General features: G+C 45.7%; 1 protein-coding gene across 2 annotated transcripts; it reads left to right on the plus strand.

The window, feature by feature from the left end:
* Positions 1-39229: 39229 nt before the first annotated feature.
* QSER1 (glutamine and serine rich 1) lies at positions 39230-90338 on the plus strand. Of its 2 annotated transcripts, none has more exons than XM_069965787.1 (13): positions 39230-39617; positions 62877-62989; positions 64755-64916; positions 65441-68983; positions 73271-73533; positions 74665-74781; positions 75709-75842; positions 77165-77379; positions 84895-85035; positions 85576-85673; positions 86126-86278; positions 87214-87309; positions 88963-90338. In XM_069965787.1, exons 1-13 carry the CDS (start codon positions 39514-39516, stop codon positions 89101-89103), a joined length of 5280 nt encoding a protein of 1759 aa, XP_069821888.1. In that variant the 5' UTR covers positions 39230-39513; the 3' UTR covers positions 89104-90338. The 2 variants fall into 2 exon arrangements, with proteins under 2 accessions (XP_069821888.1, XP_069821889.1); XM_069965788.1 differs by having other exon boundaries at positions 73274-73533.
* The last annotated feature ends 40292 nt before the right edge of the window (positions 90339-130630 follow it).

Below are 130630 nucleotides of genomic sequence, written 5' to 3' on the forward strand. Positions count from 1 at the left end.
TATGGAAAGGTAGTTCCTACAGAGATACAATTTATTTAATGGTGGTCCTTTTAGTCATTGGGGTATGTTATAGTAATACCCTATATACAGCAACCGATGGAGATGTGCACGCCTCCAGAGGTGGATGTGGGTGTTGCGTACGTGTGGCCTATAGATGCCGCTTTGCTTCTATCCCGAACTTTGTTGAGCCGACCCGGATGCAGTATGCACTTCCAGTTTCGCACTTCAGGGATCCAACATAAATAGGCTATGGACATACATATTAGGCACTTCAACACCTTCCTCTATACAAGCTCCCAACATTAACAGGACCCTCTTTGTGCCTCAAAGTTATTTCCTTTCTTTATGCCTTGTTCTGTGGTTAGGATCCCGTCTGTAGTTGAGCCCCCTTTTTTTTACCCCTATCTGTAGCTGTGCCCCCTCTTAGTGTGCATATCTGTAGTTCTGCCCCTCATCTGTAGGGGAGCCCCTTTGTGCTTCAATCTGTAGTAAGGCCTCTCTTTGTGCAAAAAATTTTTTGCCCTTATGATCTGTGCCACTGCTCCCCCACAATAAACTCTCACTGCCCCCCCAACAAATTGTGCCACTGCCCCCAAGATAAATTGTGCCATTGTCCCCATAAATCATTGTTTCCTAACCAGTGGCTTGACAGTTGTTGCTTAACTACAACTCCCATCATGTCCTGTCAGCAGTGGATGATGGAAGTTGTAGTTTTGCAGCAACCGGAGAGTGAGTCACATGTTGGAGAACACGGCATTAAAGGACAAGTGCCATGAAAAACTTTTTCCCAGTAACTGAAGCACATTGCAAAGTTATATAACTCTGTAATATGCTTCAATCACCTATCTGCCTCCCTTTCCTGTCTTTTCCCCCCTCCACCCCCCACCAGGAAGTGTCCTAACTCACACAGACCTAATTACTGTCATCACCAAGCTCTTCTCTCAGCTCCTTCTCCTGTTACAGCAGCCCGCCCCTGCCTTGTCAGGTGACTCAGCTTGCTCAGCTCCCATTGGCTGAACAACTGCAAGCCATCACTTGGACTGGGGAGGGGGGGGCTGCTGTAACAGGACCTAGAGCAGCCCTCCTGCTGATGACTCATCCTCACAAGAAGGAGCTGCCTGGTGACGGCAGTCATTAGGCCTGTGTGAGTTAGGACACTTCCTGGTGGGGGGTGGAGGGGGGAAAAGACAGGGAAGGGAGGCAGATAGGTGATTAAAGCATATTACAGAGTTATATAACTTTGCAATGTGCTTCAGTTACTGGGAAAAAGTTTTTCATGGCACTTGTCCTTTAAATAAACTGTCCTCCTAAATCTTTGTTTCCCAATCAGTGGCTTTTCAGCTGTTGCCAAACTACAACTCCCATTATGCCCAGCCAGCAATGCATGTTGGGAGTTGTTGTTTTTGAGCAACTGGAAAGTCACATGTTAGAGAACACTGCACTAATAAACTGTCCCACAAGTCACTGTTTCCTAACAAGTGACTTTTCAGTTGTTATCAAACTACAACTCCCATCATGTCCTGCCAGCAGTATATGATTGGAGTTGGAGTTTTGCAGCAATTGGAGAGTCACATGCAGGGCCGGCGTCAGCACCTGGCATACTCGGGCAAGTGCCGGGGCCCACGGTCGCCCAAGGGGCCCCGACACTTGCCCAAGCAGTGAGACAGACCCCCGGGGAAGGACCTGCCTTGTTTGCTGCACTGGGGAAGGACCTGTGGTGACGTCATAAGGGGGCGGGACTGAGAACGGGAGATGCTGCATATGGATGAAGGACCTGTGATCATTGTCATGTGACATGAGGAGGCGGGGCTCACTAATACCTTCCCTCTGTATGCTGTGAGTTTTAGTCCTTCTCTTATATCTCCTTCTGTAATGGCCTCTGATCTCCCATAATAACAGGCTGTCTATGCTGGGAGTTGTAGTTCTCCTCATATCTCCTCCTGTAATGGCCTCTGATCTCCCATAATAACAGGCTGTCCATGCTGGGAGTTGTAGTTCTCCTCATATCTCCTCCTGTAATGGCCTCTGATCTCCCATAATAACAAGCTGTCCATGCTGGGAGTTGTAGTACTCTTCTTAAATCTCCTCCTGTAATGGCCTCTGATCTCCCATAATAACAGGCTGTCCATGCTGGGAGTTGTAGTCCTATTATATTTCCTCCTGTAATGTCCTTTGATATCCCATAATAACAGGCTGGACACGCTGGGAGTTGTAGTCCTATTATATCTCCTCCTGTAATGTCCTCTGATATCCCATAATAACAGGCTGTCCATGCTGGGAGTTGTAGTCCTATTATATCTCCTCCTGTAATGTCCTCTGATATCCCATAATAACAGGCTGGACACGCTGGGAGTTGTAGTCCTATTATATCTCTTCCTGTAATGTCCTCTGATATCCCATAATAACAGGCTGGACATGCTGGGAGTTGTAGTTCCCCCTGGTATACCTCATGTAATGTCTCTTATTGTAACTCCATTCTAGCCTGCTCTATGGTGAAGAAGCCAGAACACAGACTCCAGGGGGACGACCTCCTTCTAGCACCTCCATTCTAATCCATTCTAGCATGGATGCGCTCTCACCAACAGGCGCAGAGCAATGACGTCATCACGCCTGCTGGTGGATCCACAAGGCGCACACAAGGGAGAAGAGGACCCGTCCCCCGCCCGGATTAGTGAGTATGATTTTATTTTTTTATTTTCTTGTGCTGAGGGAGATCAGGGGGCATTACTATGGGGACAGGGGACATTACTATGGGGACAGAGCAGGGGGCATTACTATGGGGACAGAGGGCATTATTACTATATGGGGGGCACAGCACGGGACCCACAAACCTCCTTACTTTACTGCACATGACACCAAACAGTGGAGTTACTACTGTATGGGAGCCTATGGGTGGGAAAAAGGGAAGGAAGTTGCTGGAAAAGTGCGGAGCCTAAGATGTTTGTCTGACAGGTCCCGAAGAGATGAATTGTAGCTGGAAGAAATCATCATGGAGGTCTGGGCCAGATGGAGAGGTAACGAAGAGCGATCGCCTCAGATCAAAGAAGACATCACCTGTGAGTTACTGGATTACGTTTTTTTTCGATATTTTGTAAAACTTTATTTGGTAGGTGTGCCCCGAGGTGTGCTATACAAACGGGCCCGCTGAGGCTCTCTCGCCCAAGGGCCCCCAAAAACCTGGAGCCGGCTCTGGTCACATGGTCTCTAAACATTCCACAAAACACAGCCCCACTCCCCTTTGTACACTCGCCAGTCTCCTGGCCTGGGAGCTGAGCCGCTCTGCTGCTCTGGCCTCCTCTAATCAGGTATGGTCCAGGGCAGAAAGATGCAGAAAGTGCAGATGGCACTGATCTGCAGCACAGAGGAGATGCTGACTGGCCGGACAGGGAGGTGAATGCTCGCTACCTCCAGCCAGTCTCAGTGAAGAAAGAAGTTTTTGTACTCTGGAGGTCACATGAGTAAGCCAGCCAATGAATGTAGACGCTGTTCTCGCGATGCCAGCGTGCTCCTAGGGCCTCTAACACCTTTCTCCTCTCCTGTCCAGGCATGATGGGAATTGCAGTTTTGCATAGCTGGAGGGACAAAGGTTACCCTTCCCAGGGCTGTCTTAAAGGGTTACTCTTTAACTGGTTTCTGAAAGATATATACATTTGTAATTTACTTCTATTTAAAAATCTCCAGTTTTCCAGTATTTATCAGTTGCTGTATGCTCTGCAGGAAGTGGTGTGTTCTTTCCAGTCTGACATATGTGTTCTCTGCTGTCACCTCTGTCCATGTCAGGAACTGTCGGGAGCAGGAGAGGTTTTCTATGGGGATTTGCTACTGATCTGGACAGTTCCTGATGTGGACAGAGGTGGCAGCAGAGATTGCTATGTCAGACTGGAAAGAATACACCAGGACTTACAGCAGCTGATAAGTATGGGAAGACTTGACCCCTTTAACAGCATTATGGGCCCCTGGGCAGAGCTTTGAACTGCCACCACCACCCCCCCTCACATTTACCAACCCCCCCAATCTTGTGACCCCTCTTACCTTCCCAGCCATATTCCGAAGCCACCCTTCTCCTTCCCCTGGTTTGCCCCTAGCCAAGAAAAAAATGCACATTAGACATAGACAAATACACATGACTTTCCGGCTCACTTTCCTGCATGGCTCTAGGCCAGAGATGGGGACCCTTCGGCCCTCCAGCTGTTCCAAAACTACAATTCCCATCATGTCTTAACAGCCAAAGCTAAAGGTTTTGGTCACCACCCAGCGCATGCACATTATGATGATACAATCATGCGCTGCATGGGTCTAACAGCTTCTTGTCGCAGGGATTTGTGAAGCGCAGCCTCTAGGAAGAGTGGCAGGGTGGGGGCGTGGATGGGGAAGACCGGTCCCTGTGGTGCGGGCCGTGGCTCTATTCTTGCAAGAGAGAATGACATTGACAGACAGGGGAGTGAATTGCTCATTGCTGCTTTGTCTGTCAGTCAGTATTTTACAGTCAGTTCATAGCGCAGAGGGGCCTCCTATGCAGGGCCGCCGATAGGGCAGTACAACTGGTACTGCCGTATGGGGCCCGGACCCTAAGAGACATGGGGGGGGGGGCCCGCCGGCCGCCGCCCCCCGTCCGCTACGGGGGCCCGCACGGCCCCCCTTGCCACTAGGACCTGTCAGCGTCCTCCTCCTGTATTCCCTCCCATAGGCTGCCGGCACTTCATACCAGCAGCCTATGGGAGGCCGGGACGTGACCTCTCCGGCAGGCGTGATGATGTGACGTCATCACGTCTGCCGGAAGTCCCGTCCCTGCGGCTCGCAAGATGGAGCCCGAAGAGGAGGAAGAGCTGCTGCCTGCACAGTGCGGATTAGGTGAGTAGGATGTTTGTGGGGGCATTATTAGTGTATGGGGGCACCTCTGGGGGCATTATTAGTGTATGGGGGCACCTCTGGGGGCATTATTAGTATATGGGGGCACCTCTGGGGGCATTATTAGTATATGGGGGCACCTCTGGGGGCATTATTAGTTCATGGGGGCACCTCTGGGGGCATTATTAGTTCATGGGGGCACCTCTGGGGGCATTATTAGTTCATGGGGGCACCTCTGGGGGCATTATTAGTATATGGGGGCACCTCTGGGGGCTTTATTAGCTCATGGGGGCACCTCTGGGGGCTTTATTAGCTCATGGGGGCACCTCTGGGGGCATTATTAGTATATGGGGGTACCTCTGGGGGCATTATTAGTTCATGGGGGCACCTCTGGGGGCATTATTAGTATATGGGGGCACCTCTGGGGGCATTATTAGCTCATGGGGGCACCTCTGGGGGGATTATTAGTATATGGGGGCACCTCTGGGGGCATTATTAGCTCATAGGGGCACCTCTGGGGGCATTATTAGTTCATGGGGGCACTATTAACTCATGGGGGCATCTCTGGGGGCATTATTAGTGTATGGGGGTACCTCTAGGGGCATTATTAGTTCATGGGGGCCACCTCTGGGGGCATTATTAGTTCATGGGGGCCACCTCTGGGGGCATTATTAGTTCATGGGGGCCACCTCTGGAGGCATTATTAGCTCATGGGGGTACCTCTGGGGGCATTATTAGCTCATGGGGGTACCTCTGGGGGCATTATTAGTTCATGGGGGCCACCTCTAGGGGCATTATTAGCTCATGGGGGCACAGCAGGGAATCCTACATACATGGGGCACAGCAGGGGATCCTACATACAGGGGGCATCCCACATTCCTACTCGCTTTACTGCACATAAAACCAAACAGCGCAGTTACTATGGGAGCCGACAGGAGGGAGAAAGGAAAGGAAGCTGCTAGAAATGTGCGGAGCCTAAATTGTTTGTCTCGCAGGTTCTGAAAAGATGAAACGTAGCTGGAAGAAATCATCATGGAGGTCTGGGCCGGATGGAGAGGAAAAGGGAAAGTGACGCCTCAGATCAAAGAAGACGTCACCTGTGAGTCACTGTATGACACTTTTCTTATTTTGTAGAACATCATTTAGTAGGGGTGCCCCGAGGTGACAGCTACTACATTATCTGTACTCAGAGATATCACTGTGTTATCTGTGGTGTTACATAGGACTGCAGGTGACTACTACATTATCTGTACTCAGAGATACCACTGTGTTATGTGGTGTTACATAGGACTGCAGGTGATATCAGGTGATTTCACCAGGTTGCAGAAGTTCAAACTTCATCGTGCCCTGGTGTGCTGGTGTCTGTATACATGTGTGCTGGTGTCTGTGTGTGAGATCAATTCTAGAGAACTGGCTCATATATCCCATTTTCCCCAGTGGCTTAAAATGTAACCTCTGTTATACAGTTATAAAATTGTAGAACCTAAATGTGAACAAGGTGCAATTCAAATAGACACTTACTTGTATAGCTGTCTCTTGTGCTCTGTATGCACTGCATTATATTCACCCTTGCAACGTACAATTTATAGCGTCTCTACAAGCCCAGCGGGGCTCATTATGATGGAGACTAAAACTTATACAAGAGTGGGGTAGGGGTTCCCCTGTATTCAGAATGCTGTTGAGTGCTAGGCAGGGGTGATTCTAGCCTCTCTGCTGCCCGAGGCGAACTATAGAATGACGCCCCCCCCCCCCCCGTCAATCCGCCCACATTATAATCCACTACTGCCCCCCCCCCCCCCACTGCTGTCCCCAATAAACATAATGTTTGGTCCCTTGCTGCACAGAGGATGTCAGGAGAGGAGGGGGCTGACTTTATAGGAGAGGTCCCAGCAGCACAGAGGATGTCAGGAGAGGAGGGGGCTAATCCTATAGGAGAGGTCCCAGCAGCACAGAGGATGTCAGGAGAGGAGGGGGCTAATCCTATAGGAGAGGTCCCAGCAGCACAGAGGATGTCAGGAGAGGAGGGTGCTAATCCTATAGGAGAGGTCCCAGCAGCACAGAGGATGTCAGGAGATGAGGGTGCTAATCCTATAGGAGAGGTCCCAGCAGCACAGAGGATGTCAGGAGAGGAGGGTGCTAATCCTATAGGAGAGGTCCCAGCAGCACAGAGGATGTCAGGAGAGGAGGGTGCTAATCCTATAGGAGAAGTCCCAGCAGCACAGAGGATGTCAGGAGAGGAGGGTGCTGATCTTTTAGGAGAGGTCACAGCAGCACAGAGGATGTCAGGAGAGGAGGGTGCTGATCTTTTAGGAGATGGTCCCCCTCTTCCCCCCTTATAGATGGTCCCCCTCTTCCCCCCCTTATAGATGGTCCCCTCTCCCTTATAGATGGTCCCCCTCTCCCCCCTCGCTTATAGATGGTCCCTCCCTTATAGATGGTCCCCCTCTTTCCCCTCCCTTATAGATGGTCCCCCTCTTTCCCCTCCCTTATAGATGGTCCCCCTCTTCCCTCTCTCTCCCCCCCTTATAGATGGTCCCCCTCTTTCCCCCCCCCCCTTATAGATGGTCCCCCTCTTCCCCCCCCCTTATAGATGGTCCCCCTCTTCCCCCCCCTTATAGATGGTCCCCTTCCCTTATAGATGGTCCCCTCTCCCTTATAGATGGTCCCCCTCTCCCTTATAGATGGTCCCCCTCTCCCCCCTCCCTTATAGATGGTCCCCTTTCCCTTATAGATGGTCCCCCTCCCCCCCTTATACATGGTCCCCCTCTCCCCCCTCCCTTATAGATGGTCCCCCTCTTCCCCCCCTTATAGATGGTCCCCCTCTTCCCCCCCCTTATAGACGGTCCCCCTCCCGCCCCTCCCTTATAGATGGTCCCCCCCTTATAGATGGTCCCCCTCTTTCCCCCCTCCCTTATAGATGGTCCCCCCCCCCCCCCTGCACAGCAGATAAAACAAGAAACAGCACATAACTCACCTGCCCTCCGTTCCCCCGTCGAGCCTCTCTGGTCTGGTCCCGGCTGATGTGCGGCTGCCCGGGGTGTCCCGTCCTGTCCCCGGCAGCGCGCGCATCAGAGAGCTCCCCGTGTGCCTGTGCCTGTGACTTCCGGCGCACGGGGATCTCTCTGATGCGCGCGCTGCCGGGGACAGGATGGGACACCTCCGGCAGCCGCACATCAGCCAGGGGACTAAGGCTGCATTCCACGTTCCGTGATCCTGTCGGATCACGGACGTGGAATGCATGTACTGGAGCCCCCCCGCCCCCGGGCAGTATCTGTAATGAGACTGTATTCATAACCGCCGCGCTGTAGTATCAGCACCGCGCGGCTGATTCATTACAGGGCGGCGCTTATGAATACAGTCTCCCCCGCTCACAGCATCTCATTACAGATACTGCCGGGGGGCGGGGGGGCTCCAGTACAGTCAGTGGCGGATTATAATGTGGGCGGCCGCCCGAACCGCCCATATTATAATCTGCCACTGAATGCCGCCCCCACGAAGACAGCTGGTGGCGCCGCCTGAGGCAGACGATTCAAGTCGCCTCATGATTGCGGCGCCCCTGGTGCTAGGCAATGCCCCATCTGGGATTATTGAATTTCGAGGGTCTATGCAGAGCAGGATAAAGACACCTCTGCTGCACAAACAGGATCTCCTAGAAAGCGTTCTCACCACCATGTATTCGCTATCACTGGCTTGGGTGAGCTAAACTAGTCTGCCTGGGGGGGGGGGGGGTGATTTGTATATGCTCACTAACATGGAACAGCCTCATTATATTAGCCTTATCAACATACAGTATTCTATGTTAGTGAGCATACCGGGGGGGGGAGGGGGGATATTGGTGAACATATACAAATCAAACAGCCCCCCAGACCCTCGAAATTCAATAACCCCAGACGGGGCAATGACTAGTACTCAACAGCATTCTGAGTTTTAGTCTCCATCATAATGAGCCCCGCTGGGCTTGTAGACACGCTATAAATTGTACGTTGCAGGGGTGAATATAATGCACTGCATACAGAGCACAAGAGGCTGTATGGTGACAATTAAAATTGCACCTTGTTCACATTTAGTTTCTACAATTTTATAACTGTATAACAGAGGTTACATTTTAAGCCACTGGGAAAAATGGGGTATATGAGCCAGTTCTCTAGAATTGATCTGAACCAAATTATACCTCCCAGCAAGGCGTGGGTCGAACACACTATTTTTTTTTTATTAATGTGGGGGGCCCAGACACTTTGGTTGTATGGGGCCCCGAAATTCCTGATGGCGGCCCTGCTCCTATGGGTACTATTACGCAAAGTGATTATCAGCTCTACTTGGCCAATATCCAGCTATTCCGGCCAAAAATCGTTTGGTGTAATAGCTCATGCAGAAAGGCAACGATCAGCCAATATGCACAATGTCAGCTGATCGTTACCTTTCTGCATGAACCAAGTCTCAATAACGACAGCAACGGTCTGCTGGCCATTGCTCCGCAGCACCAGACCTCTGCTGTTTTTTATGCACCACCTGGACGATCTTTAGCTGCTCCTCGCAGCGCCCCTACTCTGTAATAGCACCGATATAGCTCCTAAATATCAAGCCGTCTAATACGCCCCTAAGGGTGATGGCCCCCGCTGGGCAGCCGCCTACCCTCCTGCCCAGTGGGAAAGATGATCCTGCCCCTTCCCTGTTTTAGATGATCCTAATTTTAATATGAGTAGCGACAATGCAAGTAACACAAAATGCAAACATTTTTTAAAAGTTAAAAGTTTTAACTGGAGCGTGAATTCTAGAGCGAATGAAGTACATGTGTATGTACCCAGTCTGTCGGTCATCATTTGTGGGCCGGTGCTGTGTGCTTGCCAGCCAATGTATTTTCAGCACAGTATTACCAGTGCCTGCCAGATGCAGAGGGGAGGCAGATGGTAAATATGGTAATGCCAGATGCGGAGAGGAGGGTGCTAGGTATGGTAAGATGATAATGCCAGATGCGGAGAGGAGGGTTCCAGGTATGGTAAGATGGTAATGCCAGATGTTATATGCAGATGGTAAAGATGGTAATGCCAGATGGTATAGGCAGATGGTAAAGATGGTAATGCCAGATGTTATAGGCAGATGGTAATGCCAGATGTTAAAGGTGGTAATGCCAGATGTTATAGGTGGTAATGCCAGTAAATTCCAGATGGTGATGCTAGATGGTAATTCTAGATGGTGATGCCAGATGTTTATGCCAGATGGTGATGCCAGGTGTTGAAGATGTTTCTATAAATCTGTATAGAGCAGAGAGACACCAAACAATGATGGTAAGCAAAAAGGTGAAGGATTTCTTTATACTTCTATTACGACTCACATCTCATGGCTCTTTATAGAAAAGAAGAAATGAATAATGTCCTACAGAATATTCTAGGACTAGAACTGAATAAGCTGTAAAAATGTTTTATAAGTTCTAACAACACAGTAATGGCTGAAATGTGGGGGTCAACCAGCCATAACTATAGAGCGTCCATTTTTGGGTACTCCATACGGTCTCTACCGCACTACTAATTCACAGAATGGCCACTGTCAGTGAAGTTTATTCCAGCCCATAACCCCATCCCCAGGGGGAATAACCCCAACCCCAGGGGGACTTCAAGTATGTGTGTAAAAAAAATAAAAAAAATTTTAATAAAAAAAATCCCTTCCCTCAATAAAAGTTTGAATCACCCCTCTTTTCCCATTTTATAAATAAAAATAAATAAAGAAAATAAACGTTTGGTATTGCCGCGTGCATGGTAATAGAGCAATTTTAATGAACTTTTTTTTTTAAAGGTTTTAATTTTTTAAAAGCCATCAAATAAAATAAAAGTTATGCAAGTTACATATCGTCGTAATCGCACCGACTTGAGGAACATATATCACAAGTCAGTTTTACCCTGGGGCAAATGGCGTAAAAACAACCCCCCTCCCTCCAAAAATAAAAAAGAAAAAGAAAAAAAGTGTTGTTTTTTTTTCAATTTCACCACAAATATAATTTTTTTCTGGTTTCACTGAATATTTTAGGCAAAAGTTACATCTGCCATTGCAAATAACAATTAGTGGTGCAAAAAATAAGGGCTCATCTGGGTCTCTAGGTGGAAAAATGCACGCGCTATGGCCTTATATACACGAGGAGAAAAAAAATGCAAAAATAAAAATTGGCCAGGTATTCTAAGGGTTAAGAACAATATCGATCCTTATATGGTAATTATTAGAGATGAGTGAGTAGTTAAACATTCGAATATTCAACCCCGATACTCGACTATTCGATCAAATATTGAATCCTATTAAAGTCTATGGGAGAAAAATGCTCGACACTTCAAAATCAAAATTCGGCCACTTGGAGGTCACCAAGTCCACAATGACACCTCAGGAAATGATGCCAACACCTCTGAAATGCAACTGGGACAGTAGGGGAAGCATGCCTAGGTGCATCTAACACGCCAAAGTCGCATCATTACGCCACTATCACAGTCTCTCAACAATAAACTCCAAACACCAGGAAACCTTCTTTCCTCTACCTTAGCATGGACAGAAGGCCAAATTTTAAGCAAAGAAACATTTTCATGCACCCCTTTAAATCATGTTGCCTATGACAACCGCAGATGGCAGAGGCAAGGAGGAAATCAGACAGTACCCACCCCTAATTGTCATTGTGTGTTAGTGTGTAAGTTATGTGGTCAGACATGTCCTCTTTAAAATTGTCTTGTGACAAAGTAAGTGACCCAACCTGGCCCAGTGTCATGTCTAGCTGTTAAAGCTGTGAGGATGTTGAGGCATGCATAGCACCGCAAAAGGCAGGAAGAGGCAGTGGGGTGGCCAGAGGCAGAGGACAGTCCATAGGGAAAGGGCAGGTTAGAGCCAGCAGAGCCGCAGCCCTTCCTGGTAGCAGGCCCCCGCACAAAGCTCCCCCTTCGAGGGCTCGTTCTTCCTTGGTCTGGAGGTATTTTAACGTGTGCCCAAACGACAAATTGAGGGCGGTTTGTGCACTGTGAGATTTCAAATTGAGTAGGGGCTATGAAAACCGTCCAAGCACAAGTGACCTAAAAAAGACATAAAGAGAAACAATTAGCAAAAGGGGTGGATTAAAGCGACTCTCTACCCAAAATCTATCCCCCGCCAAACCACTTGTATCTTTGGATAGCTGCTTATAATCCAAGATCTGTCCTGGGGTCTGTTCGGCAGGTGATGCACTTATTGTCCTAAAAAACAACTTTTAAACTTGCAGCCCTGTGTCAAACGGCCATGGACTACAGTATCTGTGCCCTAACCTTGCACCACCCCTCCGTCCCTCCTCCCCACCCTTCTCACCATTAGGAAGGACACTGGCAGGATATTTTCTATTACTCTGTAGTGAAAACTACACAGGTGCCTTAACGATACAGCCCATGTGCCGTGCTGACACAGGTGATGAATAGGAGACAATCTGCCTGGAGCATTCCTAATGATGAAGAGAGCGGGGAGGAGGGACAGAGAGGGTGTGCCAGCCTAATGCATAGTCATTCTAGGCCACATCAGTTTGGCACTGGTTTTTTAGGACAATAACTGCATCACCTGCTGAACGGACCCCAGGACAGATCTTGGATTAAAAGCAGCTATCTGAAGGTACAAACGTTTTGGGGGGGTCAGATTGTGGGTACATAGTTGTTTTAAGGGTACCATGGGCCCCAGGCTGTTCAGAAGATGTGGGCCCCCTGCTAACCATGCCCATTTTAGCCCTGCCCCCATGCAAACATGCCAAACATGGAGGATACATGCAAACTTTCTGCACATGTTGTCACGGGGGGGTGGTTGGGCGGATTAAGGGTACCTTGGGCCCCGGGCTGTTATTGCGCTCATCCAGCATCCGTGGCTTCATTGGACAGCTGGAACAGGAGGTAAAATGGATAGACGATAACACTTCCAGTCACTTGTCCACCACCCAGGTCATCCACCCTCAGTCTAGTCTCGTCAATAGCCAAGAGTCTGGACTGCAAGAACTTCACTCTGACCCTCCTTCCTCCCAACCAGGAATGACCTGAAAAAGAGAAAAAGAAACAATTAGCAAGATGAAAAACAATGAACTCAAGCAGTGGAGACTGAAGTTTTCCGCGACCTGATGGCAGCCGCAGCATCTCGCTATTCCATCCTTAGCCGTGTGCTGTAACATCAGGTGGGCCCTGAGTTATGCGGTTAGCACGAAGGTCCACTTGACCACCAAAACGTGGACAAGTGCTTGTGGCCAGGAACGCTACATCTCCCTGAAAGCAAACTGGGTCAACGTTGTGGAGGTGGGGACCGAATAGCACCCAGGGACGGGCTACCTGCTACCCCCACCCAAGATTTAAGGCCTTGGTTCTGTCAGGGTTTCTGCAACCCTTACGGACAGTTCTGAGAACCCCTCCTCCTCCTCCTTGTGGTGTTGTGGTCTCCTGAAATCCCTGGGTTGGCAAAATGCTAAATTTCGAGTCCAAGCAGCAATGACCTGAAAAAGAGAAACAAAAACAATTAGCAAGATGCAAAACAATAAACTCAAGCACCGCACCTTTGAGGTGCTGCATGCAATGCAGCAGACCTAGTTGACCTGTTAGTGGCTCTGGTGCTTGGAGAACTCACACACGTACCATGCCCGGACCACGTTTTGTAGCTTGGGATTAAACTGTGTATTACTTTATAGGGGCACAGGGGACATTATTACTATATGGGAGCACAGCAGGCGACATTATTACTATATGGGGGACACAGCAGGAGACATTATTGCTATATGGAGGACACAGCAGGGGGCATTATTACTATATGGGAGCACAGCAGGGGACATTATTACTATATGATGGCACAACAGGGGATCCTGCATTCCTACTCACTTTACTGTGCATAACACTAAACAGCAGAATTACTACTGTATGGGAGCCTATAGGAGGGAAGAAGGGAAGGAAGTTGCAAGATACAGTAAGTGTGGAGCCTAAGATGTTTGTCTGGCAGGTCCTGAAGAGATGAATTATAGCTGCAAGAAATTATTACGGATGGAGAGGAAAAGGAAAGTGATGCCTCAGATCAAATAAGACGTCACTTGTGGGTCACTGAATGATGTTTTTTTTTTTTTAAATATTATTTCATAGAATGTTATTAGGTAGGGGTGCCCGAGGTAAATAGTAATAATGCTCCTGCTGTGCCCCCATATAACATATCTGACTACATGGGGGAGGTATCTGACTACATGGGGGAGGTATCTGACTACATGGGGGGAGGTATCTGACTACATGAGGGGAGGTATCTGACTACATGAGGGGAGGTATCTGACTACATGAGGGGAGGTATCTGACTACATGAGGGGAGGTATCTGGCTACATGAGGGAGGTATCTGACTACATGGGGGGAAGTATCTGACTACATGAGGGGAGGTATCTAGCTATATAGGGGAGGCATCTGACTACATGTGGGAGATATTTGGGTACAAGGGGGAGGTATCTGACTATAATGGGTGGAGTTATCTGGCTGAAGGGGGACATATTCTGGCTGTAAGAGGCATATCCAGTTTCAGGGGACAAATTTAGCTGGAAGAAACAAATGCGCCTAGGTGGCATACCTAGCTGCAGACAGCATATCCAGGGGCACATCTGACTTCATGGACCATACCTGGCTGCAAGAAATATACCTAGCTAGGGGTATATCTAACTGCAATCGGTGTATCTGGGTGCAGGGGGCATATGAGGTTACAGAAGGCAGTGCATCAAGCTACAGGGTGGGCAGTATTACTGGCCACAGGGGGCATTATTATTGGAGAAGGGGGCATTATTATATGACATTCCTTGAGCATTATTACTGGGTCCTACAGGTCAGTCACATTGTTATGGGGGATCTGATCTGAGAATTAATTGCTGACAGAGTTTCATCCAGAGCCTATGGCAGCAGTGTGATCTTGTCCTAATTAAGGGTAGATTCAGATGTACAGAGATCATAGATAAATCCACTGCAATACTCTGTACTGTTATGGCCTATGGCTCTGAATTCCTTCAGCTGACTTTCATTACAATGAATGAATAGACAATGTAGCCTCTGCCTATGATCTGTTTAAGGCCCGGCAGCTAACAAGTTAAACAACAGTGGCTACATTCTTGTGGCGGAATGAAAATCCGCTGCAAGAATTCAAAGCCATAGAACCATAACAGTACAGAGTATTGCAGTGGATTTAGCTGTGAAACATATGTGTGACTCATCCCTAAAACAATGTTTATAATCGATCACATCCTTGGGGGTACTCGGCTGGAGCATCTCATGGCATGGGGGTACTTGGCTTGAAAAGGTTGAGAAATACTGCCTTAGGGCCCTATTACACCAACAGATTATCTAACAGATTTTTTAAGCAAATGCTAGGAATGGATTTGAAAAGAAGAGAAATCTCAGTCTTTGCTTTATTACCTGTTCTCCGTTTATAGCCCATTCCTGGCTTTGGCTCAAAAAATCTGTCAGATAATCTGTTGGTGTAATAGGGCCCTTTAAATGTTTAACCACTGTTCGATTTTGGTTCTGTTCGATTTGGTTGAGCCATCATAAGATATCCATACCTTATTCTTATCTGTAGATAAGGAATGACTTGAGATAGGGTGCCCCCAGACACAGCTTTTTTGTGGCTTTTTCTAGCCTTCAAAAAAACGCCAGAAAGATTATCAAACAAAGATTATCTTGGCATTTTTGACTTTAGGTGTGATTTTTATCTTGGTGTTTTTGAGACAAACAAAAGAAATTCCATTGAACTCTATGGGAAAGTAAAGCAGTTTTCAGAAAAATACACAAAACCCTCACCATGCCGTGTTTTGGAAAAACGGCCACATTGCCAAAAAAATGGCAAAAAGGAGGGAAAACCTCCACAGAAAAAAAGCTGAATTATAAAACTCCATTGCCTCACAGCTATCATCTGCCAATGGGGTCTTTTGGGGTTGGGGGGGGGCAAGTTTTTGCAAAGAAAATTAGCTAGTTAGAAATCAGATATGCTGAAAAACCCATGACAACACAATGTAACAATATGAAAAGAAAATTAAAGTTAAAACAAAAAAATCTATTCATTAGCATTTTTATGCATGTGTGCATGGGAGACTTAAATATGTGATTGTGGCAGGACTCTCACTACATGTCACGTAATAGCCTATATTTAGATTTCTATATGAAGTGGTTGTATCTGGAACACGTATTTCATTTCTTAGTGACACTTTGAGATTTGTATGTGACCTACATTTCATGCTTGTGGTAATACATAGTTTACCTATAAAGAACAATGAAACCTCAGCAGTGCAAAGGCTTTTGTTGAATATCTGATGGCTTCCCATCTGCTTTACTCAGTATAGTCCTGTCTGTGACATTGTGTTAAAGGGGTTATCCAGTGCTACAAAAACATGGCCACTTTTGCCCCACTCTTGTCTCTAGTTTGGATGGGGTTTGAAACTCAGTTCCATTGAAGTAAATGGAGCTTAAAGGGGTTATCCAGCGCTACAAAATCATGGCCACGTTTCCCCCTCTCTTGTCTCCAGATTGGGTGGGGTTTGGAACTCAGTTCCATTGAAGTAAATGGAGCTTAATTGCAAACCACACCTGAACTGGAGACAAGAGAGGGGGAAAAGTGGCCATGTTTTTGTAGCACTGGATAATGGTGCGTGTACACGTAATGATTATCGTGCGAATTCGAACGATAATCGTACGTGTAAACGCAGCGAACGATCAAACGACGAACGAGAAATCGTTCATTTTGATCTTTCAACATGTTCTCAAATCGTCGTTCGTCGTTCACAAAAAATTCGGAGATCGTTCCGTGTAAACAGTCGTTCGCCGATTTAACCAATGTGTGAGATAGGCTTAAGCGATCGCAAAACGATTTTCCATACGATATAATGTACCGTCTAAACACTGATCGTTATGGAAAAAAAAAACGTTACTCCGACATCATTCGTACGATCGGGCCAATTATCCATTCGTGTAAACGCACCTTTACCCCTTTTAATTGCAAACCACACCTGAGCTGGACACAAGAGTGGTGCAAAAGTGGCCATGTTTTTGTAGCACTGGATAACCCCTTTAAGAGTCTGACCAGGCACCAAGCTATACAGATAATAGTAAAAAAAAAAAAATCTGTGAAAAACAGGCAGTAAAGTGTCTGTGTGGACGTGCCTTGGCACAAAAAGAGTGTGGAGGAGAAGCTTAGACTTCCAGTGTCCCAATGCTAAATCTGCCCCAGGCCCCCTAACCCCAGCAGTCACATACTGTTGTATGCAATGACTTCTATACATATTATAAATGTGTTTTTTTCATTTTCGCAGACCCTCCAAGTATAATGAGTTTAGCAGTATAGCATTAAATGTCTATAGCCTATACAGGGAAAACTCCTTTGCTCTGTGTTTAAGCCAGATCCTCTACTATTATTGTCTGGAATGTTCCCTGCTAGTGCAAGATGCACTGTTTTTTTTTATGGGGGCATCTGTGGCTAATACATTGGTGACAAAGCTATGCCGCTTATGTTCCAGTACTTTCCAGGTCCCCCTCAGTCTTTGTTCACCAGACTCCTGCTATTATGTGGCACATCTCCGCATCACCCTTACAGCCAGTCTGATGCTCTCGTGTCAATGCAGATATCACCGTTAGTCAAGCAGGGTCTGTTTATATAATAATGGGACCAACAAGCTAAGTTAGACCTTCACCATTAATAGGCAGTGTGTATTGTAGTTTTAAAAATTTCAGAGACTAAAAGGGAATTTGTCTTCAGAAAATGACCTATTGGACCAGAAGGCTGTCTGTGAGGCTTGCCAGAAAACATGTCACTAAATTCTGTAATAAAGAGCTGAGGCGAGATGGCAACAATCATGTCTTTTGGTATTATGAAAACATAATTACAATGAGAAAATAGAAACAGATTAGAAAAAAAGAAGATGTTTCAGTATCTATCTCTAATCAGAAAAAAGAAACCTAGGTGATACATTCCCTTTAAGTTAGCAAAGGGTTTTTTTTGCATATTCCTTGAAGGCCTAATGTAGTTTACACTCCCTAATGGTCTATGGCATTATGGGGTCAATAATAAATGGTGCTTGCTCTGAGGGATCTTGTTCTTTGTGCATACAAATATTACAGCAGTTGCCTGTACCAGCCAATCAGACATCTGTTTTTATACTCCGCTGTGGCCCTGGGCAGCAAATTACTTCTTAAACTAATTTGTTCCAAGCAGAAATAATTAAATAGGGTGGGTTTGAAAAATACCAAATTGTGATGTTTACACAACTGAGCTAAACCATCTCCAAAACAGCAGTTTTTTGGGCATGTTCCCAGTATACATACATACTTGGCTATGTTCACACAGTGTAGGAACAACGGCCTTTCTTTGGCACTCAAAAACAACAGCCGTTGTAGGGAGTGTCAAACAACGCAGTGTCAAAAATTGCACTGATTTCAATGCACAACAGCCGGAAATAATTGACATGTCAATTTCCATGGCCGTACTAAACAACGGCTGTTGTTCAATACACTGTGTGAAAAACGGGTGTTGTTTGCATTGACTTCAATGCAACACTTTTTTTATGACAAGAACGGTCTTTGTTTTAATTGAAAACAACGGCTGTTCCTTTCATAAAAAATAGGTATGTGAACATACCCTAAAAGAAGAAGGACAACTGGTGACGTGGCAAAGTAATGGGTGCAGAAGACTCAAGGATGTGCGTGAGGACTAAAGGCTAGGCCATCTGGTCTGATCTCACAGAGGAGCTACTATAGCACAAACTACTAAAAAGTTACTATTATGATAGTATGATGTCAGAACACAAAGTGGGAGATTTATCAAACATGGGGTAAAGTGAAACTGGCTCAGTTGCCCCTAGCAACCAATCAGAATCCACCTTTCATTTTCCAAAGAGTCTGTGAGGAATGAAAGGTGGAATCTGATTGGTTGCTAGGGGCAAATGAGCCAGTTTCACTTTACCACATCTTGTTTCATAAATCTTCCCCAAAGAGCATTGCGGCTTGCTGGGGTATGGGTAAGAGTTATTTGGCCTCTAAATATTCCTGATCTGTATCCAAAGGATCATTTGTGAGACGTACTGGAAAAACTAGTCTGATCCGTGTAGGCCGCACCTCACACCATATAAATCTGCTGCTAACGTCTCGGGGGCAGATACCACAAGACACCTTCGGAAGTCTTGTGGAGTCCAGGCCTCAAAGGGAAAGGGCTGTTTTGGTGGCACAAGGGGGAATGACACATTATTAGGTTTTAATGTTATGGCTCATTGGAGTATATTATTAAGAACTCCAAATGTAAAATTCTCCTTCCACAGAGGGAGGTACTAATAAATCTCTTGGCCAGTTTACGTTGTATATTGTGTTATGTGTGCTCCCAGCTCGGTATTTGTCAGCCTATTGAAAAAGCAGAAACTGCTCAATGATCTGGAATGTTTTTGTTCTTAAACAAATAGCAGGCACAGACTTGCCGCACAACCCGCTCCGCGAGAACGCTGCACAATTCCTTCCTATTGCATTCAGCAGATATCGTTGCTGCGGGGAAAGGGGGACCCAGAACATATGTGAATGGTTTCCTCCATTATGTATAAATTAACCCTTTATGTGCAAATGTGTAAGACTGTAACTACATGTGTTCGGATACAATAATAATTAAACATAAAATCAGCATACATTTATCCATAATCTTATTTTTTTATAGATTTTATAATCCATGTTTATACAGCTTATTTGAGCAACTGAATGTTATAGTGGAAGCTTCCGACTCAGGGCCCTTTCATATAACAAATGTGGAGGACCACTTTGTAAAAATGAGCATAGCTGTCGGCAGAACACTCATATGACAGACGGATATCCCTTCCGATTCCCAGTACACATACCAGGCTCGCCTCTGGGGGTTGCTTAACTCAACAAGAACTAAAGGATCGGGAAAATGAAATCCAACACCTCCACTATTCTCTTTCTCTTCTCTACTATAGGGAGAGTCAGGCCTCCTTTACACACCCATAAGTGCTTGCAAAAATACAGTTCTGTGTCAGTCCACTTAAGAAAAAAATCCGTATTACACCTGTATTTGTGGAAATGCAAAAAAAGAGTGCATCATGTTTTTAAAGTGCAATCTAAAAAATGCAAGTATTAAAGGGGTACTTCGGTGAAAATCTTTTTCTTTTAAATCAAGTGGTTTCAGAAAGTTACATAGATCTGTAATTTACTTCTATTTAAAAATCTCAAGCTTTCCAGTACTTATCAGCTGCTGTATGTCTTGCAGGAAATGGTGTATTCCCTGCTGTTTGACACAGTGCTCTCTGCTGTCCATGTCAGGACCTGTCCAGAGTAGCAGCAAATCCCATAGAAAAAAAAAAAAACCCATAATCTCATAGAAAACCTTTCCTGCTCTGGACAGTTCCTAACATGGACAGAGGTGGCAGCAGAGAGCACTGTGTCAAACTGTAGAGAATACACCACTTCCTGCAGGACATACAGCAGCTGATAAGTACTGGAAGACTTCAGATTTTTAAATAGAAGTAAATTAAAAATCTATATAACTTTTTGAAACCAGTTGATTTCGCTGGAGTGCCCCTTAAATTTTTGACTACTTTATAAGCACAAATGTGGGAAAACAGCCTGAGTAGTCTAAACTAGACAAACCATTTGTCATGTATTGTTTGTCTGGGAAATACAGGCAGTAAAACTCCATTATAGTCATGTGCCATCTTAAATAACATGAACGCCTAAACTTGGAAAGTGAGAGCTCATGATAATCACATTACACAGACACTTGTCTGCATAAGAGTCGCTAACAGGCAGTATTGATCCAGCAGGGTGATGTGCTCCTCAGGTGGATGATGGGTGTTAGCTGTCAGATTCCAGATAGCAGCAGAAGCTGACATTCTGCAAGAGACAATCTCCTTGTGCCTGCAGGCTCCAGAATTAGATTACAAGCTCTCGGGAACGCTGACTAATTGCATCTTTATGATCATCGCACCAAATGTTTTTCAGTCTCTCTGCTCTTCAGTGTTGCTGTAGACTGCTGCTCGCAGACCACCCAGAGGAAGGGACCGGGCCAAGAAAAAATACCATTGTTATGGTGCGTTTACACGAAGCGATAATTGGCCCGATCGTACGATTAACGATGTCGGAGTAACGATTTTTTTTCATAACGATCAGCGTTTAGACGGTACGATATATCGTACGGAAAAATCGTTTTGCAGCCCGGCCTCCCGCTCATCTGCAGCCCCCTGCGCCGGCTCGATCGCTGCCCCCGCCGCTCTCATCGCCGCCCCCACCGCTCTCATCGCCGCCCCCGCTGCCCTCATCGCCGCCGCTCTTATCGCCGCCGCCGCTCCGGTCGCCCCCCCACCCCACCCACCGCTGCCGCTCCGATCGCCCCCCCACCCCACCCACCGCTGCCGCTCCGATCGCCACCCCCACCCCCCGCCGCTCCGATCGCCCCCGCCGGCCCACGGTCATATGTCACCTGCTCTGCGCAGCAGGTCTTCAGCTATCCCCGCCTCCGCTCTTCTGTGCACTGATTGGCTGAAGAGGGGAGTCGGGAATTTCAAACGGCTCCTCTTCAGCACTGATTGGCTGAAGAGGAGCCGTTTGAAATTCCCGGCTCCCCTCTTCAGCCAATCAGTGCTGCCTTGCATTGATTGGCTGAAGAGGAGCCGTTTGAAATTCCCGGCTCCCCTCTTCAGCCAATCAGTGCTGCCGTGCATTGATTGGCTGAAGAAGGGAGCCGGGAATTTCAAACGGCTCCTCTTCAGCCAATCAGCGCTGAAGAGGAGCACTGATTGGCTGAAGAGGAGCTGTTTGAAATTCCCGGCTCACCTCTTCAGCCAATCAGTGCACTGAAGAGCGGAGCCGGGGATGGCTGAAGACCTGCTGAGCGGAGCAGGTAACGTATGACCGTGGGCCGGCGGGGGCGATCGGGGCGGCAACGGCGACGGCGTGGCGACCGAAGCGGCGGCGGCGGGTGGCAATCAGAGCGGCGGGGGTAGCGATCGGAGCGGCGGGGGTAGCGATCGGAGCGGCGGAGGTAGCGATCGGAGCACCGGGGGGCGACCGGAGCGGCGGGTGGTGATCAGAGTGGCGGAGGTGATGAGAGCGGCGGGGGTGGCGATCGAGCCGGCGCAGGGGGCTGAGGATGAGCGGGGGGCCGGGCTGCGAACAGGGGGCTGGGCGGCGGGCGACGGGACTATCGCGCGACGACTGTTTACACAGAACGATCGGCGAATTTTTTGCGAACGACGAACGACGATTTGATGACATGTTGAAAGATCAAAACGGACGATTGCTCGTTCGTCGTTTGATCGTTCGCTGCGTTTACACGTACAATTATCGTTCGATTTCGATCGTTATTGCGCAAATTCGCCCGATAATCGTTACGTGTAAACGCACCATTAATCTGCTATATTGTGCTACACGCATTATTCATCCTGTTCAATGCAGTAGTACCCTTTCAGGAACCAGTCGCGTATTAAAAGTCCTTGAATTTACATGAAAAATGTGATTAAAAGTTTTTTAATAATTAGCGGAATTATGATCCAGACGTATTACACAGCCCAATGACTTGATGTAAGCGAAAGCTGACACCTAATAAGTGTAAAATACTAAACTTACTCTCCGCGCTCCCCGATGTCCTGCTAGCTTCGGCTTGCCCCCTGCAGCATCTGAAGTGACAGGCCCTCAGCCAATCACCGGGACAGTGCTGCGGCCAGTAATTGGCTGAGCGGCCTGTCACTTCAGGCACTGCGGGGAGTGGACCGAAGCTAGCAGGACATTGGGGAGCACAAAGAGGTATTTATAACTTCTTTTACACACTGATCAGTTGTCGGACGCACATCACTGTTACACGTAGCAATGCAGCCAATGATTTTAGGTCAGGACCCAAAGACTTTATTACTTAGAGCTGATTTGCCAGATTATCTCTCCGTCTAATAGGACCCTAAGTTTATGAGACACATGGCATGCACATGTCAGTAGAGATGGGCGCATATCGAGAATGCCCAAATCCAATCGTTCGGCATTTGAATACTGCCATAGTCTGTATCCATGTTTTGCTAGACTCCCTTAACCCCTTAAGGACCGGGGGCGTACAATTACGCCCCCGCTGCCCGGGCCTTAAGGCAGGAGGACGTAAAAGTACGCCCTGGCGCGGTCCCGGCCTATGGAGCAGGCTCACGAGCTGAGCCTGCCCCATAGCGGGTGAGGACCGGCTGCTATCTGCAGCCAGGCCCTCACCTTCAATGGGGCGACCCCCGCCATTAACCCCTTAAACGCTGCAATCGCGCCGCGACCACAGCGTTTAAGTATAAGTGACCGGAGCATCTCCGGTCACTTAGCGATCGGGACCCCCGTGAGCCTGGACTCTAGATTGACACATTGTAGCATAGTATATATATTTGTTTGCCATCAGTGCCATATACAGTGAATGGTCATGCAGACATACTACTGATTTATAGACCACTGCTCTCTGTATAAATGGGGTCCCAGTGGTCAGACACCCAGGGATCATACATTTACCACCTATCCCGTTAGTAAAATCCCCCCATTTTTGTGTTTACTAGTCTATTGCTAATGTTTTCTACTTTTGGGATGACACTTCGGAGGCATCAGAACCAATTACCAGTTTTCCAGAGTTATGGACGAAACTTACAATGAACGTCCTTGAACCAATTAATGTCACGGCCGCGGCAGCGTCCCGTGTTCCGGGCCGCCGCCGCGACCTCCTCCTGCCCCATGCAGCCGCCGGGGTCCTTGTGCAGGGACCCGGCGCTGCTGCTAGTTCGGCCCCTGGGGGCGCCTTACCTCTCCTCCGCTCCTGTCTCCGTCTGTGCCGGCCGGCGCGCGCGCGCCGGCTGTCTCAGATTTAAAGGGCCAGTCCGCCCTTAATTGGTTAGTTGCACCAATCACTACCTATAAATCCCAGCATGCCCTGTCCCTTGGGTTGGAGCCTCTACATGCTTCCCATAGCGTTTGGCCCAGCCCCCTGTTGTTCCTGTTTCCTATCCGCTACCTGGTCCCAAGTCCTTGTTCCTGATTCCTATCCGCTACCTGGTCCCTAGTCCTTGTTCCTGGTTCCTGCTCCCCTGTTACACCATTGCTCCTGTGTTCAGCCTGTCACCTGCGGTTACGCCTACTGACCTCTGCCAGCACCATCTCCTGCCTACTGCTCCTGCCACGCCTCGCCTGCCGTCATTAGCAACCAAGCCAGGGGTAGCGACCTGGGGGTCGCCTGCCGCAGCAAGTCCATCCCGCCTTGCGGCGGGCTCTGGTGAAAACCAGCGGCCCCTTAGACTCCGCTCCCTGGTGAGGTCAGTGCTATCGCTGGTGACGGTCCAGTGGATCCACTACTCCAGGCGTTACAATTAATAACGTATGTTGACCACTGTATATGTTTGTATGCTGTATATACAGTATGTGTACAATATGTATGATGTATACACTTAATGTATGATGTATATACTGTATGCTATGTGGATGGGTTTCCCCAGCACTGCACCCTCCCTGCATTTCACAACATAGTAAGTCATAGTAAGTCAAGCTGTATAATTCAGAAAGCACCGTGCAGGAGAGGAGCCAGCAGTGAGATTTCTGTTCTGTACCTAGCCAGCCCCATCTATAAGCCAGCCCCATCTATAAGTTCATAGCAGACCCCCACCTCAGGATTGCTGCAGGTCTGACCATGGAGAAAAAAAAGAAACTCCTTATAAGTACCGGTCCAGGCAGGGGTGACAGTCAGAAGAGCAATTTAGCGCTACAAAAACATGGCCACTTTTCCCCCTCTCTTATCTCCAGTTCAGGTGTGGTTTGCAATTAAAGTGATTGTACCACCAGGCCCAGGCTGAAGCACTGGAGGCGGGCCGACCCACCCTTAGTGGGAAGAAACTCCAGCCCCTCCATGACATGACTCCATTAGAATAAATGGAACTCTATCATAGAGGGGTTAGGGTTTCCTCCCACTAAGGGTGGGTTGGCCCGCCTCCAGTGCTCAGCCTTGGCCTGGTGGTACAATCACTTTAAGCTCCATTTACTTCAATGAAACTGAGTTCCAAACCCCACCCAATCTGGAGAAAAGAGAGGGGAAAATTGGCCATGTTTTTGTAGCGCTGGATAACCCCTTTAATGCAAAGGGGTGGAGGTGGCTTAATGAAGGATTGAGGCTTATCAGGAATACAGGCAGAGCTTAGTGGTGGACAGGAATCTTAGGTGCAGGGGTCTGGCCAGCTCCTGCTTACCAATTGCAAGGTTCATCAGTCAACAACAAAAGCAGTTGAGAATAGCAACGTGTTTATTGTGTCCTGCTGACTGATATATGTATTAAGAGTGATAAATGTCCAGGCCCGCCCCAATAACCTAACGCTGTCCCTCTCAATGACCTTCCCAGCCTAGTTCCGTTCCAGCCCCCTAACAAGGACCCTCCCGCCCCCCTTCCCAGCCCAGGCCCTCAGTAAATAGGGCAGAAAGCAGTTTGTCTCTGATCCCTCTGTAGAGATAGCAACTAGATTGTTCGGCATTTGAATACGGGTGGCTGACGAAGTCGGATGCCGCCCTAGGGAGCCCTGGAAAACATGAATACTGCCATAGACTGTAGAGCAGGACTCCATAGGGATGCATCCAACTTTGTCAGCCCCCAGTATTTCAATACTGAGCAATCGATCTTGAGCATGCTCGCACTAATCCCTAGTAGCGACCTTAACACACCTTTAAAATAGTGTAAAAAAAACTCTACGTCATTTTTCTTAAAAAAAATGGAGAGGGGGCGTGGTCTTGGAATGGCGCAGAGCGGTCGCATGCTCTAAGCGCTCCGCTCCCTCTGCCCGACACCAGGCTCATCAGCAGCACCAAAGCCGCACCACATGTCACAGCATACCTCCTCCGGCACCGGCAAGCCACGCAGGACGAAGCGGACGGCTGCGATCCCGGCTACAGGGGCCATCCGGCGCTACCTCAGAAGCACTGGGGTGAGTCCTGCGGTCTCCCCGCCGCCATTACGCTGCAGCAGCTTCTCCCCTGTCACAGCCGCAGGGTCCGCAAGTGTCCAGGACGCCCGCATCACCGGCTCCCCATTGCCTCCCGAGCCCGACGGACACCCGCCACACAAGTGAAGCACCGCTGAGCCGAACACCCACATGTCCTCCTGCAGCCCTGCAGCCGCCATTACAGGTCTCCTCACATCCTGCACACACAGACGCTGAAACACCTGTCTCCACGGTGAGACACAGGGACTCTCCTGCCTCAGGGACTCTCTCTCCTTCCTCACAGGCACAGTGTGCCCCTCTGACCCCTCTGTCCCTCTCCATCTCTGACCCCCTCACACCTGTAATGATGGGGGATGATATGAAAGAGCTTAAGCAGCAAATGGCTGCCATGCCTACGAAAGAGGACATGGAAAGATATATACAACGCCTGGAATCCACTTACAAATCAGAAATAAAGGCACTTTCAGCTAATCTTTCTCAACTAACTGATCGAGTGCATAGGATAGAGGAAGACATTGTCACTATATCTGCCACTCAATCTACCCAACAGGTTGTGCAATCAGATCAACAGGACACATTGGCCTGACATACTCAGCAAATTCACTCCCTGTTCAACCTGGTGGATGATCAGGAAAATTTAAACCGCCGCAATAACATACGGCTCAGGGGGGTTACGGAAACAATTGACACCCCGGCATTGCTCCCTAAGTTGCAGTCATTCTTTAATACTATACTGGAGCGCCCGGATGATAATGAGATAGAAATAGACTGGGCACACCGTGCTCTCGGGCCCCGCAGTCCTGATGCGGATAAACCATGCGACGTGATCTGTCGCATTCACTTCTATCGAATAAAGGAGGAGATAATGCGCAGAGCCCGGGATAAAGAGACCTTGGTCATAGATGGTCACCGTGTACAACTTCTGGCTGATCTCTCCCGCTTCATTCTAGCAAAGAGACGTGCCCTTAAGCCACTCCTGGATTCACTCCGTGCCAACAATATTGTTTATTCATGGGGTCACCCGTTTCAACTTCGAGTACGCAAACATGGCCGTCTTTCTACGCTATTGACACCGGCTGATGTTGACTCATTCTGCGAATCCCTGGACACTCCAATCGCTCAGGTCACTGATTGGCCGTATGCCGCCCCTCCTCTCCCACAGCACCAACCTCGCCGCAGAGATCGGAGGAATCGTGTCCCGCCAGGAGGTGGGGAACACCCGCAGGAGGCAGCGGTGGATTAAATGGCCCAACGGACCTGAAGTGATGAGTACTTTTTACGACAGTTATGTCTCTGGTTTCCTGTTTTGCATAAGTTTGGCCCTTTGAGACACCTGTCCTTTACATCCCTAGTGAACTGTTTTGTCGTAGGACAGTTGCTGGTTTACTAAGAGGCTAAATATTTGTACGTTTTAAGTGTATAATGCCCAATGTTAAGTGCTGCACCTTACAGGCCTGTATAGGCAAGTTATGAAGGTTTGATATTACTTTGCCATATATCATAATGAGAGGTGGTTATTGAGGCCATTGACCCTAGGCTTCGGTAGGTTACTGCCATTACCATCTTACATTATGTTCGGGGCCAGTTAGAAGTGGCCTTTACCAGGGCCGGCGTCAGCACCCAGCTTACTCGGGCAAGTGCCGGGGCCCGCTCAAGGGGCCCCCCCGGCACTTGCCCGAGTAATGATTAACCGCATGCCCTTCATGACGTCCAGGGACTCCCTCCGCTGCGCCGCGGGGATGGATCATCCAGCAGGCGCGATGACGTCATCGCTCTGCCCTGCTGGGGAAATCCCATGATCCATCCAGCGCTGCGGAGGGAGGCCCAGCTCAGGACGTCATGGAGGGGGAGAGTGGCGTCCCGCCGCATCCCCTCCCCGAGACTCAGGGTCGGCAGCACCCCACCCGGGTGACAGCGATGCTGACCTTGATTCCCGGGGAGGGGATGCGGCGGGACGCCACTCTCCCCCTCCATGACGTCCTGAGCTGGGCCTCCTTCCGCAGCGCTGGATGGATCATGGGATCTCCCCAGCAGGACAGAGCGATGACATCGCGCCTGCCAGATGATCCATCCCCCTGGCGCACAGAAGGGAGAGGTGAGCTAGCAGAGGGAAGACCCGTCCCCTGGCCGGATGAGGTAAGTATGCCTTTTTGTTTGTTTGTGTTTTTATGGGGGATCAGCAGGGGGCATTACTATGGGGGGTCAGCAGGGGACATTACTATGGGGGGATCAGCAGGGGACATTACTATGGGGGGGTCAGCAGGGGCATTACTATGGGGGGATCAGCAGGGGACATTACTATGTAGGATCAGCAGGGGACATTACTATGGGGGGGGTCAGCAGGGGCATTACTATGGGGGGATCAGCAGGGACATTACTATGGGGGGGTCAGCAGGGGCATTACTATGGGGGGATCAGCAGGGGACATTACTATGGGGGGATCAGCAGGGGCATTACTATGGGGGGATCAGCAGGGGACATTACTATGGGGGGATCAGCAGGGGACATTACTATGGGGGGTCAGCAGGGGCATTACTATGGGGGGATCAGCAGAGGACATTACTATGGGGGGATCAGCGGGGGCATTACTATGGGGGGATCAGCAGGGGACATTACCATGGGGGATCAGCAGGGGCATTACTATGGGGGATCAGCAGGGGACATTACTATGGGGGGATCAGCAGGAGACATTACTATGGGGGGGATCAGCAGGGGAAATTACTATGGGGGATCAGCAGGGGACATTACTATGGGGGATCAGCAGGGGACATTACTATGGGGGGATCAGCAGGGGCATTACTATGGGGGGATCAGCAGGGGACATTACTATGTAGGATCAGCAGGGGACATTACTATGGGGGGGTCAGCAGGGGCATTACTATGGGGGGATCAGCAGGGGACATTACTATGTAGGATCAGCAGGGGACATTACTATGGGGGGGTCAGCAGGGGCATTACTATGGGGGGATCAGCAGGGACATTACTATGGGGGGGTCAGCAGGGGCATTACTATGGGGGGATCAGCAGGGGACATTACTATGTAGGATCAGCAGGGGACATTACTATGGGGGGGTCAGCAGGGGCATTACTATGGGGGGATCAGCAGGGACATTACTATGGGGGGTCAGCAGGGGCATTACTATGGGGGGATCAGCAGGGGACATTACTATGGGGGGATCAGCAAGGGCATTACTATGGGGGGATCAGCAGGGGACATTACTATGGGGGATCAGCAGGGGACATTACTATGGGGGGGTCAGCAGGGGCCATTACTATGGGGGATCAGCAGGGGACATTACTATGGGGGGGATCAGCAGGGGACATTACTATGGGGGGATCAGCGGGGGCATTACTATGGGGGGATCAGCAGGGGACATTACTATGAAGGGATCAGCAGGGGACATTACTATGGGGGATCAGCAGGGGACATTACTATGGGGGGATCAGCAGGAGACATTACTATGGGGGGATCGGCAGGGGAAATTACTATGGGGGATCAGCAGGGGACATTACTATGGGGGATCAGCAGGGGACATTACTATGGGGACAAAGGACATTTTTACTATATGGGGGGCACAGCATGAGGACATTATTACTATATTGGGGACATAGCACGGGATCCTGCATACGTGACCCACATACCTCCTTACTTTACTGCACATAACACCAAGCAGCAGAATTACTACTGTATAGGAGCCTATGGGTGGGAAGGAAGTTGCTGGAAATGTGCGGAGCCTAAGATGGTTTGTCTGACAGGGAAGAATTGTAGCTGCAAGAAATCATCATGGTGGTCTGGGCCAGATGGAGAGAAAACGGAGAGCGATCCCCTCAGATCAAAGAAGACGTCACCTGTGAGTTACTGAATTACGTTTTTTATTTCCCGGTATTTTGTCAAACTTTATTTGACCTGTATGCTGGGACCCTTCACAGCATCTCTCCATTCTGTGTAGGGGATCAGCAGTGTATTATATACTTATTATCCTCCTTCTGTATGAGTGTGTATATATCTCTCCATTCTGTGTAGGTATACAGCAGTGTATTATATACTTATTATCCTCCTGTATGAGTATGTATATATATGCCCAAGAGATAGATATATCAACACTCATACAGGAGGGGGGATAATAAGTATATAATTACACTGCTGTATACCTACACAGAATGAGGAGATATATTCACACTCATACAGAGAATCGAGAGATAGAGACCCGAGACCCTTTAACAATGATGCCACATAATTTGCTATACAAAGGGGCCCACTGAGACTCTCTCGACCAAGGGCCCACAAAATCCTGGAGCCGGCCCTGACCTTTACCTTCAGATGCAGATAGATCTCGGTTAGTGGCAATAAGTAACAATGTTATAATCTTATTGTGTTTTTTTGGTTAAACCGTTTATTGTATAAGTCTACCTGGTGCTGGGTGAGAGGGTTCGTTGGCCCTAACTATGCAACTCTCCCACCTTAGATTTGACCGCTCTAATAGTGGTCCTTACTGTTACTCTTCTCTACCTCCCAGTTTAGTTGCTGAGAGGTCAGCCGAAAGGCACGCTTTTCTCTTCTTACCTGCTCCTTTCTTTGCCTTATCCCATTCCCTCCCTTCCCTTCCCCCCCCCCCTTTTATTTTTACTTTTGTACTGCCTTTAATCTTTCGTCCAGTCTCTCTTCTCCTTCCCTATCCTTCCCCTCCCTGTCCAGGATGGTGACATTCCTTAAACTATGTTCCCTAAACGTTAGGGGATTCAACACCCCTAAAAAAAGGTCGCAAATCTGCACAAAGAAAAGGTCCATTTCCTCTTTTTGCAGGAGACCCATTTTAAAACACATCACATACCCCAGTTCTCCAATAGGTACTACCCCACGTGGCACCATAGCTCTAATCCTGAATCTAAATCTAGGGGAGCAAGTATAGGTATCCACAGATCACTACGACATAAGCTCCTTGACACTCAGGTCGACACGGAGGGGAGATATGTGTTCTTAAAATTATCTGTCCAGTCAAAGATTTTTACGCTTGCCTGTCTTTATCTCCCTAATCAGGACCAAGTAAAAACATGTCAGCGCTACCTGCGTCTGCTGGAGAGCTTTGCGGAGGGCCTTCTGATTGTTGGCGGAGATTTTAAAGGGGTATTCCCCCCAAGAGCTAAAAAAATTAAATGCTCCCAAACCTAGCTGGTCTTACTCACCAAGTCCCCCTGAGTATTTTGAGCCGTCTCCCATCTTTCTAGCTGCTGCCGTTCCCGAGTTACAAGTTTTTCTAAAAGATGTTCTATATTCAAGATAGGAAACTACATTTCCCATCATGCAATGCTTCTGCCTGATGATGGCGATGTAGCAGAGCTGAGAGGGCGATGTAGCAGAGCTGAGAGGGCAATGTAGCAGAGCTGAGAGGGCGATGTAGCAGAGCTGAGAGGGCGATGTAGCAGAGCTGAGAGGGCGATGTAGCAGAGCTGAGAGAGTGATGTAGCAGAGCTGAAAGAGCGATGTAGCAGAGCTGAGATGGCGATGTAGCAGAGCTGAGAGAGCTGAGAGAGCTGAGATGGCGATGTAGCAGAGCTGAGAGAGCTGAGATGGCAATGTAGCAGAGCTGAGAGGGCGATGTAGCAGAGCTGAGAGGGGATGTAGCAGAGCTGAGAGGGCCATGTAGCAGAGCTGAGAGGGCGATGTAGCAGAGCTGAGAGGGAGATCACTCACAGGAGCTCCCAGCGGGTGAGTGTCCGGCAAGCGGCAGGCGGGCACCACTGCTGCAGGTGCACAGGAGCACCGGGCGGGCGCCGCCGCCGCAGGAGCTGCGGGGGGGTGGGTGAGCAGGGGGCGGGCGAGCGGCGGATGAGCGACGGGCGGGCGCCGCAGGTGCACAGAAGCACCGGGCGGGTACAGCCGCAGCAGCTGTCACTGTCTCAGTGCCCTCCCTCTCTTCAGTGTGCTGGGTTAGAAGCACTAACCCGGCCCATTGAAGAGACTGAGGACACATGATGCCGTCTCGGAGGGTCGGGGCTAGGAGCAGGGAGCGTGTCGGAGTGGACTGAGAGCTGATGATTCTATGCAATCCGTGGGGGTGGGGGCACCTAGATAACAGCAAAACTGTGAAGAATCCGTAATAAATTTATATTGGAAAGGTGGAAAGCTACGGGTGAGCAACGTATTAATGCAAAAATAATTTAACCCCTTTAACTTCGTTTTTGATCCAGCACTAGACTCCTCATCAGGGGGCGGGCAACAGCCGGTATCCCATATGCACCGGCTGACATCCACTCTTCATTCCCTTCAGCTGGTGGATATATGGAGAATCCTACACCCCAATGACCGTGACTACACTCTCTATTCACCATTATATGCCTCATAGTCGCATAGACTTCTTTCTGGTAAGTCACCATTTGCTCACATGGCAACCGCGCTCACAGATTGGCTCGGTGGTTTGGTCGGATCACGCACCTGTGTTCTGCACGCTGGAGATTTTTGGCTCGGCCTCCACTTTTCAGTTATGGAGGCTAAATGAGAATCTCCTAAGAGATCAGCCGTGCCTCTCTGACGTGCAGAATACCATAACAGATTTAAAGTGTGTGATCCGTGGCACACTAATAAAACATGGCGCCTGATTGAAAAAAGATCGTGCAGCGACAATATCTCGCCTGCTGACACAGATACACGATCTAGAGATTGCTCACAAGTCCTCTCTAGCTACCCAAATATTGGCCGACTTGACGGCAGCGAGAGACAAATTAAAGACCTTATTAAGCCAGACGTACACTAGGTTTAGAGATAGGATGAAACGGTACTCCTATGAGAATGCAGACAAGTGTGGTAGGGCACTGGCAAAGCTGCTCCACCCTCGCAATAATACAGTCTATATTCCCAAGCTCAATACCCCACAGGGACCTCCTATTCATGACCCAAAGCTTATTACAGATGCATTTCGAGACTATTACAAGGATTTATACGATATCCGAGGTCACTTCCATGACGCCAGCCAACAACCCTTCACAATGCCATAAGTGAATATATCTCTGATACCCCCCTGCCCGCTCTCTCTGAGGAAGCGATAGATTCGCTGGAGGCGGACTTTTTTTAGAAGTTGAGGTTTCAGAGGCCTTTAAATGCCTTCCTACGGGTAAGAGCCCTGGCCCGGACGGCTATACTACCTGCTTTTATAAAATCCTTGCCCCAATTCTCACCCCATTCCTCACAAAAGTGTTTAATGCTGTCACAGTAAACTCTCCATTCCCAACGCAGGCTATGGAGGCCCACATTACGGTGTTGCCAAAACCTGGGAAGGAGCCAAATGTTTGCCCTAACTTTCTATTTTTTCCAATGATCAAGTAGGTTTTAATAAAGCTAGAGAGGCGAGAGACAATACGAATAAAATACTACTCCTTATCTCACTTGCCCAAAAGAGACGGGTACCTATGTGCCTGGTCTCTGTTGATGCCGAAAAGGCATTTGACAGAGTGCACTGGTCCTTTATGGAACACTCTCTCCATCAAATTGGAATGGGCCCCCTTATGTTATCGCGGATCATGGCGTTATATTGCAACCCCTCGGCGAAAGTTAGGGCAAACGGGATCTTGTCTGCCCCTTCCCTATTCATAATGGCACCCAGCAGGGGTGTCCCCTGTCGCCCCTCCTTTATACCATAGTCATGGAGCACTTAGCTGTTGCCATACGCAAAAATCCAGACACACGGTATTACCCTGGGCCCAGACCATCATAAGCTAGCGTTATATGCAGACGATCTTTTATTATATGTCACCAACCCCCATATATCTTTCCCATCCCTCATCTCAGAAATGGATAAATTTGGTAAAGTGAACAACTTCAAAGTAAATTACACTAAAACTGTGGCGCTCAATATATCACTCCCTCCACATTACAGACTCTGAAATCCAATTTCTCCTTTAAATGGGAATCCACTGCTATTAAATATCTGGGTACTTACATTCCTACCAATCTCTCCTCCCTGTTTAAACTAAACTATGAACCTCTCCTCCATAAAACGAAAGCATCCCTCCAAGAATATAATCTCAAATTGCTCTCATGGTTCGGGCGTATAAACGTGGTCAAGATGAATATTTTGCCACGTTTTCTATACATATTTCAAGCGCTGCCTATCCAAGTCCCTAATGTATTCTTCACACGACTGAACAAAGCACTGAGCAAATTCATTTGGGGCTCTACGAGACCCCGTGTGAGGTTTAAAACCCTTTGCCAATCTAAACAGACTGGAGGAGCGGGTCTCCCAGATTTTAAAGCCTACCATAAAGCATCTATTCTCATGCGAGTGGTGGACTAGCACAGGTCATTTATGCTGACAACACTTTACTTCAGGCTGTAAACATTATTATTGATGTTCCTTCTATTTTCTTTTTGGATGGACGTTCTTACCACACTATGTGTTGTGACTTCAAGGTTTCATGATGTTCACAATTCTGTAAGCGAGCTTTGTACTTCATGCAATTGTTTGGGGAATGCTACTATATTATGTGTTGTTCAGTTCTTCTTTCAATAAAAACTTTATAATGAAAAAAAAAATGGTGAGGAAAAAACGTGGGAACATAGTCACAAAGTAAAAAAGAAAAACCTTCCCATATTAGGGCTATGTTCACATTTAGTAAAAACCGCAGCCATTGTTTGCAATGTCACACATCGGGCACTGTATTACATGTTCCTGCAGCCGATACTGCCAGATCAGCCGCAGGAACATCATTTTATTTTATTTGGATTCCAGGCATATTTCGGTGTGCCAGCAATCCAAAACACTATACAACTATATGCTATGTATGGCCATAAGAACTGCCATACATTGTGTGAACGGCTGTTGTTCACACTCTAGTGGCCAGAAATAATTGACATGCCAATTATTTCTGCGGCCGCACCGAACAACAGCCGTTGTTCAATACAGTATGTGAACAACGGCCACTGGTACCATTCAGTTCAGTTCAGTCCATTATTTTAAGACAAGAATCGCCATTGTTTTAATTGGCAACAACGGCAGTTCTTGTCTTAAAAAATACACTGGGTGAACATAGCCTACAAGTTTCACCTTGCCTTTTCCTATTTTGTAAGTAAAAGAAAATAAACAAATTTTCTATCACTGCGCACGGTAAATAGCGTAAGTGCAAAAAATGCCAAAGTGCAAAACTGTAGATTTTTTATCAAATCCAGAAAATCTTGAATAGAAAGTGGTCAAAAAGTTGCATGCTAGATGCAAGCAAGCCACTGTGCCGTATAGATCATGATGCAAAAAAATGACACCTCAAATTCCTCCATAGACAAAAAATAAATAAAATTTCATTAGGCAATAATATTTTTTTCTGATGTCGCTGCATATCTTATGTTGAAAGGGTAGACGCATCTAAGCTGCTCATAGCCCATTGCACATGGAGCACTGAGGATGAAGGAATGTCTCTTACCTTCATCTTCAGCACCATTTCCATGCAGTTTGTAGTGCAATCCTGCGTCTGGTAAGGCCTGATGGTGCACTGGGGGCTTGTATAACCTGCTGATAGTTCCCCTTTAAAGGGCTAAACATGTTTAATATAAACCAGACAGCAAGTGGGCCTCTGTGCTCTCCAATGCCAGGGCTTAATTTTATACCCAGTCCAGCCCTGTTGTATACTTTGTGGCTATAGCTGAGTATGATGTACATGATCCAATGGGACAGTCACCATTTTGGGGTAATGTCCCACCATCCTCATCCCACTGACCCCATGTGTGCCGCCTGCATGCTCTACCTTCATCTGTATGTGTGCAACGCACACATGCAAATAAAGCATTTAAGCTGCAGGGCATATGCGGCACAGGCAGTGTCTCTATACCATGTATGATGACAGTAGAGATGCTCGCTGCTGGGGAGCGGGTGACAGATGAGTTACTGCTTATTATTTTTCTGGTGGGGGCTCAGCACAGAGGGGACCTATAAAACTATATTATCATCTATATATGGGCAAAGAGAAGGACATTATCACCTATATGGGACACAAAGGAGAACATTATAATATATATGGGGATTGTTACGGCCGCGGCGGCGTCCCGCGTTCCGGGCCGCCGCCGCGACCGCTACCTGCCCTATGCAGCAGCCGGTGTCCATAGTCGGGGACCCGGCGCTGCTGTCACCTCGGCCCCGGGGGGCGCCTCACCTCTCCACGCTCCTGTCTCCCGCTGTGCCGGCCGGCGCGCGCGTCCCCGCCTCCTAGGGCGCGCGCGCGCCGGCTGTCTCAGATTTAAAGGGGCAGTGCGCTCCTAATTGGTAGTTGCACCCAATCACTCCCCTATAAATCCCAGCATGCCCTGTCCTTAGTGTTGGAGCCTCTACATGCTTCCCATAGCGTTTGGCCCAGCCCCCTGTTGTTCCTGAGTCCTATCTGTTACCTGGTCCCAGTCCCTGTTCCTGAGTCCTATCTGTTACCTGGTCCCAGTCCCTGTTCCTGAGTCCTATCTGTTACCTGGTCCCTGTCCCTGTTCCTGTGTCCTATCCGTTACCCGGTCCCTAGTCCCTGTTCCTGGTTCCTGTTTCCCTGTCACTCCATCTGTTCCTGCGTTCAGCCTGTCACGTGCGCTCTCACCTGCAGACCTTTGCCAGTGCCATCTCCTGCCTACTGCTCCTGCCACGCCTCGCCTGCCGTCACCAGCAACCAAGCCAGGGGTAGCGACCTGGGGGTCGCCTGCCGCAGCAAGTCCATCCCGCCTTGCGGCGGGCTCTGGTGAAAACCAGCGGCCCCTTAGACTCCGCTCCCTGGTGAGGTTTGTGCCATCGCTGGTGCCGGTCCAGTGGATCCACTACTCCAGGCGTTACAGGGATACAGAGGGTAATGATGTATAGATGGTGAGGATTGGGGCAAAAATGTTTGCCTGGCAGATTTGTCAGAGACGAGGCATTACCAAGAGTGTTCTTCATGATGGCTGAGCCAGACGGAGAAGAAAACAAAAAGTAAGGGGCTCCAATAAGAGAAGATGCCCCCTGTGTACACCTTATGTATCAAGTATATACTGTATGCTATGTGGATATAATTGTGAAATTATAAACATGATGAGTATACTCTAGTGTGTGAGTGTGTGTGTATATATATATATATATATATATATATATATATATATGTTTGTGTGTTACATACTCCAGCAGAATTATTGTTTGCGGTGCAGCTGCTTCATTGCAGTGAGGCACATACTTATATAGTTCCCCTGCTCCCTGCATCTTATTACTGATGCTGCCTGCATGGGGGGCAACAGCCCAGTTACAGGCATTCCACGTCCGTGTTCCGTGCCAAACACGGAACGTGTGAATGCGGCCTCAGGAGACACTTGAAGAAAAATGGGCTGCATGGTCGAGTCGTCAGAAGAAAGCCATTACTGACCAAATGACACAAAGTATCTGGCCTACAATACAAAGGTAATTTGGAATGTTGAGACCAAAATCAAACTTTCTGGTCACAACCATAAATGTTACATTTGGAGAGGTGTCAACAAAGCCCGCGGTGAAAGGAACACCGTTCCTACTGTAAAGCACAGAGGTGGGTTGCTGATGTGTGAGCTACAAAGGCACAGGAAACTTGGTTAAAGTTGAAGGAAAAGATAAATGCAGCACATTATCAGCAAAAACTGGAGGCAAATTTGCACTCATCAGCTGAGAAGCTGCACATGGGACGTACTTGGACGTTCCAACATGACAACCATCCAAAACACAAGGCGCAGTTGACCTGTCATTGGCTACAGCAGAATTAAATAAAGTTTCTGGAGTGGTCATCTCAGTCTCATGACATCAACATCATTGATCCACTCTGGCTTTTTGCCAGGAAGAATGCGCAGCTTTACCATCTAAAAAAATAAAGACTACCACAAAAGATTTCAAGTTGTCACTGATGATTGTGTTCATACTGTATACTATGTGGTTATAGTTGTGTAGAATATACATGATGTGGGTATACTGCTTTAATATATATATATATATATATATATATATATATATATACATATACATATATTATATATATGTATTGAAAGCACAGAAAATCTATATTTCACACACTGTGGAGAATGGATAGCTGTCATTTAATGGGTAATAATCACCATTATTTCAAAACAATAGTCGTTGTTTCAAAATAATGGCAATTATTTGCTATTAAATAATGGCTATCCACTCTCCACAATGTAGATTTTCTGTGTTTTCAATCCACTTCTGGTTTTGGTTGCAAAATACTGACCATAAGGCTATGTTCACACAACGTGAACACCCGGCCGTTCCGTGTGATCTTTCCGGCCACAGAGCTCTGATGCAGGCGCCCGCATCAGAGCTTCCCATAGCCCACCTGTGAACTGACAGGTCCTTCTGCGGCCGGAATTCACAGAATTCCGGCCGCAGAAAACTGACATGTCAGTTTTTTTCCGGCGCCGCATGGGATCCCGGCCGGAACGCATACGATGTGTGTATGCTCCGGCCGGGATCCCATTGAAATTAAGGCATTGTTCCACCCCTCAAAACTACGGCCGTGTACAATGTATATACTGTATGCTGTGTGGGCACCTAGCCTGTGTATAATGTATATACTGTATGCTGTGTGGGCACCTAGCCTGTGTAAGATGTATATACTGTATGCTGTGTGGGCACCTAGCCTGTGTACAATGTATATACTGTATGCTGTGTGGGCACCAAGCTAGTGTATGATGTATATACTGTATGCTGTGTGGGCACCAAGCTAGTGTATGATGTATATACTGTATGCTGTGTGGGCACCAAGCTGGTGTATGATGTATATACTGTATGCTGTGTGGGCACCTAGCCTGTGTACGATGTATATACTGTATGCTGTGTGGGCACCTAGCCTGTGTATGATGTATATACCGTATGCTGTGTGGGCACCTAGCCTGTGTACGATGTATATACCGTATGCTGTGTGGGCACCTAGCCTGTGTATGATGTATATACCGTATGCTGTGTGGGCACCTAGCCTGTGTACGATGTATATACTGTATGCTGTGTGGGCACCTAGCCTGTGTACGATGTATATACTGTATGCTGTGTGGGCACCTAGCCTGTGTATGATGTATATACTGTATGCTGTGTGGGCACCAAGCCTGTGTATGATGTATATACTGTATGCTGTGTGGGCACCTAGCCTCTGTATAATGTATATACTGTATGCTGTGTGGGCACCTAGCCTGTGTATGATGTATATACTGTATGCTGTGTGGGCACCTAGCCTGTGTATGATGTATATACTGTATGCTGTGTGGGCACCAAGCTGGTGTATGATGTATATACTGTATGCTGTGTGGGCACCAAGCTAGTGTATGATGTATATACTGTATGCTGTGTGGATAATAGTTGTGTACCATATACATGCTGAGTGTACTCCCTCTCTATGTATCCATGCTGTGGATATACGGATCAGGGTCCGGCCGTATTGGACTCGTGTCCAGTCCGCAGACGCCGGAGCCTGAGGGGATGACGTCCTCCCCCGTCCCCCCATGGAGGCGGCCGGGCTGCTCGGTCTGGCCTGCACTAGGCCGCTGCCACCAGAAGGGGGAGAGGGAGGAGGCGCCATGACCGATGCATCCTGGGAAATAAACCAACATGGGGAGCAGCTCCGGGCTCAGCATGCACTTCAATCCCACGGAGTGAGAGCCTGACGTGACCCCCCCGCCGCCATAACACGGCCCACTGCGTCACCGCCTCCCGGGGACGATGTGAGGGGGCTGCCAGCGAAGAACCGCAGCCTCTCCCGGATGATGGACAGGAACTACCCGACTCCCACCTTCACCGACCCGCTGGCCCCAGCCTCCCCCGCCGCCTGGGCCTACGAGCGGAGCGCGGCCGGGTTAAAACCCAGGTGAGAAGGGCGACCCGGGTGGGGAGATGGCGCAGGAAAGTCCGGGGATGCGAGGCCCAGTGCTCCAGGCCGGGATTCCCTGTCACAGAGCGAGCGCAGATAGGAGGGAGGGGCCGGCTGTGAGGAGCCATAGCCGGGGAGGACAGGTACCAGAGCCCGGGGATCGTCCCCAGCAGCAGGCCGGACACCCGATCCTGTGACCCATGTCCTCCTGCCCGGGCTCCACTCTGCTTCACCTACTGACCTCATCTGCAACCTGTGGCTCTCCAGCTGTTGTGTGACTACAACTCCCAGCGTGCCCTTACAGCATGTGCTCCTCAGGACTTGCAGGGAGTTGTAGTTCCACAATAGCTGGTAAGTTAGAGGCTGCAGAGGTATTATGTCTGTGGTGCCTGGCATCCACACATGGTGACAGCTGGCAGTGCCCCTGGCAGGACAGGAGCACAACTTTCCTGCCCCCTCCCTGGCTATGTTACTCGATGTTACTCCCAGGGGAGGGGTCTGCCAGGCCTGTATACAGCCAGAAAGCATGGCCGCTGCGCCTGGTGCCTCATTGTAGCCATGGCCATACATCTCGCTGTTACAGAAAGACAATTCCAGATCAGACGGAGGCAGTCAGGCATGATGGGAGTTGTAGTTGTGCTACACCTGGAGAGGGGGGCCCTGTTCTGTATAGCCCAGGCACTGTCATATTGATCTTACACAGCACTGTTACTGCTCCGGTTATCGGCGCGCTGTTTTAGGCTGAAGTCACCGACCAGTCATAGAAAGGAGCAGAAATGATGACACATTTTCTCCATGTCCTACTAATAACCTCTTTCTTTATGACAGTGGTGGGATTATAAGTGGTGAGCAAGTAATTCACATCTGTGATCCAGTTCTAGCCCTAAGGTCTGTTCTTGGTGATGAATGCCGCCATGTTGGTGTGTGGTGTGGTTGGCACCAAGACTGTCGCTATTCTGTTAGCTGAACTCTTGTTTAGTTGACAGCCGCTTTTCCCTTCATATACACACATGTATGTCAGCATGCATGCGCTCTGAAGAGGGGAGCAATCTGCTGCCAGATTCCTTAGGAGGCAGTTTATCATCCAGAGAACAAATGGATCGGGCATGTTGGTATAAAACATATTCTGTGTGCTGTCAGGATAGAGTAGGACCCCCTTACACATTAGATGGTTAGACAGTCCGAGGGAATTAAGTGAGTTTGGTCGCTCTTCATCCAGTATGTATGGGTACTTTGGGATATGGCAGACTCGTATGCACTGCATAGATCACCCCCAGAATACCATAGAAATATAGGGGAGAGTTATCAAGCTGTCTTATAGTAAAATTTCTGTGTCCATAGCAGCCATTCACAGCTCAGCTTTTTCACCAGACTAATATGAGCAATATGAGGTGAGTGGTGATTTATCACAATGAGCAACAATAAGAGCCTCACTAATAGGTATTTTGTGTAATAAAAGCTGGGTAACACATGAAAGGGGGTGCGACATAATAAAAATGTGTGTAAGTTGATTTGTACAAAATGCCACTTCTCATGCTCAATACCCGGCTTGAATGTAGGTCAATACCATGGGGTGTGTATTTTCTGAGGCTCTTGGCTATCGCAGGGCAACTTTTTTTTTTTTCCCCTCCTTCAGACATGTTCCAGTAATGTCAGTGTAAGTGTAAAGTCACAGAGAATTAATTTTTTTGTGGTTTTTACCTGTACATTTGCATATGTGAGGTCTACAGTGAAATCTGGAAGCAGGTAAGCACTGCAACCAAATGTGCATCTGCAGGACCTGCATCCCCCATAGTGTAGGCCCCTCTACTGACTGCAGGACCTTCACCTCCCATAGTGTAGACCCCTCTAATGGCCGCAGGACCTGCATCCACCATAGTGTAGGCTCCCTTTGGCTGCAGAACCTGGATGTCCCACAGTTGTACCAGACTTTGAATAAATTTGGTTATGTAAATATGAAATCAGTGTCAGGATATGTTCACACAGTTGTTCAAACTGGACATTTTTAGCTTTTTGAGCAGTAAAATTACATTTTGTTAACGGTCAAAAAAGTAGTGTCAACAGTACTTTATTGTGCGTAAAAAAAAAACTGCATCCGTTTTGATCCTTTTTTTTTTTTATATATATGTAATGGAATTCAATGGAAAAACGGATGCACACAAATGCATCCGTTTTTTGCAATCCGTTTTTTTTGCAAAACGCATGCTGAAAACGCAGTGTAAACCTAGCCTTAGCAATGTTAGCCTTGCTTTCTTACATACTTGTTATAATTTCTTGTGACGTTGTGGATCAAAGGAGGAAATTGGTAACGGAGAGGCGATCCATATTTTTTTCGTTTTGCTTGTGCTAAAAATAGTAAGGATTTTGGCAGGATTTCTCCACGGTTCAATAGTTCAGGTTCGCGCCACAGGAGTTTATAAAGACAGATCTGTTCCTCCCAGAAAGCAGCGCTCAAGAGTTATCTCACATTCAGCTTTGTATAGAAAGTAAAAGATCATCTCATTTATCAAGGCCTTGTTCTTGTGTTTGATTCGACATAGATTTTGCTAATTCCTAAACCACCTTTTCTTGCAGGTAAATTGTCTCTTCAGGCCCGTTTACATGCTACAGAAAAAACTCTGCAAGACTAATGGGCCTATTCCACGGCCCGATGATCGTTGAGCGAGGGCTTCAGGGATATAGTTACCGATGTCCTTGCAGCCCTTGCAGCATACATTACCTGTCAGGTCTTCTGCTCCACTCCGTCTTCCTCCCCGGGTCCCGCGCGCTCTAGCTTCAGAATGGCCTGTCAGCTTACCGGCCACTCAGACAGGCCATTCTGGAGCTAGAGCGCACGGGACCCGGGGAGGAAGACAGAGCGGAGCAGAAGACTTGACAGGTAATGTATGCTGCTGCTTCTCAAATCGTCGGTCGCCCGCCGTACACTGCTGTTCAACCGTAGCGATGTGCGGTGGGGGAACGATGATTTTAGGTCTGGCCCTAAATGAACGATCAGCCGATGACACGATCATCGGCTGATCGTTCTCTCTATTTCACCGAGCGATAATTGGCCGAATGTTGCCGATTCGGGCGATTATCGTTACTGTGGAATAGGGCCCTAAGGGACCATTTGCAAATCCGCAACATATGGTCTGTGCACGATCTGCATTCTGTGGTCCCGGCATCATCACGCATTATGATACCAGGACCTCCAAAACAGTTTAAATCTTTGCACGTCTGTACTGTGGCCCTTTAGTGTCATTATAAGGTATGAGGTATGTTCATGGGTCACTGAAAAATTCAGTCTGTGTTTTATGGCCTTACATTTCTACTGCTCAATTGCAGTTTTGTTTTTTTTGTGTTTTTTTTTTTTTTGCTGGGGATCCACTCAAAGGTTATACCTCTTGGCGGCGCTAAATGGAGCTAACCCTTGGCTTCTCCCCAGATAGTATACATAATAATCAGCTCACTACCTATTTCCACAGTGATGCCTAAAGTCCGTGCACTGCTGCAGAAACCCCAGTCCCGTGCATGGGATGTGGATTGTTGTCAGACGTGTTGTATATCTGTGCTGTCTGCCCTTAAATTGGTGTCAGATATGCGAATGGGGCTTCATTCCTCTGTATTCCACATAGCTGAGGGCAAATCCTTATGCATATCCCCAGCAAAAATCCATGTGTAGTCAGAGTTTTGACACAGATTTTTTTAGTAAGTGTAGATACTGTCAAAATACAGCTACTTCTACCTAGATTTTCTTTTTCCTGTAAGATTGTGGTAACCCCTTTAACATTGATCCTATATAAGAAGAAAGGGCATGAGTTTCCCCAGAGGCAGTTCAATGTGTGTTTAGGAAGCCAAGAAAAATGACTTCAGGAGTACAAGAAAATAATAGCCATGTGTACAGAGGGTTTATAAGTGTGTATCTATCTAGCTTGGCGTGTGGTGCACAGCGTACGGGCCCTATTCCACTGGCCGACTGACAGGAGAAAACGAGCGCTATTAGCGCTTGTTTGCTCCTTGTTCCCCGCTCGCTGCCGCTGCTATTCTGCGTGGCGGCTGGCCAGGTGATCGCTAGATTGTCCAGGCAGCCCATAGCATACAAACGACACAAGGATCAGCCGTCATGAATGATGTCGGCTTATCGTTCCTTTTATTCCGCAGGACGATTATGGGCCGAATACGGCCGATAATCGTTTCGTGGAATAGGGCCTTTAAGGACTTGTATTCCAGAACATAGACATCAAGTCCAAGACATCCATAGACATCAAGACCAAGTGACCTCTTTTAAAGGAGTTACCCCAAGATTATACCTACAGGAACGACACTGGGACCCCCACTGATCACAAGAATGGAGTAGATGGAGTAGCATCAGGGCTCCAGACTAAAAAATTTACCTGGGAGCCATTGGCTCCTAACCTGAAAAATTTAGGCGCCAAATAGAATATTTGGTCGCCAACATTTTAAACCATGTAAAATTAATGTTATGTTAAATGGGACTTACTTTGTGCAGAGGCCACGGCAGCATCCTCCTCCTTTAGATCCTTTCTTTTCTTAGTTTGAAAACGTTCAACATGGAAACTTGCAACTTGACAACCATATACAGTCTGACTCAGTACTTCAGCTTCACTTGGCTAGCCTTTTAATGAGGCTTACTCTTCTGAACTTGAACTTAAAGGGAACCTGTCGACCCCCGTGCCGCAGTGACAGGCTCCCAACCCCCTGTTAGAACCCCCTATACTCACCTCATCGCGCCGGGTCCTGCTTCTGAAGATGGTGGGGTCACGGAGATCTCAGCCGCTGCAGCCCGGCGTGCGCTGAGAGATGAGTCCAACGCTCATAGAGAATGACGGGAGAGTCCAGCGCTCCGTCATTCTCTATGAGCGTTGGACTCATCTCTCAGTGTGCGTGTCGGGCTGCAGCGGCTGAGATCTCCGTGACCCGACCATCTTCAGAAGCGGGAACCGGCGCGATGAGGTGAGTATAGGGGGTTCTAACTGGGGGTTGGGAGCCTGTCACCCCGTCACCGGGGGAGACAGGTTCCCTTTAAAAGCTTGCAACAGTCTATACATACTGAGCTAGACTTATGACTGCAGCCATAGTGACCCCCCACAAGATGTGTATATAAATAGATATATCTCTCACCTAGTGACTAATGCAAGTGACCCCCTACAATACAGACACCTGAGGGGCCCTGATAATAATAATTGTGCATATATCTATCTCCCAGTGTCTGCAGCCAGTTTGCCCTACACTTATAGATGGCCCTGTCCCCTTATAGTGACCCCCTCCTTTTATAGATGCCCCCTCCTCCCCCCCATTATAGATGCCCCCTTTCCCCCCCCATTATAGATGCCCCCTCTTCTCCCCCCCTTATAGATACCCCCTCCCCTTATAGATGCCCCCTTCTCCCCCCCTTATAGATACCCCCTCCCCTTATAGATACCCCCTCCCCTTATAGATGCCCCCTCCCCCCCTTATAGACCCCCATTATAGATGGCCCCCTCTACCCCCATTATAGATGCCCCCCCCCCCTTTCCTCTATGCTAAGCAGTATTTAAAAAAAACAAACACACAAACTCACCTGACAACCCGCTCCCCCGGTGATCCTCTTCTTCTTCAGGCGCTGTCCCCGGCTGATGCGCGGCTTCCGGGGGTGTCCCGTCCTATCCCCGGCAGTGCGGCGCATCAGTGAGCTCCCTGTACGGCGGGGCTGTGACTTCTGACACAGGAAGCGTCTCTGACGTGCGCTTCCTGTGCCGGAAGTCAGGGCCCCAGGCAGCTCACTGATGCGCCGCGCTGCCGGGGATAGGATGGGACACCCTCGGCAGCCGCGCATCAGCCGGGGGCCCGGACTTAAAGAGACAGCGCGCCGCCGCAGGGGCCAGTCGCAAATGGCGCCCAGATTAATAAATCTGGGCGCCATTTGCAAAATGTCAGTCACATTGGCGACCATTTTGGTCGCCATCTGGAGCCCTGAGCATGCTTGACCCCTGATCCATTCACTCTAGGAACAAGGCACCTCCGTTTTTGTATGGTGGTAAAGCATATTCCTCCACCCACTCAGTATGGGAAGGGGGAGGGGGAGAGGAACCTTAGCTTTTGTGATCAGTGGGGGTCCCAGCAGTAGCCTCACTATTGATCAGATAATTATCACCTATTCTTTGGGCGGATTTTATTCCGGGTATAACTCTTTACATAGCAGATACAGCCCAACTAACTGATGCTGATCCTATCAGACCTTCAGGACTGTAATCTGCCCGCAGCAACCAATCTCAGCTCAGAGTTCAGTTCTGTTAGAATAAAAGCTAAGCAGTGTGAAGTTTACACCGCTTTCTATATTACATAAATCTGGGCCTTTGTCCTCATATATCTGACTGATGTATATAATGCTAGAGGTGCGGTATAGAGGTGCGGTATAGACTAACACTAAGTGATCAGTAGGAAAAATACCTGTACCCCAATAACGCAGGATTATACACTGTGGCCTAGATGTACTAAATTTATCCAATAACACTTTGGAGACCCTTTTCCCCTGGGTCCCAAAAGGGACGTTGAGTAATTTGCTACACACTTTAAGTGACCTATAGTTGGTCTAAACTTATTGAAGAAGGTCTTCAGGTTCAATAGGTTTGCCAAACAGCCTGCTTCACACTGATCAGTCTGGCACAACTGAAGACTTAGCTTATAGCCGTGGGTGCATAGTCGCAGCCACAAAATCCTGTATTTTTCTTCCCAGTCTGGTTGTAGCGTTCCTCTATGGCGCCACCTCTGGTGAATCTAAATATAAACATCCCTGGTGTTAATTTGTATCCATCAGATGTAACACCAGCAGCATTTGTATTCATAGACGGGACACTGCTCTGTGTAACCAGGCAGACCTGACGTCTATATTGGGCTTTTCCTCCGTGTGTCCTTGTTATAGATATTTTATGTGATGGATTATACACGTTCTGCAGGCAACATATATATGTGTGTTTCTCAGTAAGACAGCAGGCTAGGCAGTTGTTGCTGTGATGTAATGTCTGACTCCTCGCATAAGATCAGTAGATTTATTTTCCCTATATGCTAATGGCAGCGGCTGCTGGGAGGGGGAGATGAGCACTGCCAAAAGTTAAAAACTTTTATTTTTACATGTTACGACCATGAAGTTTTCATGATATGCAAAACGCCATTCAGGAGCTTGATGAAAAAGTCTTTATAGCAGGTGTCAGATACACACGTGTGACATAGTGCCTAATGATTGATTGATTTCAAAGAGCATCCTTGTAGTGTCCTCCATGTTCCCTATGGTGGTGCTGCCGAGCATTGAATACTTTTAGCCACATTACAGCTTATCTTATGGCTGATCGCTGTTTATCTACACAGATCTTTTCTGAGGGTGGGATTAGACAAAGCGATTCTTTTTTTTTTTTTTTGTTTGATCAACAATAGATTGCTTTTGAGAACAATCTGCAACGACTGACTAGAATATACGAAACGATAGTCGTTGTTGCGATTGTTATATGCTCATTCACAACAACCCACACAGCATGTTTCATCTGTGAACGACTTATTAGATGAACAGACATGCGGACAATCATACTACCAACAATGTTTTTGGTTGAAATACGACGAAGAATGACTTTATTGTTTGTCATTTGACGGCTAGGTGTTATAACACCGGCAGATAATCTCTCATTTTCAGACATTTTAGCGAGTTTTTAAACGATAATAGGGCACTTAAAACATTTCGGACAACTCTTTTAAGGGAACCAATCGCTCCAAAAATGTCCATAAAGCTAAGGAAATGTGCTAGTACATCACCCAGTACGCTTCCTAAACAGACCCCTGTAACCTGTGTCCCCTGCTTGATTAATCCAGAGTTTTACTTTTATAAAGTTCTGAGCTGTATGCAAATTCTGGCCAAGTAGTCATCTGGGCGTGTGGCTCCTCCATGTAGTCACAGTCCTGGGCGGGTTGCAGTGCTGTAATCACACCTCTCTTGGCGTGATTGAAAGCAGTGTACACTGTGACGTCACCCAGGGGCCAGCATTGCACATCGGTGGCGTGCCGACGTCTTTACTACAATGCACATGCGCAGAACAGCCGGAGAAGACGGTGCTGTACTGCGCCTGCACGGCCTAGTGCAGCAGTGTCGTCTTCTGCTGTACTGCAAATGCGTGGCGTGCAATGCCCGTCCCCGGGTGACGTCACAGTGTACAATGTTATCCATCACGCCCACAGGGCCGTAATTACAGCGCTGAAACCCGCCCAGGACCGTGGATTAGCCACACACCCAGATGACTACTTGGCTGGAATTAGCATACAGCGCAGAACTTTATAAAAGTAAGATTCTGGATTAAACAAGCAGGGGATGCAGGTTACAGGGGGGTATATTTGGGAAGCGTGCTGGGTGATGTACCAGCACTAGAGATGAGAGAACCTCGAGCATGCCCCCAGTCCAGTGCTTCTCAAACTGTGAGGCGCCCCCTAGTTGTTGGTGAGGCCCAGCTGGGGAGCCAGTTTTCACTAAAGTGACTGATCTGCACAGTCCTTTTGCTGTTTGCAGAAATCTCAGTTTTAGCAACATAATTAACTTATTTTGTACTTGCTCTATTAGTATAGAGAGCTTGGGAGATGGGTGAAAGGAAGCCCTAGCATTATTTCCAGCTTTTAAATGGACTTTCACCACAGATAGTGAGGCCCAGGCATCCTCTTGGTCAGTCTGGTGAGGCGCAAGCATTGCCTTGGTCTGTTGGGTGAGGCTCCAGTAGAAAAAGTTTGAGAAGCGCTGCTCTAGTCGATCTGAATCCGAACTTTCGGCATTTGATTAGCGGTGGCTGCTGAAGTTGGATAAAGCCCTAAGGCTATGTGGAAAACATGGATATAGTCATTGGCTGTATCCATGTTTTCCAGACAACCTTAGAGCTTTATCCAAGTTCTGCAGCCCCAGCTAATCAAATACCGAACATTCGGGTTCGGATCGACTCCAACCCGAACCCGATTCGCTCATCTCTAACCAGCACGTTTCCTTAGCTTTATGAACTTTTTGGGCGTGATTGGTTCCCTTTAGGTCCTGTTCCCACTGAGCAAAACTAGCGGAATTGGGAGGCGTGCGCTCCTGCCCTGTCCGCCCTGAAGAATGAACATGTTCATTCTTCAGCGCGGACAGAGTAGGAGCGCGCACGTCCCATAGACTCCCATTATGAGCGGGAGGCTAACGGCATTCCGCCGCGGAATTCCGCTAGTTTTGCTCAGTGGGAACGGGCCTAAAAAGCCTAGTAACAGCATATTCCCTGTAACCCAGGCCACATGGTGACTTACAGGAAGATTGCAGGACTAGCAAAACTAATATCTCCTATGGGGTTACAAAATCTGCATCCACAGGTCAGTTTCCATGCCTTTTGCGATTGTATTTTTCTTGAGGCATAGGTTTTCTTCCTTATCATACCCCTTCAATTTCAGCCATCGATAATCAAATGCAGAGTGTTGGCGTTGGAGGAATCTCAGCATGCTCGAGGTTCACTCATCTCTCTTTCTTATCTAATTCACATTGCGGCCTCTGTAATGCACTGTGGATTTTCTGTGTGCAAATCTGCATGGCAAACCCACAGCAAGTTTGGGTTTGTGCCACCGTTATTGCTGTTAACATAGCTGAAAAATGGATTTATTTAGCAGTGTTATACAGGGCCATATGGATTATACATCAATGAATCAGTTTCCGTGCAGCCTGTAACGCTTCCTGATCTCTATCACTGGAAAGTGGTGGTCTGCATTATGTCATTCCTAGCACATCTCCGGGAATCTTCCAGGGATTCATCTACATGAACTGTGTAGTATTGTTATCTCCCTGTAACCTCTGATAATAGGTTATTATTTATACACTTCTCACCATTACAGTTAGGAGGAGCTCACCGGCTGGGGATAGCTTAATATAATTCTCCTCCTTCTACAGCCTGTCTACCCATCACATCCCAGAAGAGACCAGACTGCAAACTGGTAATTTAGAAGAAGAACTGGTTTTTTAATGGCTGATAAAGATCTTTCCGTCACATGGTCGGCAGTCCTGCTTTATACAATGTATTTATGTCCATCTATTACATTTAACTGCACTTCTCTTCTGCTTTCCGTTTCTGCTAAAATCCATTAATGACTGACGGCAATTATAATGTGTCACCACTATAAATGCCAAACAGCAGCTTTATTGCAATGCAGATACAAAATTTTTTTTTTTGCGTGTGTTGATCCAAGGCGTATTCCCATCCCAGTGTACCCCTCTACACTTTTCCCTCGCGTGGTCCAGTTAGCCAGTGCATGCATGTACTATACCACTGTGTAGAAAATAAGGCCAGCACCACTTCCTCTTATACATGCATCATGGTCAAATATTTCTCTGAGAGTAGACTGGTCATAGTCATACCAGCTGATTTGGTAATGTTTTCCTACATTTTGTCATGTGGTAAGCCTATACTACATCCTGGTGTGACTCTGAAGCCTCTCTAGGTAATGGCAGATATATGGTAAAGAAGTGAGAACTTATAAAGGGTTATATTTTAAAGGGCCTTGTAGCTGAGAAGATTCCAAGTGCCAGTGATGGAAGAAGCTATTCTATTGTAAGCTGCCAGAGGGGGAAGGAGATAGATTTAGTATTAGAGCACAGCTTAGCAGCAGCTCCAATGGGGGGGGGGGCATGTGGAAGAAATAGAGGAGAAGGTTTTTTTATATACACTGTCAATTGCTTTAAATGCTTTTACCGGCATTTCAGGACTTTTGGTAGGAAAGTGCTGCATCAGCAGAATGTGTGGTGAGCCGGCTCTGGTGAGAATTATAGCCTATACACTCCAGATTGTTTCTTGGGAATTTATTAGATTCCAGCTGATTTGTTTTATCACATTGGAGGAATACTCTGCAGAAGCAGTGTATCACCCTATTAACTACATATAGAGATACTTGGGATGCATCCCCTGGTTTACATTAACTGTTTTTAGTGCTACAGGCAGGACAAGATGGTTCTCCTTCTCTGTTCTCTAGCTGTCTAGAAGCCTGAGCTCTGTCATCCCAGCAGAAAATGGAAAGGTTCTGGATGTTCTCTGCAACATTTCTACAGTCTGTCTGTTTCAGGAGCTGGACAAAATCCTATAAACTGTTAATCTGAAAACAACCCTAGTAACTTTGCCTTGGTTCTTAGCTTGGAGTATGTAGTGCTTTTCCTGTTGTGGTATATTATCACGGTGGGGAGACATGCACATTTTGGAGTATGCTGGCGTGTCTGTTAGTAATGCGACAAATTATCAATACTGAAATGGGTTTAATACCAGGATTCCCTGGATTTCAATACTCTGTTAAGCTGCATTTAACATACAGTATAACGCAGAAAACATGGCGGGCAGCAAGAGGAATTTCTGTCATCTTTTGTGTGTGACACCCCCTGAGGCCAAATTTGCAGATTTTTGGTCACCTCCCATCCCCTCCAGTCTGTCTCACGTCCCTGCCCTGCTGGCATGTCATTACGTCAGGATCTCGAGCACTGCCATCAGAGCGGGGTATGAGCCTGATGGTGGTGCTCGAGATCCCGGCATAATGACAAGAAACAGGAGGCGGGGCTGTGAGGCAGACTGGAAGTGTGCCAGTGCTCAACTTTACCTCATTAGCATATTGGATTAGGGCAAAAAAAAACGGCAACCGTGCGACCGATTGAAAAAAAGCTCCACAATTGCTGATTCTCCACAGCAGTGCTGACAGGCTGGTATGTAAACCTCAGTATTGACTGTTAGATGGTACATTCGCTTTAAGGGCCAGTTCACACAGAGCAAAAGCAGCGTAACTCTCCGCCACGGAATTCCGTCTGCCTCGGTTTCACACAGTCTCTCTATGGGAGGGCTTGCGCACCTCCGCTCTTCACGTCAATTCTTTGAGCGGGGATCGACGGAAACATGAGCCCTCCCATAGACAGACTGTGTGAAACTGAGGCAGGCAGAATTCCGTGGCGTAGAGCTCCACTGCCTTTCCTCCATGTAAACTGGCCCTAAGTCTCGAAATAATAAAGGAACTCAAAATTCTGGCATAGTGACATCACTAGTCTCTGTAGAGCTTATGGTCCTTTTACACGGAACGATTTATCGTTCGAATTTGCACGGTAACGATCGAATTCGTACGATCGTACGTGTAAACGCAGCGAACGGTCAAACGACAAGCGATAAATCGTTCATTTTGATCTTTCAACATGTTCACAAATCGTTGATCGTTCGCAAATAATTCGCAGATCGTCCAGTGTAAACAGTCTTTCAACGATTTCACCTATGTGTGAGATAGGCTTAAACGATCGCATAGCGAATTTTCCGTACAATGTATTGTTCCGTCTCAACGCTGATCGTTATAAAAAAAATTGTTCATTCAAAATCGGTAATCGTGCGATCGGGCGAATTATCGCTCTGTGTAAAAGTACCATTACACATAGGGTTTTCCATAGAAACACTTCTAAGCACATTTCCTAGATCTGTGCCGTACCCCTTCTATTTGTCACAGCTTCTCATGTGGTCATGTTTCTGTCCGCTGCTTACGCATCATCACTAGTCTGGGCAGGGGTCAGGGTCTAGCATTCTCTTCTTTTTTTTCTTCTGCGCTGGGAGACAGTCTGCTGACCTGAAAAAGCCTTTTGCCTGTGAGCCACTACCACACAGCCATACTGCACTGTTACCACATGCCAATGATACAGGCATACTGCTATATACAGTGGTACATGCGAGAGACAACTGCAAACAAACATACCTGTGCATATTGTTCCCTATTCTTTCCTAGTAGCACAGATTTTTTATTTATTTTTTTGTAGGAAAAATTAATGGAAACGGGAACCTTGTTTGGAGCTAAGCGGCTGCAATGTGCTGCACATTGTGCTTATGCTTAGCTCACTGTACAGACAAGTGTTTTATGCATAATGCAGCCCTCCAGACATCATTCATTTTCATTAGTGTTGGAAGGTGAGTGGTCCCATTCACTTGCAGCCAACAGAGGTCATGAACATGGTAGAATATTAGAAAGTTGCAAAACCTATGGGGTATGAGTACAGGAAATCCCTATAACCTATCTTGGAGTTATGGTATATATGTGTTACATGTAAAAGCCGTATAAAGTACAATACCGGACACTATAATGGGGATGTGATAGACCTTACTGAAGCTAGTAGTTTCTGTCCAGCAGCAACACGGTTACAATTAGTCCCTATGATGGCAAAGAAACTGGGAAATATTAGAGCAAATGTAAACCTAACCTAAAAACCATGTATACCAGACCACACACGCACACTTTCCTTCCTGACAGATCACCAGTTCGGGTTTCCTTTGTATAAATTTTGCCTCGTAACATTTAACATGTTTTATGCTTCATATAAAAGCCTTCTGTACAAATATATCCCCTCGTCGCACCCGTAATATAATAGTGCCCCCCATTCTCCTGAGCATGTTTATAGGGCTGGAGTCTAAATATTTGAGACACTTTATCTCACTTGCTGAATGTCCTATGTTTATGATCCTTCTGGCCTTGTACTTGCTCGGATTATTCCATTGCTGTAGACTTCACATGTTGTCATGGGATGGATTTCTGAAGAATAAAGCTCACATTCCCCTAGTAATAACCCGATAAAGGGGGCTAAAAAAAAACTCCATAGAGCAAATTTAGTATTTTCAGTAGCCTTTTTTTTTCTAGTATGAGTCCAGTTTTAGGCTGCTGGAGATGGAGAAGTCTGATCTGTGGGATTTGGAGATCTGCCCCTCTTTGTCTTGTTGTTTCTGGTTCAGGTAAACTGTGAAAAATGTGTATCCATCTCGTGCCCCATGGCCATTCAGGCCCCACTCAGATCAGAATTCAAGAACTCAAATTGTTACAAAATTTAATGTATGACACAGATAGTAAAATGTGCCAATTCGCTCATTGTTCTGCGCTCCAGATGTTGCTCGTGGAAAATGTTGACTCTGTCCAGCTGAGCCGTTTTCCAGCATTTTTACCGCTGGGACTAATGTAGGCAAAATAGATGGACTGGAAGCAGGTGAGGCAGGGATTAGCGACTCAGCACTGGCATCGCCTCAGTAATCAAGGCAGGAAATATAGATTTTTAAGCAGCTTTTCTCCTATAAGTGCATGATTTTCTTATAGCCCACTACTGCACAGCCTTCTGCTTGGGTGCAGCTAGTGATAATGGTGCTACAGATCAAATCGCTAACATAGCAAGAACATTTCTGGGAGTCGTGGATAGAAGGCAAACATAATGCTGCAGTTTTGTAGCTTAGGTCAGTACCCTTCCCTCCCCTCTAACTGCCCCTCCCCTGTCACACCGTGCCTTTCACTGCCCCTCCCCTGTCACACTGTGCCTTTCACTGCCCCTCCCCTGTCACACTGTGCCTTACACTGCCCCTCCCCTTTCACACAGTGCCTTACACTGCCCCTCCCCTGTCACACAGTGCCTTACACTGCCCCTCCCCTGTCACACAGTGCCTTACACTGCCCCTCCCCTGTCACACAGTGCCTTACACTGCCCCTCCCCTGTCACACAGTGCCTTACACTGCCCCTCCCCTGTCACACCGTGCCTTACACTGCCCCTCCCCTGTCACACAGTGCCTTACACTGCCCCTCCCCTGTCACACCGTGCCTTACACTGCCCCTCCCCTGTCACACCGTGCCTTACACTGCCCCTCCCCTGTCACACCGTGCCTTACACTGCCCCTCCCCTGTCACACCGTGCCTTACACTGCCCCTCCCCTGGACTGTAGTATATCAAGATAAGCTATTCGGGTTCAGTCATACTTACTTTTTCAAAGTGAAATACGCTGTGTCTTAGACTTTAATGGTAATAAAAATCATAAAAGAATATGTAGTAGTATCTTCTTTTAATTAGTAGTAAACATAGGTAATACCCTTTAAACAACCTACAAATCTTTGGCCATGCAGAGACTATGGCAGTATATCTGATGTACATTAGTGCTGAAATTGACCTGCCCACTATTTGCATGTATGGAGACACGCAATAATCAGTTGTTTGTGTAAACATTGGGAGCGTCTATTCTCATTTGCATCTTTGTTGTATACAACGACTGTAACAGCAAATCCCCCTTGAAGAATTTTTATTTTTTTTATTTCCCTGTAGGTTGGTGTGCACATGATGGGAACAGCCCAGGGTTTTCCTTTGTATATTTTTGCAATAAAGTAATCATGGGTTACTACAGACAGTATCCTGTGGGGAGAGAAAGTGTGTGTGTCTCTGGTAATCCAGATGGTGCCGCTCTTTGCCATCACAGTACTGTTCTAGAATAAAGTATTTAGACAAACTAAAGCGGAGTTCACACTGCGTTTTTGCAGTCCATTTAATGTATTCATTTTAAATGGTCAATTTTAACATACACAAAGATGTTTAACCGTTTTTGTGTACACTAAAAAAAAAAAGATATGTTTGACACGTGGCCAATGTCTTGCAAACGCCAAAAATGCTATGTGTAAGTTTTTCTGCAAGTTCCCTGAAGATTTCACTCTTACACATTTAAAGGGGGAAAATCTGCTGGAAAAATGTACACCTATCCTAAATAAAATAAAAGGGTTGCGTCACCGGAAACTGATGGCATATAGTAAGTTCATACCAGTGTCAGTAGAACTGAAGCTATCACATTATTGCTGGTCAATAGCGTAATTTGGTGGGGGCAGAGGGGGCGGCCGCTCCCGGGCCCACACAGGCAGGGGGCCCACTGAAGATTTTGCCAGTTAATACTGTCTGCAAAAGCTATTGCAGACAGACTTAACAAATGTCTATTGGCTGTAGGTGGCCCCTTGCCAGCAACCAGGGCTCCTGGGCCCTAACGGCTACCGAATGTTGTGTCTGACTATTTAGCTGTATGCCCTTGTATGTGAGGAGAACACACAGTTGAATGCAGCAGGGTGAATGACAAGGCGAAGAGAGCATCGGCTCTCCACCCTGCCAATCACTGTTGTGGCCACTAGAGGCCATTCCCTCCCATGGAGCTGTGGAACATGAGTGATGTCACTCGTGCACTCAGAGAGCAGGGAGAGAGCTGAAATCAGAAGACTACAGTACAGGTAAGTATGGCTTTTTTCCCTTAGTTATAGAGGAGGAGACCTATGTGGGTGGGGCTAACTCCTGGGAAGGATGTTATCTATGGGGGTTGGGATATGGGATGTTCTGGCTAACTGAAAAGGGGGTTCCTTATCTGGAGGTACAGTCTACTTACAGTGGTAGTGGTGGGGGGTTGCCTGCACTAGGAGGATTACCAGGGAGATTACTGCCTACATGGAGGATACTACCTTTTTGTGTGTGTGTGGGGGGGGGGGAGGAGGATTGCCTGCACAGAGAGGTCTAAATACTAGATAGATGCACAGAGGCAGTACAACTTCTATATGAGGGCACAGAGGGCCCTAACTACTACTACATAGAAACAGAGGGAAATAGTTACTATATTGGGGCACAGAAGGCCTAACTACTATATGGATGCACAGAGAAGCTGAATTTCAATATGAAGGTACAGAGGGGCCTAACTACTATATGGGGGTGCACAGGGAAGGTCTATTGTACAGCATTTGTACTATACATTTACTCTATTGGTACTGCGGGTATCTCTTTTGGGTGTTGCCTATTTGGTCACTGACCATCAGCTATGGTGTAGTGCTTATGCTGCCCAAAAGATATTAGACAGATAAATATGAGATAGAAGAATTAATGGATGGCTAATTAGAAAACAGAAACAGCACCACAGCTTGCTCTATGTTGTTTGTGGTATTACAACTTGGTTCCATTCTCTTTTAGTGGAACTGAGCTGCACTACCACATCCAAGCTTTGGAGGAGAGTGGCGCTGTTTCTGGAAAAGGCAGCTATGTTTTTGCAATGCTGGATAACCACTTTAATTTTTACATGGTTATATATGTGAAATGTAGAAAGTCTTTTCCACTGTTCTCTGTCCCTGTTCACTATGAATAATGGAGTAGAAAATACCCTTTATTATTCGGAAATCATTGTCATCTGCTGAGGTTCCCTATGGGTAATACAATCGGTTGGGGGCCTACTGAGACTCACTGGCCCCCCCTAAGTTGAACCCCTAGCTACGCCCCTGTTGCTGGTGTAATAGGAAAGCAGGGTGCCATTTCTGCTCTGTACATCTTTCTCCAGGGGCTGTGTTGTTGGCCCAGTGACTGTCCGTCCTTGTCCTGTCTCGTTCTAGCCATCCATGGGCCAAGTGATAAATGCTTTAGACTGGAATGCTCCTCCTGATATAATATTACATTGCATTACTGCCATACTGTCTGTCACATGGGTTACAGAGTAAGCCTGTCACAGTATAACAACCTTATACACCACAGTGTGAATTTGATATTTTGTAGTAACCTTTTCTGCACTAATCCGAAGCGGGGGGAAATCTTTCTGTGTTAGTTGCACCCCTCAGCCTGATTTTCTACTAGTCTTCTCGTAATGTCTCAATTGACAGCTCCGTATAAATGACTCTCGCTGGTATCGGGAAGGAAGCCTGCTGTTTCCATATCAAGTCTTCCACGGTTGTCGGAGACATTCTGGGGACAATGAGTGGCTCGCTGTTTGACACGTCAGCTTGAGAGCTGGCAGCACTGGCAGTGTGTGCAAGATGTTGGCTGCCTTCCAGCACCCCTTCATGATAATGGCCTATGCTTTCCAACAGGGAACATCTTAGGCTTTTCAATTATCTCACCATACTTCATAACAAGGTGTTTGGCCTGGATGAACTTTACAGAGACTCACGCAGTTGTAGAGGGGTTTTGTGAAGCAGGTGGCTTATTTAGCAGGTGTAAACCACTGTATAGATTTTTTTTCCTTTTAACTAGTTATCATTTCTGAAAAACTGCAAAAAGCTCAAGAGAAACTCTGAATCTGATGGATTGCAGCAGTGAAGAATGGAGGGCTGTGAAATGTACTGCTGGTTTTAGGACATCTGACAGTGAATGACCTGCAAGTAACTGCGACATGACAGTCGGCGCAAAACCCAAGCCTACTTGGAAGGTTTAGCAGATACACAGCAACTTGTAACAGAACCTATGTACCGAAATGCTTATAAAATAAAAAAATTTCAAATTTTGCAAATATACTTTATTTCAAAGTCCACCACCATTTTACGTCCACAGCTCCTCTGCAGAATTTCTTTATATATTCCTGAGGCGCCTATAGGGGCAGCTTTTGTGCTCGCTCTTTCCATGGGCTATGGAGTCTGTTCGTTCTCTTGGCTTTATAACAAAGGAGAATGTTTGGGTCATTGTAAAATTTTAGTGATGTGAAATATTTGGGTGTAAATATTTGCCCGTAAGTGACTGGATTAACATCCAAATGGTGTGTGAGAGCTGTTGGCTAAATGAACACAGCTATGTAGAAGGTATGGCTTGAGAAGGATCGGAAGACCTCTAGTGGAGTTCTCTATGGGGAGAGGTATGCCACAGCTAATCAGAGAACAAAAGTGTTGCGCAGATATTTTCAGTCATTCCTGACCCCTATCTCCATCGATATAGTCAGTGGACAGGAAGAGCCAACAAAACTCAAGCTCCTTTGTATTAGTCACAGCCTTTGGTGCATAGTTAGAGGATGTGTGATCCTAAAGAGCTTGGCAGCAGACTGCTCTGGCAGGGACATCCTACCTCTGTGAATGGCAACCCACAAAGGGTCCTATTACACCAACAGATATCTGACAGATTTTTTTTAGCCAAAACCAGGAATGGACTATAAACAGAGAACAGGTAATACATGAAAGACTGATATTTCTCCTCTTAAATCCATTCCTGGCTTTGGCTTAAAAAAAAAAATCTGTCACATAATGTGTTGGTGTAATGGGGCCCTAAGGCCTGGGTGTGATAAGAAAGTGACACCTGAAGGATTTTGGTTTCTGGAGCTTTCCACTATTCTTGCAGACTGGCAACCTTGTCCTTCTAAAATCAGGAATGGTTGTGAATGACATTGGGATATGTATGATAGTGTTCCTAATATCAGTAGTCTGGATATAACTTCTATATAATGCCTGTGTGCTGTTCTCTAAAGTAGACCGGGTCCAGTGTATCTTTAGTGTCATTTCCCATTACTTTGGGAAGCCGAGCTGGTTGATCAGAGCCTTTATTAGTGTCCATATATTGCATACATTGCAGCAGTTAAATATTTCTGCTCCTCCGCCGTATGGATTTACTTAATGCCGGCCTGATCCAGTTACTATAATTATCCTGCCATCTTCCGTCATTTTCTTGTAATTCTCTCTACATGTGGGATTGTAAAATGAACCTAGTTTTATCCCTCCATGCAGCTGTACAATACAATTTGTAACTATATTTGATCTTTACGTTTTGTCTTAAGAGATGAGGGAACCTCGAGCACCTTTGGGTTTGTCCGAACCAGAGCGTGCAGCCCTAAGAAGTCCTGGAAACGTAAATATAGGGCTATAGGCTGTAGCCATGTTTTTCAGGACTCCCTAGGGCTGCATCCAACAACTTAAGCCACAGATTACATACAGTACATCCCACTAACCCTAAAAGTTAGATGTGATCAATCCAACCAGGCATTGAACCTCCGGGGACCATCTGACATGTTTATTGGAGTGCTACAATTCCTTTTGATCCGCTGACCAGTGGGTGTAGAGTAGTCATCTCTGCGTTTACGGTGATAAAAATTTGCTCTGACTAAAAAAAAAAAAAAAAAATCTATTCTATTGTTTGGTAGATGTATTTTAGACTTTTCTTAATGTGGCCATACATTTTTAATAATTATCCCTGCTGACCTCCCCATACATACATGAATGGTTGACATGGCTGGATGTTTGTGTCCTCCTTGGGTAAGAGCATGGGTGAGCCACAGCCCATGAGGCTAGCTTATACCTCATAGGACAAAAGGGTCAGGCGGTGCAAATCCAACATGCCTGACCCTTTTCTCTACCATCATCATCTGTAGGTGGTTGTTCGGGAGGTCACCATAAACCCAGTTTACAAGAGGTAAATCTATCCTAAATTCATCGCACCCATCACTTTTCAAATTTACTCATCCATTCATGTTTTTCATAGGAATGTTTCTTAGCCTTGATTTGTCAGTTAAAGGGGTTATCCAAGATTAGGAAAAAACACAGCTAATTTCTTGCAAAAAACCCACCATACTTGTCTTTAGGTGGTGTGTGGTATTACAGGTCAGCTTCATTGACTTCAATGGAACTGAGGTGCATAACCACACTCAAACTGACAATGGTGGCGCTGTTTCTAAAAAAAAGAAGCCATGTTTCTCTATGTCTGAACACCAGCAATAAAGGCTGTTACATCTGACAGAATCTGGTCTGATCAGAATTTAGCTGTGGTTTTCCTGGCCATAAAGAGAGTGCGAGCCACTACCTGTTTTTCATGTCTCCTTAAAGTCCTTGACATACCCAAATAGTAACACTCCTAGCTCGCATGTTAAGTTTTGATTGGTCAGGGTCTTAGTTATGAGACCCCCCACTAATTGCTAGATGTAGTTGGGAGAAGCTTAGGGCTTTGCACTTCACTCCCCAACTCTCAGCTCAGTCCAACTTCTTGTAGGAGTCAGGCTTAATTGTAAGTCTGTGGAGCCCACCTCCTGCAACATAGCAAGCCAAGGAGAGAAGAATGCAGTTGCACGCTTCTCCCAGCTATATCTAGCAATTGGTGGAGGTCTTTTGGCCGGGGACATGTCAGATGGGTGTGTTTGTTTTTTTTTCACAGCAACACTTAAAGCTCTTTTATCACAGCTGACAGCAGCTTGTCTGGCATGTTGAATTTATCTGCTTGCCCTTCTTTATCCCAACCTCATCTGGGAGGTTGCCATACATGTTAGATGTTGGCACGTTCTGTTATGTGTATGGTAACTTTACAAGATACCAGAACATTTGGCGTTGTTGTGGCTCTTTTCTCTCCTTTTAACAGTATTAGCTAGTTTTTATTCATGAACTAGCTGGAATAACCAGAACCAATCCCCCATCCCCACTAGTTGTTTCCTATCGGACTATGAAATGTGAGCTCACACTTCCCTATCTTCCATTACCAAGGAAACACTTTAATCTATCTGTCTGGGATCTCAAATGTTTCTAGCGATCTTATTTTTTACATGCAGAAAGCAATCACTATAACAAAGTAATGGCGCTTCATAAGTCTGTAAAGAGCATTTAGACTGTACAGTATATTCCCTGTATCCAAGAGTCTCGCTGCCTTTGTGAATCATTGAAAAGCCCAAGCCTGTGAAGGCTTCCTGCTAGAATGGCTGTCTGTATTTTATAAGCCTTGGAAGTCTGCCACACAGTATGAGCTCATGAACATCCACATTGACTGTCATAAGCAGTCAGGGATTTTTTTCTTTATTGGCTATAATGAGCTATACTTTTCAGTTTTATTGTGCAGCGCATTTCAAGCCCAGCCAGAATTGTGTGCGCTGGTGCTATTTTCAGTGTTTCTGCCTCATCTCTTCCAGATGGAGGTCTTCAGAAACTGGTTATGCCTTCCACTCAGCAGTTCACACAGTCGTTTCAGAAACCATTGTCTGTACTGCGCACAGCCCCTAGGTTGGGATGTCTTCAGTGTTGTGCGCTAAGCAAAGTTGGTCACGCTCTTGCTACCGTGCTCCTTATTTTCGTGCAAGAAAGAAAACCATAGCATTGAAGTGAAAGCACTTGGTAAAAAGGATTAACAGAGATGTAAAAGCCTTTTCCGGGAGTCTAAAATGATAAAATGAAAGCAGTCCTCTCCTGTTAACCAGCTGCTTCAGTGTCAATGGTCCTGTGGGGTCCTTGCCAGTCTTTACTCTGCTCCTGCATTTATGTTGCACACTTCCATGTGACCTATGTGGACAATGGCTAGCCTCAGTGGTGTCGAACCAGCGTACAGTCATCACCACTGAGGCTGCTGTTTGGCTGCATTGGTCATACGGAAGTGTGCAACATAATTGCAGGAACAGAGTAATGAAAAACCAGCAGGGACCATCAGGGTGCCAGCACTGGTGCAGCAGGAGAGATTTAATACATGTCTATTACTGTTAAAGGGCTGCAAAAACAGCACCACCCTTGTCATCCGGTTCTGTGTGGTACTACAGTTCACCTTCACGTTAGTGGAACTGAGCTTCAAAACTCACACCCAAACTGAGGACAGGAGTGGCACTGTGTTTGAAAGTGGCTGTGTTTTTCTAAGGCTATATTCACACACCTGTAGTGCAGTCCCCGACCGCTGACCTCACTACGAGTGTGCATTCGTAGTGCTCCGTGCTTCCCGAAGCACTATGTTCACACTAGCGATCCGTGCCGCAAAAGACGGTCCACATTACAGGTCAAATTTTTTTTATTTTTTTTTTGCTGCACAGATCACTGCCCCATATACACATACAGACGTCTGAACGTGGCCATTGAATAACATTTGGTTTTATGTTCTGTCCAGAATTGCGGACAGAACTACGGACGTGTGAATGTAGCCTAAGCCTGGATAACCCCATTTAAGGGTGCGTTTACACATACAGGATCCGCAGCAGATTTGATGCTGTGTTCAGGTTTTTAGTTACATTGATATCTGCACCATCAAACCATACGGATCCTGTATGTGTGAAGGCACACCTAAGGCATTGGTTGCCTCATTATTGATCCCTGTAACCTGTAAGAAATGGGGAAACCCGTTGACCTTCCTGTGGATAAGGAGACTGACAGCAGAGGGCATATGTATTTGTTTGTGTTTTGTTGTTTTTTTCCCCTCAAATGTATTAAATGGTCATAAGGTGGAATTATTGAAGCATGTGGATTCATATGAGAAATCTGTATACAGTGAGCCTGTGTACAGTATACATATGTATACAGTAAGCCTGTTTTACCGCAAGTCAAACTACCTGCTCTGTGTAGGCACTGTTTATGTGCTCAGGGGGGTTCTTGCACTGCAGGATAATGCGTGTGAATAGGACAAAACATGATTTATACTCCATGCAAATATGTTGGCATGCTGCAGAAACGTTGCAGATTGTATACACTGTATTGGTATAATTGTTTGTTTGGTTACATAGATGTGTTTTAGTTTGTTTGACTTTGCAAGCATTGCCTTTACAGGAATAAGTGAACAATACATCTTATTTTACCTGTTTCTGTGTAATTTTATACCATTTGGGGTTGATGGGCTAAAAAGTCTTCAACCCTATGCACCCTTAAACTTGTTATAATAACATATAGACTCAATAATATAATAACATAATAACATAAAGACATAATATAATAACATAAAGACTCAATAGTCCTTATTCCAGAGTGTAATGCCTATTACTTGTTTGTTTCTACAGCCTGAGCTATGGAGCTGGACATCCTTCTCATTCAGAAACAGAGCTTCTGCACCGACAGACCTATGCAGCCACTCATCAGCTTCCTGGATATGCCACCACCCACCATCCTACAGGTAGTACAAGTCACATGTAGACATTAGTTAGAAGTTAACTAGCATGGTGGTTTTTCCTGTATCCTGTGCCAGCAATCATTTGTGTGACCCAGCCTGCCTGAATATTGGGCCATGTAAGGCTGTGTTCACAAATGGCCTCTTTCATACATTTTTTTTTTTTTTTTTTTTATAAAAACCTAAACGCTCCCTAAATAGGTGCCAATCTCCTAGTTTAGCGCTAATTTGCAGGCATGAGTGTTTTAGTCTAAGGGTCCATTTACCATTTACACAGAAGGATTATCTGACAGATCATCTGCCAAAGATTTGAAGCCAAAGCCAGGAACAGACTATAAACAGAGATCAGGTCATAAAGGAAAGCCTGAGATTTCTCTTTTCAAATCCATTCCTGGCTTTGGCTTCAAATCTTTGGCAGATAATCTTTCTGTGTGAAGGGACCCTTTTAAAGGGAATCTGTCTGCAGGTGTGAGCCTTTAAAACTGCTGACTATTCTATACAGAGTATGTTGGGAGGCGTTAAAATATATATCAAGTTTCGATTACGCAAGTTTCATTACTGAAAAAAAATATATTGTCTTGGCACCTTTTTTACAAGTGCTTTAGAGGCGAATCCTTCATAAGTAGCCATAGTATTGAGTGCTTTCCTAACACCACCTCTCCAGTTACTTCTGTACCAGTTTTATGATTGGACTCTTAGAGCAGAAAGGAAGGCTGCAGATGCACTCAGTGCACAGAGCTCTGGGTACTTATCAAAAAGCATCTGCCTCCTATACAGCTGTGATAACTGTGTCTTGGATGCTAGAACATGACAAGGGGTTATCCAACCTTAACATTGATGGCCCTAAATACTGCATAGTCAGGGGTATGTCTCCTAGAATTCTCCACCAAGTAGCTCTTAGCTCTCCTCGCAATGCTTGTGTGATTATTGCAGCCTCTTCAGTGTGTTTATTGCTTTAAAGTGACTCTGTACCCACAGTCTGACCCCCCCAAACCACTTGTACCTTCGGATAGCTGCTTTTAATACAAGATCTGTCCTGGGGTCCGTTCGGCAGGGGATGCAGTTATTGTCCTAAAAACAACTTTTAATCCTGCAGTGCTGTCTCTAACGGCCGGGGCTTACATTTGTATATGCATTAGGCTGGCACACCCTCTCTGTCCTTCCTCCCCACCCTCCTCATCATTAGGAATGATCCAGGAACATTTACTGCTGTTTGAGCTTTGCACAGGTGTATTAACGATCCAGCCCATGTTCATTATACACACAAGTGGGGAATAGGAAGCAATCTGCCTAGAGCATTCCTAATGATGAGGAGGGTGGGGAGGAGGGACAGAGAGAGTGTGCCAGCCTAATGCATATACAAATGTAAGCCCTGGCCATTAGACACAGCGCTGCAGGATTAAAAGTTGTTTTTATGACTATAACTGCATCACCTGCCGAACGGACCCCAGGACAGATCTTGGATTAAAAGCAGCTATCTGAAGGTACAAGTAGTTTGGGGGGGGGGGGGGTCAGATTGTGGGTACAGAGTCGCTTTAAGGACAGTTTTTGCTTTGCATCACTTCCATGGTCCTTGTATCTTTGTGTCTTTAAACACTGGACACAATCCCTTGTCTTTTTGTTGTAGACGATAAGTGGGTGTTATCCCAAAGGTTATCATAGAGAGCAAATACAGGGATTTTGGGGGGGAAATTAATAAACAAGCAGAATAGAGGTGTAATTTCCTAAAATGTACATTTGTTTAAAATAAAAATTCTCCCATTGGTTACAGGTTTATCCGGCATCTTTGATACCAGCCTTCATGTGGCTGGTAGTAACACTACAGAAACATCAGTGATGAACTTTCTATCTGCAATAGAGTCTCGGACCGCTCAGGCAGCATCATCGGGTACCACCCTCCTGCCACAGTTCAGGGCCCCGTCATGGCAAACTGGTAATAGCAGCTCTTAACTTTTCTCTTTGATGGACATTACTCTTAAGTTTTGTAGTGACTGACATACACATCTATGCCCTATATTAGAGTATGCAGCATATTTACTTAGCTTCTTAAAGAGGCTGTCCAGGAAAAATTTACTTTATAGGGGGTTGCTGTCTGTGTTACCCTACTGACACTCACAAGTGGTGTTGTTGGTGCATACTATTCGATGCTTCGATGATGCATATACTGGTACAGGAAAGGGATAAACAGTCAAGGTTAAACTCCTGTAAAGGTTGGGGAATTTGATAACCCACCTGTTTATATTGCCAGTATTTTGATGTCCTCCTTTTTGTATTTTCAATTCCTTACAACAGTATGCTGTTCTAGTTGGTATTTTAGTTGGCATCATGAAGCATGTGACATATTATTTTATAAAGTGTTTTGGATGCATTATTCTTTTACTATAACTAGTAAGTTGTAAGGAACGTATTGCTTTGAAGAATTACACCACCAGCCTGACTGTGTCTTGTTGTTTCCAGGCATGCATTCCTCGACAGCGACAGAACTGTTTGTTACTGGAGCTTTACAAACCTCTGGAACATTTCCAACATCTGCGCTCTCGGCCTATCAGCACCCGAATACATTCAGCTCTAGAAACTTTGCTACAACTCCATCTTTAACTCTTCAAGATGGGACTTTCAGTGCTACGACAAATGGTCTGCTTTCTCCTCATGACCCTTTGCTGCAGATCAAGTCATCACAGACTCCTACTGCCTTGACTTTTGAACGTCTCGGCAGTGCTGTGCTAAGTACCGGCATACCACAGTCGTCAACATATCGGTCTGCCCAGGAATCTGCACCACATCTCCTACAGCCCCAGTTCAGTTTGTTGCCGTCAGCACTTGGTGGGACCCAACAGACTGCTCAGCCATACAGTACATCAGTGTTTACTGGTTCTACCGCCTCCATTGAAAGAGCACTTCAGAGGGAATGTAGTGTTATAAAACACCATCAGAGGCCTTCAAGTACACAGTCTGTACAGGCACAGCTATCTGGTACTCAGCATTCCTTACCGAATTATTTAACAAGTGTGGCTGGGGCTGCCTTGCAGGACACATCAAGACAGTCCGCTCTGTTATGTGCTCCTCTCGGAGCTCTTACTCAGGTGAGCAATGGTGGACCGGTACAGAAAACCCCTCAAGTTTCTGTGGAATTATCTCAATCTTACCCATCTGTCATACCATCCCCTGGTTTCCCTCCCTCTTCTACAAAAGCAAAAAACTGTCCCACAAAGGCACCCCCAAGGTCCTCAAAGACCCCCAAATCTCAGAGTGTAGCGTCTCCTGGGCAGACCCAAAGTTACATAAAGTCTTCTCAGAACCAGAGTTCTGTCATTTCAAGCCAAGCACAAGCCTTCTCCACAGCACAGCTTAGTAGCCTTTTACCTGTAAGCCAGTCTCCTAGCTATGTCTCAACACAGTCCCCCAACCTGCCATCAGCTAGCCAATCGCAAGTGTTCTCAACAATCAAATCGGAAAAGCTGCCTCCTTTATACAAACCACTTACTGCATTCTCTAGCCAATCACAAACCATAACCTCTGGCAGCCAGACACTAAGTTACTCGACCGATCAGCCGCTTACGCTGCCTTCAGTCTCAAGCGAGAACTACTCTGATCAAACAAGAGATTTGTCTTCAGCTAACCAGACTCAAAGTTATTCTTCCAGTAACACTCAGGGTTTAACTCCAGTCAGTCAATCACAAGTTAGCTATTCATCTCAATCACAGGTGATGTCACCAGTAAGTCCTTCAGAAAGTTATAATTCTGGACAGAACCTACCACTATCATCCCCATCTCTTCCATTTTCTGCTTCCTCTCGCGGACAGACACTACCTGCCTCGAGTCCTACTCAAAATTACATTTCTATGCATTCATCCCAAGCTGCTCAAGACTCCACTTCCCCACAGTCTCAGAAGTTTTTGCCAACCGTTCCCTCATCCTCCTTCTCATCCCCTCCTCACTCACAAGCATTGCAAAATAGTAGGACGACTGCAGACTCCAAATCCTATGTAAAGAAGTCTGAAACCAACCTGTATGCAAGTGTAAAACAAGAGGAGAAATTTCAGATGCCTGATTTGCAGGCATTACAACAGCAAACCAATATTGAGTCTTCTACTCAAGGACTGAATGATGGAGAGATGACTCCTCAAGAGACTGCTTACAGTGTTTCAAAGGCTGATGACCGATACTCTCAAAGTGTTATCAAGAGCAATTCTCGTCTAGAAGACCAAGTTCTTGGCCTTCAGGGGCCTAAAAAAGATGAACGGATGATGAGCCCTGTTGGTCATATGTCTCAGCACGTAAGTCATATGAACAGTTCTTCTGGCCACGATGCTAAGAATACCACAGACTTGATACAACCCCCACAAGTTAGTGCTAAGGACTTGAGTCAGCATAACATGTTACACAAAGTGCATGAAACGAAGCTTCCAGAGCAGCCAAGCACGTCTCCACAGCTTCAAGCAGTTTTGAGGCATCCTCAGCATCTTCAGCTACAAGGAACACAGGTACTTCTTGATTCAGATTTGCAAATGTTTCAGCAGTCTATTTTACAGTCCAATTTGGCACAATCAAAGGCCCCTGCATCAATGCAGCGCATTCAGAGTCCCCAGCAGGTGACCCCACAATTCCTTCAGATGGACGGACACATCATCCAGAGCAATGGAGGCCAGCCTCAACCATCTATTCACCCGCAGAGCTCAGATGTCATCAAAATGGACACCTCTGATGGGAAGCATTTGCAGCAACATTTGCAGACTAAAGATTTTGGTCAGAGACCACGTTTAGACTCGAAGAATCAATTTGAGTCTTTGAACCCAATGTGTTTTACAGAGTCCATGTTGCTCAGCGATGAAAGGAACTTTTTGTCTCATGTTGATGACATTTTAGCAGCTACAGCAGCCCAAGAGTTTGCCAAGTCTTCTACCGAGGACAATTTATCTGTCAAACCAGATGACTCAAAGTCCCGTTTCCAGTCCCTGAATATAAGGAACACATCTGCAAACTTTACACCCCCAAAGCAGCAGCAGAATCTAAACACGCTTTCATTAAATGGTGGCCAAACAGCAATAAACCTTTCTACTGTTTCTACGACTCATTCCAAAACCACAAGTCTTGATCAAAACCAGATTCAGCCTTTAGAGCAAGACTTGCCAAGCAGTATGGGTTCGCCGGTGCTAGGGACCAGTACGGATGACCATGAGAATTCTGAGATGAGTAAGAAAAATGAATCTAAGGACACTAATGATGTAGCCGCAGATATCGGAGATTCAGAATTCTTGGCCAATACGAAAAACCTCAATGAGGAAAGTGCGCCATCTGATGGAGACTTTATTATGAACACAGATGAGAGCACAGCTGGATCGCACATGTCAAAAAGTGATCCTCAAGCAGGCAGCAGCTCTAGTGGCCAAATGGAAGAAGACTGCCAAGATCTAGCCCAAGACGGCCTTCAAAAAATGAAAGGAAAAGATAAAATGCCAATCAAACATTTTACGGAAGATGAAAATGCAAATGTCAAGCAAGCTAAGCGGAATGTACAAATGAAACGGCCATTGTCGAAAGGTCCTGATGTGGGGATGCCATACTCCTCGCATGTCACTGAGGGTTACTATGATAGCTACCAGCACCAAGAAAGGATGAGGCAGAAAATAAAGGAAGTGGAGGAAAAGCAACCAGAAGTTAAAACTGGTTTTATTGCTTCTTTCTTGGACTTTTTAAAGACTGGACCAAAGCAGCAGTTTTCAGCTCCTGCGGTGCGTGTACCTAACAGGATCAGAAGGCCCTGTACCCCCGTGATAAAGAGCCCTTGTCCTGGTCCACTTCCTCAGCCTCAGTCAGCAGGTTCTGAGGTAGGGAGCTCTCCAAAAAAGACTGAAGAGGAATTCAAAAAGAACCTGGAGGCGTTGCCTTCCTTTTCTTCCGATGATGATGATTCTGTTGGAGGCAATAATGATCTTCAGAAGAGCATCACTACAGCCTTGTCTGCCTTAGATGAGAATGGGGACAAAAAGAATAAGACAGGTGAGTGTTGGGTCAAAAAAGAAGACAAATGTGTATAATTGACCTGCACCTCACACGATAAATAATTCCTTTATTAAGCAAACATAGTATAAAACGACCCAAATTGCAAAAAATCGCATATAGTACTGGTCCCTGATGAAGTACGGGCACTACCACACCTAGTATGCACCCTAAGCAGGACAGAAGAGCTAGTTATATAACAAACCAAAGAGTTATTTTCTGTCCTGCTGCATTCACAGGTTGCGGTTTCATTGTAACTCTGTTGCAGTACTGCGGCATTTTCACTGGAACGACTCTTTACCATGTTGCAAATGTTTTTATACAATTTTTGTATAAGGAATCCTTTATTTTTGAAAGTTGCAGCTCAATCTTACATGGTTTTATTTTATTAAATATTTTTGCATTTAGGGTAGGTCATCAATATGACATTGGTGGGGGTGAGCCCCTACAGCATCTTCATAGTTGCCAGGCATGACTACATACATTTTATACTGCCCGTGCCTTATACTGCAGTTCATTGAATACGCCTGAACAGAAAGAGCAGTCACAGCCACTGTAAAATGGTATGATATTGATGGCCATTAATGTTAACGTCCATGAAAACACCTATAGAGCTTCTGTAATGTAGAACGGAAAACAAATATTCGTGCTATTTTCATTTAACTACATACGTTTTACAAAAATCCTTTGTGGAGAAGTAACTTTTCCGAAGCTAAACTATTCCCCCAATATGGATAAACATGCATGTATGTTTAATGGGTAGAGAAGAATATGTCGCAGCCAGAGCCCACAAACAATGGATGATTTTTAATTCCCCTCTGTTATCCTTATCTGCCTTGGGAACAAATGATTGGGCATATTAAAATCCAGCATGCCCAGTCCTACTGTTCCACTGACATTTAATATTGAGGTACAGTGTGCAAAGAGGGTTTCTATACAGGTTGGATCTGTGGCTTTCCTTTTCACATCTGCTACTGGGGTCACAGCATGTACTTTGTTCCTGGTTAGGTTATCAATGCATATTTTGATGTAGGAGTCTTGTAAATACACTCTGGAGGATTACAGGAGTTCCCTGTAGTTAGGTTATTAATTCCTTTGGGTAACCTGTAGCATTGCAGGAATTTCATTTTAATAATTTTGGAACCCAGCTTGTGCTTGGGGATTGCTGTTCTTGAAGAAAACTTTTTTTTTTTTTTTATAGATGTAATAGTTTGGGTGTAAATGTCAAAGCACTTTAATGAGTGCATTCATTTTAAGGCATCTTTTTTCATCGTTCTCATTTAGGGTAGCTTCACACGTACCGACTTGCAGCGTTAATAACGCTGCGAGTCGGCTAGGTCCTGGCAGATCACTTTCAATACATACACGCAGCGGTCTGAACGACCGCTGCGCATATGAAATTCTTCCGGCCGCTTAACCCCTTCTGTTGCCATCCGGCTCCCGCTCTGTATACATTACCTGTCCTTGCTGCACGGGGTCCCGGTGTACTGCTCTCCCGCCCGGCCAATCAGTGTGTTGCCCAGCCGCAGCCACTGATTGGCCGGGCGGGAGAGCAGCACGCTGGGACCCCGTGCAGCGAGGACAGGTAATGTATACAGAGCGGGAGCTGAAGGGGTTAAGCGGCCGGCAGAATTACATACACGCAACGGTCATTCAGACCGCTGCGTGTATGTAGTGAAAGTGATCTGCCAGGACCTAGCCGACTCGCAGCGTTAATAACGTGTACGTGTGAAGCTACCCTTAATAAAGACTTTTTAACATTGATCAATCAAAGTCTAATATCCTTTCAGATTTTCAATTCCAGCTCTACTTAGCTTTGTCTTCTTACACAGAGTTCTTGAGCCTTGATCAGCATGGTGCTGACATCTGACCGTTCAGCTGTTTGGAGACCGAACGGAGACCAACTCTGTTCACTGCGGGCATAAAAGAGCTGATTTGCATGAGTGCTGGGTATATTCTATGGATAGCCTATTAGTCCATTTTGCCCAGAGAACACCTTTAAGAAACTCTGGCTTAGATTCAGGACATTTTAGTATCAGTCAAGATGTACTATCAGGCTGATGTCTAGAATGAGGAGTGAGATAAGTAATGTTTAGCCCATAGAGAATTACTTATGTCATACATTGTGACTAACCCTCATCTGTATGTGCAGCATGTTGTCATGGTTGGGTCTCATCTTTGATTTGTAAATTCACTAACCACAAATTTGCTTTTCCATTGTATAGAACCCCAGTGATCATCCATAAGCTGTTAGTGAACTTGGTAGCAAGTGTTCAAAATCCTTGTAGTGCCTCCACAGGGGACATTGGGCATTACACATTAACCCCTTCAAGACCAAGCCTATTTGCACCTAAAAGACAGGCTCATTTTTCAAAATCTGACCTGTTTCACTTTATGCTCTTATAGCTCAGTGATGCTTTAACGTATGCTAGCGATTCTGAGATTGTTTTTTCGTCACATATGGCACTTTATGTTAGTGGCAAAATTTGGTCACTACTTTGTGTGTTTTTTGTGAAAAACATCAAAATATCATGAAAAATTGAAAAAATTAGCATTTTATGAACTTTTAAATTCTCAGCTTCTAAAAAAGAAAGTCGTATCACATAAATTAGTTACTAAGATTTTTTTAGGGACCAGTTCTTTTCTTAAGTTGATTTAGGAGGCTTGTATATGGGGTAGGGGAGGGTGACTCGGGGGTGACTGGGGGGGTGGGGGGCGACTGGGGGGGTGGGGGGACATCACTTTTTATCCCCTGTCACCAATCATTCATGGTGACAGGGGATAAAATGTTCCGGCGGCACATGGCACAAGCGATCAGCGGTATATAGTATATACCGCTGATCGCTTGTACCGGGACCCCACAGGGGGGGTCCCCGATGACTGCCACATGCTCTCCGGTGGCGGAGAGCATGGGGTTTTCATTCATTTTTACAAAGAGATCACTGTGAACAAACATTAGTCTGTTCACAGTGATCGCGGCGGCCATCTTGGATCTGATGGCCGCCGCGGGGAGGGGGGGTTAGATACCGGGGCACTAGGGGGGCTGGTCTGGGGTCTGATTTTAACTATTTCATCTACCCCCACCGTGGATTCACGGTGGGGGGAGATGAAATATAGCGGCGGCACCGGCCCATTAGTGACCGCCGTTTCGGCGGTCACTAAGGGGTTAATGGGGGTCAGCTGCGGGATCGCAGCTGATTCTCATTATCTCCGGTGCCTCACTCAGATGAGAGCGGGATCGCTGCAGGGACATCATCGCTGCAGGGACATCATCTCATCACAAACCCCCGTCAAAGCAGGAACGTATATGTACATTCTTACTGCACGGGGCATGTGCAATAGGAACGTATATATACAGATGGCTGACGTGAAGGGGTTAAAATTATAGGAGAAGTCCGGCTAAAATTTTTATTAAAGTATTTTATTGCTCCGCAAAAGTTATACGAATCACCACTATAAACTCATTACGGGAAATGCTTATAAAGTGCTTTTTTCCCTGCACTTCCTATTGCATCAAGGCTTCACTTCCTGGATAATATGGTGATGTCACAACCCGACTCCCAGAGCTGTGCATTCTGTGGCTGCTGGAGAGGGTGATGGCAGGGGGACATTGAGGGACACAGGGCACTGGAGGGACACTCTGCATCGCCCTGCCATCATCCTCTCCAGCAGCCACAGCCCGCACAGCTCTGGGAGTCGGGTCGTGACATCATCATTTTATCCAGGAAGTGAGGTCTTGTTGCAGTAGTAAGTGCAGGGAAAAAGCACTCTATAAGCATTTCCTGTAATAAGTGTACAGTATATTGGTGGTTTTTATAACTTTTGCTGAGAAATACAATATTTTAATAAAAAAAAATTGCCAGACTTCTTCTTTAAACGTGCTCCATATAATGTACAGGCACAATAGGGCTTCTAGAACCAAAAAATACTTCATATAGGCTGTCTTGACAGTCTAAGATGACGAGACCCTTACCTCCAGGACTGCTGTGGGCTTGATTCATAGCAGTAATACTATTAGAGCAATGTCTTTTGCTCACTTGTTTGTTAGGATCTGACAGCGTGGGTTGGCAACATTGTTTAATTTTTGCTGCAGTATTAAACTAATACTAGCAATAACGCTTCTCACTTGTCAGTGGTGTCCATAAATTAAGTGTAAATGTAATCCCTCCAGGGAGCAGAGCCAAATAACTAATAGCACACGGCTAATATGTAACCTCCAAAGAAGTTGCTACTGTTCTAGTGTGTGTTTTTGAGTTTTTAAATTTTTTTTTTCTCCCTCCTTACGAGAAGCTGAAAAGACTGCAACTTCAGTGAAGCAGGAATCTCCTCCAGTCTCCTCCCCAAAAACCACTCAGGAGAAAGTGAAGGTGGTCGAGGCACAAAAGAGCACCCAAAATGAGCTCACCCAGACCGAGCTACTGGCCGAGTCACAAGAATGCATTGCGCTTGAAGGTTGCACAGATGACGAGGGTGCAGAAAGCGGGGGAGAGGGGATTTATCGGGAGCGCGATGAGTTTGTGGTCAAGATTGAAGACATAGAAATGCTGAAAGTAAGTTTACAAACCTCAGGCACAAAATCTACTGTGTGAATTTGTTAAAGACTAAAATAATAAACTCTCAATGAGGTTATTTCTGTAAAGATCTACTCCGAATTGGCAAGATGTGTTTCTGTGCACCTAGCTTTAGTAATAGGTGTGGCTTAAAAGGGTTATCCAGTTAGGTAAAATACATATTCTTTATCATATTCATCATTCAATCATCACCCCTCCTGGAGACTAACAATTTATTCCATACTTATCGTTACCTTATCAGTCTCCTTCCCCCAGTTCTGAGGCTTCTCCTGAAGACACCGAAAACTGTGCGAGAGCTGTTTCTCTCCACCCCCCCTCTCTTCTGAGATGGCTCATGTATACAGCTTCCTGGCCAGCTGATTCTGCTCTCCATAATGAGAGGAGAATAATTCTGAGGGCAAGTTGACAATGCACTGCATCACATTAACTCTCCCAGTATCATAGAGTGCAGATACAGCCAGCCATGGAGGCTAATTATATTTGTTTACATGAGCCGTTTCAGAAGGGAGGGGGCAGAAGGGGGAGAGAGAGTGAACAGCTCACACACTGTTTTCTGTTTCTTCAGCAAAAGCAGCAGCTGAGAACATGGGAAAGGAAACTAATAAAGTAATGACAAGTATAAAACAAATTGTTAGTCTCTGGGAGGGGGATAATTTTACCTAACCGGATAACCCCTTTAAAGCCATTGCACCCTGATGTGCCATCAGTGTCTTTACCAGCCCTTTTAATATGCTGGTTTCTATAGCCATAACTTATGTACACACCTTTTAAGGTGTCCTCACACAGGGGAGCTATACTGCAGATTTTGCACTAGAGAAGGTCTGCAGTGTTTCCGCACAAAAATCTGCTGCTGCAGACTTTAAATATACTTTTTATTTGTTTTGGTGAGCATTTTCTGCCCTCAAAAGTAGCCTATCATAGCATCTCTGTTCTGGATGGCATCACTGCAGAGGAAACATGGGTGCACCAGCAGCCGTCCCTGATCATGTGATCTCTAGTGTTCAAGCAGTCCGTCCCCTGGTAATCCATCAGTCAAGATTTTTCTTAATTTTAACCTGAGAGCCTTTGCTTAACATGTATTTATTAATCTGTTGTCTTTCTCTCTCTCAGGAAGCATTGCGTACTGGCAAAGAACCTCCAGCCATTTGGAAAGTCCAAAAGGCCCTGCTCCAGAAATTTATCCCTGACCTTCGAGAAGGCCACAGATCCTTTGCTGCCACAAACAGCGTAAGTTCTGCCATCATAGGTGTCCTGGTGATCTTGTATCTGCAGAATGTAAATATACCAACTATGTATTGTGATGTGTATGGAGACCCACTGCCATCAGCTTCTTATATGCAAGAGATTCTTAGAATACAGTAGGGCATTTGTATCCATAATAATAATAATAATAATAAATTTATTTGTATAGCGCCAACAGATTCCGCAGCGCTTTTTTTTCTATGCATACAGTACAGAGGTACATAATACGCAGTTAAATTGGAATAAATAATTACATAGTTAATAAAAATAACAAAAAATACAAAATACAGAGTATAGACGAGACCTGCTCGTTGTAAAGAAAGATGTATCAGAACACAGCAGCAGAGGCAGCTGTCTCTGTAATTTTCACTTTGTCACTACAACTTTGTTACTCTTGGATCAGAGATACTGCTAAGAACATGATGAAATGCAATATTGCAGAGAATATGGTATTATCAGAAATCCTGGAGGGCCACAAAGTAATGGAAACTCATAAGGCTAGGACCCCACTACTACATAGTCTACTGTAATGTGTGATTTGTGCCAACAGTTTGTGTCTCTTTGTGAGAAGGTTGCAAGCAATCTAGAATGCCACATGGTCCTTGAAAAGTCCTCCCACCCCTCTTCCTATAGAAAGACATTGAAGTCATGTACAAGTGGCTCTAGGATGACCTAAAGCATTATGCGTGTGTGTGTGTGTGTGTTTGTGTGTGCGCCGCACATTTTCAGACATGTATCATAAGGTCATCACCATTCAAGTTTACACTGCATAGATGAGCCCCCCACCCAAACCCTATCTGATCAGCAGAACAATGCTTTTATATTTCAAGAAATAATAATTCTAGTTGAAGCTTACATAAACATAGCTAACAACGTTTGCTCATGCTAACACTACTGTTTTCTCTTTTCCAGTACCTTGGCTACTTTGGAGATGCCAAAACAAAATATAAGCGAGTATATGTGAAATTTGTGGAGAACGCAAACAAAAAGGAGTATGTGAGGGTTTGCTCCAAAAAACCCAAGAGCAAGGCTGCTCCCGTCCCCAGGTACCAGCCTTTCCTGTAATATGTGTAGTTTATAGAGATGAGTGAACTCGAGCATGCAGCATTTGATTACTGGTGGCTGATGAAGTATGATGTAGCCCTAAGGCTGCCTGGAAAGTATGGATGCAGCCATAGACTGTATCCGTGTTTGCCAGGATTTCCTAGGGCTGCATCCAACTTCATCAGCCACCGGTAATCAAATGCTGAATGCTCGAGTTCACTCATCTCTGGTCGTTTATTATATGTGGCGTTTGGGGGTTGGGGGTGTAGATTATGTAAGCTATATAGTAGAAATTTGTAAATCTACTCAAAGGGATAGCAAAAATTTATTTTCAATCTTTTTAATCAGTTTAATGTTTTCTTAAAAAATGTTAGGGTCCCTCTCACCCCCAATTCCAATATGAAAGATAAACTGCTAACGTAACAATACAACAAAAAAGTAATTACTTATTTACTTATTACTAATCTAAAAAAGATTACACAAAAAATATACAGAAATAGAGACTCCTTACACAGCAGTTGTCACCAAATAGCTTTTTTTTTTTTTTTTTTTCCTTCTCATAAAATATGGATGCTGTGATTGGTGGTGGCCAAGCGGCTTTATAGCTGAAGACATAACTTAAGAATTCCCTTTTAAAAGGGAAGGAAATGCTGCATGGGAACATTGTCCTAATTCTGTCTCTTTATGATGTAAAAATTACATAGCTACTAAATGCGGTGCATGCTGTGATTGAAACACGACTGAAGAGCGTCTGTTTTAAAAACACATTGGGCCAAATTTATTTCCACTCTCTGTAATTTAGACCAGGCTGGCAGAAGATGCCCCAGATTTATCAAAGTCGTGCCAGATACATTAGACTTTGCGTTTAGCCATTTGTTAGTTGGCTTACTTTTAGACCATTTTTAGTCCATTATAGGTCATCAATGTCTCATTAACTGTTTTGGTGAGCCACGATTTTGGGATGTATACAATGAATCTGGTTGAATGCCATGCAGTAACCTGATGCCCCTACACTATGAACAGCACACAGCTTTCAGCCCTATTTGTTGATGTGCTGGAGCTTGCCCAAACAGCTGATCGGCTAGGGGTCTCAGTGGATAGACACTTATCGATCACTAGTTATCCCCTATCCTGTAAATGGGGTATGTTTTCTTTTTATGATGACCCCCTTTAAGGGAATTGGGCATTGAGTAATATGCTAATAAAGGTGTACTAGTGCATGTAATTTCAACCAGTAAACAGCCCCCAAAGTCGTATGATTCTTATCAACAACTTTTTCTGTTGTGCTATCAATGCTGACGTTTACTTTCTATTTTCATTGTAGTAGAAACTCTCATACGAAGGTCAATGCCAATAATAAAGCATCCACTGAGACTCCTCCACAGAAAAGTGCACCACCAAAAGTCGTGACTGCAAAACCAAAAGCCAAACAGCCAAAGACAAAGGCTGAACCTCCACCAAAGAAGAGGAAACAGTGGAAAGAGGAGTTCTCATCTTCTCAGTCAGATTCCTCCCCAGACATGCAGAGTGATGAGGAAGGTAAGGAGAATAGTGACAACCAAATGGAACATCTACAGCTCTTGTAAGAATGTAAACAATAATATATTTTAGTTTACTGTTTTTTTGGTTTTTGTTTTTTTGCATGATTTATAAAAGAGGGGAGGAGATCATCAGCAGACAGGTTAGCTACTGATCATTTCTTTGTACTTTATATTAAAGCGTAACTGTCATTTCAGGGTAATTTTTTTGAAAACATTAAATATCGATAGTACAAGCGATTTTAAGAAACTCTGTAATAGGTTTTATAAACCAAAAGAGTTTCCTTCTGTACTGAAAAAGCAATCTCCCAGCCTCCCCCCTCACATCAGAAGAAGCAGGATTTCTATCTCCATTATGTGGCTATGGAGAGGGGGTGGCTGTTAGGAGTGACTGAGCGTGGAGCAGTCCTGCAAAGCACAACACCCTGCAATCTTCTCTCAGTAAGTTCATAGATAAGCCCCCCCTCCATAAGGATAGAATGTAGAGAGCAGAGCCCGTCTTCACTGGCTTCTCTGTAATGAAGACGTGTTTGCCTGATAATGCACAGATAAGAAGTCAGGGGGGGAGGCTGGCAAATTGCTTCTTGAGTACAGAAGGAGGTTTTTTTGGCTGATAAAACCTATTACAGAGTTTCTTAAAATCACTTATACTACTGATCTCTGCAATAAAAAAAAAAAATGACAGTTACGCTTTAACCCCTTTGTGCTGCAGCTAGTTTGGGCCTTAATGACCAGGCTAATTTTTCAAAATCTGACCTGTCTCACTTTATGCTCTCATAGCTCAGTGATGCTTTAACGTATGCTAGCGATTCTGAGATTGTTTTTTCGTGACATATGGCACTTTATGTTAGTGGCAAAATTTGGTCACTACTTTGTGTGTTTTTTGTGAAAAACATCAAAATATCATGAAAAATTTAAAAAATTTGCATTTTATGAACTTTGAAATTCTCTGCTTCTAAAAAAAGAAAGTCGTAGCACATAAATTAGTTACTAAGTCACATTACCAATATGTCTTCTTTATTCTGGCATAATTTGGTAAACATATTTTACTTTTTTAGGGTGTTATGGGGCTTAGAAATTTATCAGCAAATTATCACATTTTCGTGAAACTGATTTTTTTAGGGACCAGTTCTTTTTTTAAATGGATTTAGAAGTCTGGTATCCTGAAAACCCCCATAAGTGACCCCATTTTGGAAACTACACACCTTAAAGAATTAATCTAGGGGTATAATGAGCATTTTAACCCTACAGGGGCTGGAGGAAAGTATTCACAATTAGGCAGTAAAAAAATTGAAAATTTAAATTTTCCAATAATATATACGTTTAGATTAAAGTTTCTCATTTTCAAAAGGAATATGAGACAAAAAGCACCCCAAAATTTGTAATGCAGGTTCTCTTGAGTACAACGGTACCCCATATGTGGGCGTAAACCACTGTATGGGCACACAGCAGGGCTCAGAAGGAAGGGAGCGCCAATTAGCTTTTCCAATGCAGATTTTGCTGAAGAAGTTTCTGAGCGCCAGGTGCGTTTGCAGAGCCCCTGTAGTGTCAGCAGAGAGAAAACCCCCCCATAAGTCACCCCATTTTGGAAAGTACACCCCTCAAAGAATTAATCTTGGTGTGTGGTGACCATTTTGACCCCACAGGTATTACAGGAAAGTATTCAAAAGAAGACAGTAAAAATGAAAAACTTGAATTCTTCCAATAATATGTTCGTTTAGTTTGAAATTTCTCAATTTCACGAGGAACAAGAGGAAAAAAGTACCCCAAAATTTGTAACGCAGGTTCTCCTGAGTACAATGGTACCCCATATGTGGGCATAAACCACTGCATGGGCACACAGGAGGGCTCAGAAGGGAAGGAGCGCCAATTAGCTTTTTCAATGCAGATTTTGCTGCAGAAGTTTCCGAGCGCCAGGTGCGTTTGCAGAGCCCCTGTAATGTCTGCAGAATAGAACCCCCCCAAAAGTCACTCCATTTTGGAAAGTGCACCCCTCAAAGTATTCATCTTGGTGTGTGGTGACCATTTTGACCCCACAGGTATTAGAGGAAAGTATTCAAAAGTAGACAGTAAAAATGAAAAACTCAAATTTTTCCAATATTATGTTCTTTTAGTTTGAAATTTCTCAATTTCACGAGGAACAAGAGGAAAAAAGTACCACAAAATTTGTAACGCAGGTTCTCCTGAGTACAACGGTACCCCATATGTGGGCGTAAACCACTGCATGGGCACACAGGAGGGCTCAAAATGGAAGGAGCGCCAATTAGCTTTTTCAATGCAGATTTTGCTGAAGAAGTTTCTGAGCGCCAGGTGCGTTTGCAGCGCCCCTGTAGTGTCAGCAGAGTAAAATCTCGCCATAAGTCACTCCATTTTGGAAAGTGCACCCCTCATAGAATTTATTTTGGGGTGTGGTGAGCATTTTGACCCCACAGGTATTTGAGGAAAGTATTCAAAAGTAGACAGTAAAAATGAAAAACTCGAATTTTTCCAATAATATGTTCCTTTAGTTTGAAATTTCTCAATTTCACGAGGAACAGGAGAGAAATGTCACCCCAATATATGTAACACAGGTTCTCCTGAGTAGAACGGTACCCCATATGTGGGCATAAACCACTGCATGGGCACACAGCCGGGCTCAGAAGGGAAGGAGCGCCAATTAGCATTTTCAGTGCAGATTTTTCTGAAGAAGTTTCTGAGCGCCAGGTGCGTTTGCTGAGCCCCTGTAGTGTCAGCAGAATAGATTCCCCCCAAAAGTCACCACATCTTGGAAAGAGCACCCCTCAAAGAATTCATCTTGGGGTGTGGTGACCATTTTTACCCCACAGGTATTAGAGGAAAGTATTCAAAATTGGCCAGTAAAAATGAAAAACTCGAATTTTTCCAATAATATGTTGGTTTAGTTTGAAATTTCTCAATTTGACGAGGAACAGGAGAGAAAACGTACCCCAAAATCTAACGCAGGTTCTCCTGAGTACAACGGTACCCCATATGTGGGCATAAACCACTGTATGGGCACACAGCAGGGCTCAGAAGGGAAGGAGCGCCGATTTACAGGAGCAAAACCGCAGCTAGTAACAGTTATTAGAATAGCGCAGTTACTAAAATAAGATAAAAAAAATTAGATTACAGGTAATGTGGGGTGGTTACGGGCAACCAGGGGTGGTTATGGGCAACCTGAGGTGGTTACAGGTAATCTGGGGTGGTTACGGACAACATGGGGTGGTCACGGGCAACCTGCTGTGATTACGGCAACCTGGGGTGGTTACAGGCAACGTGGGGTGGTTACAGGCAACGTGGGGTGGTTACAGGCAACGCGGGGTGGTTACGGGCAATGTGTGGTGGTTATGGGCAACGTGTGGTGGTCACGGGCAACCTGCTGTGGTTACGGCAACGTGGGGTGGTTACAGGCAACGTGGGGTGGTTACAGGCAACGTGGGGTGGTTACAGGCAACGTGGGCTGGTTACAGGCAACGTGGGCTGGTTACAGGCAACGTGGGCTGGTAACGGGCAACGTGGGCTGGTTACGGGCAACCTGCTGTGCTTACAGACAATCTGGGATGGTTACGGGAAACGTGGGGTGGTTACGGGCAACCTGCAGTGCTTACAGACAATCTGGGGTGGTTACAGGCAACGTTGGCTGGTTACGGGCAACCTGCAGTGCTTACAGACAATCTGAGGTGGATACGGGCAACGTGGGGTGGTTACGCGCAACCTGCAGTGCTTACTGACAATCTGGGGTTGTTACGGGCAACGTGGGGTGGTTACGGGCAATGTGGGGTGGTTACGGATAAACTGAAGTTCTTATAGGCAATCTGGGGTGGGTACCTGTAATCTGACATGGGCACCGCAATCTGGAGGGGGTCATTGGCAATTTGGGGTGGTCAGAGGCAAGGTGCGGTGGTCAGAGGCGACGTGCGGTGGTCAGAGGCGACGTGCGGTGGTCAGAGGCATTGTGGCGTGGTCAGAGGCATTGTGGCGTGGTCAGAGGCATCGTGGCGTGGTCAGAGGCATTGTGGCGTGGTCAGAGGCAACGCGCAGTGGTTACGTGCAGTCTGGGGGGGTTACATGTAATCTGGCATGATTACGGGGAACCTGGGGGGTTATGTGCAACCTGGAAGGGTTACAGACAATCTGGGATTGTTACTGATAAACTGAAGTGCTTATAGGTAATCTGGGGTGGGTACTTGTAATTTGGGGTGGTTACGGGCAATCTGGAGGGGGTCACTGGCAATTTGCGGTGGTTACGGGCAACGTGCGGTGGTTACGGGCAACGTGCGGTGGTTACGGGCAACGTGCGGTGGTTACGGACAACGTGCGGTGGTTACGGGCAACGTGCGGTGGTTACGGACAACGTGCGGTGGTTACGGGCAACGTGCGGTGGTTACGGACAACGTGCGGTGGTTACGGGCAACGTGCGGTGGTTACGGGTAATCTGGGGAGGGGTTAGGGGTAATTTGGGAGTAAACTGCAATTATTACTATAATAAAAAGTGTGTGTTTTATTTTTTTGTATGTTTGTCACTTTTTGTACTTTACATATTCATTTTCACTATATTACTATTATTACTGTGATATTTTCTATCTCAGTAATCATAGTTCAGTGACAGAGACCAAATTGGTCTCTGTCACTTTAAATTTTCAGAGCTTGGCTGGTTGTGGAGCGCATGCGCACTTCATAACCAGCCAGGACGTCGAGGAGGAAGGAGCTCCGTCGATCCGGTGAGTATATGGGGAAGGGGGGGGTGACTGGGGGACGGGGGTGACGGGGGTGACAGGGGGGGTGGGGGGCGACTTGGGGGGTGGGGGGACATCACTTTTTATCCCCTGTCACCAATCATTCATGGTGACAGGGGATAAAAAGTGCCGGGAGCACATGGCACAAGCGATCAGCGGTATATAGTATATACCGCTGATCGCTTGTACCGGGACCCCACAGGGGGGTCCCCGATGACTGCCCCATGCTCTCCGCTACCTCCGGTGGCGGAGAGCATGGGGCTTTCATTCATTTTAACCTTTTAATCGCTGTGAACCGACGTTAGTCGGTTCACAGCGATAGCGGCGGCCATCTTGGAAATGATGGCCGCCGGGGGAGGGGGGTTAGTTATCGGGGCACTAGGGGGGGCTGATCTGAGGTCTGGGGGATACTTATTTCATCTCCCCCCGCCGTAGATTCACGGCGGGGGGAGATGAAAGGTGGCGGCGGCACCGGTACTCTCATTTACCGACGGTCGCCGCTATAACGTTAATAGCGGCGATCGTCGGTAAGGGGGGGGGCCGGGACGGACCTCACACACTGCCCCAACCCCTCAGCTACCTCCGGTAGCCGGGGGGATGGGGTGGGGCCGTCCCGGCCCCGCAGCCTTATTCTCTGCCATCGCCGTAAAAAGCTGATGGCAGCAGAATAAGGCCCATTAGTGACCGCCGTAGAAAGCCGTATCGGCGGTCACTAAGGGGTTAATCATGACTTGATAGCACAGCTTAGTAACCATATGATTCTTATTGACACCTGGGTAATCCTAATGGTCTAAAATTCTAGTACTAGCATTGGAGGTTAATGTACCAAGTGCTGGGTACATTTTCCTAAAACTGGTTATTAATCTAATACATGAGTACATTTGTGTCATTGTGTTTGCAGTTTGTAATGTGTGACTTGAGATACCTAAAGAGGTTACACAGATTTCGAAGAACATGACTGCTTTCATCCAGATACCATGCCACACCTATTTACAGGCTATAATTGGAACTGCATCTCAGCTACATTTACTTCATTGAAGTCAACCTGCAATAGCCGACACAAACATGATTGGTGTTGTTTCTAAAAGGAGGCAGCCATGTTGTTTAAACCCTGTAGTAAGATGTTAAAGGGGTATCCAGGATTAGAAAAATATGGGTGCTTTCTTTAAAACAAAACCTAAACTTTTTTTTTTTCCTACATTAAATCCATTTAATGAAACTTTCGATCCCTTAAAGGAGAAGTCCGGTGAAAATTTTTTAATAAACTATTGTATTGTACCCCAAAAGTTGTACTAATCACCAATATACACTTATTACGGGAAATGCTTATAAAGTGCTTTTCTCCCTGCACTAATACTGCTTTTCTCCCTGCACTAATACTGCATCAAGGCTTCACTTCCTGGATAACATGGTGATGTCACAACCCGACTCCCAGAGCTGTGGCTGCTGGAGAGGATGATGGCAGAGGGGTACTTAGTGTCCCTCCAGTGCCCTGTGTCCCTTAGTGTCCCTCTGCCATTATCCCCTCCAGCAGCCACAGCCCGCACAGCTCTGGGAGTCGGGTCGTGACATCACCATTTTATCTAGGAAGTCAACCCTTGGTGCAGTAGTAAGTGCAGGGAAAAAAGCGCTTTATAAGCATTTCCCGTAATAAGTGTACATTGGGGATTTGTATAACTTTTGCGGGGCAATATAATACTTTAATCTATTCACTACTGGACACCAATTTGGCAAAGATCTGGATCTGGAACAATATGTTGGGGAATTAGGCAGATTCCCCACAAAGATATGTATCAAAGATTAATTATAACTTGTAACATGTTGATTGAAATCCCTGATCATTCTGTGTTAAGGAGTCCAGTGGGCGGTGTCACTTAATGGACTGGAATCCTTAACATGGAAAGATCACAGATTTCAATCAAGGAATTAAGTTGTCCTAAAGCTCCTATTACACAGGGCGACATAAAGAGCAAACGAGCGCTGTCAGCCACTACATGCGGCGGTAGCGAGCGGGTAAGTGCGGGGGGGCTGCCTGGATGATCGCTAGATCGCCCGGGCAGCCCATAGAGGATAGCGGCGGTCTGCTGCCGTCTCTCCTATTCCATGGACTGATGGCAACAGATCGCTGCTATCACAGTAGTTGTCTTTCAACATGTTGAAAGACAAATGACAGCAACAATCAGCCGACATCGTTGCCTTCTATTACACGGGACGATAATTGTTCTGTGTAATAAGGCCTTAACTCTTTTCCCCAATAAAGATATATATTGGTCTGCTCAGCTCCTCCTGCTCTATAACATGATGCACATAGCTTGGGTAGATTTTTCAATGTGACTGGTTCTCTTTAAGTGCAATGCTTTTGCTACTACATAAGACATAATACCTGTGTAAATGGCCCTGGACAGTTTCCGTGCGCAATTCAGGTGAAGGCACTGTTCACGTCTCACACAGATTTTTTTATTTATATGAGCACATTGTTGTGCCCAATAAGTCATGTAGTGAATCCATGTGTCGCGACATGGTCACCATTCACTGGCAAGGATAGTAATTTTTGAGGCTCCGTTTTTGTTGTTGAAGTCGGTGTTTCTACAGATGGAATCCCAGGTGGTAATGTGAACAGAACATAATCTAACCAGTGATTATGGTTTGAACCAATAATCTTTGGTTATTTTCCAATCATAATATTTCAATCATATGATTAATAATTATAATTATTAGGCTTATTTTTTTAAATCGAGCTGTAGAAATATTTGATTGTAATTAGTTTTGTGCTTTTCTTTCAGAGTTTGAGCCCCCACCACCTCCAGTTGTTACCCGCTTCTTGAACACAAGAGCCATGAAAGAGACGTTCAAGGGATATATTGAGCTGCTTGTAGGAATTGCATTGGATGCTGATGTGATGCAGAACCTAGAGAAAGATAACGGTAAACCATTTTATTTTACAGTTTTCCTTTTCTTAAATTGCAATAAAAGAATTGGGAGAATGTGAACAAGCATGTTAATGATCGTTCTTTGTATTTATTCTAATGGTGACACTAACAATGTCAAAGAATGTTTACTGTCCATATACACATCCCTGTATTATGCAGATCTGTAGTGTGGCTTTGTACATATTATGATCTGTTCTGTATCTCTGTGTGCTTCTGATTTTATACAGAGGCTTTTTTTTTATCATTCACTGCCTATGAATCTGAAAAAATGAGAAGAATTGCTAATTTGGTCCATTGCATGCTGTGTTACGGCAATATGCTTAAAAGTACCTAAGGACTTATAATATGGACCCATAGGAGGGGCCCTGCATGCCATTCTACGCAGTCGGTGCGCTTGCCATGTTCATGCATCCTTAATTTTATGAAATGGATGTGTATACATAAAGTATAGCATGTTATCAGTGAGATACAAAAAACTTGATCAGCTCTAAAATTTTGCAATGCCTTCACTTCATATATTTTTGGGTTTCTTAGATGATGTTCTTCTGCCACACATGAGGAAAATCGAAGGAATGTTAAATGAGAATAGGAGACGACTGCTCACAAAACTGCAGATGGATCAGCCATTAAGGGTATGGCATTGAAGCATTTCTAGCGGTGGGGGTTTTGCGTCTAATATGACTTTTATAAAGAACATTTCTGTCTATTCTCATGTAATCAAATTTATTATCCACTCATATGAAAAAAATTTTTTGGTCTTTTAATTCTAGCACATATAAATTAGACAGTGGTCACCGACCAATAACATGCATTTGTTACTCTGAAATTTAAAAAGAAATTGTAATTTTTGTTTACTGATTGCTAGAAATCCTGGAAAATAGTGAGGAATTGAACTGTAAAGGGTATTACATAGTTAGCAAATGTTTCATTTTCCAGTGAATAAAATGTATATGTTCTGGAAAACCCCTGTTTTCATTCAGCAATTTATTGGAACAGTGGGACAGTCATTTAAGAACAGTAGTGATTTGAACTATTAAAATAGATTTTCTACTTCATCTTTCATGTTCTGCTTTTGGATCTTTAGAATGCCTTGGAAAATTACCCTGATATAGCCACGATTAATCGTGACACAAAAGGAAAGTCAGGAGGAGCCACTGTGTGTAAAATTAAAGTACACGGCAAATGGTACAACAAGAAAACAATGCGACCCGCTAAAACAGCTTCAAAGCAATCACAGGTATGTAAAGAACAATCGCCCTGCCTGTGTTTTTATGTGTTATGTCATGGACATTATTAAAAAGGGATGTTCTTATCTTTTGAAGTAATAGCATATTACCAGGACACAGGTGTTAAACTTGCATCTCTGCAGCTGTTGCAAAACTACAATTCCCAAGAAACCTTTGGGTGACTAGGTGTGCGGCGAACTGTAGTTTTAAACAGGCAGAGGGGCTGCAGGCTTGACGCCTCTGTATTAGGATAAGCAATCGCTTTGATCGGTAGTGGTTTGACCTCTGGGACCCATACTGATCATGACCATTAAGGGCCCTCCTGGCTGATTCATTGATACTTTGTACAGTGGAATTGAGGCCACCCACTATGCAGTAAACTGCAGCACAGCTACATTCAAATGGCTGCATTTCCCTGCACAAGTGGGTGACCAAGAGCATCGCTGCACAATGAATCAGTAATGTGGTCCCTTTTTCTCAGGATCAATGGGGAAGGGGGCCCCAGGGGTTGGACCTAGACTAGTCATAAATTAATGGCATATAGTTATAGTAGTAGGAAGTTTCTCTTGAACACATCACATTGCACCCTGCAAGGCTAGCATCTGATTCTCCTATATAGACATGCTAACAAATGATTCCCCAGATGAAGATCAATACACCTAAATATAGTATACTTGTGTTATGCTCTTGCTACTGTAGTTCCATTTATTTACAGGTAGGCTTTTATTTGCATTTTGTCTGAGAGAGTGCAGTGTACTAAGGAACTATTACTGTCTTTCATGTTTGATTTGCTGACCAGTCCAACTGCTTAGTATTCTATTGTATGTGTGTGTGTGTGTGTGTGTTTCTTTGTTTGTTTGTTTTTAAATATAAACATTCGGCTCAGATAACATAGCTTTTTATGGTTCTCCGGTTTATGCACAAATTTTTGTTTATTTTTCAACAGGAGTTTACTGTAGATCCAGAAAAATCCCAATTATGTTCACTCTATCATGCACTCCACCATTACAAGTACCATATATACCTTATATGCAAAGATGAGGTAAGTGCTTCCTGTCTGGGTTTCACTTATTGTATAAAATCACTCTGTTTATGTTGGTATCTACAGTGGTAAAAATGTGTGCTGTGAGTTGGTTAAACCTATCCCTAAATTTATATGTTCAGTCTGTAGCGGAGGACCTGTAGCTACAGACAGCCTACGGAAGTGTACCTTGGTTGCACAGACCTCTTCAATAGAGTATAGCGATTCTGCTAGGATTATGGGCTCTGTAACGCGTAATGGGTTAAATAAATGGTTCCGTAGTGCTGTCCACAATAGAGGCTTAATTGTACCCGTCCGTTTTCGAAACTTCTGACACAGTTATCAGTCACTATAACATATGATAAGCTTGGAGGTTTAGAAGATGTGTATCCTTTTAAACCTCCTGTAATTTAAAGTGAATCTGTCCGCTGCAGTTCAGGTCACAAACTCCTGACAGATAGCTGTTAGGGCAAGTAGACCCATGTGATAGACCATCAGTATTAGATCAACAGGGTTCAACTTCCCGCACTCCCACCAATCGGCTTGACTGAAAGTGCTCCTTAAAGTGCCGCATCCCCTTCATTGTTTGCCACGTATACAAAAGCATAAAACGTGTGCCTAACCACACTGTGTGAGCACAGTCCCGTGCCAAGTCACTTTTACTTGTTTGCCACGTATAGCACCTTTAATATTTTTGGTGAATTTGCTCAGTATTTCGGCTCTGTAGCTGTGAATGAAAATAAGTTGCCACACATAGCCACAACAATTTGTATGGCTCTGTGCCTGGTAAACATTAAAAGAGATAAAAGTCACAATGAAGAATTTATGGCACTCACCGATTCAGTGGAATAAAATAGTCTTTATTGCATAGAAGCTGACAAGTGACTGGGCTACAGCCATTTCATGCGTAGCGCATTCCCTCAAGGCCATGGGCCTTGAGGCGGTGAGTGCCACAAATTCTTCATTGTGACTTGTACAGAGGGAATCCTTTAACGGTGTGTATATCTTCCTAGCCAAGGCGGTGAGGGTGGTGTCGGGAGCTTTTCCCCTTGATTGGACACATTAAAAGGGATATGATGCTGAGGTTCCTTCAATACTCTAATCAGAAGAGGTGCCAGAAGTTAGACCCTGCCTTGCCTAAGGGTAGGCTGGTGAAACCCTTTCAAGTAGATATTCCAGTCTCATAAAGTTACCTTTTATCTAGGATATGTTATCACCTTATAATCAGTTGACATCTGATCTCTGTAATCTTCACTGATCCTGTAAATGGAGGGGTTACAGGACTGCAGCCCCTTCAGTCTTTCCTTGCACAATGACACCCTGGTCACCTGTATGGCTTCACTCAAGTAAATTTTTCAGCTTTAGTTCCCTGCCGAGCCGTGTGGCCATGGCAGTGTTGTGCTGGCAAAAATAGTGAAACAGCTGCACTGCAGAATTGGTGATACAGCCCCTTACTCTCAGCATCAGAGGTTACTATTGATATAAATTGATGCATATTCTAGTGATATGGGATTAGACATTTAATATAAATGTGCATAATACATGCATGCAGTTTTAACTTTCAACATTAGGGGACACTGTTGAGCTTAGTGTTTACCACCTACGCACTGCACAAGGTACATTCTTGCAGTCTGTAACTTTTTTTTTTTTTTTTTTTCCCCCTTCTCATTTCAGGTTACATCCGTTCAGAAATCAAATCGGGACCTACAGCAAGCTGAGCTTGTTAACCACTGTCTGAAAAACATGAAGTGGGTGGAAGATCTCTTTGAAAAATTTGGTGAACTTTTAAGCCGGGTGCAGCAGACATGCTCCTAAAGCCTGGCCATTATTATTATTTTTTATTTTGAACTACCCCATCACCTTTATTTACATCTCTCACCGCTCTCCTCCCTAGTATATACTTCTCCTTCCCTCAAGCAGCACTAACTGAAAAAGGAGCCAAGAGACTCTGATGTGACATATACGTGACTGGCTGATCTCTGGTGACTATACAGCTTTGTATCACATCTATGGAGAGTACACCGGGAATGAATATACACCCAGCAACGCCTGGGAGACGAGCAGCACGTTTCTCTTCCTTATTCATTTCGTCAACTCTTTGCCTATTGCATATTTTTGTTTTCAGGCAAAATGATACAGCATGCACTAAACTATAGAATGAATTACTTTATTACCTGTAGCGTTAACATTTAAACTGCTTTACTATATTTTTTTTCTTCCTCTGTAAAAAAAAAAAAAAATTTAAAAAACAAAATTTGGGGAAACAAAATCCTCACTCCTCCTTGCCCAATTTCCCATGCTAAACAGATAAGAAAGTATAAGGTGGAGGTACAGGAACAATATTTGCATTTTAATTTCCAGGCCACTGCATTTAGAAATATTGTACATTTTGTAAAACAGAGTTTTGCGATACATCACTTTATGATAGCCACCGTGATTAAAAAAAAAAAAATCTTAAAAAAAAAAATAGTAGAGAAAATTGTTATGCTTTACGGACTCCTTTTACAAGTTTCTTTTGGTTCAGGAAACTGAACGCGGAGTTGGTGCAATCCTTTGACTGCTTTTTGTGTCAAATTATATTATAATGGATAAAAATGACATTAACTATTTTCCCTGTTTTGAAGAAAACTATTTTCCTTTATACTGTGTTTTTCTTTACAAAAAAAATCAATTGTACATTTTATCTCACGAATAGTTGTATTTTTCACAGAGAAAATATTGTGGTTATAATTCTGTTTCCTGGGTCTTTGTAATAATACACCTCCCCTGTTTTTTGTTTTAGTTTTGTTTTTTTTGTTTTTTTCCCAGTTTTATTTTTTTTATTTTATTTTGTTCTTCCTTTCAGTAAATCCCTTTCATTTACATGTTGATTTCACATATTGTATGCAATATATCTTAAGCAATGCTTCTCTCCCTTCCTCCCCCCTCCTCCCACCTAGATGTTAGCTGCAGTTTTAACCGCCAAAATGTATAGCGGGTTACTATAGTTTTTACAATGTAGACAATGCAACCAATTTTCTGATCCTTGGAAATAAATGACTTACTTAACATGTATTTGATCAATGGAGCCTTGATTGCCAAACATTTTTTTAACTTTTTTTCCCTTAACCCTTTCACTGTGTCATTTTGCCATGTTCTGAAAGTAGAACGCCACAGAACCTATAAAATGGTGATTGTCCTGATACAGTAGTGATCAGAGGTGCAACTTCTACCATTTTCTCCTTCCTGCGCCAGCTGCATGAAACACATATCTTGCAAATGATTAGACTATGTGCAAGTGTTTCAACAGAACTACTGTTTTTTTCAAGACACATCTGGAAGATACCACTTTTAAAGGGGTTATCTAGAGAGCAGAAAAGGTCCTTACCTGTTTTGCTGTCCGGTGCTCCACATCTTCCCCCGGACCATCTTGGATGGTCCCTTCCAAGACTAAAAGGAGGCAGTTGTTATGAGTGATCTTTCTTTCTGATGTCACAGCGACATATTTTTTACTGGCATGCTATTCTTGCAACATGCACCCACCCTAGCTGTTCAGAAGTACCTTTTGAGATGGCCAGGGGAAAGAAGAGCGCCAGAGAGCAGAACAGGTAGGACCTTTTCCTGCTCTCTGGATAAACCACCACCACCACCCTTTAAATTTTCTCTGCTGCCCTGTACGTTCCTTGAATTTACTTTGCACAGGGGCATTTTTAGCAGGTTGGGCTTTTTATGGAAGTGAAGGAACCTTAAGAGATTTCTTTTTATTTACTTTTTTACTTTTTATGTATTACGTGAAACAAAAGACATTTTATTTAATTGGTTTTAATGAAAACCATATTTTAGCAGTTTTGCTTCCCTAGTTTGCCTATATAACAGGTGCGCAATGCAGTTCAGTGTTGAGGGGCCCATACGCCTTAGATTAAAGTTTATGAAAGTGGATGATTTTCGACAAAAACGTTAATGTGTCTGAAATTTATCAATAAGCTATGCTTTTAGCCAGCCAGAAGTCGACTATGTTGAAAATTTTCAGATAACAGTTATTTTTCATATCTTTGGAAAGCTTGTTTGTCCTTTTACCCAACATTATTGATCATGTATGGGCAGCTTAATCAACTTAAACAGCTAGTATGGACTAAAATGTGTATGGCTGTTTCTATGAAAAGAATGTTTATTAGAGGATTATTTGTTCAACCAGCAACCTATTTTTTCTAATGTATATGGCCACCTTTAATTCTATTAGCTAGGCTCCCTGTCAGCTTAGTCTATCCAGTCTTCTAAACTTGAATCTTAAGTCGGCTATTCACTATTATTGACGATTGGCCAAGCAGCGCTCTGGAGGTGGCTTATCTCTCTGAGAACAAAGTAGTTTGGTAATGAAATTCCATGATCTGTCAGTGGAGTCTTGGGAGGCCCCCATCCACTTTATATTGATGGCTGAACCCACGGATTGGCTGACATCAGTATAAAGTGCATGGTGATTAAGATAAACCTTCAGGAAAAGAGAGGCTGAGATAACAAAGTGATCATTGTATAGGATTGATACTGTATGGTATTGAGCAGCTTGCAATGTATTATAATACAAGTAAGCTGCAGAAGCAAAAGGTTGGAAAATTAATCAAAACCAATTACAGAATACATTTTTTTTTAATATTTCAATGCAGTGCAATAAAAAAAATAGTTGTCTACAGACACAAGGTGGCACAAGTAAGCCCACTGGCAGATAAGTCACTTGAACAGGATATATCTTGGCTGTCAGCTTCCAGGTCACAAGCAGTCTATCTATACTTATCATCCTTGCTGCTTGTGATCCATCACCAGTCTGCAGTCACTGTATCTTCAGGCCCCTCTCCTTTGGCTGTCAATCATTCTAGGGGAGGCAGCGGCCTGAAGTTACAGCAGCAGCTAAACGGGAGAATTGGATGCAGATCACAAGCAGCATAGCTGGTAAGTATAGACTGCTGGTGATCTGGAGACTGATAGCACCAATATATGCATATCTGTGCTGTCAGTTTCTCTTTATGTTTATCAGCCTTACAACGGGGAGATGTACGGCTGATAACAATAAATGTTGATGCAGGCTTAAATGCATTTGCCCGGTCCTCAGCTGATCGCAGTCACTTTTACACAGGCCGATTTATTGTCCGCAGGAGCGCTTCTAGCAATGCTGCTGGCTGATAATCGGCCCATGTAAAAGACCCATTATAAAGGGTGGGCTGTTACAAGACAACAAAGAGGAGTGTTTTAGAAAGAAGGGGTTGTACTTAGCTATGTTCTTGCAGGTGTGGGAACACCATCCTAGACACTGTCAGCTAATTTGCATAAATATAAAACCTGCAACAAGGATGGTTGTCACTGGTTACACATGGGTGTACTTTGGTGTGCAAATTGGTGCTGACGCATCTGCTTTACGTAGGTTTAATATTTGTTGCCCTATTGGAGGCATTCATTCCTTATTTATATCCTATTGGTTCCTGACTGTTGGGTTCTTGAGATCTGATATGATAGTAATTGATGACATTGCCTACATTCAATGGAGGCAGACATTCTGTCTACTGGATTAAAGTACCTAAAATGTAATATCTTGTTAAGATAATCTAGAATCTGCATGGATTTCTAAATTGATGCTATACTAATGATCTGCAACAATTTACAGTGCCATATTTGTTCATGGGGGAATTGGGTGTGCTGCACACACACAGCTTTTACAGTGGATTTACAGTATACTTTAGGTAGAGGTTTAGACAGACAAAAGTTCTTATTGCTAGGGGTCTAAATGTGCACACTCTGCTTGATCGCTAGTTATCACTTCTGGCGCTGCAATGTCTTCTTAGCCACACTGGTTGGGCTGAGCCAAGCTACCGCACATGTCACCTTTTGTCAATGTTGAAGAACTTGGACCCCAAGCAATAAAAAATGCCTGTCTTGTCAGATTTTTTTCTAAACTACAGGGACACTTTAATGTTAGATGGGTTATCCGGCATTTAAAAACTTTTTATATATTGCTGCTCTTTTATAAAATGCAGCAAACATCTAACAAAATATAATAAACGTCTCCGGGTACCTCACTAACCACAGCCACTGTCACCTCTGAGACTAACTCGACCCGCTTAGCCTATCACTGACTGACAAGGGACAGCACCATGGCCAGTGATTGGCTGTGTCTGCTGTCGCTGCCGAGAGGAATTCATCTTGAAGTGGCTGCAGTTATCAGGTGATGCAGAGAAGCCACAGGAGGACATCAGGGGGAGCGTCGAGAGGTAGGGATAAGATGTTTTATTTTGCTATTATATATGGGCAGCAACATGTAAAAAGTTTTTAAGTGCCAGATACCTCCTTTTTATATTTCAAGCAATTTTTGTTTTGCTGGGTCATAGATTTGTTCGCTTTGCAATTTGCTCTATAAAGTATTTGTTCATTGCTGCACCCCAAAAACCCTACTAGGGCCTTTAAATGTTACTGCTCTCCTCCATAACAGTAAAAGATTTTATTAGAATGTGATGTGGGTATATACTCCTTACTGACCAATTACAGAGGAGGACAGAAGTGCTGTGATAGATATGCTAATATCATTTGTGTTTTTTTTATTCTTGGGTTGCTTTACGTGTTTTATGTATGTTTTTTGACTTGAGAAATTATGGCTATTGTTAATCGGTTTATTATTGTGTATAACATGTTTTATCTCTTTCATGATTAATTTTTTACTATTGGTCTAGTTCCATTTAGCACACATTCTATGGGAATTCTTTTATATTGTAGCCAGCTCTTATTGCACTTCAGCTTTTTGCACGCATGAACAATTCATGTCAATACCAGTGCTGAAATACTGTGTGCAAATTGATAGTAGAGATGGGCAAATGTACGGTACAAACTAAGTGAATTGCTTTGTGAGGGTGGGTTCATACTGATAATATCCAAGGAATTCCGCTGTCTGGCCACGCGCCTTTCCGCCGTCTCCCTAGACAGCATTCTATGTCACTACTTTCGGCGGATAGCGGAATAGGCCGGCCCATAGAATGCTGTCTATGGAGCCGGCGGAAAGGCGCGTGGACAGACAGCGGAATTCCGCACACATTATCTGCGAGAATTCCTCATTATGAACTCACCCTTAGCTTAGAAATCTGCTTATCAGCCTGCTGCATTTGCCACTCTGTGCTGCTCCACCCCGGGTGCTTGGAAAAGCTGGATCCAGTCCTGGGAAACTTCTCCGAGGACTGGGGGGGGGGGATTTCAAAGGCAGACGGCTGATAAGCAGATTGTCTGCCAAGCTAAAAAACCATTGTACTGTAAATTCGCTCATCTCTAGTAGTAGACATTGGACTGCAATGTATTACTTTTAGTTTCTTGTGTTCCTGACTTTCTCATTTCATTCATATCATTTGTAATTGTTTTTTCTTATTATTTTCATCTGATTCTCAGGAAGATCCTTGAATAAAACCCCAACTACCAATGCACATATGCTTACTACTTTTCATAGTATTCTGTTGTTGGTTTATGTCCCATATTGTTCTCGGCAACAGGCCTGCATTTCATGGGTCACAAATTTTTAATTACGTATGCTGGGTAGATTTCCACCATTTACTGTAAAGGTCTTTGATTTTAAGCAAAAACAATTGAAACTCATATGTATTATAAATCCTTTTTGGCTTTTTATGCGAAGAAATGTACTTGTAGTCTCTAGAGCAGTGTTTCCCCAACCCGTGGCTCTCCAGCAACAGCCACCTAGGGGGACCTTGATGTAGAGCATGTCAATTCAGGTCATAAAGGGAATGATCAAATTTGGAGGTCTTCCTCAATTTACCTCTAATCTTTAAACATAATACAGGAATGATTCTACCTTTACAAGGTTTCCTATGCTGGTATATATTGGTACATATGCAGTTGCCAAAACTGGGCTGGTTAAAGGGGTTTTCCAGGATTAGAAAAAAATGCTGCTTTCTCCCAATAACTGTGCCATACCTATCCTCAGTTTGGGTATTGCAGCTTAGTTTCATTGAAGTGAATGGAGCCAAGTTGTAATACCACACACAACCTAAGGACAGGGGGTGTCACTGTTAGAAAAACAAATCTATGTTTTTCTAATCCTGGATAACCCCTTTAAAGTCACTTCACTGGTAAGTCCCCAAAAAGGCTGTGTGCAATTCTGTGTCTGTGCTGTGCTATTTTTATGCAAAGAAATGTACTTGTAGTCTCTAGAGCAGTGTTTCCCCAACCCGTGGCTCTCCAGCAACAGCCACCTAGGGGGACCTTGATGTAGAGCATGTCAATTCAGGTCATAAGGGGAATGATCAAATTTGGAGGTCTTCCTCAATTTACCTCTAATCTTTAAACATAATACAGGAATGATTCTACCTTTACAAGGTTTCCTATGCTGGTTTATATTGGTACATATGCAGTTGCCAAAACTGGGCTGGTTAAAGGGGTTTTCCAGGATTAGAAAAAAATGCTGCTTTCTCCCAATAACTGTGCCATACCTATCCTCAGTTTGGGTATTGCAGCTTAGTTTCATTGAAGTGAATGGAGCCAAGTTGTAATACCACACACAACCTAAGGACAGGGGGTGTCACTGTTAGAAAAACAAATCTATGTTTTTTCTAATCCTGGATAACCCCTTTAAAGTCACTTCACTGGTAAGTCCCCAAAAAGGCTGTGTGCAATTCTGTGTCTGTGCTGTGCTATTTTTTCAGTTTCAGCCTGATAGCAGATGAGTCATTTGACAGGTGTCACCATTGGTGTGTGTCTCTACACTCTGTCACTGTCCACTCAGTTTTCAGCCTCACTGTGTAGTTGCACCTTTATCAACAAATGTATTGGTAATGCCCAGCACAATTTGGGGAAAAAAATTATTTCACAGGGATACAAGTATTTACTAAACAGACATGTCATGGGTTTTTGGGTTTTGCAAGTCACTTACTGTACTACCCACGGTTTGAGGAAAGCAGCAGTGTTATTTTACTGTAAAAATACACAAAAAAATTTTTAAAGCAGGGTTTCTGCCTCTAAGGTACAGACAATGTAGTGAAACTGTCTCAATATCAATACAAAGGGTTCGTGATATCCTATTGTGGTCATTCAAGTTAATTGGTTGCAGCAATTCTCTATTGTGGCTCATAGACGGTGTCTCTGGTGACGGGCATATGAACAGAGGTTGTTCTGTTAGGACTCCATAGATCTCCATTTCTCTTGGCTTCTGTGTAAGTAAAGGGAGATGACAACCATCTGATTACCACAAATCCACTCCCAGTATAATTATCTGTTAACCTATAGGTCAGAAAATAATTCCTGAGGTAGATATGTGCTAGATAGAGAATTCCTGTATTTAATACTGGCTTGCTATAGACCAGCCACTTTGTCTGTCACAGTATGAAACTCCTTACTTCTACGGGTCCTTTTACATGGGCCAACGTGCGGCCATGCAAGGATGCAAATTAGCGCACAACAAATCGAGTGGCCAGTCTGCACAAACAATCCCTTGTATCGTTTGTGCAGCCATGAAAACTGACATCACGCATATGAATAAATCTGTGCTTCCAGTTTCTAGATCACAAGTGCACATTTACTTAGTGCCCTCCTGTGTGATCCAGTATCCTGCTCTGGCCCGCCTCCTTCAGCTGTCAATCATTCTGGAGGAGGTAGCGGCAGGATCCGGATCATAGGCAGCGAACTAGGTGTGTATGCACTGCTGGTGATCTGGGAGCTGATGACAGCCTGGATATAAGAAGTCAGTTTCCCTTTGCTATTGGCCGACCATCCCCATTCATACAGGGAGATGTGCAGTGATACAGAAACTTTACCACAATACAAAAGATGTGATCAGCGGTTTCCTGCTTGCACTGGTCAATTATCGTCTGAAGGATCATTTCTAGCAAAGCTCCTGGCCAATAGCCCGGGTAAAAAAAATTAAAAAAGCTGGACATACTCATTAGATGTATGTCAACCAAATCTAAAAGATTTCAGCTGGCTCTTCCATCTACACAGGAGATGTTGGGTAAGAGCAGGATTAAAGCCTATCTTTCACGGGATGGCTATCGTCAAAGATCTTTGTTAGACTTTTTCATCTGATAATCGGCCAGTGTAAAAGTGTCAGCACTCAGTCAAGGACTGGGAAAACTGCTCCTCAGCTAATTACCTCTTTTGAGCTGGCCTTGAAGGGGTTATCCAGTATTACAAAAACATGGCCACTTTCTTCCAGAGACAACACGACTCTTGTCTCCAGTTTGGGTGCAGGTTTTGTAACTCAGTTCAATTGAAGTGAATGGAGCTTAATTGCAAACCACACGAGTGGTGTTGTCTCTGGAAGAAAGTGGCCATGTTTTTGTAGTACTGGATAACCCCTTTAAAATCATCTTTTTACCAGCTGCACATCTTCCTGTGTAAACGGGACACCTGGCCAATGCCGATGAGTTTAAATGACCTGGCCACTGTACTGGTTTTGCTGCGTGAAGGCACGGCAAACAAGTGCAGATCTCACTGATCTCAGTTTACTTGTGCCTGTAGACGGCTGAAGATTGATGCACCTAAAAGGACCCTAACGGTTGGATTTCAGTGTGTCCAATCTTATTCTCATAAAGGGTGCTCATACTCTCATCTTCCCATAAGGAGACACGCACAACCTGCAGAACCAAGCATGTAAGTGTATGGGTTAAGGGTCTGGTGGTCTGCAGTGCATGGCTAGCTTTGTAGCATTTTCCACACTCTTTATGCACAACGCTACAATTGTAGAGTCTTATTTCACAATATCCATAGGTGTGCATCAGAAAAGGGAAAGTATTTGTACATTTGCTCAATGCAGCCTTTGTCCTGTGGTGGGTTTTCCTGGATCTCCTCTTATCCCCGAGTCTTTCCTTTTTCTGGTCTTTGGTGCCACAATTCCTTCATTACTGTAGGAGACTACAATACTGTACTGTAGAATTCAGTGTTTGGCTCATTTAGACTCAGCTTTACTGTAGCAACAAAGCTGTGCCAAACCTGCTGCAATGCAGATGCCATAATGAACATGTCTAGATCTCTGTCTTCCTCTACAAGGCGTTCCACGTTTCATTTGTCTATGTGGTAAGAAAGTGTGGAGAATAAATCATTGCTTTCCTTGCGCGACCTCCAGCTCTTGCTGCTGTACCTGAGCTAGGTTGTTTTTATATACTATATACCGGTAGAGCAGACTTTATAGCGCACATAAGAACAGTACGGATTGAAGGCATAAAACTGCTGACTGTATATCACTTTCATGACACACAAAAAAAATGCTCCTTTCTGTTGGCGCAAGAAGTGAAATTGTAGTAGGTTGGTTTAATGGATTTTCCTTGGACTAAGCCTCATAAGCTGTTTTTTTTATCTACTCAAAACCGTATTATTTTCTCTTTATATGCAACTCCCACAGAAGGCTTACCACACATTTAACATCTTTATCGAAATAGGTTAAAAATTCTCTGCTCATAAATTTCTTAATATTTCTCCAAATGCCTTTATGAACATAGATTCAAAAGATAACTTGACAGCTACCTGCAGCTGCCACTAGAGGCAGTATAGGAGTTTTCTTCAAACTGCCATATAATTGAGTTCAGTATGTGCATCACTCCACAGTCTGCATAAACTGGGGCACAGTCCCTGTTTGGATATTCTAGAAACATCCAATTCAATCTGTCCATAGCAAGCAATCAGGTTCCATTTTTCGTTTTTCAAAACGTTTCTCTTGGCAGCAATTTCCGTTCACGTCCGCTAGTTTTTAGGCATAAAACACAGTCAAAAGTATAACAGTAGTATCTACAAAATAGCTGCCTCCATTGTCTGTAACCATCAGGACATCTACTATTAATATCTAGATTCTATTAATGTGGAGGAAAAACAATTTTTGGGGGAGGAAACTGACTGTAGATACCTCATTGTGTTCTCAAAATGCGTTGTATAATGAATTGGCTGCTAATACAGTGTCACATATGGTTCAAGCCTATGGCTCCTGTAGTTTGTGACCTGTTTTTCCTGGCCACATAATGGGTACTATGGGAGTCTTTTAGGGGCATTTGTTTATCTCTTCCCCCCCCCCCCCCCCCCCCTCCAAAAAATCATTCTTTCTCAATAGTGTTTTTGTATTCGGTAATTCAAGTAATATTTCTCCTTCACAACCACGCCACACTTACCCACAGGCTGTGTGCAGTATTGCAGCTCAGCTATATTCACTTGAATTGAGAGGCTTCAGTACCAGAGAAAATTCAAGGATAGGTGTGGAGCCATTTCTACAAAAAAAAAATGCCATGTTTTTGTAATCTAATAAAAAGACCTACTACACTGAGTTAAAGAGAAATTCTGTACAGGTTATTTTTGGGCTCCCACAGGCATTAAGGGACTTTTAATTTATTCTTTACCCCCCCTCATCTAGGTGTACATTTTGCCTTGGTTGCAGCTGTCCTGTGTAGAGATAGATCTGGATCTGCATTATTCATATGAATTGTATGCAACTGTAAATAAGTGTTTTTGTATTATATTGCTGTTACTGAACACATTAAAAAGAAACTGCTTTTTATTGAAAATTATAGCAAAAATGTGGATTATTTTTGATTTTGTTATTTCATTTTCAGGTTTGCCTGTGTTCTGCAGATGTTTCCAAGTAGCAGTTCAGTAACTAAAGTGCTTCTAAACTGACTTCAAGGGGTATTTCCATCTCAAGTGTTGTTGTATTTCTAGGATATGCCATTGATTTATAATTAGTGAGGGTCCAACATCTTGAGAGTAAAGGGTGGTGCTACATCCGTTTACCATTTTACCCTTCCAGTGGCACCGACTTATCAGTATAGATGAGAATCCCTTTCGACGACTTCCCCTTGGCACTAATTTCTGTGAGGCTTTACAAAATACACATCACTGTGCCTAGTGAACAGAGTGCCAAAGCCCCTTTAGTTAGCTGATGAGCATGGGTGCTTAGAGTCAGACCTTTACCAATCAGATAGATGGCCTATCCCTAGAATAGGCCAACAACCTCTAAAGGCCCTATTACACCAAGCGATTATCTAAAGATCATCCGACCCATTCCGCCACCCAGTCTTAGCCACTTGCTGTAGGTGTGTGTATTAGCGCTGGCTTTTAGCAGGGAACAAGGAGCAAGCCAGCACTGACCTGAGAGGTCAGCGCTCGCTTACTCCTAAGCATCGGCCTGTGTAATAGGGCCTTAAGTCCTGGAAGACTCCCTTAAAATAATTTATCTTGACACAGTGCTCTAAATCAAAAGAGAGTTAAATGGAAGATGCACCTATACAGAGCTATGTGTCTCCATGGTAACAGACTGCAAACCCAGTGTAGTCTGATTCTGCAGAGATACTCCCCTCCTGCTGCCCTGCATTGTCTATCAGAAATAGAGGGTTGATAGAAAAATGATTGCAGGATCAGCCTTCCCAAGGGTTGTTGTAGTCTGTTTACCAGAGACACATCATTCTGCATAGGAGCTGTAGATGCAAGATGATAGGATATTTTCTATTTGTGACTCAGGATGCTTATGAAAGCTTCTGTTGAATATTAACAGTAGAACAAAGCACTAAAGGTCTATTATTGTATGTCTCAGATTACTGTAGGGGTGACAAGGTGTTATGTAGCTACTTACATAAGTATGAGAAGGCTGTAGACAAGAGGATGAGTGTGGTGCTGCAGGTTATATAAGAGCCCCAGAGTTATCTCGCCTACTGCATGCAACCAGGATGTGTAGAGCCTTCACCCTGCCATGACGTCTGTGTGTTGTAGTGTCAGAACAACAGGGCAAAAACAAAAAAGCATGCTATAAATAGTCTTCACTTCCTAAAGTGAACCCATTGAATAACGGGATTACACGAGGTAAATGCATGATCTCTAGATAGAGGAGTTTATCCTTCTTTTACCAATTTATTCTATGAAAACAGGAAGATCTAGGTTACAACTAGTGATAATATCGGATGTACAATTCCACGCTTCCCCTGGCTGTAACTCAGGATTTCAGCAGGCCTCGAGTACAAATGACAGAAACTTTGAAGGGGTTATCCAAGCTTATGAAAACATGGCCACTTTTTTCCAGAAACAGAGCCACTCTTCAGGCTCCAGTTTGGGTGTCGTTTTGCAATTAAGCTCCATTCACTTCAGTGGAACTGAGCTGCAAAACTACAACCAAACTGGAGACAGTAGTGCCATTTCTAGAAGAAAGCGGACATGTTTTTCTAAGCCTAGATACCCTGGAAACCCTTAAAAGGGCCTATCATACCATTCCTCAATTCTAGAAAAATTGCTGCAAAAATTGCACTATTTTACTGCAATTGGCAAGAAAATTGTAGCTATTGAAGGTGTATGTGCACCTTTAGTATGATCATAGCCTTCAAATGACTGTACCACCAGGCCCAGGCTGAAGCACTGGAGGCGGGCCGATCTACCCTTAGTGGGAGGAAACCCTAGCCCCTCTATGATAGGGTTCCATTGATTCTAATGGAGTCACGTCATGGAGGGGCTGGTGGTACAGTCACTTTAAAGGCATCTATCTAAATGACTAGAGAGGAGAGCAACTTGAGCATGCTCAAGTCTGATCATTTGGCATTTGAATACCAGTGGCTGAAGTTAGATGCAGGCCTGGGGCGTTCTGAAAAAAAGAGATACAGCCTATGGCTGTATCCTTGTTTTCCTGGCAGCCTAATGGCTGCATCCAATTTCTTCATTCTGTGGTAAATTCTGGGAAGAACCCGAGTGTGCTTGATGTACGCTTAACTCTAACTAGGACCCCTTAAGGCATGGGTCTCCAAACTGCGGCCTTCCAGCTGTTGCAAAACTACATTTCCCATCATGCCTGGACAGCCAAATCCAAAGCTTTAGCTGTCCAGGCCTGATGGGAGTTGTAGTTTCACAACAGCTGGAGGGCCACAGTTTGGAGACCCATGCCTTAAGGTCTAATGCTAAGTAAAAAAAACATTATCTGAAGACTTCCACTGCTAACTTCCCCGCTATGTAGATATGCCATATGAGCGAATACTTGATGTCAATATTGTTTATAGATCCCATATGTACATAGGTAAATAACATTTTTCCCTATTAATTGGGGACCTGGAAAAAGCTCTAGCATTAAACCTCCAGTCTCCAGCTCCTCCTCTGTCTGTGAAGCTGGAGCCACACAACACATACATTAATAAAGTGCATTTTAACTTCTTTGTTTATATCAATACACAGACTGGGTCATTGTGCTCTGAATGTGGACACTAGTTTTGATGTAACATTTTCTCCAATGGGTTCCTTTGTTGTGGAGAGAGTAACAATCATAAATATTCATATAAATCACATAGCTGTTGGTGTAGGCAGCTGGAAATCCATCAGTCCTGTGTGTATTGTCATTGTGATGTAGGTAAACAAAGGGCAGAGTGTTCTTTATAAGATATTTATCTATGTTATATCTTTATATCTCTATTCAAGGAGCCAACATAAAAAAAAAATTGACAATGGTTGGTGGCGGTCTTTGTTCCTGTATGCATCACTGTCCTAATTCAAGGGTGTCCAGTGTTTTTGTTTTTCTCCTTTGCTGTGCACCTAATGGAAAAAAACTAAACAAAATAATGCAAGGCAAGAGACATAGAATGACACACTGCATTTTTACAATCGAAATTAGCAGGGGCGGGATCAGTGGCGGAACTACCACCATAGCAGCTGCTACAGGGCCCCGCCGCATCCGGAGACTCATGGTCGGGGCCCCCAGAGCTGACATAGCTGCGGCGGCAGAGAGGGCCTCGTGGGTTCTGCAGCTGTTTGGGGGGTGGGGGTGTCAAGAGCTCAATGTCCGCCGGGGCCTGTACTTCCGGCACTGAGATACTGAGCTTACTGGTACCTGTGTGTTGCCCGGGGTTAGGACGGGATGCGGGAGGGGGCCACCTCTTGCCACCGCACTGCCGTCCCATCCTAACCCCGGTCAGCACAGGTACCAGTGAGCTCAGTGTCCGCCTGCAGCCTGTAATTTTGGCACAGGGAGCGCATGTTAGAGACAGTCCCTGTGCCAGAAGTACAGGCCCCGATGGACACTGAGCTCCCTGGTGCGTGTGCTGCCCAGGAATCCCCAGGACACCCCCCAGACAGCTGGCGGGGGAGTGTGTTAGGTGAGTTGTGTTTTTTTTGCTTTTTTGTTTTAATCTGCTTTGCAAAAGGCCATCATCTATAGGGGGACAATATAAGGGAGACAACACGAGGGGGCAATCAAAAGTTTCTAGTTATACCCCTGGGTGTGATACAAAACAAGTTTGCAATTTACTTCATAATTTTTTTTTATCATCATGCTGTAAAACAAAGCTATACTTACCAGAAATCCAGGTCCAGTCTCCTGAAGCTTTTTAGTCTTGTGCTGGTTGAAAAAAAAGAGACTAAACACATGAAGTCGCGGCCAGTACAGAGAGTCACAGCTCCATGTGTCCATCAGTCACATGACTGCCTTCTCTCTGTGAGTGCTCAGATGGCCTGGGATATACAGGACTTTGTGTTTAAACTACAAAAAGAAGAACACAGGAAGTGCTGTGTTTTCCATGATAACTAAAAAAAAGAAAAAAAAAATATATATAAATTGCAAACTTGCTTTATATCACATCTACTTTTGGTTTCAGATTTTGAAAGATACAACGATAGGGACACTTTAAGGGTATATTCACACGAACGGGCTCGCAGCGAGATTCTTGCTGCGAGCCCGGCAGGTCCTGGCAGTTCCCATACACTACATACTTGCTGCGGTCTAAACGACCGCAGCGAGTAGGTAATTCTGCCGCCCTTAACCCCTTCTGCTCCCCCGCTGTAAGCAGCATACATTACCTGTCCTTGCTGCACGGGTCCGGCGTCCTGCTCTCCCGTCCAGCCAATTAGTGTGTTGCCCAGCCGCAGCCACTGATTGGCCGGGCGGGAGAGCAGGACGCCGGACCCGTGCAGCAAGGACAGGTAAAGTATGCTTACAGTGGGGGAGCAGAAGGGGTTAAGGGCGGTAGAATTACATACTCGCTGCGGTCGTTTAGACCGCAGCGAGTATATAGTGTGTGGGAACTGCCAGGACCTGCCGGGCTCGCAGCGAGAATCTCGCTGCGAGCCCGTTCGTGTGAATATACCCTAACTGTTAGGTTTCCTTTAAGCTATTGATGCAGGAAACCAAGGGAAAAGTATTGCTCTTTAAACCACTACCTTGATCAGGTTTTATCAGTGCACTCTGCATGCACCCATAGCCACAATATTTATGAAGTCACGCACATCATTCATATGCCTGCTGCAGCTGTACCCATTTTCCAGCATTTGAGCATTTTTTTTTAAATTTATTCTGAACAGTCCCTTTAACCTTGCATTTTAGAAGCAAATGAACCATAAATAAATATCAGTTCACAGTTGTCACAGCATTTAACTTTGCCTTTGATTAACTTTAATTTTTGTACTTTAAGGCTGCGTTCACATGTACCTCATTTAGAACGGTTTTCACACGACAAGTTCTGCAGCGAAATCTGCTGCAATATGCGGCACTATTATTCTCTATGGTCTCCCATTCTCCCTGCCTTATTAACTAATCATCTGTTGGACCTTTAAAGACGCTCATACATTACCTGTCCGCGCTTTCGCCTGCTTCTCCAGCTCCTGGGTCCCTGACAGTGCTCAGCCAATCAGTGCGCTGTCCCCCAACAATGCACTGTTTGGCTGAGTGCCTTCAGTTTGGCAGGAGAAGCAGGCAGGAGCTCGGGCAGCTATAAGCACCATAGACCATGATGTAACATGGAGTATATGTTGAGTAGTTCTCTGTACATATACCCACTAAGCTGGAGAGGACTAGTTCTTGTGACATTAAAGAGGTTATTCAACTTGGTAAAATTGATTGCCTCTTCTCAGGGTAGGCCATCAAATTGGATCAGCAGGGATCCTACTCCAGCATCTCCACTGATAAGCTGTTTAAAGAGACCACAGGGCTCTTTAAAGGGGTTATCCAGCACTACAAAAACATGGCCACCTTCCCCCTACTGTTGTCTCCAGTTTGGGTGGGGTTTTGAAACTCAGTTCCATTGACGTAAATGGTGCTTAATTGCAAACCACACCTGAACTGGAGACAACAGTAGGGGGAAAAGTGGCCATGTTTTTGTAGCGCTGGATAACCCCTTTAATTGCAAACCGCACCTGAACTGGAGACAACAGTAGGGGGAAAAGTGGCCATGTTTTTGTAGCGCTGGATAACCCCTTTAATTGCAAACCGCACCTGAACTGGAGACAACAGTAGGGGGAAAAGTGGCCACGTTTTTGTAGCGCTGGATAACCCCTTTAATTGCAAACCGCACCTGAACTGGAGACAACAGTAGGGGGAAAAGTGGCCACGTTTTTGTAGCGCTGGATAACCCTAATGTTTATTTCTGCTTGTCCTTCTATTGCTAAACAAATAGTAGCAGCAGTGCACGGTATTGTAGTGTTGTCCCATTCACTAGTAGCCGTGTTGAGAGTCAAACCCCTTTCAATCTAATATGGATGGCCTAGCCTAGGATTGCTTAAAGCGCAACTATAAAATATCTTTTCTATTTATTTTTAGTTAGCCTAGGTCATGTTAAGAAATTTTGCAATTTATTGTAATAAGAAATATTGAACCGTTTTTGAAATATATGTGTCTGAATGTCCCCTCAGAGCTGTGAGTTACTTGTGCAATTCTGTCCAGGTCTCCTAGAAATCCGTACTCTGCCTAAGCAGCAGCTTTGTACGGATTTCCATATAGGTCTGCCCCGGTCCCGCCCCCCTGCCTTTATTCCTCCTTCAATGGGCACCTTCCTGTATCGCTGCCCTCATGTCTGCCCGTGCTGTTGCCTGGCCGGATAGCTATTAGCTGACACCCCCCCCCCCAATCGGTCTGCCCGCCCCGATTCCCGGATCTCCCCCCCCCCCCCCCCCCCGAATGATTAGTCTTAGTCTGCCCCTCAGTGTTAGAATATGTGCGGTGACATCTAACCTGCCATCTTCTTTCTTTGGTACACTTCAATAAAAAGCAGGTATCTGTAGTGTGTATGTTCATGAGGGAGTGGTGGGCGGGACAGTAGAGGAGGAGGGTGGAGATAAGGCGGGAGGGGGAGGAGAGGGGAGACCACGCCCACTTTCAGTCAGCCAGGATAAAAATTCATTTATTTTTCTGAGGGAACAACTGGGGATATCTCAGCAAGCGCACAAGATATCCACACCATTTATGGCTCTTTTTAAAGGGTAACACGTGGGCTTTTTAACTTAGTAATTTCATTTTTTGGCTATCTAAATTATAGTTACGCTTTAAGGTTGGATAACCCTTTATGGATAGTTATGATGTAAAAAACCCAAGATTCTGTTTTGCCCAAAACATTCCATCAACCCAACATGTCTACCTCATGGTACTGGAGGAACCAAGATTTCTCACATCTTGAGAAACATTAATTGCATTATTGGTGACAAGAAACAGCAAAGATCAGAAGGGTGGCCTTTTGATTACTATTGCGAAATATCTCACGATCCATCAAGGTCAGTGTGCCTACTGCTAAATTTTGCGCATGGACAGCATGAAGCAGATTTGATGCTGTGTTCAGTTATTTAAATGAAATCTGCTGCAGAAAATCAGCTGCAGATCCTGTAGGTGTGAACGCACCATAAGGGTCCTTTTACACGTGCAGAAAAATCACTTAAGCAATCATTTAACGAAAACCAATTGATTATTTTCTTTTCTCTTCAATGATAGACGTTAAAATCTAGATTGCATTTGTAATATATACTGTGAATGACAAGCGTTTACACTGAAACTTACAAACGATTAACAATGATTTTGAGGTCAACTAAAAAAATGCGATTGGTGACATACAAATAAATTTGTTTGTTGTTTGATCATTGATGCATTTACACCTGAAGATTATTGCTTAAATTTAAAGGATTTATTGCACAAAATTGCCCCATATGTGTGAGAGTATGTTTGTTACATATTAGCTGGAAGTGTGAAGTGGACACTTATAGATAAATTGTGTTTTCTCTACACAATATGGAGGAGGAATGAACAATGTGAGTAACCTATGGTAATCTCGGTATGTTTACGGGGTACCATGACATAAATGGATTAGGCCTCATCTCCTAGGACACTTTGCATGGCTTTGAACATTTGTACGTAGATGAGATTAGAGACAAATGTTAGCAAATCCATGTGATAATTATGGGGACCAGACAATGACTGTGACCAGAGAGCCCTGAGGGTCTACCTATGGGGGATGGTGCTTTATCTCTATATGCAAAACGAGAGCTGACTACACCTTGGATGCCTGTCGGCTAAACACTTTTACAGCAGGCAGCTATTCCTTATGATACCCCATTTACACGTGCAATGCTTAGCTTGGATGAACGTGTGTGTGTTGTTGCCAGATACCTCTGGTGGCAGGTTACCTCCTCTGGGAACAAAAGTATCAGACATGATTAAATCCAATTGCCCAAACCATTTTTTTCTGCTCAGCTATTCCATATAAGAGGCATCCTGCAATAAAATGTAGGCGTATGCCACTTGATGCCTAATATCTAGTAGGTATATATCAGAAACATCTATCAACGTATGACTCCAACATCCAGTGTGAATACACCCAAAGCTGCTATAGATCTTAAGGTTGCTCCTGATTAGAGATGAGCGAACCAGGTTCGGGTTCGAGTCCATCCGAACCCAAACGATCGGCATTTGATTAGCTGTGGCTGCAGAACTTGAATAAAGCTCTAAAGTTGTCTGGAAAACATGGATACAGCCAATGACTATATCCATGATTTCCATATAGCCTTAGGGCTTTATCCAAGTTCAGCAGCCACCGCTAATCAAATGCTGAAAGATCGGGTTCGCTCATCTCTACTCCTGATCTGTACAGAATGCCAAAATGGTTCATGTATTGAAAGATATATGTAACAAAAAGAATATTTCCATCTGTCTGATGCTGCAGCTGGGCACAATACAAGGCATTGTGCTTGATCTCCAATACCACACATAGCCAGCCAACGGGCAAGAGTAATATCCATGACCACCTTAAGGCTAGAACAGCACAATGACTTATGGTTGCAGGTTTCCGGAGCCATCTCACAACCTCTATATTTCCATATGAGGAAAAAGGCTGTGGGTGACTCCCAATGGTTGCGGGATTTTCAGCCATGTCAGATGGATACATAAAGATTGTGGTACTCCCTGATTTTAGCGTCACCATTGCACAAACAAAAAAAACTGCTGTTGACCAAGTGATCATTTGGTTGCTTGGTATACATGCCAAATCTGAATTGAATGGAATTACTGCAGATATGCTATTGTTCACTGTTATCAGCCATCTTAGCCTACATAGTTCTATACCTTTTCTGTGCCCTTATATAGTATGAGGCCCCTCGGTAGCATTATATAATGTTAGGCTCCCTCTGTGCCACTATATAGCATTAACCCACTTTTCCCCCCCAAATTTAGCCCCACTATTCCTCTGCTACTCCTCACATGGCTTCGGTCTGCGTCAGAAGTCTCCATCCCCCTTTAACTGTGTGTCCATCTTAAGGGCACATACAGTTAAAGGGGTTATCCAGCGCTACAAAAACATGGCCACTTTCTTCCAGAGACAGCCCCACTCTTGTTTTCAGCTTGGGCAGGGTTTTGCTGCTCAGTTCCATTGAAGTGAATGGAGCTTAATTGCAAACCGCACCTGAACTAGAGTCCTGTTGTCTCTGAAAGATAGTGGCCATGTTTTTGTAGCACTGGATAACCCCTTTAAAAGCTATGTTCTGAATTCCAAGAAAGGCCCTGCAGCAGACTGCACAATGTATATTGTGTGAGCCTGTGTGTATGGTGCATGTGTGTATTATGTATACGTATATGTAATGTGCATTTGTTTAGATGTGTAGATGTGTGTATTCTGCGTGTGTGTGTGTGTACTATGTATGCATATAGGTAATTTCTTATATCTGTGTATGTTGTGTGTACTATGTATGGATATAGGTAATGTGCATTTCTTTATATCTGTGTATGTATTGTGCATATTTGTATATAATATGTATGTACATGTTATGTGCACTCACTTGTAACTCTTCTCCCACACCTAAACCTGCTGGGACTGAGGGTGGTATTACACGGGCCGATGGGGGCCCGATAATACCTGTAAATGAGCGCTCCTTTACTGGGCCTATTACATGGCCCTATAATCGTTTAACAAGGGCTGCAGGGACATCGTTACTGATGTCCTTGCATCCATTGTTTAAACTGTATACGTTACCTGTCCAGGTGGCAGGGCTCCTATTCCTCTGTGCTTCTCCCCGGGTCCGCGTGCTCCAGCTTCAGAGCGGCTTGTCTCAGCTGCCAGGCTGCTCAGCCAATCACTGGCCGTGGTGGTCCTGGTCTGTGATTGGCTGAGCAGCCTGCCAGCTGAGAAAGGCCACTCTGAAGCTGCAGCGCGCAGGACCCGGGGAGAAGCACAGAGGAAGAGGAGCCCTGCAGCCTGGATAGGTATGTATTCCTCTTTGCATATCGTCACGCCACGCACCGATATTACATGTTGCGATGTGCGGTCGGCGCCCGGAGATTATAGTTCAGAACCTAACGATTATCGTTCTGTATAATAGTACCCTTAGCTTCCAGGTGTCAATTAAGCAGGGAGGGAGGAGAGAGAAGACTTTCTAGCTTGCAGCTATTCAGGAGCTTGGAGAAGCCTTTTTGACTCTTTGTACCAGAGAATAAAAGCATTTTCTATGCTATAGAAGCACAGACAAATATATATAAGGTACCATGTGTCTGCTTGACCTAAGAGTATCTAAAAGTGCCAGCAGTTAGGAACATGAATTACAATTCACAGATTCCCTAAAGGAAAAGTCTTGAGAAACTAACAAATGACGGGCAGGCAGGCGGGTGCGGGAAGATAATAAAGAAACTATACTCACCAGTCCCCGTGCCCCTGCGCCACTCTCTCTCACAGCCGCTGGAAGTCATTTTCGACTGGGTTCTGTGTATGTCACTGCCCCAGCTGCAATGTCACATACTCGGCTGATGGACTGCCTGCACAGCCAGTCAATGACTACAGCGGTGTCCATCAACAGTCAGTGATTGGCTGAGTGGGCGATCCATCAGTAGAATATGTGACGTTGCAGCTGGAGGAGCTTCAGAAGGACGGTGGCTATTGAATATAATAAAGAAGAGCTACCTTATAGACAGGAGTTTGGCTGTTTCTGAGAGAAAGCTGTGTTCACACAATGCATATATCTGTTGCATTTTAACATGCATTTTGATTGGTGAGCCTATTGAAAGACTTAGGAGTTCACCAACCAAATCGCATCATAAATATCCAGGTATGGATCCCCTCCTTGTCTATTCACTTCAACTGCTTTATTTATAATACTCTTTGGCTGCCCTTTCAGCATACAATTAAATCAGATTGTCAGAAGTCTCCTTCATGTTAACAAATCCGCCATATATAACTGTATACCAGTGGATTCTAAACTGAGTGACAGGAAATGCTGGGAATTATATTGTCTAGTGTATAGAGATGTCTGTGAACCACAAGTGTCCCTCCAAAAAGTTGGGAGGTATGGAGGAAGATCTGACTGCAAAGCATTATGGGGAAGCTTTGTGTCATGTGTTTTCAGTCATCATCATCATCATCGTCATCATCTTCATCATCATAAACGTTACAGCAATGGAGCAGCTTTTTCATTCTGCCAGACAAAACACAGTCTGAGTTGCCTATAGCAACCAATCACAGCTCACCTTTCATATCTTAACAAGGTCTTATAAAATTAAAGATGAGCTTTGATTGGTTGCTATGGGCAAGTTAGACTGTCTAAGTTGTGCATGGCAACCAATCACAGTTCAGCTTTTATTTTACCAGAGTAACTTGAGTAAGAAAAGCTGAGCTGTGATTGGTCGCTATGGGCCACATTAAACCATATTATTTCGTGTTCTTAGTGTCGCCTAACCATAAGCTGTTTGCTTGGTCACAAGTGTGTTTAGTGACCTCTGCAGTAAAGTGCATTGCCAGTCATTAATGGGTTAATGCCTTATTGATGTATTCACCAGCAGTAACCATGGCAACTGTGCACTGTGATGACAAGTGCTTATGTCATAAAGAAGGTTCCATAAAGCAATGCACCGCGCCCTGATCAGTGCCATCTTGGATGCGCCAGAGGACCTTGAGCTTGTATACTTTACTGCCCCAACCCTTGATGTAATTTGGAGGTTCTAGCAGGGGAAAATGGCTGGTCTGCATTAGACTACCCCTTCATTGAGTCTCCACCTTCATGAGAAGTGGACCTGGATCTGTGAGGGAGAAGAGATACATCTGCCTAGCCATCAGTAAGGTGATAGATGTTGCAGCCAGATTTTCCTCACATCCAGTTTATTATATTTATAGTATGGTATTACCCTCTAAGCCCAGGGGAGGGGCAACTCTCCAGCCATGGCTCCCTCGAGGTTTCCCCCACAGGGGGTTTTACCTCGCCTGAGTGCTGGAGGGTGACTCTTTGAGTCGGGGGTCTGCCATTATTAGTGTCATGTAATTTTAAATAAAATTGGCCCCCTTTGACACCTGATTACAATGTGTTGTGTCTTTATTTTGCGTTCTTTGGTTTAACTTATTATGCTTGGGAGTTGGGGGTCCACTACATATTGCGGAGTCATAAAGCTGGACATCTGTCTGCTACACAGATTCATCACCTGCACAGTGAGTGGAAGTAGGATGAGCAGTGGATACTGGAACTCCTGCATGTATTTGTGTATCCCTGGATTAAAGGGCCACTCAGATCTTGAAGAAAAAACATGCATCGCAAGGTTTCTACCTACATCTGCAAGGTTTGTCAAAAGTTGTTTTTTCAAGTGACAGGTCACACCGATCATAGCATATCATAGAAACATGGACACCACCATAAATATACATCCTATATATGTTGCAGGGAAATGATAAAATTAGGGATTTCATCAACTCTTTAAGGATTTGATGTATGTATCGTGCATGTGTGTGTGTGTGTGTGTGTGTGTGTACTATATGCATATAGGTAATATACATTTCTTTACATCTGTGTATGATGTGTGTATATATTGTGCATATTTATATGTAATATGTATGTACACATTATGTTCACTTATTTGTAATTCCCCCTTCCATACCTAAACCTGCTGGGGACTAATGCTAAGTTTACACGAGGCGATTATTGGCCCGATCGTACGATTAACGATTTCGAAGTAACGATTTTTTTTATAAAGATCAGCGTTTAGACGGTACGATATATCGTACGGAAACATCTTTTGCGATCGCGCGCCTGCAGCCCGCCCCCCCTGCTCGCAGCCCGGCCCCACGGTCAACCGCAGCCCCCTGCGCCGCTCCGATCGCCACCCCCCCCCCCCCCCCCGCCGCCGCCGCTCAAATAGCCACCCGCCCCCACCACCGCTCCGATCGCCAACGCAAGGCAGCACTGATTAGCTAAAGAGGGAGGCCGGGAATTTCAAACGGCTCCTCTTCAGCCAATTAGTGCTGCCATGCATTGATTGGCTGAAGAGGGGAGCCGGGAATTTCAAACGGCTTCTCTTCGGCAAATCAGTGCTGAAGAGGAGCTGTTTGAAATTCCCGGCTCCCCTCTTCAGCCAATCAGTACACTGAAGAGGGGAGCCGGGGATGTGGAAGACCTGCTACGCGGAGCAGGTAAAGGCGATCAGAGCGGCGGGGGTGGCGATCGAGCCGGCGCAGGGGGCTGCGGATGAGCGGGCGGTGGGCGGCCGGACTATCGCGCGACGACTGTTTACATGGAACGATCGGCGATTTTTTTGCGAACGACGAACGATGATTTAAGAACCTGTTAAAAGATCAATGATTTCTCGCTCGTTGTTCGATTGTTCGCTGCATTTACACGTACGATTATCGTTCGAATTCGATCGTTATCGTGCAAATTCGCACTATAATCGTTCCGTGTAAACCCAGCATTAGGGTGCGTTTACACAGAGAGATTGATCTCACAGATTTTTGAAGCCAAAGCCAGGAATGGATTTGAAAAGAGGAGAAAACTCAGTCTTTCCTTTATGAACTGTTCTCTGTTTATAGTCTGTTCCTGGCTTTGGCTTTAAAGATCTGTCAGATAAATCTCTATATGTAAAGGCACCCTAAGCGTCCAAGTGCCAATTAAGCAGGGAGAAGCCTCTTTGACTCTTTGTACCAGAGAATAAAAGCATTTTCTATGCTATGGAAGCACAGGCAAATATATTTATGGTACCATGGGGGAAATTTATCAAGGGCTTTGTGCCTATTTTTTGGTGAATAATTGCATATTTCACTCACTTTTGGTCTAAGCTCTATTTATAAACCAGTATTGGACTGGCAATTTTTTTTTTAAGTGACTTTTTTAATTTGCCTGTTTTGAGTATTCACCCAAAAAAATCACATAATCCAGGATTTAACACCCAATTTATCATTTGCGACTTTTTTAAAGGTGCAGGCCTACGTCTGGTCACTACAAGGTGAATATGATTGCGCAATTTTTGCATTTTTGCAACTTTTTACTTTACATTCACTATGGCAGTGCTACATTTTAATAAATCAGTCACAAAATATTGGACCAAAATACACACCATTCCTCATTAGAAGAGTTGCACACATTAGACTCCTTAGTAAATGTCCCCCAATGTGTCTTCTTGACCTAACAACATATAACAGTGTCAGCAGTTTAGAACATAGAACAATTACAGCTGACAGATTCCCTGAAGGAGAAGTTTTGTGAGACTGACAAATGACAGACAGGCAGGGTGTGTGTGTGAAGATAAAAAAGAAAGTATACTTACCAATTCCTGTGCCGCTTAGTGCTGCTCTCGGGTCTCTCACAGCTGCCAGAAGTTATCTTCTCCAAGGTTCGGTGTACATCTCAGCCCTGGCTCCTCCAGGTGCAATGTCACAGAGCGGCTACCGGATTGCCTGCTCAGCCAATCAGTTACTGCAGCGGTGTCCTGTTCCAGTCACTGATTGGCTGAGTGGGAGGAATTGGCTGGAGGAGCTGCAGGAGGCTGGCATCTGTTGGATATCCTTAAGAAAGTGCTACGAGGGAACGGGGACATTTAAGTATACTTTCGTTATTATGTTCCCACACCCCCTTCCTGCCTGAGATTTGTTAGTTTCAAGACACTTCTACCTTCAAGAAAATTAAGTTGCACGCTATGCTGTTTGCATAGAGTGACTGACCAGTTACTAGCAGTGAGCTAGCATCGTTGATCACTTATACAGCTCTGTACAAAGTCACTTTAGTAATGTGAAAGGTTTGCAGCTGGTTATATCTGGTATATGTAGGGTCATCCCCTAGAATTAAATTCCCTGGTGGGCCCAAGGTACCCCAGTCCAACACTGTATAGGGAAGCTGGGAGGGATAACGAAGGTTTGGCGGACAGTTACTAAAAATGTATGAGCACCATTAGGCATTACGCAGTGCTCATTCAAATCAATGGGCTGATAGGACAGGTCCTCCAGAGCAAAAAGAGCCCTCAACAGCTCTCATTAGCTCTTCACTTACATAACCTAATAGATTTGTACTACACAAGCCAAGCAGCAAGCTCTTATGAAATATATCTTTATTTTGTGAATGTTCCCTTTTACCCCTGTAGTGGGAACTGATGCTTTTTTTTTATAAAAAGAAATGGAGAAGAGAACAGATTGTCCAAAGCCTCATAGGCACATCTCTATCACAGTTGCCTGCAATACAATCAGAAAAGGCAAGTTACTTGATAAGTAATTCGCAAATACACTAGGAATCAGATCAGATGGATCCCAGAACATCCCCCTGTGGACCTTGTGTAAAAATACAGCAGAACATGGAAATCCACATAAAATAATTGCATCATAAATCATAAGATATTGTATAGTCTAGATCAGTGATTTTCAACCTTTTTTGAGCCGTGGCACACTTTTTATACTTAAAAAATCCCGGGGCACACCACCAACAAAAATGGCACAAAATGACACTAAAACAGTACATATTATACATATAGTTAATAATATAGATTCTAAATGTATTTATACTCACTGGGCCTGTTTTCTTCTCCCCCCTGTGCTTCTCTCCACCATACTCCTCCCCCCTGCTTCTCTCCTGTGCTTCTCTCCCCCATGCTTCTCTCTTGTGCTTCTCTCCCCCATGCTTCTCTCCTGTGCTTCTCTCCATCATACTTCTCTCCCCCTGCTTCTCTCCACCATACTTCTCCCCCCTTCTTCTCTCCTGTGCTTCTCTCCACCATACTTCTCCCCCTGCTTTTCTCCTGTGCTTCTCTCCACCATACTTCTCCCCCCTGCTTCTCTCCTGTGCTTCTCTCCACCATACTTCTCCCCCTGCTTCTCTCCTGTGCTTCTCTCCACCATACTTCTCTCCCCCTTGCTTCTCTCCACCAAACTTCTCTCCCCCCTGCTTCTCTCCGCTGTTTCTCTCCCCCATCCCCATGTTTCTCTCCCCCCTGCTTCTCTCCCCTGTTTCTCCCCCATCCCTAGGTTTCTCTTCCCCATTGTTTTCTCCTGTTTTACAAGGGCACCATAGTTTGGGGAACTTTCCCCGCGGCACACCCGACCATGTGTCGCGGCACACTAGTGTGCCACGGCACACTGGTTGAAAATCACTGGTCTAGATAACCCCATAAGCATTTGTACTTCACATATATTTTCAGGCAGCACTGGGGATGGCCCTAGCTTAATCATTCAGGTTTATGGGCCTTCCATTAAGGTTAGTGGTACTGCAGTTACAGTTTTGGAAAGAAGAGTTTAGAATTTTAGCACCAGCAACTGGCTTCAGATTTTGTACAGAAATTCCTAAATCTCTCTACAATTCACAATTTCTTTATATTTCTTATAGAAAAAGAAAGGTCTGGACCCCTTTTATAATACTGGAGTGTAGTGGACCCCTGAGCATGAGAAAATGGGTCAATTTCAGTCTGTTTCATTATAAATCTCGCCATGTATGGGCAACTTTCTTCATATGATAGAATATAGTGGATAAATGTATCTCAGTGAGTGCACTGGAGAACCGGAGTACTCGCAGGACACCTATCAAACAATGGGAGAACAAACAATGTTGTTCCTGGTTGGTTACAGACCCAGGATCCCAGCACTGTAATGTAAGAGTGCAACTATCAAGCCTCATTTGTCAGAAACAGATCCCAGCAAAGGAAAGTATAGAGATAACCTTACAAATCATTTGCCTTCTTCCCTCTGGCAAGGTCTTCACTGGTCTTCCAGGTAGTACACAGAAGCAAACGTGTTCTTGGCCCCTTCCACAGTAACCTATGGGTTAATATTACAAGAAGACAGTAAGTAAAGTATTTAATAAGCGTCCTCCGTTCTTGTCACAGGACGTTCTTGTTAAGAGTTAAAGTCCTTGAAGGTAAACTCCAGCAGTACAATGTTTGCTTTATTACTTAATCAGGACAGAAGTGATTAAACACAATTAAGACCGTCTGTCATTGAGCCAGCAATCGCACTGCACAAACACCGCGCACACATAGCAGAGCTGTCCGTGACTGCATTGATTCTCTCACTTCAGACGCCTGTTTTGAAATAATTTTAATTAAAAAGTCAAAGTCACACAAACCGGTCCAAGGCAATAGGAGCGCACAATGTAATCCTCATAGTGGAGTGTGCTGCAGGTTCCACATGTTATTTGCAGCCAAAGTCATCAGATTATGTCATTGCAATAAGGCCAACACTAAGGCCTTGTATAATAATAGGGCAGCTGCCTAAGGCCTCCTTCATGCACACTTTTTTGTGGCTTTTTTGCTTAAAATATAGGTTAGGGATGCCTTCACACATACAGTATCACAGCGGATTTCATGCTGTAAATTCTGCAGTGAAATCCGCTGTGATACTGTGTACTGTTCTCCCCTGCCCCCTTAAAGGGAACCATTCACCCCGTGGCCCCCGGCAGAAACTGACATACAGTGACATAAAGTTCAATATACTTACCACATCGCTCCCGGTCCCGTCCCGAAGCCCGTTGTTGACACGGAGAAATCGACGATTCTTCTTCTCGCGCCCATTATGGTAATGAGCGCCGCCGGGTCCGAAGTCCAGCCTTCTCCCCGCCTCCGACACTTGATTGACGCCAGGTCCTCTTCCTCCTCGTCTTCTTTCTTCTCGCCGGATCCCGCGCAGGCGCCGTGACAGTCATTTTCGGCGCATGCGCAGTTCACAATTGAAGCCGCTCCGCAGCTTCACTGTTTACTGCGCGTGCGCCGATTTGCTCGAAGACCGTATCCCGTTTACCGCGCAGGCGCAGAAGAGGTGATGAGACCATCACAGCGGCGCCTGCGCGGGAATTCGGCAGAAGACTGAAGACGTCAATCAAGTTCCAGGAGGCGTGGATGGGCGGCGACGAGAAGAGGACCTCATGAGTAAGTTGGACTCGTCCGTCGTTTCCTATGGACGTTGGACTCATCTCAGCTCATTACCATAATGGGCGGGAGAAGAAGAATCGGCGATTTCTCCGTGTCAACAACGGGATCCGGGACGGGACCGGGAGCGATGTGGTAAGTATATTGACCTTTATGTCACTGTATGTCAGTTTCTGCCGGGGGCCACGGGGTGAATGGTTCCCTTTAACCCACCGCTGCTCGGTTAATATATTACCGGCCTGTTTCTCCTGCTCCCAGCTCTCTGACGTCCTGGTTAGCCAAGCAATGTGCTGTCCCACCGCAGCAACTGATTGGCTGATCAGGACGTCAGGGAGCCAGCGAAACAGGCTGGAGCATGGACTGGTAATGTATTAACCAGGCAGAGGTGGGTAAAGGGGGCAGGGGCTACATTCTCAAAGCTAAATGAAAATTAGCTGCAAGAATATAGAGCCATAGGGAATAACAGCACACAGTATCACTGTGGATTTCACTCCAGGACCTTGCAGCATGATACAGTATGTGGCCCACTATTGTCAAAGAAAAATAAACAGTGAAAAAAAAAAAACAGTTAAAGAACTGATTTTACCTCTTTTTTTAAAATTTTTTTTACCAATTTTATATAAAAATAGTTTTTTTTTAATGGGCATTTTTCTGTGATTTTCCTAGCCATGTGATTGTTTATTGTGTGTATTGCATCACCAACCAGGAGATAGTTGGTGAAGGTGCACTAGTTGAAGTGCAAAGTTTTTTTTTAAGTGTTAAATAAAATATAATAAAATAATTCTAAATAATAAAAAATTACCTATATTCCCTATACAAAATATAGATCATAAAATGAAAAACCTGAATAAAAAAATACAAATTCTTAAAACATGTTTAACATAAAAACTTTAGTTAATTCTGCGTTTCACACAATGCATTTCAAGCAGGTCAAGCACTTTTTTTTTTGTTATAGCGTTGTCTCTGTAATTCTTCCTTTAGACTTCTCTTTAGGAATCAAACAAACATCTTAACCAGAGCATGCCACATGTAACCCACCCGCCCGCAAACTGCACAATTGCCACCAAAAGAGTATAAACACAAACACTGGGTATGTGCACTGTGTATATGTGTACATGTAATGCTAGTGCGAAAAAATTCAACTGGAAGTCAAGGAAATGTACTAGATCATGTGCTATCCAGCAGAGCAAGTTTTTTTTTCTGTTCACAGTAATTTATCATCACGCCACTTGGTGTATACCATATTCAGGTTTGAGGCTGAGATCTACTATATACAAAGTCTAAGGTAGTATACTGTATATATATTATATACACTGCCAGCCACTCCACAGCACCCACAGCGCAGCATCCCTCTAAGGCCGGCTTTACAGGTGTATTATGACCACAGGTCCAAGCTCGACTTGTCTTGTGGCTGAAATTTGGATCCAAATAAAGTTGCATTTCAAGACACAACCTCTCTAAAATGCTGCAAACCTCTGAGGCTAAACCATGTGTCCTTGTCCAGCAAGTGTCAAAAATACTTAATAAATAGGGGTGTCCGTTTTTGTTGAAAATTAGACTAGAATTCAGATAAGAATTCATAGTACATTGGCCCCCATACAGCACTGCGGAATATGATGGCACTATATAAGCAGCATGAATAAATCAATGCATCTTGTAATATGTGCAGTTACCATTGTATGCAGGTAAGAAAACGTTACCCAGTCAGATCCAGTGATGGATATGTGCACAATTCTTACATCATGGACTGAAGCTGAGCCCGGATAATGACAAGATGATTGGGGATTTTGGATAATTGGCAATAATTAAAGTTTTCATACAACTTCTAAAGCAGCATTCACACCACTAGGAAATTATGGGATACACTGGTAATCCTACAATGGAACCTGTTCTCTGTCACTATGTGGAGCTCACACGTGCCGTTACCTGTGACGACCTAACAAATGCCGGCCTAAATTATTACCTGTGTTGCAGAAGGAATAGTCAGCTGGTTGCTATGAATGACACATTACTGCTTAAAGTAAGGTCCAAGAGAGACATTTATCATTGTTGATTGAAAATTAAAAAGGCAGAACATCTTTGTATAAATACACAAAAATGCTGTGTAAATGCATGGGTAAATCTCCTTCAATTTTCCAGACACCATACAAGCGCCATACAGACAGATGGGAGAAGCGGCATACAGACAGATGGGAGAAGCGGCATACAGACAGGAGGGAGAAGCGGCATACAGACAGGAGGGAGAAGCGGCATACAGACAGGAGGGAGAAGCGGCATACAGACAGGAGGGAGAAGCGGCATACAGACAGGAGGGAGAAGCGGCATACAGGAGGGAGAAGCGGCATACAGGAGGGAGAAGCGGCATACAGACAGGAGGGAGAAGCGGCATACAGACAGGAGGGAGAAGCGGCATACAGACAGGAGGGAGGGAGAAGCGCCATACATACAAATGGGAGAAGCGGCATACAGACAGGAGGGAGAGCGGCATACAGGAGGGAGGGAGAAGCGGCATACAGACAGGAGGGAGGGAGAAGCGCCATACAGACAGATGGGAGAAGCGGCATACAGACAGGAGGGAGAAGCGGCATACAGACAGGAGGGAGGGAGAAGCGCCATACATACAAATGGGAGAAGCGGCATACAGACAGGAGGGAGAGCGGCATACAGGAGGGAGGGAGAAGCGGCATACAGACAGGAGGGAGGGAGAAGCGCCATACAGACAGATGGGAGAAGCGGCATACAGACAGGAGGGAGAAGCGGCATACAGACAGGAGGGAGGGAGAAGCGCCATACATACAAATGGGAGAAGCGGCATACAGACAGGAGGGAGAGCGGCATACAGGAGGGAGGGAGAGCGGCATACAGGAGGGAGGGAGAAGCGCCATACAGACAGATGGGAGAAGCGGCATACAGACAGGAGGGAGAAGCGGCATACAGACAGGAGGGAGAAGCGGCATACAGACAGGAGGGAGAAGCGGCATACAGACAGGAGGGAGAAGCGGCATACAGACAGGAGGGAGGGAGAAGCGCCATACATACAAATGGGAGAAGCGGCATACAGACAGGAGGGAGAGCGGCATACAGGAGGGAGGGAGAAGCGGCATACAGACAGGAGGGAGGGAGAAGCGCCATACAGACAGATGGGAGAAGCGCCATACAGACAGATGGGAGAAGCGCCATACAGACAGATGGGAGAAGCGCCATACAGACAGATGGGAGAAGCGGCATACAGACAGGAGGGAGGGAGAAGCGGCATACAGACAGGAGGGAGAAGCGGCATACAGGAGGGAGAAGCTGCATACAGATCGGGGAGAGCAGCGGCAGGCATACAGATCAGGGAGGGCAGCGGCATACAGACGGGGGGAGCAACGATATACAGATCGGGGACAGCAGCGGCATACAGACGGGGGGAGCAGGGAGAACACAGACCGAGGCAGCAGCGGCACACAGACAAGCAACAAGTTCAGGGAGTTAGTACAGAGAAGGACCATAAAACCAGGGACTTATGGTGAAGAAGCAGCAGCAAGCAAGCTGGAAACCACAGTTCAAGTAACTTTCAGCCACTCTCAGTACTTTTCACAGTACTTCCAGGAGCAGGCTCCTCTAAAATGGTGCCATCGCCCTCCCCCAGCTGTGTACTACGCATGCCTTCGAATATGCCTAGCACACAGCTCATGAAGCACAATGTAAGTAAACGGGACGGACTCCGTCCCGTTCACTTCAATGTTATGTGTGTGCCGTACAGCATCTGTGTAAGTGTCGTGCAAAGACACCATACACAAATGCTATTCAACATGGCAGCCCCCTGTGGCCAGCATCACAAGGTTATAAAACATTGATACTACAGGCAAAATAAAAATAAAAAAATACCAAACCACTTATTTTTTATAATTACATTTAAAGGAAAAAGAAAAAAAAAAGTGACACTATCCCTTTAAAGGGGTTGTCCAGCTAAAATCTAATACGTATGGGAAGGCTTGAGATTTTTTAATAGAAGTAAATTACAAATCTATATAACTTTCTGATATCAGTTGATTTGAAAGAAAAAGATTTTCGCTGTCCAACCCCTTTAACCACAGTTGGCATGAGTGCATCAGGTACATCACTTTGGGTTTTTCACATTAACAGACCAGCAGCAGCAGCAGCGCTGGGATGCTGGTGCCGTGGTCCTTTTTTGAACTGCTGCCCGGTTCTTGCACACGGTGATGGTCTATTCCCAAGCATCGACTCGCCAGCCCCCAGTGTGATGGAACCCCCTCCCCTCTGTGACGCAGTTGCATTAGAATCAATGGAGCCGCATCACAGAGGGAAAGAGGTCACAGGCCAGCGAACCTGCTTCCACTACTTCGGGGTGGGCCGGTGCTCGGCAATAGACCAGCGTTGCACGCGGAAACCAGGTCGCAGTTCAATAAAAGGACCGCGGCACCAGCATCTCCATGCCGGCGCCAGTCTCTTAATGAAAAATAAAAAAAACAAGCGATGTACCTGGTGGTAAATTCGCTGCCCATACACCCTAATAACTGACAGTTACGTCTCCCAACTGGTCCCCGTCCTCCCCATACATGTCCTCTATGGTAAGCCGCAGCGAGAGCGCTCTGGCCCTGAAACGCAGGGATTGGGCACTGATTTTCCATCACACCCGACCCCTATAGCGGTCGTTTGAGATCGTTAATTATTAACGATTATGCAAACGATAATTGTTCGGTGGAATAGGTCCCTTAGGCTAGGTTCACACAGCTTTATGTCCCTCCATCGCAGGTATCTGTTGGCATCGCAGCGGTGTGGTTGCACAGGTGCTTATTTAATTAAAGGGAATCAGCTGCAAATCACATTCCAAACTGCGGACAATGTTAGATAATGTAGCGGCCCTTTTACATGGGCCATTTATCAGCCAGGAACGTTGCTGGATACACTCCTACACTCCTAATTAGCCCATGTAAAAGTGACAGCGATCAGCTGAGGAGAAGGAAAACACCAGATCCTCGGCCGATCACATCTTTTGTCTGGGCTTTAGGGTACAAACACACACACCGTATATGCAGCAGATACGCAGCAAATACGCAGCAGATACGCAGCAGATCTGCAGCAGATTTGATGGTGAAGACTTGATGCTGTGTTCAGTTATTTAGATCTAATCTGCTGCTTATCTGCTGCGTATACGGTGTGTGCGTTTGTACCCTAAAACAGTGATCGTTCATACGGCCTCACCGCTCAATTGATTGTGCCTTCTAAAGTCACTGCAATGAGTGCTAATCTCTCTGATCAGCCCTGGTGTGCAGTTGGGGACGGCCAAAGATTAATATAAGAGGACCCTTAGGACTGGGAGACACCTGGTACCTTTCATCTGCATATCTGTCTGTGCTCCCACAATGTAGACAAATGCTTTAGTCAAAGAGGCTTTCCCGAGCTCCTGATGTGCAGCAAGCTCTATCACCTCCTCACTCCCCACCTATACCTGACCCTTCTAGGGACTCAGCTTCCAGGTGTCAATCATGCAGAGAGAGGGAGAGAAGAAGCCTCCAGCTTGTAGCAGATCAGTAGCCGGAAAAGCCTTTTAGACTCCTTGTACCAGAGAATGAAAGCATTTTTCTACATTCTGGAAGTACAGACGCATATATGAGAGATAACATGTGTCTCCTTGTTGTTACTGCATCTAACAGTGTCAGCAGTTTGGTAAGTAAATTACAGTTGACCGATTCCCTTTACAGTTTCCATGCAGTTTTCTTAGGTTGTGTTTTTTTTTAGCAGAGAGTCTGACACCATGCTCTCTGCTGCCACCTCTGTCCCTCACAGGAATTGTCCAGAGTAGCAGCAAATCCCTATAAAAAACCTCTTCGGCTTTAGACAGTTCCTGACATGGACAGAGGTGGCAGCAGAGAGCATTGTGTCAGACTGGAAAGAATACACCACTTCCTGTAGGACATACAGCAGCTGATAAGCACTGGAAGACTTGAGATGTTTAAATAGAAGTAAACTACAAATCTATATACTGTAACTTTCTTACACCGGTTGGTTTGAAAAAAAAAAACATTTCTCTGAAGTACCCCTTTAGGGTACGTTCACACGTACCGGATCCGCAGCAGATTTCATCTAAATAACTGAACACAGCATCAAATCTGCACCATCAAATCTGCTGCAGATCTGCTGCGGATCCTGTACGTGTAAACGCACCCTTAGGGTGGCATTAGACTAAGTAATTTTCATGTTCTCAGATCAACAATTGCTAACCGATTGCTTTTGAGAATGATCTAGAAATTGCTCACAATACACAAAACGATAGTCGTTATATTCTCGCTCAGGACAACCCACGAAGCATTTATTTGCCACTAGGCACCGTGGTCCGGTGCCCATGGCAGTGGCATCCGCAGGGTGCCCATGTGCCAGAGGCTCGCCCGGACCCCGGCGAACAATACCCTCCCCCCCCCCCCCCCGGCCCTGCATTGGGGGGTGGGGAACAGTCTGCCCAGCCTGCCTTTGCTCCCTCTGCTCCCCCTGCCCCCATCTTCTCCCCTGTCACTCCAGCTGCCCCCCATCTTCTTACCTGCCACCCTAGCTGCCCCCTAGCTGCTCCCCCTGCCTGTCACCCCATCTGCCCCCCATCTTCTCCCCCTGTCACCCCAGCTGCCCTCCATTTTCTCCCCTGCCACCCTAGCTGCCCCTCCCTGCTGCTCCCCCTGTCACCCCCAGCTGCTCCCCCTGTCACCCCCAGCTGCTCCCCCTGTCACCCCAGCTGCTCCCCCTGTCACCCCAGCTTTTTCCCCTGTCACCCCCAGCTGCCTCCCTTCCCCAGTCACCCCCAGCTGCCCACCTGCAGATGAGTTGTGGTCGGAGAAGTCTTCATGATGCTGCGCCAGATGGAGAAGAAAGCAAAAAGTGAGCGACGGCAATCGGAGAAGACGTCACCTGTGAGTCATTAGTAACTGCACTGTAATCACTTCTATAGTGTGCAGAGCCTGTGTACCATTGTGTTTGCGGTAGTGTACTGACAGCCCCGCGGTCACTACAGTACACTAGCGCAAACTACAGTACACAGCTGCAGGCACTACAACACATAGCATATCCTGAGGACTGCAGACTGTCAGTACATGCTGGGAGTTGTAGTGCCTGCAGCTGTTGTAGTTGGGTCCTATACACTGGATGCTTTGTGGGAGATCAGAATACATAGATCTGTGGGGGCTCAGTGTAGGGAAGTGACCCCAGAACATCACTAATAAGGGACAGAACAAAAACACCTACCCCTATCCCCAATTAGTGATGTTCTGGGGTCACTTCCCTGTACTGAGCCCCCCCCCCCAGATCTATGTATTCTTATATGCCACAAAGCATCCAATGTATAATGCCCCTAGGACTTAACTACAACAGATGAAGGCACTACAACTCCCAGCATGTACTGACAGTCTGCAGCCCTCAGGATATGCTGGGAGTTGTAGTACAATAGTAGAATCCAGGGGCGGACTGGGCCACCGGGGGACCGGGGAAACCCCCGGTGGGCCCCAAGCAGGAGTAGGCCCCGCCCCCCAGTCAGGGAGCACGGTCCCCCCGCATCGGGGGCCCCCGTGCTCCTGGGGGGCCCACTCAGCCGCCGATAGCTGGCCGGCACCTTCCCTTCCTTGTGATCGCAAGCTTGCGATCACAAGGGTGCTGCCGCCGCCGCCGCCCCGACAGATAAGCAGCTGCTGGTCCCGGCAGCGTCATCACCACTGAGCTCTGTGTGCGGTGCGGCTGCTAGGACACGTAGCGCATACCGGAAGTCCCAGCCGCTGCGGCGCGCACGGAGCTCAGTGTTGATGGCGCTGTCCAGGACCAGGAGCTGCTCGTCTGTCGGGGAACAGAGGAGAAGAGACCAACGATGGGGGAGCGTGTTGACAGGTGAGTTGAGTTTCGGTTTTGTTTTTTTTATCATAGGGGGGAGATGGACAACATGAGGGGAGGGGAGAGATGGACAACATGAGGGGGGTGGGGGAGAGATGGACAACATGAGGGGGGTGGGGGAGAGATGGACAACATGAGGGGGGTGGGGGAGAGATGGACAACATGAGGTGGGTGAGGGAGAGATGGACAACATGGGGAGGAGAGATGGACAACATGAGGGGGGGAGATGGACAACATGAGGGGGGAGATGGACAACATGGGGGAGAGATGGACAACATAGGGGGGAGATGGACAACATGAGGGGAGGGGAGAGATGGACAACATGAGGGGGGTGGGGGAGAGATGGACAACATGAGGGGGGGTGGGGGAGAGATGGACAACATGAGGGGAGGGGAGAGATGGACAACATGAGGGGGGTGGGGGAGAGATGGACAACATGAGGGGGGTGGGGGAGAGATGGACAACATGAGGGGGGTGGGGGAGAGATGGACAACATGAGGTGGGTGAGGGAGAGATGGACAACATGGGGAGGAGAGATGGACAACATAAGGGGGAAGAGATGGACAACATGAGAGGGGGGGAGATGGACAACATGAGGGGAGGGGAGAGATGGACAACATGAGGGGGGGGGGGAGATGGACAACATGAGGGGGGTGGGGGAGAGATGGACAACATGAGGGGGGTGGGGGAGAGATGGACAACATGAGGGGGGTGGGGGAGAGATGGACAACATGAGGGGAGGGGAGAGATGGACAACATGAGGGGAGGGGAGAGATGGACAACATGAGGGGGGTGGGGGAGAGATGGACAACATGAGGTGGTGAGGGAGAGATGGACAACATGGGGAGGAGAGATGGACAACATGAGGGGGAAAAGATGGACAACATGGGGGGGGGGAGAGATGGACAACATGAGAGGGTGGGGGAGATGGACAACATGGGGGGGGGAGATGGACAACATGAGGGGAGGGGAGAGATGAACAACATGAGGGGGGTGGGGGAGAGATGGACAACATGAGGAGGAGAGATGGACAACATGAGGGGGAAGAGATGGACAGCATGGGGGGGGGGAGAGATGGACAACATGAGGGGGGGAGATGGACAACATGGGGGAGAGATGGACAACATGAGAGGGGGGGGAGATGGACAACATGAGGGGGGGAGATGGACAACATGGGGGGGGGGAGATGGACAACATGAGGGGAGGGGAGAGATGGACAACATGAGGGGGGGGGGAGATGGACAACATGAGGGGAGGGGAGAGATGGACAACATGAGGGGGGTGGGGGAGAGATGGACAACATGAGGTGGGTGAGGGAGAGATGGACAACATGGGGAGGAGAGATGGACAACATGAGGGGGGAGAGATGGACACCATGGGGTGGGGATAGAGATGGACAACATGAGGGGGGGAGATGGACAACATGGGGGAGAGATGGACAACATGAGAGGGGGGGGAGATGGACAACATGAGGGGGGGAGATGGACAACATGAGGGGGGGAGATGGACAACATGGGGGGGAGATGGACAACATGGGGGGGGAGATGGACAACATGAGGGGGGGGGAGATGGACAACATGAGGGGGGGGGAGATGGACAACATGAGGGGGGGGGAGATGGACAACATGGGGGAGAGATGGACAACATGGGGGGGAGATGGACAACATGGGGGAGAGATGGACAACATGGGGGGGAGAGATGGACAACATGAGGGGGGAGAGATGGACAACATGGGGGGAGATGGACAACATGAGGGGCGAGATGGACAACATGGGGAGAGATGGACAACATGGGGAGAGATGGACAACATGGGGAGAGATGGACAACATGGGGGGGAGATGGACAACATGAGGGGGGAGAGATAGACAACATAGGGGGGGGAGATGGACAACATGGGGGGGGGGGGGAGATGGACAACATGAGGGGGGGGGAGATGGACAACATGAGGGGGGGGGGAGATGGACAACATGGGGGAGAGATGGACAACATGAGGGGGGGGGGAGATGGACAACATGGGGGAGAGATGGACAACATGGGGGGGGAGATGGACAACATGGGGGGGGAGATGGACAACATGGGGGGGAGATGGACAACATGGGGGGGAGATGGACAACATGGGGGGGAGATGGACAACATGAAGGGGGGGAGATGGACAACATGAGGGGGGGAGATGGACAACATGGGGGAGAGATGGACAACATGAGGGGGGTGGGGGAGAGATGGACAACATGAGGTGAGGGGAGAGATGGACAACATGAGGGGGGTGGGGGAGAGATGGACAACATGATGTGGGTGAGGGAGAGATGGACAACATGGGGAGGAGAGATGGACAACATGAGGGGGGAGAGATGGACAACATGGGGGGGGGAGAGATGGACAACATGAGGGGGGGAGATGGACAACATGGGGGTGAGATGGACAACATGAGGGGGGGAGATGGACAACATGGGGGAGAGATGGACAACATGAGAGGGGGGGAAATGGACAACATGAGGGGGGGGATGGACAACATGGGGAGGAGATGGACAACATGGGGCGGAGATGGACAACATGAGGGGGCTATAGGGGGGGATGGACAACATGAGGGGCTATAGGGGGGAGATGGACAACATGAGGGGGCTATAGGGGGGATGGACAACATGGGGGGGCTATAGGGGGGGATGGACAACATGAGGGGGCTATAGGGGGGGGATGGACAACATGAGGGGCTATAGGGGGGAGATGGACAACATGAGGGGGCTATAGGGGGGGATGGACAACATGAGGGGGCTATGGGGGGAGATGGACAACATGAGGGGGCTATAGGGGGGAGATGGAAAACATGAGGGAGCTATAGGGGGGGTGGACAACATGAGGGGGCTATAGGGGGGGATGGACAATATGAGGGGGCTATAGGGGGGATGGACAACATGAGGGGGCTATGGGGGGAGATGGACAACATGAGGGGGCTATAGGGGGGAGATGGAAAACATGAGGGGGCTATAGGGGGGGTGGACAACATGAGGGGGCTATAGGGGGGATGGACAACATGAGGGGGCTATAGGGGGGGATGGACAACATGAGAGGGCTATAGTGGGAATGGAAAACATGAGGGGGCTATGGGGGGGATGGACAACATGAGGGGGCTATGGGGAGATGGAAAACATGAGGGGGCTATGGGGGGTTGGACAACATGAGGGGGCTATAGGGGGCAATGGACAACATGAGGGGGCTATTACTGAGGAATCGACAACATGAGGGGGCCATATGGGGTGAATGGACATGAGGATATCTATATTGAAGAAGGACAACTAGAGGGGGCTATATATATGGGGATGGACAGCATAAGGGGGGTACCTATATGGGGGATGGACAATATGGGGTGCCATTTATAAGGGGGACAACAGAGGGGGGACCATATACTGTAAGGAATATATATATATATATATATATATATATATATATAGAGTGAGGGCGTACAGGGGCCAATACAGATGTGCAGTTTGTAGAGAGATGAGGATGGTGACATAGTGAGGAGCCTAATATGTTTCTCTGGCAGATTCTGTGGATTCGTGGCTCATATAAGTTCTCATTATGGCCCAGGACGGATGGAGAAGATGAAAAGGGAAGAACTCCGATCAGAAAAGACGTCCCCTGTGAGTCACCTGATATATTTGCACTGTAATGTATATGGTGTATAGAACCTGTGTAGAGCTGTGTCTACCTCTATATGACTGGATGAGGTGATGGTGATCTGTGTACAGTGAATCTTAGTCAGTAGCAGTGGTGGTGTTAGTCAGTATGTGGTGGTATTAGTCAGTAGCAGTGGTGGCGTTAGTCAGTATGTGGTGGTATTAGTCAGTATGTGGTGGTATTTGTCAGTATGTGGTGGTATTTGTTGCTTGTAATCCGGTACTGTTTTTTATTGTTCTTAGTATACTAGATTTGGTCAGTAACAATATAGTGATGGTAGTGGTTGTGGTGTGGCGGTAATATTTTCCCCTTGTATACTGGTATTATTGGTATACAGGATTTGTTCAGTAACAGTATGGCGGTAATATGTATGGTGATAATATTTCCCTCTGATATACTGGTATTATTAGTAATATCACTCTCAGTATACAGGATCTGGTCAGTAACAGTATGGCGGTAATTGTGGCGGTAATATGTATGGTGATAATATTTCCCGCCTATATAATGGTATTATTGGTAAAATTAGTCTCAGTATACAGGATCTGGTCAGTAATAGTATGGCGGTAATATGTGTGGGGATATTTGCTCTTTATATACTGGTGTCATTGGTGGCTGTATGACTTTTGTATCTAAGTATACAGTGTTATCATACAAAGGAAATTGTCTTATAGCCAATTACATCGGCCAATTATCGGTAACAAGCGCTCCTAGGAAGCCCCATGTAAAAGTGTCAGAGATCAGCTGACAAGCAAATGCCCCATAGTCGGCTGATTTGATCTTTTGTGCGGCTGTAAAAATCATTGCTGTCGGCTGCACATCTCTGTGTATTCCTGCCCTGCTGATTAGCAATCGTTTGCAGCCCCATACTGCCCCATATCACGCCGTGTAACTGGACCCTTATTAATGTTACCATAGATAAGTGCGGTGGCTGAAGGGTGGGCCCTAAGAATGATTTCCCCTGGTGGGCCCAAGGCACTCCAGTCCGACACTGGTAGAATCCTCTGCTGTAGACGGATATATTGCTGGACCTTCAGGGCTGATGGTTGTCACCCACAGATTGCAGCCACCAGGAGCCTCTGCACACAGTGATTTATTAAATCCACTCAGAAACTACAACTCCCAGCATACCCTGAGAGCTGTATAAATGGAGGGTATTCTGAGAGTTTTAGTTCGACTGAAAATGTTATTCCCAAGGGATTTGTCACAGATACAGATAAATCCAGGAAAGGAACAGGTCAGCATGTTGTCTAAGACGTCTCGGCCACCTTCCTTCCTCCATCATGTCTGATGAGAAGAGCGGGCAACAAGTAGAGCGGCACCCAAGTGCCAGGGTATATACCATGCATGTAACCTGCCAGTGCCGGGGGGGGGGGGGGGCGCCTCAGCATGCAAAGTGCCTAGGGCAGCATGAACTCTAAATACAGGCCTGCGAACAGATATGAGAACGATCCTTGAACTACCAATGATGATTCTTTGATATGTTTGAAGACAGCAGTGAGTGAC

This window comes from Dendropsophus ebraccatus, chromosome 4 (assembly GCF_027789765.1).
Source record: "Dendropsophus ebraccatus isolate aDenEbr1 chromosome 4, aDenEbr1.pat, whole genome shotgun sequence".
NCBI lineage: Eukaryota > Metazoa > Chordata > Amphibia > Anura > Hylidae > Dendropsophus > Dendropsophus ebraccatus.

Excerpts from the sequence above, each read along its gene's own strand:
- QSER1 (XM_069965787.1), top strand. The coding sequence starts at position 39,514 with ATGATGGACAGGAACTACCCGACTCCCACCTTCACCGACCCGCTGGCC. Across the intron at positions 73,534-74,664 it reads AAGACATAGAAATGCTGAAA|GAAGCATTGCGTACTGGCAA; the intron begins GTAAGTTTACAA and ends TCTCTCTCTCAG. Across the intron at positions 85,036-85,575 it reads GAACCTAGAGAAAGATAACG|ATGATGTTCTTCTGCCACAC; the intron begins GTAAACCATTTT and ends TGGGTTTCTTAG.